The sequence below is a fragment of the Thrips palmi genome, unplaced genomic scaffold (genome assembly GCF_012932325.1).
Source record: "Thrips palmi isolate BJ-2018 unplaced genomic scaffold, TpBJ-2018v1 HiC_scaffold_18, whole genome shotgun sequence".
NCBI classification, from domain to species: Eukaryota; Metazoa; Arthropoda; class Insecta; order Thysanoptera; family Thripidae; genus Thrips; species Thrips palmi.
In genome coordinates, this window is record NW_023144627.1 from 20,025,939 (window position 1) to 20,160,449 (window position 134,511).

The 134,511-nt window shown below is 52.4% G+C and overlaps 15 protein-coding genes across 24 annotated transcripts; 7 read left to right on the top strand and 8 right to left on the bottom strand.

Annotated features, from left to right (window-relative positions):
* Positions 1–17,544: 17,544 nt before the first annotated feature.
* LOC117644771 (uncharacterized GMC-type oxidoreductase Mb1310-like) lies at positions 17,545–33,431 on the bottom strand. Its single transcript, XM_034384387.1, has 9 exons — positions 33,312–33,431; positions 27,723–27,796; positions 27,272–27,446; positions 26,850–27,035; positions 26,441–26,605; positions 26,268–26,375; positions 24,148–24,544; positions 18,409–18,527; positions 17,545–17,988 (listed from the first exon to the last, which is right to left on the bottom strand). The coding sequence occupies exons 1-9, from the start codon at positions 33,429–33,431 to the stop codon at positions 17,545–17,547; spliced, it is 1,788 nt and encodes a 595-aa protein (XP_034240278.1).
* Positions 33,432–33,956: 525 nt separating this feature from the next.
* On the top strand, positions 33,957–34,946 carry LOC117644534 (apolipoprotein D-like). Its single transcript, XM_034384082.1, has 5 exons — positions 33,957–34,119; positions 34,197–34,327; positions 34,408–34,496; positions 34,574–34,672; positions 34,754–34,946. Exons 1-5 carry the CDS (start codon positions 33,994–33,996, stop codon positions 34,876–34,878), a joined length of 570 nt encoding a protein of 189 aa, XP_034239973.1. The 5' UTR covers positions 33,957–33,993; the 3' UTR covers positions 34,879–34,946.
* A 682-nt stretch (positions 34,947–35,628) lies between these two features.
* Positions 35,629–40,155, top strand: LOC117644772 (gustatory receptor 5a for trehalose-like). Its single transcript, XM_034384388.1, has 10 exons — positions 35,629–35,643; positions 37,184–37,303; positions 37,393–37,561; positions 37,636–37,824; positions 37,899–38,008; positions 38,264–38,437; positions 38,910–39,064; positions 39,268–39,433; positions 39,584–39,673; positions 40,016–40,155. Exons 1-10 carry the CDS (start codon positions 35,629–35,631, stop codon positions 40,145–40,147), a joined length of 1,320 nt encoding a protein of 439 aa, XP_034240279.1. The 3' UTR covers positions 40,148–40,155.
* On the bottom strand, positions 40,145–44,834 carry LOC117645370 (sialin-like). 2 transcript variants are annotated; one of them, XM_034385516.1, is made up of 10 exons: positions 44,572–44,834; positions 44,261–44,475; positions 43,796–44,038; positions 43,406–43,493; positions 43,106–43,211; positions 42,938–43,034; positions 42,464–42,631; positions 42,246–42,378; positions 41,510–41,760; positions 40,145–41,313 (listed from the first exon to the last, which is right to left on the bottom strand). In XM_034385516.1, exons 1-10 carry the CDS (start codon positions 44,573–44,575, stop codon positions 41,128–41,130), a joined length of 1,491 nt encoding a protein of 496 aa, XP_034241407.1. In that variant the 5' UTR covers positions 44,576–44,834; the 3' UTR covers positions 40,145–41,127. The 2 variants fall into 2 exon arrangements, with proteins under 2 accessions (XP_034241407.1, XP_034241408.1); XM_034385517.1 differs by having other exon boundaries at positions 41,510–41,748; positions 44,572–44,833.
* Positions 44,628–51,350, top strand: LOC117645371 (WD repeat-containing protein 55 homolog). Its single transcript, XM_034385518.1, has 9 exons — positions 44,628–44,742; positions 47,641–47,826; positions 47,987–48,313; positions 49,700–49,916; positions 50,001–50,183; positions 50,268–50,341; positions 50,422–50,579; positions 50,665–50,879; positions 50,988–51,350. Exons 3-9 carry the CDS (start codon positions 48,001–48,003, stop codon positions 51,274–51,276), a joined length of 1,449 nt encoding a protein of 482 aa, XP_034241409.1. The 5' UTR covers positions 44,628–44,742; positions 47,641–47,826; positions 47,987–48,000; the 3' UTR covers positions 51,277–51,350.
* LOC117645372 (zinc finger protein 771-like) lies at positions 45,327–47,600 on the bottom strand. Its single transcript, XM_034385519.1, has 2 exons — positions 47,309–47,600; positions 45,327–46,864 (listed from the first exon to the last, which is right to left on the bottom strand). Exon 2 carries the CDS (start codon positions 46,861–46,863, stop codon positions 45,535–45,537), a length of 1,329 nt encoding a protein of 442 aa, XP_034241410.1. The 5' UTR covers position 46,864; positions 47,309–47,600; the 3' UTR covers positions 45,327–45,534.
* A 102-nt stretch (positions 51,351–51,452) lies between the features above and the next one.
* LOC117645369 (myotubularin-related protein 14) lies at positions 51,453–57,846 on the bottom strand. 2 transcript variants are annotated; one of them, XM_034385514.1, is made up of 11 exons: positions 57,620–57,846; positions 57,154–57,210; positions 56,798–57,051; positions 56,455–56,715; positions 56,144–56,366; positions 55,739–56,067; positions 55,478–55,618; positions 55,221–55,358; positions 55,003–55,116; positions 54,819–54,908; positions 51,453–54,733 (listed from the first exon to the last, which is right to left on the bottom strand). In XM_034385514.1, the coding sequence occupies exons 1-11, from the start codon at positions 57,704–57,706 to the stop codon at positions 54,574–54,576; spliced, it is 1,854 nt and encodes a 617-aa protein (XP_034241405.1). In that variant the 5' UTR covers positions 57,707–57,846; the 3' UTR covers positions 51,453–54,573. The 2 variants fall into 2 exon arrangements, with proteins under 2 accessions (XP_034241405.1, XP_034241404.1); XM_034385513.1 differs by having other exon boundaries at positions 55,221–55,394.
* Positions 57,847–57,976: 130 nt separating this feature from the next.
* On the top strand, positions 57,977–63,617 carry LOC117645368 (leucine--tRNA ligase, cytoplasmic). Its single transcript, XM_034385512.1, has 18 exons — positions 57,977–58,135; positions 58,503–58,721; positions 58,805–59,017; positions 59,101–59,262; positions 59,341–59,585; positions 59,674–59,905; positions 59,993–60,211; positions 60,289–60,429; positions 60,524–60,648; positions 60,729–60,916; positions 61,025–61,163; positions 61,242–61,515; positions 61,605–61,852; positions 61,931–62,168; positions 62,242–62,511; positions 62,589–62,801; positions 62,889–63,123; positions 63,199–63,617. The coding sequence occupies exons 1-18, from the start codon at positions 58,133–58,135 to the stop codon at positions 63,402–63,404; spliced, it is 3,570 nt and encodes a 1,189-aa protein (XP_034241403.1). The 5' UTR covers positions 57,977–58,132; the 3' UTR covers positions 63,405–63,617.
* Positions 63,618–64,440: 823 nt separating this feature from the next.
* LOC117644943 (GPI mannosyltransferase 3) lies at positions 64,441–67,577 on the top strand. Of its 4 annotated transcripts, none has more exons than XM_034384736.1 (10): positions 64,441–64,640; positions 65,089–65,212; positions 65,296–65,413; positions 65,489–65,717; positions 65,793–65,934; positions 66,024–66,305; positions 66,386–66,490; positions 66,569–66,784; positions 66,875–67,013; positions 67,094–67,577. In XM_034384736.1, the coding sequence occupies exons 2-10, from the start codon at positions 65,091–65,093 to the stop codon at positions 67,286–67,288; spliced, it is 1,548 nt and encodes a 515-aa protein (XP_034240627.1). In that variant the 5' UTR covers positions 64,441–64,640; positions 65,089–65,090; the 3' UTR covers positions 67,289–67,577. The 4 variants fall into 4 exon arrangements, with proteins under 4 accessions (XP_034240627.1, XP_034240629.1, XP_034240630.1 ...); XM_034384738.1 differs by lacking the exon at positions 64,441–64,640 and adding an exon at positions 64,682–64,757; XM_034384739.1 differs by lacking the exon at positions 64,441–64,640 and adding an exon at positions 64,789–64,806.
* LOC117644942 (liver carboxylesterase 1) lies at positions 67,549–76,279 on the bottom strand. Its single transcript, XM_034384735.1, has 8 exons — positions 76,057–76,279; positions 75,453–75,627; positions 70,302–70,597; positions 69,761–70,102; positions 69,341–69,546; positions 69,017–69,110; positions 68,540–68,935; positions 67,549–68,217 (listed from the first exon to the last, which is right to left on the bottom strand). Exons 1-8 carry the CDS (start codon positions 76,276–76,278, stop codon positions 68,077–68,079), a joined length of 1,872 nt encoding a protein of 623 aa, XP_034240626.1. The 5' UTR covers position 76,279; the 3' UTR covers positions 67,549–68,076.
* A 3,851-nt stretch (positions 76,280–80,130) lies between these two features.
* On the bottom strand, positions 80,131–88,586 carry LOC117644793 (FYVE, RhoGEF and PH domain-containing protein 4-like). Of its 5 annotated transcripts, XM_034384418.1 has the most exons (16): positions 88,330–88,531; positions 88,224–88,228; positions 87,649–87,911; positions 87,227–87,498; positions 87,034–87,152; positions 86,766–86,944; positions 86,505–86,673; positions 86,277–86,413; positions 86,037–86,175; positions 85,750–85,955; positions 85,472–85,656; positions 85,079–85,358; positions 84,796–84,969; positions 84,544–84,717; positions 84,360–84,469; positions 80,131–84,288 (listed from the first exon to the last, which is right to left on the bottom strand). In XM_034384418.1, exons 3-16 carry the CDS (start codon positions 87,862–87,864, stop codon positions 84,216–84,218), a joined length of 2,433 nt encoding a protein of 810 aa, XP_034240309.1. In that variant the 5' UTR covers positions 87,865–87,911; positions 88,224–88,228; positions 88,330–88,531; the 3' UTR covers positions 80,131–84,215. The 5 variants fall into 5 exon arrangements, with proteins under 5 accessions (XP_034240309.1, XP_034240310.1, XP_034240306.1 ...); XM_034384419.1 differs by lacking the exons at positions 88,224–88,228; positions 88,330–88,531 and adding an exon at positions 88,538–88,586 and having other exon boundaries at positions 86,766–86,941; XM_034384415.1 differs by lacking the exons at positions 88,224–88,228; positions 88,330–88,531 and adding an exon at positions 88,538–88,586.
* Positions 88,587–88,658: 72 nt separating this feature from the next.
* LOC117645079 (NADH dehydrogenase [ubiquinone] 1 alpha subcomplex subunit 7-like) lies at positions 88,659–89,568 on the top strand. Its single transcript, XM_034384988.1, has 3 exons — positions 88,659–88,860; positions 89,080–89,264; positions 89,418–89,568. Exons 1-3 carry the CDS (start codon positions 88,789–88,791, stop codon positions 89,479–89,481), a joined length of 321 nt encoding a protein of 106 aa, XP_034240879.1. The 5' UTR covers positions 88,659–88,788; the 3' UTR covers positions 89,482–89,568.
* Positions 89,569–89,627: 59 nt separating this feature from the next.
* Positions 89,628–97,032, bottom strand: LOC117644773 (tyrosine-protein phosphatase non-receptor type 13-like). The gene is made up of 6 exons (XM_034384389.1): positions 96,946–97,032; positions 96,531–96,685; positions 96,082–96,393; positions 95,289–95,691; positions 92,951–93,362; positions 89,628–91,053 (listed from the first exon to the last, which is right to left on the bottom strand). The coding sequence occupies exons 2-6, from the start codon at positions 96,632–96,634 to the stop codon at positions 90,845–90,847; spliced, it is 1,440 nt and encodes a 479-aa protein (XP_034240280.1). The 5' UTR covers positions 96,635–96,685; positions 96,946–97,032; the 3' UTR covers positions 89,628–90,844.
* Positions 97,033–113,073: 16,041 nt separating this feature from the next.
* LOC117645000 lies at positions 113,074–113,872 on the top strand. The gene is made up of 3 exons (XM_034384866.1): positions 113,074–113,164; positions 113,241–113,577; positions 113,660–113,872. The coding sequence occupies exons 2-3, from the start codon at positions 113,241–113,243 to the stop codon at positions 113,752–113,754; spliced, it is 432 nt and encodes a 143-aa protein (XP_034240757.1). The 5' UTR covers positions 113,074–113,164; the 3' UTR covers positions 113,755–113,872.
* Positions 113,873–114,933: 1,061 nt separating this feature from the next.
* On the bottom strand, positions 114,934–121,175 carry LOC117644774. The gene is made up of 12 exons (XM_034384391.1): positions 121,042–121,175; positions 120,816–120,969; positions 120,471–120,716; positions 120,253–120,399; positions 120,026–120,171; positions 119,770–119,955; positions 119,473–119,705; positions 118,085–119,397; positions 117,953–118,011; positions 116,414–117,879; positions 115,226–116,340; positions 114,934–115,131 (listed from the first exon to the last, which is right to left on the bottom strand). The coding sequence occupies exons 1-12, from the start codon at positions 121,173–121,175 to the stop codon at positions 114,934–114,936; spliced, it is 5,397 nt and encodes a 1,798-aa protein (XP_034240282.1).
* Positions 121,176–134,511: the final 13,336 nt, after the last annotated feature.

Below are 134,511 nucleotides of genomic sequence, written 5' to 3' on the forward strand. Positions count from 1 at the left end.
CGCGTCCAGAGTTTTGGCCGCCTCCACCGGTGTTCCGGCCCGCCGTGTGTCTCTCCGGCAGCGCGTGAGACGAGCGCACACGGGCTGCGCTCTGGTTGCGCCCCGGACCGGAAATTTGTTTTTGTTTATTTTTGTGTTTTTTTTCTGCTGCGCTTTTAGAGCCGTGCAGAAGGGCGATGCGTGAATTCGCGCCACTGCCAGTCGGTTTCCGACTCGCTGCATGCCGCTGGGGCGCAATTTCACGCATTTTGTGTGGCAAACAAACAAAAATGAGCGAGATGAAAATGAGTTTGAAGTTGACTGGGCTTCTCGACCAGCGGGGAACCTGGTTTGCAGTGTCGTTCCTCGAAAACGGTTCCCCCGCGTCTTGCCGTGTTCCAAACCTTGAGCAGGTTATAACGGGGCCAGGTGGCACGGCACGGCGGGCCAAATCTCTCCCCGGAGCCCACCCCGCCCCGCCCCGCCCCACACCCACACCCCGCTATGACGCATGGCCGAGGTCACACGAAATGGACCAAACAACCGGGTCACGGCCTGCCCGACCGGCTCACAGTGGGCCAGAAGACCGGTGGAGGCGGCCAAAACTCTAGACGCGTTTTGAGCTCCAGAGTCGCTAAATGAGACTCGAACCGAACGTGTGACCCCACCAATGGATTCCTCGTTCGGAGAGCAATCCATTGGTGGGGTCACACGTTCGGTTCGAGTCTCATTTAGCGACTCTGGAGCGCAAAACGCGTCGAGAGTTCTGGCCGCCTCCACGGTCTTCACCGTGTTGCGCGCGTTGCCGCCAACGGCGAGGCGGCCGTGCCCCCGGCACCTCCACCTCCACCTCGGAGTTGGGAGTCACTCAGGCGCTACGCCGCGCTCCCCGTCGGGGCCAGCCAAGTCGTGCACTTTACCACTTTACCGCTGCACTCTGTGTATCAGACACCGCCCTGGGGCTGCCCGATGGAGTGCAGGCCCGTCGCTCTGTCTCTCTCGCACACCTGCGCAACGCGGCGCAACGCCCCATGGGTGCGAGAGAGACAGAGCGAGTGTCTCCTCTCGTGACCCCGACGCTACTCTGCACCAGACGCACAACACAAAAAAAAATCCGGCCGATGCATTCGTTCAAGGATTTGTGTTTTCTTGTTGTTGTTGTTGTTGCGTTGGTAACGTCGCTGCGGCGGCGGCCCTTTCCTTAAAGCTTCAACGACACCGCGAGTTTGCTTCCAGTGGCGTGGCCATTGGCCGGGCCTCCCCCCACCCCCAGCTAGGACACCAGAAGGGAAGAGATTCGCGGAAAGCAGAGCAGACTCCCTTTTTTCCAGTCGCCACTGTGTTTTCTGGGGTTTTGTATTTTTCTTTCGGCACACCTCAGATTTTCGCGGTAATAACGCGATGAAAAAAGTGACGATGTAGTGGGATTCGAACCGCGGTTTTCAGCGCCAGAAATCGACCGCTCTACCCACGCGGCCACACAAAAGGCGGGCCTGAAATAGCGGCGACACGGGGCCCGCTGCCGCGCTCGAGGCCAAGGAAGCCAAGGCGAAGCCAGGCGAAGCGCGAACTCGGCAGGGTCCAATTTGGGAGCATTATTATTTGTCAGGTCCTGGAGCAATTAGGGCACGGTAAGGAATGGCACCGTCCACGACGCACAGTGGGCCAGAAGACCGGTGGGGGCGGCCGAAACCCCGGACGCGTTTTGAGCTCCAGAGTCGCTAATCAGGACTCAAACCGAACGTGTGACCCCACCAATCGATTCCTTGTTCGGAGAGCAATCCATTGGTGGAGTCACACGTTCGGTTCGAGTCCCATTTAGCGACTCTGGAGTTCTAAACGCCGTCTAGAGTTTTGGCCGCCTCCACCGGTCTTATGGCCCACTGTGCGACGGGGCTCTCTGGCGGGGTCTCTCTGGCAGGGCTCGCAGGGGCCAGTGGGCACTAATGGAGAGAAACGATACAAAGATCGAACGGAAAACGGTTTTAAATTGAAAGGGAAGCGACGGAGGTGGACGGGGGCGCGGCGGGTGGGGCGCGAGCCTCGCGACGCAATGGAAGCAAGGGGGCCCCTGCGGTGTAGGCAACATCGCGAAGGCGCGCGGCGGAGCGCATCGGATTGCCTACCCCGCCATTCACAGGCGCTGTGGGCCAGAAGACCGGTGGGGGCGGCCGAAACTCTAGACGCGTTTCGAGCTCCAGAATCGCTAAATGGGACTCGAACCGAACGCGCGACCCCACCAATGGATTGCTCTCCGAACGAGGAATCCACTGGTGTGGTGTCACACGCTCGGAGGCTGGCAACCCTTTCGACACCGACGTGTGGCAGCACTGGCAGCGGGCCGACGCACGCTCCACTGGTAAATGCAACGCGCCTGGAACGCAGACACATTTCCAGATAACCAAATAAACAACATCGGACACGCAGGTAATCGGATCGCTGGACGTGGCGGGAGAGGCTGTGAACGGCGGCCGTTTTTTCGACGCATGCCGCGGCCTGCAGACGGCAGCTGAAAATGGCCCTTTGCAAAAACCAACAACAAAAAACGGTGTACTACACAGCGAGCCAGTGTACTGCCGCATCAATATTCAGCACAGTGTGCTCGGCATGGAATTATATCGCCACCTCCACCTTGTGGTGCGACCCTCCCCCAACATCAAGCAGCCCCGCCCCTCTAACCAGGTTTCAAAGCGGACCGCTGGACCAAGGAACAGTGTACACACAGGACCGCCACTGCGGCTTGCTGACTCGTCGTAAGGGTGCTGTTTGCTTCGAGTTTCATCACGCGGACATTTACTCAAATAGAAGTCCGACTTTTTCGAGGTGGCTGTTCATTTCTCCTACCTAAATGTTCGCCTATCTGTCTATTTTACCTACCTAATAAAAATATTGAATAAAAATATTGCTATTTTTCGCCTATCTATGGTTCACCTACGTAATAAAAATATTGAGTAAAAATACAGCGTGGCTGTACCAGCCTCGAACAGCGTGGCTGTACCTCCAGGAACGGTATTGGCACGACGCAGTTCCTCGAGCCCTGCTAAGCCCCAGGAGATGGAACAGTCTCCCAGATCAGTGTTGACTCGGGCTGCAACCCCTCCCCTCCCCCCTCTCTCCCCCTCCGCCCCCTCCACTCCCCCTCCAAATAGCGCCGAGGGAATCGACGAGGCATTTTGTGTGGGCAATTGCCTTATTGGTCGACAGGGAAATAACGAAGTGAATGAAACGGAACCGGATACGCCTCCCGCGCCTCGCGGGGGCCTCTCCAGCGGGCACCTTTACGGAAGCGCAAGCACGGCTGAAATTACCCGCCTGTTGGCGCAGTGGATGGAGTGACTACTTTCCGAATCGGAGGTTGCCGGTTCGAGTCCCACTGTCAATCACTTTTTTTGTCAGCCTTTTTTACTTAGTTTTTCATTTTTAAAAAAGTCTGGAATGGCTCGTTGCCTCCGTGGTCGGAAACGGACGAAAAAATGGGGATTCGAACCCGAGTCGGAACGGTGTCTCTACGCCGAGCGACGCACTTCTCCAGGGTGACGTTTCTGGCGAGGCCCGCCGTAATCTCCAGAGCGACGGTTCGTCCCGCTGGAGAGAGGTAACTCCTGGAGCGGGCCAAGCGGGCCTGGAGGGGAGACGACGACATCCGAGGCCAAATTTGATTCTGGATCTATTACGCCGAGCCGAGTCACGCCAAGACGGCAGCGACAAGTGCGCCAGCCGGCAGTGCTCAGGCGAAAAACGATGCACAGACCGGTGGAGGCGGCCAAAATCCCGGACGCGTTTTGAGCTCCAGAGTCGCTAAACGGGACGCGAACCGAACGTGTGACCCCACCAATGGATTCCTCGTTCGCAGAGCAATCCATTGGTGGGGTCACACGTTGAGTTTGAGTCCCATTTAGCGACTCTGGAGCTCAAAGCGCGTCTAGAGTTTTGGCCGCCTCCACCGGTCTTCTGGCTACTGTGCGATGCACGCAGAGCATGCGACTCAACGCCCGGATACTGCACAGAGGGCAGGCTGGACGTTGGCAAAACCTCTCCCCCACTGGTGCATCGTGGGATTTTTGGCCGGCTTTGTGGTCCGGCCGGTGCGTAGTCCGGCGGGCCTCAGAGGAAAACTCCCAGGGCCCTGCAGGGCCATGGACGCTCTGTTCCACATGCATGACGGACTCCGCCCCGGGGGCCCCGGGTCACGGCATAACCCGGCATGCCCAGGCATGACGGCCATGCCCAACAAATCTATAATACTGTACAAACAGCGCGGTAGTCGACTGATCGGGCGGGGCGGGGCGGGGCGGGGCGGGGCGGGGCGGGGCGGGGCGGGGCGGGGCGGCTGGTCAATGACATGGATGTGGACTACGCACGTGGACCGTGAAATCCAGACGGAATTCAATTTCACGTGGCCCCTCCGATGAATATGCATTCGGGGCAGACTACAGCAGGCTCGACACGTTTTTGTTCGGGCGGGGCGGGGCGGGGCGGAGCACGTAGTGGCCACCGGGGCCAAGCGCAAACAACACAGACGAGGCCCTGTAGGCCCTGTGCGCACCCTGTGGACCCCTGACCGGTGATCGCTTGCCCGCTTGGCGCGACAATATTTCGGACAGACAGACAGACAGGCAGACAGACAGACACACAGTTAGACAGACAGACAGACAGACAGACAGACAGACAGACAGTCTATAGAGAGAGTTACGTCATCCATCAAACGGAACCAGCGAGTGAAGGCAGAGGCGGACGCACCACGCCGACGTGTCCGTCGCTCGCATTGAAATCACGCCCCCCCCCACACACACACACATCCGGCCACAAACATGGCAGATTGGTAGCTCAGCGGTGGGTAAATAACTCGCTCCTCACAGCGGCTAGCTGCCGCTGGCTGCCGCAGGCTGACGCTGGCCCGGGTTCGAGTACCGGCGGGGGCGGCGGGGCAAAGCGGCTAATTGGCCGGGGAAAATTAATGAAAGGTGGGAAACGCAGGTCCGGTTTTTAAAACACGGCAAAGCAAAACGACCGACCGCGTGAAAAAAAATGAGAGAGGTTGGATGGGGTCGAACCCGCGTCCTTTGTCCTGGAGGCCCGATGCTCTATCGACACGGCCACGCGGCGACAAGGTCAGACGTTCAAACTCGTCTTTTGGCGGCTCGCCTCGGCACGTGGAGAGGAACGCGCCGACAGCTGCCGTCTCTCTCGCACTCACGGGGCTGCGGGGGCTGCGGGGGCTGCCCGCTGAGGTGCGAGAGAGACGGAGCGAGCCCGCCGCCTCGCTTCCGCGTCGCCAGGCTCTCCAGACGGCGCACAGTGTGCCAGAAGACCGGCGGAGGCGGCCAAAACTCTAGACGCGTTTTGAGCTCCAGAGTCGCTAAATGGGGCTCGAACCGAACGTGTGACCCCACCAATGGATTGCTCTCCGAACGAGGAATCCATTGGTGGGGTCACACGTTCGGTTCGAGTCCCATTTAGCGACTCTGGAGCTCAAAACGCGTCCGGGATTTTGGCCGCCCCCACCGGTCTTCTGGCCCACTGTGCGGCGGACGGCTTGGCGGACGGTCCCGAACCGATCCGACCGTGTGCATCTCGTAATTGGCTCCCCGAGTCGGTGCTCCGTCTCTCTCGCACCCCCGCGGGGCACTGCGGGGCGTCCGGCGAGTGCGAGAGAGACGGAGCCAGACGGAGCGACGCCGTTTGAAGGCGGCCGGGGCGGCCACGGGGCGCCGCGCGCTCAAAGGGCGCCTCCGCGTCACGGACGCTGATTGCGTCACTTTAAAAATCCACGTGTTTCTCGCAGTGTAGTCGCTGGGGCGTGCTGGAGGCGGCGGCGAAATTAAGCTGCTCGAAAACATTCCCGACGTGGCGGCGCCACGCCGGCGCCTCGAGCCAGACACGCGCCGGGAACTCGGTGTCAAACCGCGCCCCTTTTCCTCTTCGAGACTCTCGAAAGGTCGGCTCGCGCGCAGGCAGCGCAGGCAGCGCCTCTGGCGGCCGTGTCGACCAAGTCGGCGAGAACTCGGCGGCTCCACAACAACTTGGGGCTTATTACCAACAAGAGGGCAACGCGCGGCGACGCGGCGACGCGGCAGCGTCTCGGCGACGACGAAAACAACAACCAGACCGCCGCGCCGCACAGTGGGCTAGAAGACCGGCGGAGGCGGTGAGAACACCAGACGCGTTTGGAGCTCCAGAGCCGCTGAATGGGACTCGAACCGAACGTGTGACCCCCACCAATGGATTGTTCTCCGCGCGAGGAATCCATTGGTCGGGTCACACGTTCGGTATTCGAGCTCCTCTCAGCGACCCTGTTGCTCAAAACGCGTCTCTCGAGGTTCGGCCGCCTCCTCTGGCCTTCTGGCCCACTGTGCACCGCGTCGAAAAGAATAATGCCCTCTTTTTTGGCGTCCGACGGCCCCCAGGAAAGCCGCGGAGAACGGACGGAGCCATGCAGTCAGCATTCCATATGATGGTCCGCATTACTGTGTAATAGAGGGCCCGAAAAGGGTGCTTCTAAGTCCCGCCTCCCCCTGCAGGGTATCCCCCCCCCCCTCCAACTCCAGACTGTCTGGACTGCCCCTGGAGGTTGTTGCGCTATCGTCCGGCTGGCGGGGCCCGGCCCGGGCTGTTGAACCCTGTGGCGGTGGGACACAGTGGGCCAGAAGACCGGTGGAGGCGGTCAAAACCCCGGACGCGTTTTGAGGTCCAGAGTCGCTGAATGGGACTCGAACCGAACGTGTGACCCCACCAATGGATTCCTCGTTCGGAGAGCAATCCATTGGTGGAGCGCCTGTCTGGCCTCGGGTAGGCAACCCAACGGGCGCCGCCGCCGAGGGGTGGCCTACCCCCGCCATTACCATTGCCATTTCGGGCTCCGGCGTCCTCCGCCTTCCTGGGCGTTGTGTTTGGCGGCCGAGCGCGTCCACTCCGTGTCCTCTCCGTGTCCACCGTCATCACCGTCCCCGCCCCATGACGTCCGCATTCCTGGCCTTGTCGCCGACGACGCAGACACATGGCACCGCCTCATGTCACCTCGTGTCGCGCCGCCCGGCTCCCACACTGCGGACTGATTCCGAGGCAGACTCTCTCGCACTCATGGGGCGCCATGGGGTGAGAGAGGCAGGGCGACGGAAGCGGCTCTCAGTCCGCAGTGGGCCAGAAGACCGGTGCAGGCGGACTAAACTCCAGACGCGTGCAGAGCTCCAGAGTCGCTAAATGGGACTCGAGCCGAGCGTGTGACCCCACCAATGGACTGCTCGTTCGGAGAGCAATCCATTGGTAGGGTCACACGTCCGATTCGAGTCACATTCAGCGGCTCTGTAGCTGAAAACGCGTCTAGAGTTTCGGCCGCCTCCGCCGGTCTTCTGGCCCACTGTGCGGCCACCGGGACACAGCCTCCACCACAAAGGGATCGGCTATTAGCGTCCGGGAACACAAAGCCCGGCGGAGCGCGGCGGAGCCTGCAGCGACATTCCTCGGCCCGGCAAATCAAATTCCACCTCCTCGGAGTCCGGCTCGGACACAACCCCGGTCCGCACCGTCGGCACCGTCGGCACCTCGCACCCGGCGCCTGGTCGAAAAACAAGAGGAAAAGAGGGGAAAGAAGAGAAGTAGAAGCGAAAGGACGAGAAAAAGATGAGAAAGGGAAGTGAAAGGACGAGAAAAAGATGAGAAAGAGAAGAGAAAAGAAGGGGAAGGGAAGAGAAAAAGAGAGGTTCGAAAAGAAACAGAGGGAAAGAAGAGACAAAGAAGATGAAAGCGAAGAGAAAAGAAGAGAAAAAATAGACAGAGGAAGAGAAAAAGAAGAGGAAAAGAAGAGGAAAAGAAGAGGAATAAAGAGAGTGAATAAAGCACACGCGTGACGTATGCTGCAGCCGGGGGGAAAGCTCCACGTGGGCCTGCGCCAACTCAGGGGGTAGTCTTCCTCCAAAACAAATTAAAAATGGATCGGGACGGGGGAGGAGGAGAGAGAGAGAGGGAGAGAGAGAGAGAGAGAGAGAGAGAGAGAGAGAGAGAGAGAGAGAGAGAGAGAGAGAGAGAGGCCTGGCCGGCCGGATGCAGACCGGCTAATGAGGGAACTTGGGTCGAGATTGCCCTGGACGACTCTCTCTCTCTCTCTCTCTCTCTCTCTCTCTCTCTCTCTCTCTCTCCCACCCTCTCTACCCCTAGTCAGCCCCCAGGACACTGCAGTCTCAAGGACGCCCTGGAGCCAGCAGGCTGATTTCGAACGGAGCATCTCTCTCTCTCACTCGTTCCGCAGTGGTGCGAGAGAGACAGAGCGCTGACGGCAAGGGAATCAGGCCTGCCGTCGGGGGGCCGTCGTCGTTGTGGGGGTGTCTTTGCGCCTCAAAGTCGACTCGGGGTCAGAGCCGAGCGGCCGGGAGCCCCGCCAGGACACCCAGGGCCGGGCCAGGGCCGGGCCAGGGCAGGGCCAGGCAGCATGAAGGATGCATGGCGGGGAATTAGGCTGGGGGCGTGTCCTCGAAACGAGAACGCCGAGACAGACGGGCATTTAGTTCAATCGGGTCAACGCAGGTACAAGCACCCACTGGCGAAATAAACTTCCACCAGCACGTAACCTAACCCCCAAACATCTAGAACTCCACCTCAAACCCACCACCACTGTAAGACTTTGCGGTCCACCTGTGCGCCATCTGGTGGCTGCGGGCTTCCCCCTCCCAGTCCGCCCCTGGCCCGGGCTTCCCTCCCAGCCCGACGGCTGAGAAGGCTGAGAAGGCCGAGACCCCCATGGCCGCGTACGTCGCAGCGCCGCAGCGCCAGCAGCACAAAGGCGGCCGCGAAAAGGCGTCGCGCCCCTTTCAACGGGGACTTAACCTCCCCGCCGCGCCGCCGCGACACAGTGGACTTGCCAGAGGACCGGTGGAGGCGGCCAAAAGTCTAGACGCGTTTTGAGCTCCAGAGTCGCTAAACGGGACTCGAACCGAACGTGTGACCCCACCAATGGATTCCTCGTTCGGAGAGCAATCCATTGGTGGGGTCACACGTTCGGTTCGAGGCCCATTCAGCGACTCTGGAGCTCAAAACGCGTCTAGAATGCTTGCCAGGCCCACTGTTGGCTTGATAGGTAGCGAGTGGGACAGCGGATCCGTTGCCGCGGGTTCAACTCCCGGCTGGGGCGACGCTTTTTCTCCGCTCGCCGTTTTGCGGCGTCCCTGCGTCCCTTTTTCGTTTTAATGAGATTCAATCCGTGCGCTGCTCAGACGCTTTTGTAAACATCCATCACATGCGATGAGCACATCAAAGACTCCGGCCAAAAAAAACGAGGACGAGAGGACGTCGACGGGGCGCTTTGCTGTGGCAAAGCTGCGCGGCGGGTACGGTACGCCCCGAACCTCCCCGAACTCGAACAAACATTTGCTCTGATCGGAGATAACTTTCCGGTCCTTCTCCGGTCGAGGCTCGCGCGCCCTCGCGTCTGCCATACCACACAGTGGGCCAGAAGACCTGAGGAGGTGGTCAAAACGCCGGACGCGTTTTGAGCTCCAGAGTCGCTAAATGGGACTCGAACTAAATGTGTGACCCCACCAACGGATTGCTCGCCGAACGAGGAATCCATTGGTGGGGTCACACGATCGGTTCGAGTCCCCTTTAGCGACTCTGGAAATCAAAACGCGTCTGGAATTTTGACCGCGTCCACCGGTCTTCTGCCCCACTGTGAACGGCGTAGCTGAAACGTCAGCCCCGACTGAGGGTCTGCGTCGCCGCGCCGCGTCGCGCTCGGCGGTACCAGAGGGCGGTACCACACGGAGCTCTCGGCCACGGCGCGCCACGGCGTGGGACTGTTTTTACTGACCGTTGGATTTACCGCTCAACTTTGTCCCCCCCGGCTTTACAGTGTCATAAAGGTGGAGAAACGCCTCGCCGCCACGCCCCGCGCGGGATGGAAAGCAGTGCGACAAAGTATTTCACTCCCAGTGCACTATCTCCACGATGACGTCATATGACGTCGCAACTGCAGCCATCAGAACGCACTTATGACACTTAAAAACTTTTTCAACCTTTTTTTGTCTTTCGATTTAAAAATTTAAGGACTTTTTTTATGTTTTGGCTCTGAATTGTGAATTAAAATTCAAGTTCTCCTTGTTCTGTTTCTTCTTTGCTGTAGCTTTTTTTTTAAAAGAATGAAAGTATAAGCGGGTTGCCCGGGTTCGCAAGGCAAGCAACGCACCCCGAACTTTTATTTTTTTCAATTTGGAGCCTGGAGAACCCTGCTTAAACCCAGTTTGCTTGCCAACGAGGCGGGGAGGCTTCTTGCGCGAGTCCGCGCGTGAAGCGTGGCGGGGCGGGGGCGGGTGGGGGTGGGGCGGGGCGGGGCGGCGCGCGATGGGGAGCATCCACCTGCTTAAAGTTGGCCGCCTGTTGGGTGGAGTTTGCCACGGCTAAGCGCACGGGAGCGAGCCGATGACAGCAACAAGAGGGGAGGGGAGGGAGGGGGGCACATTGCAAAAGGGGCGGGGAGGGGAGGGGAGGGGAGGGGAGGGGAGGGGGCTGTACAAGAGAGATTAATTAAGTCCTGGCCCAACCCTTTGATGTTTGGACCAATGCTCGCCGGTGCTGTTCACAAGCGACCTACAAGTGGAGCTCCAGCGCACCAACACGCTCGCGCGCGCGCGCGCGCACACACACACACACACACACACACACACACACACACACACACACACACCACACACACACACACACACACACACACACACACAAACACACACACTGACGCAAGCATGCAGGAAAGACGCCTGTGTGGGCGAATGAATATCCCTTCGATGCACCAGTGTTGAAAGGGTTGCCAACCTCAGCCTGTGCCTACTGCTGGTTTTTCGCACCTGAGAAATTTATGCCTAGTAGGCAGGCTGAGGAGCCCGCCCGCCAGCGAGGCAGCGAGGAAGGCAGGCAGGCAGCCACGCAGCGAGCCCCCCTGGAATATGTTGACGCAATTAGGTTGAAAGGGCCGTCTCGGTCCGCAAAACGGGAGCCACGGAGTCACGGCCTGAAAAATGAATGGCTGGTCGTCTCGGGTCGTCTCGGGACGGAGCGACTTAAGTTGCCGTTCAGGTGCCCCCCCAATGCCCCCCCCCCCCATGGGGCCCCCCCATCGAAGCAGGGGCCGCGTGTATCAAAGAACTACATTAAAAGTTTGCCAAACAAGAGGCACCCCCGTTACGGCGAATATATTTCAGTCAGGGACGCGGCCACACTGTAAAAGGCCGCGCGGGCGGGAAAAAAAAGGCGGGAAAAAAAGGCGGGAAAGAAGGAAAGAGCGAGGAAAAATGGTGGGGGAGTAAAAAAGGGGATGGGTAATGCCGCGCGAGCCCTTATTACGAGCACAGAGCGGGCATCAGTATTCAAAGCTCGCTTCAAGGGATCTTTAACCTGCTTTTTAATTTATGCTTTTCCTCGCGAGCCCGCACGCACCCAAACACAAAAAAAAATGTTGGAAGTCACCGTAACGAAGACGAGCAGGATTTTGTTATTGACACCGTCAAAGGGCTTTGTTACTGGCACTGTCAAAGGACGCGGCTGAGAGGATGTTGTTGTTTGATGACGTCTTCAAAAGCGCAACTGGTAGAAAAATGGAATGGCGCTAAACAGGACTCGAACCGAGCGTGTCACCCCGCCAATGGATTCCCCGTTCGGAGAGCAATCTATTGGTGGGGTCACACGTTCGGTTCGAGGCCTGTTTAGCGACGCTGGAGCTCAAAACGCGTCCGGGATGTCTGTGTGTCTGGCCGGCCATTACCCGGCCGTTGTTCAACGCCGCGAAAAAGGCGAAAGGGCTGGAATTCCAGTGTGCTGCGGGGGGCTGGAGCGGCTGGGGCGCTGGAGTTACTGCCGGCCTGATTATGAAGGGGGAACTAAGTGCTCGCGAAAGATGGGTTGATTCTAGTGCTTACGCAGCACGTGAATGTGTTTGCGAGGGGCGGGGCGGGGCGCGCTGAGCCGCGCTGAGCCCCTCGGGCGCACCGCCCCGCCCCGCCCCGCCCGGCCGACACAAACTCAGAGATATGAATATGAGACGCGCACCTTCGCCATGCGCGTCCACGTTTTCACGTAACGTCATTTCGTGTCGCTCTGTCCTTGTCGCTCCACGCGGACGGCCGACGAGTGCGAGGGAGACGGAAGGCGTCACGCGATTCGCCCCCTAAAGCTCCCGGCTTGAGGCGCGTCGCCACCCCCACTCCCAAACGTCAGTCAAACGGGGCGTGATTACGCGTCGCCCGCACGCGTGCTTGCAGCATCGTTTCAGGAAGACGCTGTAGCCGAGCGCACTAGCGCACCGGTTTCCGGAGCCGCAGGTTCGTGGTTCGACTCCGGCCTCACCTAAATTTTTTTTTTGCGTGCTCCGTGTAACATTTAGGAGGTTCTAACGGCAGAATAAGTCCTTCCCGAGTGCATCAACGCCTCGACCGCAGGCGCTGAAAGGCCATCGGGTCGCGGGAGTGGAGGCGTTGGGGCGAGGCGGAGGGCCCAGGGCCCTTACTTATGTAGTTCACGTGGGAAGGGCTGGAAATGGCCGGGGACACGGTCTCATCCACAAAGGCCCTCAGGAAGCTCGTCCAGGCTGGAGAGGGTCTTGCAGGCCTTGCAGTGTGGTGGAGGTAGCTTCTCGCCGCAGCACGACACACTCGCACAAGTTTGTTCGCTAAATCGCATGCGCAGATTGTGAGAGACGGCGCACGAAAATTCTACAAGGAAAGTGTGTGCGACAAACTTGGCGCCGTCGCACAGTGGGCCAGAAAACCGGTGGAGGCAGCTAAAACTCTGGACGCGCGTTTTGAGCTCCAGAGTCGCTAAATGGGGCTCACCGAACGTGTGACCCCACCAATGGATTGCTCTCCGAACGAGGAGTCCATCGGTGGGGTCACACGTTCGGTCCGAGTCCCATTTAGCGACTCTGGAGCTCAAAACGCGTCCGCGGTTATGTCCGCCTCCACCGGTCTTCTGGCCCACTGTGCGCGACCTGTTCGCCGTGTTGGCCATCCTGCTGCTTTAGCAGTGTCGCCGCGTCGTCGCCGCGCTGGTCTGCGGCCAGCTTGGGGGCAGACGGGGGCACGCGGCTTTGGGGGGCAGGGGTTCCAGTGTAAGGTGCAGTGGCTGTTGTCAGGGGCGATGCTGTCCCAGGGGACGCCGCGGTGGGCCGAGCCCCCGACCCGCCTGCCTGGCAGCCCTCGCAGCACCACCACGCCGTCCTTGCCGTCCCGGGGAAGGGGGAGGGGGAGGGGAGGGGGCACGCGGAACACGACCGTGAGAGGCGTCCTGTGTAGACTCCCGGGGGAAAACTGTTCCTGGCCTACTCGGGGGGTGATTAACGCGCCGTACTCCCTTCACCATCACCACCACCATCAAGGCGAATTTCCAAAGCGCGCGCCGTGGTGGCGGCGGAGTGCGTCAGCGAGGATGGGGCGCCCCCCCCCCCCCCCCCCCCCACAGTGGGCAAGAAGAGCGGTGGAGGCGGCCAAAACTCTAGACGCGTTTTGAGCTCCAGAGTCGCTAATTGGGACTCGAACCGAACGTGTGACCTCACCAATGGATTGCTCTCCGAACGAGGAATCCATTGGTGGGGTCACACGTTCGGTTCGAGCCCCATTCAGCGACTCTGGAGCTCAAAACGCGTCTAGAGTTTTGGCCGCCGGCGCCGGTCTTCTGGCCCACTTTGGATGGGGTGGCCCACTTGTTACGTGATTCCCAAAGCTGACCTAACGTAAGGCGGGCGTAAGGGCTATACCAACGCGTCCGATTCTGAACACGTCCGGGCGCAGAGCGGCGGCCTGCGGTCCAAGGCCAACACCGACCGAATTCCGGAGCTACCCGGAACTCGGAACCGGCGACCCGGCGGCCTGGATTTGCACCACTTCCGGCCTGGGCATCCTGGGCGCGGCACGGCCCCATCAAACTTGGTAACGCAAAGGGTCGGTACGCCACTCCGGGGAGCATCACAATATTCATGGCGGGGCCGGCGAGGTCCACGACGTTCAGCACGCCCTCGTGCAGGCCGTGCAGGCCGGCAAGACTGACTCTCAGTCGACGCCCGCCCAGAAGCCTGAAGCTGCTCCTGCCAGCTGGTCCTGCAGCCTGCAGGACGCGTTTGGAGCTCCAGAGTCGCTAAATGGGACTCGAACCGAGCGTGTGACCCCACCAATGGATTGCTCTCCGAACGAGGAATCCATTGGTGGGGTCACACGTTGGGTTCGAGTCCCGTTTGGCGACTCTGGAGCTCAAAACGCGTCTGAATTTTTGGCCGCCTCCGCCGGTCTCCTGGCGGAGACCCACTGTGTATCGGGAAGTTGCCGCGGAGGTTGGCAACCCTTTCGACGCTTAGCCACACGATGCCGCAGGTAGCCTGTGTCTCTGTGCCTGTCGCTGTGTCTCTCTCGCACTCGTGGGTCACCCCGTGAAGGTGCGAGAGAGACAGAGTGACGACTCGGCAGATTGACGGCGTCATGGGCTGGCGTCTGACGGATGCGGGGCGGCGGGGCGGCGGGGGCGGCGGAGCGCGCGGCCGGGGTGACGGCCTGCTCGGCCTGCTTGGCCTCCTCGGCCCGCCGCCCCGCGGCCCCAAGATAAGGGATGGCCCCATCAATTCCACGCGCAGCCTCGGGGGCGGCCCGGGGGCGACCCGGGGGCGGCCGGGGGCGGGCCGATGTGCCGACGGTCCGGAGAGTGAAAGAACTCACCTCCCTGGACGGCTTCCAATATTCAGGGGACGCCTTCCTTTGTGCGCCGCCCCCTTGCGCGGCGGGTTGCCTACCGGACACGTACTCACACACACTCCACAGCGGGCCAGAAGACCGGCGGAGGCGGTCCAAATCCCGGATGCGTTTTGAGCGCCAGAGTCGCTAAATGGGACTCGAACCGAACGTGTGACCCCACCAATGGATTGCTCTCCGGACGAGAAATCCATTGGTTGGGTCACACGCTCGGTTCGAGTCCTGTTTAGCGACTCTGGCGCTCAAAACGCGTCCGGACAGGCCCAAGAGGGGTGGAACGGAGCACTACGCTTGAAGAAAGGCGTAAAAGTGCGCTCCAGTTTACCAGTGAAGCCTTCCGTCGGAGGCACTTTGTCCTCGCGGTGACGCGGAGGGTAAATAATTAAACCTAATCTGCGCTGGTCTTTGTGACCCCGTTGCAGCCCCGCCCCGGCCCACCCCACCCCGCCCCGTTTCTTCCAGCTGCAGGCTTCCCAGCCGTTATTCTTTCGGCCCTGACTGACTGTCGGTGACTGTCACACAGTGGGCCGGAAGACCGGTGGAGGCGGACAAAATTCTAGACGCGTTTTGAGATCCAGAGTCTCTAAATAGGGCTCGAACCCAACGTGTGACCCCACCAATGGATTGCTCTCCGAACTAGGAATCCATTGGTGGGGTCACACGTTCGGTTCGAGTCCCATTTAGCGACTCTGGAGCTCAAAACGGGTCTAGAGTTTTGTCCGCATCCACCGGTCTTCTGGCCCACTGTGTTTCGGTGACTGTCGGCGACTGGGGGGACCGTCTGCGCACTACACTGTGGCGAGGGGGGCCGCCCCCGCCGCCTCGTCACCACGGCATTCTGCGGCATTCTGCGTGCGCCTTTGGCAGCCTTCGGAAGGCAGGGGTGCCAACGTCGTTAAGATTACGCCGAGGAAACGTATTTTTGTTTTTATTTGTTTGTTTTGCTGCGTTGGCACCTCTGGCACGCGCAAGCTTGTTTTTTTTTTTTTTTTTTGCAGGCAGTTTTACGGCCGCCTCGAGCTCATGAAAAAGTGCCCGTTTGCCCACCCCAGCGTTCAGACACGCATGTCCTATTTTTGTTGCATTTCGAGAAATTTGTGCGAGGTGGATCAGTTTATGTTTCAAATTCATGGACGTTGAAAGTCGAGTAGAAATATGCGTGGGCCTTCTGAGAGGCAGGCCGACTGATAGACACCCCGTTTGTGTCGAGTCAGGTTTGGGCATCCGCACCAATAATCGCTGGGCCGACCGGCTGGCCGACACGCGACGCTGACTCAACGGAACGTCGGGGCAAATTGTGCAAAGCGTCCCGTGCTCTCTGCTCTTCGAGATATTGCGATGTTGTGATTTAATCGCTACTCGTTCATCAAGCGCCCGGGGCCGAAGGGAGGGGGGGGGAGGGCCTGGCGTTCCCGTCGACCAGTGTACCTCCACGCTGAGGACGCGAGGGGGGTGGGGCGGGGCGGGGCGGGGCGGGGCGGGGCGGGGCGGGGCGGGGCGGGGCGGGGCGGGGCGGGGCGGGCGGGGCGGGGCGGGGCGCCCCCGCACGCCTTTTTTGCTGCCTCCAAATGAATACGACCAGGCCGAGTTAAGTAGATCATATTTCAAGGGAAGGTGCGGCGCGCTGCGCGGCAGCTGTTAGCAGGAGGGTGGCTCTGTAATCGCCCGCTTCATTAGCCGCTCCGTCTCTCTCGCACGCGCTGCGCCCCGCGCGACGCGCCGTGGGTGCGAGAGAGACGGACGGAGGCATGTCCCGCCGACAGCGACCCCGGCCTCGCCCCGGTGTTCGTCTTGGCACCGATGCGCCTAACAGCTTCGCCTTTCTTCCTCACCTGCAGAGATAGAGAGAGAGAGAGAGAGAGAGTGAGAGAGAGAGAGAGAGAGAGAGAGAGAGAGAGAGAGAGAGAGAGAGAGAGAGTGAGAGAGTGAGAGAGAGAGAGAGAGAGAGAGAGAGAGAGAGAGAGAGATGGAGGGGGAAGAGAGGGGTGAGTAGACAGAGTCGGAGAGACAGAGTGTACCCTTGGCTCCAGCCAGGTCTAGACTCGTGAAAATGGTGTTGTTGTTGTTGTTGTTGTTGTTCCACTTTCTTGCAAAGGAAGAAGGAAGTAATGAGGAGTGTAGGAGAAAGCAATCGCCTCTGGAAGCGCAATGGTCGGGTTTAATTGGCCGCGTACTCGTTCCAACTCGGCGACAAGCCGAGAGAGTGCGAAAGCGATGTCGTCTCTTTCCGGCCGGCCAAACTGTTGTCGGGGTCCGCGCGACACGGCCGCGCCGCGCCGCGCACAGTGGGCAGTGGGCCAGAAGACCGGTGGGGGCGGACAAAATCCCGGACGCGTTTTGAGCTCCAGAGTCGCTAAATGGGACTCGAACCGAACGTGTGACCCCACCAATGGATTCCTCGTTCGGAGAGCAATCCATTGGTGGGGTCACACGTTCGGTTCGAGGCCCATTCAGCGACTCTGGAGCTCAAAACGCGTCTGGAGTTTTGGCCGCCTCCACCGGTCTTCTGGCCCACTGTGCGCGGCGCAGCGCTGCGCCGCGCCACGGACAAGTTTGGTCAACTCGAACCGTTTGGGGGCGGCAGGGCGGCGCGGCACTCGGCCTGGCCACTGCCGGACTTCCCGTGGGGCATTGAAATAAAACGGCAACGGGCGCCAGGCCGCGCCGCCGCGCCGCTGCGCCGCGCCTGCTGGAGTGGCTTTCAGGCAATTTCAGTAATTGTCTCGTAGTGTCGCGGCGTGGCTGCGGCGCGTGCGGTGTAATGCCCGCATTCGCGGCAGTGTTGCCACACGAGCAGGCGAAAATTCCCGCGACGCACCGAAGGGGTTGCCAACCTCAGCCTATCGCGGCGAGGCTACTCCCGGGGCTCCCGGTAGTCCACCGCGCCGACGGCGGGGCGCCCAGAGGACGCGTCCTTGACGGTGGTGTTGTTGGGGCTGCTGGTGGACCCTCCAGGACGTCCCTGCTGGCCGCGCGGCGCCGAGGGTGTTTGAACAGGCGCCACGGGTACCGAGGATGAAGTCGTGCTGGGGGCGGGGGCGGGGGTGGTGCCGAGGAAGGGGTCGGGGGCGGGCGGCGGCGGGAAGCCCGGGGGCGGCGGCGTGCGGTACGCCCCCCAGTCCTGCTTGATGAGGTCCGCCGCCATCTCGGCCACCATGGTGACGACGGCCTCGAGCAGGGAGGCGGGCGCGGCGGGCACGACGGACGCGTCGGCGACCCTCAGCCCGGACGTGCCGCGCACCCGCAAGCGGGCGTCCACCACACTGTCCGCGTCCACGCCCATCTTGCACGTGCCGACCTGCAACAGGGGGCAGTCCGGGCCAGTCACCACCCAGCGCACACAAAGGACTGGGTCCGGATTCGGGGCAGGCGCGGTCCAAGGGTACCGCACAGTGGCCCAGAAGACCGGTGGAGGCGGCCAAAACCCCGGACGCGTTTTGAGCTGCAGAGTCGCTGAATGGGACTCGAACCGAACGTGTGACCCCACGTCCGGTTCGAGCCCTGTTTAGCGACTTTGGAGCTCAAAACGCGTTGAGAGTTTTGCCCGCTGCGGACTCACCATGTTGTGGCCCAGCACGGTGTACGTCTTGAGCTGGCACTCCCAGTAGGCCGTGGTGGCGAAGGCGTGCTCCTCGCAGCCCGGCGTGGGTGTGCTCACGAGGCGCGCGCCGTGCCGCCGCAGCGGCGGGCTGTCGCCGAGGTGCAGCGCCACGCGCACGCCCTCCAGCGCCACGGCCACGTCGCGCGCGTGCGTCAGGAAGCCGGGCTGCAGCAGGGGCGCGGCCATGGGGTCCTTGGAGCGGAGCAGCACTCTGCCGCGCGACGCGGGCCGCAGCACTGCAAGTCGAAAAACACATCAAACACGTACCAGCAGGCGTGGAGAAATTTGTTGACTTCAGCGTCCAGCAGTGTCAACCCATCACTGTAAGTCCAGGTAAGTAGTCATTGGTTCGGACATTTTTCATGCCCTACCTAATGTGCCGCGTCTGGAAAAAAAATATCTAGGAAGATAGCCAGCCAGGATTTGAACCCAGGCCTGGGCGAAGGATCCGGCCCCGGCTCACCTGGCTGATGACGGCAGATTTCCCCCAGCTCGGGGCTCCGGATTGACTTGGCCTCTCCCTCCCAGTGGACCGGCCTGGACCGGCCCGACGACCCCATAATGGAGCCATGCGCTTAGCGCCCTGTTCCGCCCAGCATCGCCCTGGAGGCTGGAGCAGGCTGGAGCCGCCTGGCCGCCAGTACACTGCAGTGCTGCCACGCCACTGGGCGAAAATTCCCACGGTGCATCGCCAGGGTTGCCAACCTCAGCCTGCCTCTCCGGCAAAGTACACGCGAGACGCTGCCAGGCAGGCTGAGGTTGGCAACGACACTTGTGAGATTTTGTGTATACGTGTGTGGCAACACTGCCGCAGTGTACTGGTGAGGTCTCCACTTCCGGTGTGTTCCTTCCCGACGAGAACTCATTCCGAGCTTCGGCCGTTTCACGCCCCACTTCCGGGGAGGCAATAGGGCGATGACGATCGCTCGGCCTGCTCGTCGTCTAGACCGTGTCCGGAACCGTGGAACTACCTGGAACTACCTGGCGGGGCGGCAGCCAGCCAAGGGGTGTACCTGCCCGCCTGCCGGCCTGCCTGCCCGCCTGCATCCCGAATGGTGTCGTTGAGCGGAATGTTCGCCGAACGTCCATAAATTTGGGGAGATTGCCTCGGTAATGGGGCCGGCTCGAGTGAGCCGTCACCATGCGGAGGCATCGGCGGGAAACGCGGGAAAAACAAAGAAAGAGTGGCAGCCCAACCTGATTTGATTAACCTGGTCAAAGCGCCCGACATCATTTTTCGGCCAGTTTCTCTGCGGCAGCCCAAGCTCTAATCAAGAGCAATTTTTCAAGAAGTCGCAACGTAACCTAGCCTTAACTCTGCTTTTTGCCCAACTTAGACAAACCGAGATACCGACTTCGCGACCAATTTAGCGACTCTGGAGCTCAAAACGCGTCCAGAGTTTCGGCCGCCCCCACCGGTCTTCTGGCCCACCGTGAATCGCGTTGTAACGTTGGCAGCACGGGCGCCTTTTATTGCGCCTTGCTACATCTCCAAAACACACGGCGCGACGCGCGGCGCGGCTCGACACGGCCCGGCCAGGCAGTGGCGCAGGAAACTTTGAGGGCTCTTAATGGTTTACGACAGAATGCGGGGGCGGCGAATGGCGGCGTGCGGAGGAAAGGGGGAGGGGGGGGGGCTCTAGTTACAAGTCTACTAAAGCGTGACGGGCATACATTGGCGCGAGAGCGAGTGAGACACACCGCCACACAACGCGGCGTCACAATAGGGTACTTTCGTAGAATCCTGAACCGGAAGCAAGCAGACCAGCAGACGCCGAATTGGCCGGAAACTAACCTCTCTTCGGATCCAAAACTATAGCCGAGCTGTACAAATATTGCTCGCGAAACACATATGCACTGCAAACAAGTATCAAACGACTGTTTATGTTCAAGTGTGGCCGATACCTTTGACGAACGTCTCTTTCCCATGTCAAGTTTGGATCTACTTCCGCCAAGATGGCGTCTGTGTGCTTCCGGTTCAGGGATCTACGAAAGTACCCTATGGGAACGGTTCGCGCCGAATTTAAACTTTGCCAGATTGATTGGATTTGGCGCGAAATTGGGCGGATTTACACCGAGTTGTGGAGCAGGCGTCTTGCAATGTTACTTGGTGTGTTTCCAAGAGCAGTATTTTTAGTTGCAACCGCGGTAAGTCGCAATCTTTTTTGAAGAAAAAATGACAAGTTGCCTGCTGCGTCCTTCCCAGCGGCGCTGCACTGTGGGTGGTCCATTCTGCGTCCTCCCGGCGCACAGTGGGCCAGAAGACCGGTGGGGGCGGCCAAAACCCTAGACGCGTTTTGAGCTCCAGAGTCCCTAAATGGGCCTAGAACCGAACGTGTGACCCCACCAATGGATTGCTCTCCGAACGAGGAATCCATTGGTGGGGTCACACGTTCGGTTCGAGTCCCATTCAGCGACTCTGGAGCTCAAAACGCGTCTAGAGTTTTGGCCGCCTCCGCCGGCCTTCTGGCCCACTGTGCGGCGGCGGAAGTCGCGTCCACGGTTCAAACCAAACAAGTTGCAAACAAGTTAAACCGCGGACGGACGCGATGAATTCCGGCCAGTGTTTCCGACTAACTCGATTTGAATGCCGGGGGCTCCGCGGAGATGTCCAGTGTAGCGGGCGTAGCGGGGTGGGGGCAGAAGTCCGGACAGGGTTGCGGAGAAACATGACAAGCTGGCGTTTCAGCGCGCAGCGGTCTGGCCTTCTTCCAGGCATCAGCAAAGCCACGGGATTACGGTATCAGGAGCCTTCCCCCTCCCCTTCCCCCTCCCCGCCCCCTGGAAAGACCAACCGCCAACGCAGAGTTAATTTGTCCATTTACTGGCGGTAAGTAACTCCACAGGTAACGCCTGGCTTCACTCCGCAAGGGAAGCGCGCCGAGCCGAGCCGAGCCCAGTGGAGCCGAAGCTAACTCACGCTCCTACGCACTCGGACGTAAATTCGAGGCCTCCGCTCTGAGGACTGACCTTCGCCGTCGGCAAGCCCGCGGCAGGCAAGTTGGAACGGAACTCACGCCGACAAATTTCAAAACAGGGAACTAGGACGCAAATCCCGCAGCTTTGTCGTGCGAGAGAGAGAGGAATAATATGACGACGGGTAAAAGCGGAGCGAGAGAAGCCGTCTCAGGGTTACGCAGGCGGGGGGGGGGGGGGGGGGGGCAGGTGGGAGGGGAGGGCCTTGACCGCGGCGGCGGGGAGATCAGCCCCAAAGCCACGGCCCGTCAGCGGGAACGCAAATTATTTCCAGACGCTCGTCTCGGGGAATTTCAGCAACCTTGCCCTTTTTGCGCTGCCGCGCTGCCCTCGCCTCGCGCCAGTCGCGCCTCGCGTTGCCAAGGCGACGGTCTGCATCGACGGACGCCTTGACACCCTTTCCGCCGCCAGCCCCGCCCCCGAGACCCCCGCCCCCGAGACCCCCGCCTCCGAGACCCCGCCCCCGAGACCCCCGCCTCCGAGGCCCCCGCCCCCGAGACCCCCCGCCTCCGAGACCCCCGCCCCCGAGACCCCCGCCTCCGAGACCCCCGCCTCCGAGACCCCCGCCCCCGAGACCCCCGCCTCCGAGACCCCCGCCTCCGAGACCCCCGCCCCCGAGACCCCCGCCCCCGAGACCCCCGCCTCCGAGGCCCAGTCTCGGCGCCCGCCTGCCATGCGGCGCGTAGGCAACCCGCTCGCCGGCGCGGCCTGCGCGTCGCCTACCCCAGGGGGGCTCCGTCCGCGCCCCCGCTCTGCGTCGGCGTCCCGGGGACCGTCATCCACGACGATGGCTGACGCAAGCACTCTCGGCGACACAGCCGGCCGGAAGGTCGGAACCGCCGGGACTCGGTTCTGCTCTGCACGGCGCCCAGTGGGCCAGAAGACTGGTGGAGGCGGCCGTAACTCTAGACGCGTTTTGAGCTTCAGAGTCGCTGAACAGGATCTAAACACCCGCGGCTGACTCTCTATGTCAATCAAGACTGGATGCAGGACAATCCAAAGACATTTTAACACAAAATGAATTCAGAGTAACAGAAGTAAAATCAACTCTATAAAGAAAATTTCAGCGAAAGAGGGCACCCCGGCGAACCGGCCCTCTTCCCCGCTGGCTTGGTGAGCCAGTGGTTCCCCCATCTCATCACAGGAGCAACCTCAGAGTTAAACCGCAGTGGCCCCGTCATTGGTCACGTCATCTGTGATGTGGAGGAGTCCTCTCATAGTAGGCCAGGCTGCCACCTTTCCCAGTAGTCGGGTTTCGTTCCCGGCCCCCTTCCCACTCAGGGGCCATGCTACTGGTACTCAGGAGTCTGCGTCACCCTGCCCAGCAGCGGAACCACTGGGCTATGAGAGGCACACTGCACGCCGCCCGATTTTGTATACTTGAACCGCCTTCTTGCGATGCAAGCTTGGTCAAAATATTCTTTGAGGTGCTGGGTATCGAACCCCGGACCCCACAGTCGGGACCTGACGCCTCTGCGCTCTCGGCCACCACGGCCCATGGGTGACGATGTGCGAAGGGGAGGATTTGAAGCCGCTGGTCCGAACCGTGTAGTCAGACAAAAAGAGCGGCAAGCTAGTATTCGATCGCTCGATCCGAGTATAGGATTCAGGGATCTCAACACCTTCGGCCACCGTGGCTCGCCGGGTAAGCCGAGTGGCGCAGCGGGCCCAAACCGCACCGGGAAAGCCACTCCTAAAATGTAAAGAATTGTTGGGAGTCGAACCCTAGCCCTTGAGAATGCGGGTCAACGCATCTGCGCGCTCTGCCGCCGCTGTTTCTATCCAGTATGTCGTAAGTCCCACTACTGGATTCACACTGTGGCATCCCGAGGAAATCATGATCACGCGCAGGGGCTAGGGTTCGACTCCCAACAATTCTTTACATTTTGGGAGTGGCTTTCCCGGTGCGGTTTGGACCCGTTGCGCCACTCGGCTCACCCGGCGAGCCACGGTGGCCGAAGGTGTTGAGATCTCTGAATCCCATACTCGGATCGAGCGATCGAATACTAGCTTGCCGCTCTTTTTGTCTGACTACACGGTTCGGACCAGCGGCTTCAAATCCTCCCCTTCGCACATTGTCACCCATGGGCCGTGGTGGCCGAGAGCGCAGAGGCGTCAGGTCCCGACTGTGGGGTCCGGGGTTCGATACCCAGCACCTCAAAGAATATTTTGACCAAGCTTGCATCGCAAGAAGGCGGTTCAAGTATACAAAATCGGGCGGCGTGCAGTGTGCCTCTCATAGCCCAGTGGTTCCGCTGCTGGGCAGGGTGACGCAGACTCCTGAGTACCAGTAGCATGGCCCCTGAGTGGGAAGGGGGCCGGGAACGAAACCCGACTACTGGGAAAGGTGGCAGCCTGGCCTACTATGAGAGGACTCCTCCACATCACAGATGACGTGACCAATGACGGGGCCACTGCGGTTTAACTCTGAGGTTGCTCCTGTGATGAGATGGGGGAACCACTGGCTCACCAAGCCAGCGGGGAAGAGGGCCGGTTCGCCGGGGTGCCCTCTTTCGCTGAAATTTCCTTTATAGTGTTCATTTTACTTCTGTTACTCTGAATACATTTTGTGTTAAAATGTCTTTGGATTGTCCTGCATCCAGTCTTGATTGACATAGAGAGTGAGCCGCGGGTGTTTAGATCAATTGAGCGCCGCCGAGTTGCTCTCTAGCTGCAGCCTGACCGCGTGGCGGTGTAAGTGGGTCGGACAAAACGGAGGTCGGACAAAGTTTTCAGCCGATTCACGGGCAAGTGAAATTTGGACAGGTCGGACACCCGAACACGTTCGGTTCTAGTCCCATTGAGCGACTCTGGAGCTCAAAACGCGTCTAGAGTTTTGGCCGCCTGCGCCGTCTTCTGGCCCACTGAGGCGGTACTCACCCATGGGCGTGATGGTGAAGGTCTGGTTGCCCTCCAGCGGCGCGAACACGGTGTCGTAGAGCACGGCGCCGAGGCCGTGCACCGCGGCGAGGCCGGGCACCGAGGCCGGCGACGTGGGCGTGAACAGCAGGGCGACGTCGGGGCCGTCCTCGGCGTCACCCTCGGGGTTGTGCCCCGAGCTGAAGAAGCCCGCCGCCTCGCCGCCCAGCAGTGCCGTGAGCGGGCCGGCGCCGTGCCGCAGCCACCGCCACGTGTTGGCCGCCGTGCGCACCTTGGCGTCCACCAGGGACAGCGTCTCGTCCGCGTCCTCCAGCGTCCACACCAGCCCGCCGACGCCCACGTGGTCCTGCAGGTTCAGCCCCACGGACAGGTTCCTCAGCACGGGGATGCCCAGGCTCTGCGTCGAACCAAATACATCTTATAAACAGCAGCAACAACAAAGCACTTGCCTCCCTGTTGGGAACTCGGCAGAGCAGACTGCCCCCTGCAGAGCCCTCCACTTCTCCCGCACAGTGGGCCAGAAGACTCGAGGAGGCGGACAAAACTCCAGACGCGTTTTGAGCTCCAGAGTCGCTAAGCAGGATTCAAACCGAACGTGTGACCCCACCAATGGACTCCTCGTTCGGAGAGCAATCCATTGGTGGGGTCACCCGTTCGGTTCGAGTCCCATTGAGCGACTCTGGAGCTCAAAACGCGTCCGGGGTTTTGGCCGCCCCCACCGGTCTTCTGGCCCACTGTGCAGCGCCCTGCACTCCTCCCCTTGGCCCCTCGCACGGCAGGACTGCTTCTTCAAATCAATCCTCACTGCAGCAACTGCAGGCGACTTGTCTGCGCCGTGCTCGCTCCGCAGCAGTGGCGGTCCGAAGTTTGAGCCTCGGAACTTTGTTCTGGCTGCCGAGGCGTCTGCGCCTTGGTCTGCGCCTTGGGCTGCGCCTGCCTCTGCCTCGTTAAGGAGCGGAACCTTGAGGAGAGGCGTGCAGCTCCGCCGCGCGCCATCGGCAAAAACAGCGGACGCAAGTTTTGATAAAAGTTCTTTTTCACGAGTTTTAAAATTCGCAAAGTGTCGACGGCGTGATTTGCCGACACTAGCGTCGAAAAACAAAACTCGCTCGGATTCCACCGCCACCGCCACCTTTCATCTCGCAAATCAATTTTGCGTCGGATGCCCTGGAGAAAACTTGGGCGGGTAGGGCTGTGCGATACCTCGATATATCGAGGTCGATACGATATCATCCTGATATCGAGGGGTCCGATATTTGTTTTTGAAGCACATCGATATATCGAGGGCTCGATATATCGCGATATCACGATATCACTCGCCTCACGATATGCGTTATCGACTCGATATCTTGCGATATTTCGCTCGATATGCCTAGATATCGCGATATTTATCGATCTCGATTCCCTCGATATCACTATATTCTTCGATATTACTCGATATGTGTCGTGGTGCGACATATCGACCCTTAGTTCGATATAAGGTCAATATCGTATCGCGATACCGAGAAGTGGATATCGCACAGCCCTATGGGCGGGGAGAAAAAAAAGAGTGGTGTGCATGTTATCCCGGCTGGCCGCGGCAGGCGCGAGAAAGGAAAGTTTTCTTGAAAGCCCTCTATCCGCGCGCAGTCTATCCGCGCCTCTATCGCGATCAATACCCAATTACGCGCGATAGAATGGGCCGCGCTCCTTGCGGCGCGGAAAATTGGGAAAATAATAATACTAATGAAAATCTTTCAACACAAGGGGCCGGGCCGCATTGTGCCGCGGGGCTGCGAGGGGCTGCATAGTGGGCCAGAAGACCGGTGGAGGCGGACAAAACTACAGACGCGTTTTGAGCTCCAGAGTCGCTAAATGGGACTCGAACCGAGCGTGTGACCCCACAAATGGATTCCTCGTTCGGAGAGCAACCCATTGGTGGGGTCACACGTTCGGTTCGAGTCCCATTTAGCGACTCGAGCTCAAAACGCGTCCGGGGTTTTGGCCGCCTCCGCAGGTCTTCTGGCCCACCGTGGGCTGGCGTGCAAGCAAACGGCGCCCATTGTTCGCCCGGCCGAGATGAGAGGACGGCACGGCGGGGCGGCCGACCAGGCGAAGGAGAGGAACAGGAACAAGCATACCTGCAGGTGCTGCTCGGGGCCGATGCCGGACAGCATCAGGATCTGGGGGGAGTTGACGGCGCCAGCGGCCAGGATCACCTCCTTGCGCACGCGGTACTGCAGAAGGGCCTGCCGACAACGCTGTGAGTCAGTTTGGGGGAGGGCCGAGGGATAGAAGGAGAGAGAGAGCTCACCTTGTCCGCGGTTCGAACCTCCACGCCGGCGGCGCGCGCGTTGCCCCGCCACAAGACCCTCGTCACAACGCTCCCCGTCTCGACGCGCAGGTTGGGGCGGCCGCGGACCGCCTCGGGCAGGTAGGCCTCGGCCGCGCTGAAGCGGCTGCCGTCGCGCATTGTGGTCTGCAGGACGACAAGAGCGTCGTGAGGCTGCCTCTAGACGCGCTTTGAGCTCCAGAGTCGCTTAACAGGACTCGAACCGAACGTGTGACCCCACCACTGGATTGCTCTCCGAACGAGGAATCCATTAGTGGGGTCACACGTTCGGTTCGTCGAGCCCCATTTAGCGACTCTGGAGCTCAAAACGCGTCTGGAGTTTTGGCCGCCTCCACCGGTCTTCTGGCCCACTGGCGACAGAGCCACCCACCTGCAGCCTGGAGAAGCCGCTGACGGTGCCGTTCTCGCCGTGGTGCACGCGGTAGCCCAGCCAGGCGGCGGCCTCCAGGAAGGCCCTGGACAGCCCGCTGGAGTACGGCGGGTCCGAGACGGGCACCGGGCCGCCCGTGGCTTGCGTGAAGCCCGGCCAGCGGTCGGCGGAGAGCTGGTCCTCGGCCTGGGAACGGTCAGGGTGACGCACAGTGGGCCAGAAGACCGGTGGAGGCGGCCAAAACTCTAGACGCGTTTTGAGCTCCAGAGTCGCTAAATGGGACTTGAACCGAACGTGTGACCCCACCAGTGGATTGCTCTCCGAACAGGGAGGTCACACGTTCGGTTCAAGTCCCATTTAGCGACTCGGGAGCTCAACGCGCGTCTAGAGTTTTGGCCGCCTCGAGCGGCCTTCTGGCCCACCTTCTTGAAGTAGCGCAGCGTCTGGCCCCAGCCCTCGTTCCCGGCGGCGACCCACCGCCGGAAGTCGGCGAACGGCGGCCTGGTGCGCAGCATGTACCCCACGCCGGTGGAGCCGCCCAGCACCCGGCCGCGGGGCGCGGGGCAGCGCCCGCGGCGCAGCCCGCGACAAGAGCCCCTGCGAGCAGGACAAGGGCAAGGGCATGTCGGGGAGACCTGGCCTAATAGACGAGCTAGGCAGGCTGTAGTGTCAGCCCATGGCCCAGAGGCACACATTTTTCTCTCCCGCTGCCGAAGGAGCCTTGCTGATTCCAACTAGTCAGTCTCAGTCTGTCTCTGTCGCACCCACAGGGCGTCCGACGCGGGTGCGACAGAGACAGAGCGACGGAGCGACTCCAGGCGCGGCAGTAAATAACGCGGCCGTCTGTTACACTGTGAATAATGGAGGACGCACTTGTGGGGCTCGCTGGAGTAGGCCCACACCTGGCCGCGCCGCTGCGTCAGCACGTCGGCCACGTGGAAAGGCACCTGCAAAAAACAACAAAAACAATTACAAACTAATTTCCCGTCGTGTTCTCTCTCGGCTCGGCATGCAAGTTTGCGCGCGGCAACGCCTCGGCCACGCCGCTGGAGGTCCAGGGGTCCAAGGACGCCGCGAATTAAAAGTTGGCCGTTTTGTTTGTAACGGTGTGGCGGCGCCCTTGACCGCGTGGCCTCGGCGTGGCCTGGCCGCGTACCTTGCTGCTGCGCTCCTCCTCCCCGCCAGCCTCCACCAGCAACACGGTCCAGGAGGGCTCCTCGGAGAGGCGGCTCGCCAAGGCCGCCCCTGCCGCGCCGCCACCCACCACCACGAAGTCCCACGCCCTGGGCCTGCGCCGCGCCCAGTCCAGCAGCCCGCGCCCCGTCCCCGCCGAGGCCCCCGCCGAGGCCCCCGCCGAGGCCCCCGCCAACTTCGGCGACGTGGCGGGCCCAACACCTGCCTCAACTGTCCGCCCATTGGCTTCTACAACGCCCCCGTCGTTGTCTTGGCGCTCCCCGTCGCTGACGTCATCCTCGTAGCGCGGCGTCGCCTCGTCTTCCTGGTCGTCGCCATCAACTACGGCCTCGAGGTCTTCCTCCTCGTCAACATCCTCTGCTTTTTGGCTCGGCGTCTCCGCCGCCAACCCCTTCACGACGGCGTCCTGGCCATCGTCGAGGCCGTCGTCGTCCTCGTCGACGTCGTGGTCGGCGTGGTGCACTTGCATGGCCGCCGCGACCCCGGCGCCACCGCTATCCTCGTGGTCCAGGCAGTCCTCGCAGTCACCCTCGTCGACGTCGTGGTCGGCGTGGGGCACTTGCGTGGCCGCCGCCAAGCCGCCGCCACTGCCGCCCTCGTCGTCGAGGCCCTCGTCGTCGTCTTCCTCGTCTTCTGCCTCCTCGCCGTCCTCGTCGGACACGGTGGTGTACTCCGTGACCTCCCCCAACGCCCGCTGCCGTCCCTCCCTCCGGGACTGTGTCCGGGAGGTCACGTCGACGGCCTCCCACGCCGCCGGTGGTTCAAACGGCTGCCTCTCTCGGCGCTGCGCGGTCGGGGCACTCAAGGCCGTCGTCGTCGGCGAGGTCGTCGTCTGGTGTTCGTCCCCCGGGCGCGGGGCTTGGCGCGGGGCGGCCGGGTCGCCGGGTACCACATACCGGCCCCGGGGGCCCCGGGGGCCCTGGGGCGAGTGGCGGGCTCGCTGCAGACTCTCCAGATAGCTTTTAAAACTGAGATAGGACAGGCCGTCGGCCGGCGCGGGCGTAGCGGCCCCGGCCCCGGCCGCCCTGGCGCCGACCAGAGGGCCGTATGAAAAATTGAGCACGGCGCCGCACTGCAGGGCGAGCAGGGCGAGCAGGCGAAGCAGACGCCCCCTCATGGTGCACACGCACAGTCACGCACACAGGGGCACCATTCACGCACACAGACACACACACGCGGCGGCACAGTTTGTCACACTTAACCGGCTCACGGACACTTTAACCGCTTGCCCCGTGCGGTCCGCGCGTCCCTCGGCGAAAAGTTTCGCCGGCAGACAGATTCGAACCCGCGATTCAGCGCGGCGCGGGGACTGGACGGCGACCGCGGCCGTACTACGCGGCCGCCGGGCTGGACTGCGCCACCGGCACGCGAACAGGTGTCTGCGTGTGCGAGAGTGCGCGTGTGTGAGTGAGAGAGAATGCATCTTCCCGATACGTCCGGGCAAGCCCGCAGACACTCGGTAGCGCAGATTACCGGGAAATGGTTTGGAGGCACCGCGAAGAAAAGAACGGGGAAACCGATACAGTCGATTTATTTCCCAGCAGTGTGTGTGTTTCTGTCTGTCCGCCTCACAGTGGGCCAGAAGACCGGTGGAGGCGGACAAAACTCTAGACGCGCTTTGAGCTCCAGAGTCGCTAAATGGGACTCGAACCGAACGTGTGACCCCACCAATGGATTGCTCTCCGAATAAGGAACCCATTGGTGGGGTCGCAGGTTCGATTCGAGTCCTATTTAGCGACTCTGGAGCTCAAAACGCGTCTAGAGTTTTGGCCACCTCCACCAGTCTTCTGGCCCACTGTGCGCCTGCTTGTCTGTGCAATCCAACACCGGATGCAGTGAGGGGTGGCTGGACGACGGGGGGTGGGGGTGCAAACAGGCGGCAGCCCTGGAGCTCCCAGACGCTTGCAGCAGACTCCATCGTGTCCAGCGCTTCACCCACAGCCTTATCCCTGGTCGGAGTCGCGCAGATGCATCACGAGGAAGGGAGAGAGAGAGAGAGAGAGAGAGAGAGAGAGAGAGAGAGAGAGAGAGAGAGAGAGAGAGAGAGAGAGAGAGAGAGAGAGCGGGGGAGGTAAGACAAAAGAACCACCCACTGATAATAATGTGGAAACTTTGCGGATTCGCCCGTCGCTCCCTCCGGACTCCGGACTCCAGGCGACTCCAGGCCGCCGGACCCCTCTCCCCCTTGTTGTTATGGCAACGCGGACGTACCACGAGTTGCTCAAGCAATCAAACACCCCCCCTTCCCCCTTCCCCCGCCGCGCCCGACCCGGCGCGCTGGAGAGTCCAGCAGAGCTGCAGGCCGCCAAGACGCAGCCCGGCGCAGCCCGGCCAGAAAGCAAAGGGTTCACAAAGCCGTTAAAACTTTTTCTCGGTTCCGCGACTGGCGTAGCCGGGCGTTGCTGGTGGAGGCGGAGGGGGAGGGGGGGAGGTATTCGCGGCGAAATTTACGCGGCGCGCGAGCGGGGGGAGGGGGTGGCAGTGTTTAGACGCCACCGCCCCGCCCCCCAACCCGCCGCACAGTTTTCAACCTTCGCAGAGCAATTTGTCGGCGCAAGACGGTCCGAGCGCCGTCCAGGCCCTCGTCGCGATGAGCGGACGGCCGACCCTGCCCTGGGCTCCTCGCGCTGCCGGGCCTCCGCAAGGACCTGGGGATCAAAGCCAAGAAGCGTCCGGCTTAGACAACGCCCGGGCCGTCCCCCCGGACCGCCGCCGCGCCGCCCCGCCAAGCCCTCGGTCGTCGCGGCAGCCTTCACGGCCACCAAGACGACGACGGCGGGGCGGCTCGCCAGGGAGACGCCGCCCTCTTTCGCAGTCCGTCCCTGTCAGTCTGTCTGTCTGTCTGTCTGTCTGTCTGTCTGTCTGTCTGTCTGTCTGTCTGTCTGTCTGTCTGTCTGTCTGTCTGTCTGTCTGTCCGTCCGTCTGTCCCTGTTCCTGATGCACGTGCGCTCGTCGCTTTTGACATGGTAATGGTGGCCCCTTCGCATGTCCAGGAGAGGGCCCTGCCGACGGAGGCGAACGCACGCACACATGCACACCGCTACACACACGCACGCACACATGCACACCTACACACACGCACGCACACATACACACACGCGCACACACAGAGCTCCCCATTTTCCTGTTGCTGGCGCGGTGGGGCCCAGGCATTAAGCCAACGTACCTCAGTGACCGCCGTGATAAACCTGGGGGCAGAAACACCATCACTCACCTTACGCCAGCAGGGAGAGGGAGAGAGAAGCGGGAGAGGAAGGGGGCAGAGAGAAGGGGCGGGGGAGATAAGCGGCGAGAGGGGGGGGGGAGCCAACAGCGCCGAGTGCATGTCACGCCGCCCGTGCATGATGACGGCATGCACGTTGGAGAGCAAACTGGTTCAGCAAACAGGGTTGTAGGTTCGAGCGGCGCCTGAGGGACCCAATGAGGCGGAGAGGAGAAAACTAGAGCGGCAGTGGCTTTTCGAACTCGCGATCTCCAGAGTCGCTAACCGGGCCTCGAACCGCACGTGTGACCCCACCAATGGATTGCTCTCCGAACGAGGAATCCATTGATGGGGTCACACGTTCGGTTCGAGTCTTGTTCAGCGACTCTGGAGCTCAAAACGCGTCAAGCGCTTGGTCCACCTCCACCGGTCTTCTGGCCCACTGTGCGACGGAGCGCTGCTGCCGCGGCGGACGCCGTGACGGCAGGCAAGCCCGCCGGACTCGGCAGTGTGCAGGATGCCTGTCTGCCGGGCTGACCCAGCGCAACGAAGCGCGCAGCAGCGTGCCTGTCTCTGTCTCTCTCCGTGCCTAAACAGCTCATCAGAGTGATTAGAGGCACCATTGAGGTGGCACTCTATTTGCAATCGATCTCCTCCCCCCTTCCCCTTCTCCTCCTCCACAACGCACACACCAGCCCGATGGTTTCCACCGCATGGCTGCGCTGCTGAGACAGCCCGGCCCTCGCCCGAGACGGGTACACTGTTAGTCATGTACACGCGCACAAACGAGGTGCAGTGGGCCAGAAGACCGGTGGAGGCGACCAAAACGCGTGTAGAGTTTTTGCCTGCCTCCACCAGTCTTCTGGCCCACTGTGCGACTTGGCCGCATGGCATACCCAAAGGGTGCCCCTAAAGAGTACCCCCAAAGGCAGCCCACGCTGACCAAGAGAGTGGGGAGACCATCGTCTTCACTCTCCGCCATGGTCCCCCTGAGGGTTGGCCGGGGGGGCTGCCACCACACTGTACAGCAGCATGCGTCATGGCGCATGACTGCATGACTGCATTCCGCAGTCTGACAGTCCAACGGGGCTCCGCGGAACTCCACACTCCGCCGTGCTTGAGAGAGAGAGAGAGAGAGAGAGAGAGAGAGAGAGAGAGAGAGAGAGAGAGAGAGAGAGAGAGAGAGAGAGAGAGGGAGAGAAAGAGGGCCCGCCGCGGAACGCGCAACAGCCGTCCCTCTGCTGGAAGAGCGCAACAGCTGTTATTCTTTCTGGAGAAGAGTCTCGGCGCTCTCCATGGCGTGGCTCTGCGTGGCTCGGCGTGGCTCGCGTCTCCGGGCGCCGCGTCGCGCCCCCTGGGCGGCGGGGCGGCGAACCAGGCGACGGGGGTTGACTTGGCGGTCCGGCCGCCAGGGGGCGCCACGGAGCGAGCGCTGCACGCTGCGCGACGCTGCGCCGCGGGCAAGTTCAGGGTCAAGCAAGGTCAATACTCCCGCAACCGTCTGGCTGCTGACTCCGTGCGGTCTCTCTCGCACTCGCGGCGCGGCCCGGTGCGGTGCGAGAGAGACGGAGGCGGAGCGGGCTGAGCGGGCGCGGCGAGGGTGGCGGGGCTCGGAAACAGCATCCCCTCTGGCTGCCTCTGGCGGGGGACCCGAGGCTGCCGCTCTGCCGCTCCGCCGCCCTCCGCCCCGGCTGCCACGCAATACAAAACATTTCCACGCCGGCGTCTCGGAATCTCGGAGCGCAACTCGAAGCAACAACTCCGTGGCCAAAGTTTAGCACGCTTTTCACAGAACAGTCACCTTTCAAGTCGCTTTTTGAAAAAAAAAAATTCAACGAGAGAAAGAGGAAATGAGGAAGACGCGCAGCAGTAGAGCCAGGAAAGAAGACAGTAAAAAGACGACAACAATCATTGAACTTTCATCGACGTCTTAAAATCTCAGAGTAATCAGCGGTTCGAAAAAAAATGGCAAGTGGAATTTGGGCGCGAGAAAGTGGAGCAGAGTGGCGTATTGGTTGATGGATGCTCGTCGTGCCGCCACAATCAACGTGAGGTACTCCAAGTACTCGAGGAGCATGATGAGAGGGCGTCACGTTGCAGCAGGCGTGCTCGGCGTGCTGATTGCCGGCCAAGCAGACAAGCCTCTCAGAGTCCAAGTTCCGCGACTCATGTTCAAATACCCGCATCATACCAAGTTTTTTTTTTTTTCGAAATGAAAAATATTCTTGTTTTCCTTTCTTGTTTTTCCCGCCCATGAGGCCAATTGGATGTTTCAAATTAATTGGCACAGAGACAAGTTCCTTTTCAGCCAAAAGTATTTAGTTTTGGTCACTGTTATTGGTTATTTATTTTAATTATTGGTTGTTTGTTTCGATTATTGGTTATTTATTTTGATTATTGGTCATTGTTTTTTTCATTGTTGTTTATTTATTTTGGTTCATGGCTGTTGCTTTTGGTGATTCGTTATTGCTTTAGGTTACTGGTTACTTTGGCTACTGCGTTCGGTCATGGGCGAGTGTGTTTGGTTATTGGCACGTGTCTTTACATAATGGCAAGTGTGTTTGGGTATTTGTCTAGAGCACCTGCAAGACGGGTGGCGCGCCAAACATTGAAAAGTTCTAGAAGGCGTTCTCGGAAAGGGCCCTTACATAACGGTGACGTAGCGGACGCCGAGGTACTCGAAATGTGGGCATATATACCCAGGTGAGGGACGCCTCAACATTGTCTCCTGCTCAAGCCGGCCGCAACATGAACTCCGCCGTCGCCGTCCTCTGCCTCTGCCTCCTGGCCGCCTCCGCCCAGGCCGGAGTCCAGATCAGCCCCGGGAAGTGCCCCGACGATGTCAAAGTGGTCCAGAACTTCGACGCCCAGGCGGTAGGTTTCAGCAAGAGTGCGCAGCGCGCCTGCAAGTGTCCTCGAATGTCTAACGGCGTCTTTGCTTTCCCTTGCAGTACATGGGCCACTGGTACGAGATCGAGGCCTTCTTCCAGATCTGGGAGCTGGCGGGCAAGTGCTCCACCGCTGACTACGCTCTGAACGAGGACGGCTCGAAGGTCATCGTCAAGAACAACATGAAGTCCCTGTGAGTAAAGCACCGCGGTCAAGCCCGGGTTCGCGCCCCGTTGCCGGTGACTTCATTTTCACTTTTTTTTTCGTTTCCAGCATCGGCTCCGACGTGTCCCAGGAGGGCTACGCTGTGGTCACCAGCACCACCGGCGAGGCTAAGCTCGAAGTGACCTTCGACGTGCCCAGTAAGTGAATAGGTGGACGACAAGCACCCTTGTACTAACTAAGCCGCATTTGCTAATAAACGATTGCTTATCCTCAGTCTTCGGCGAGCGTTCCGCCAACTACCTGGTCCTGGACACCGACTACGAGAACTACTCCCTGGTCTACTCCTGCGCCAACGTGCTCGGCTTCAAGTATGGTGAGTACAGAGTTCCGGCGACATAAACCTCCTCCTCCTCCGCACCCCGGCCGGCTCTCTGATTGGTTGTTCCGTTGGCAGAGTCCGCCTGGATCCTGGGCCGCGAGAAGACCCTGGACGCCGCCTCCAGCGAGAAGGTGGAGGCTGCCATCAAGGCCGCCAAGCTCAAGAGGAAGGCCTTCCGCCCCACCAAGCAGGACTGCTAGGGGGTGACTGCCACCGTCATCGACCATCACCACTAAGCACCACATGGAAATAAACCTCGCTTTGTTTACAAAAACAATCTCTCTTATTGCTTCGGCACGAAATCCACTCCTGAGTTCCCCCACTGCTTTCGAAGCTACTCCGCGCGACAGAGACTTCCCGCGCCAACGAGGAAAACCTGTCCGCGCGGAGTATCGGCGAATTGGAGCGCCAGCGCGGCGCATGCAGTGCGGTGCAAGCAGGTGTTGACACTCCGGCACCCACACTGCGGCATTTGACAGCAAGGACGCGAAACGCAGCTGCGCACACTCAACTAAACAATCAGATTCAATCATGTTGTTATGGCCTTATTAGATCTTCACTAAGCATTGATGAACTCAATTGTTAGTTGTGTTGACCTGACTTAGCTGTCTGTTTGTTGTTCCGCTTTGTGAAATTTTAACTGGAGTGATGGAAACGTAAGGAGGTGAAGTAGCTCCTGAAAATGATCAGGCCCTCATTCGACTAAATTTCAGTTGCATCCCATTCCCGATTTGGGGGTGTTTACCCGAAAAGGAACGAAGAAAACAATAAACAAAGGCGGTGCAATAAAAAAGAAGTGCCGGCGAACGACACACGGACGAACGCTCGGGGGTCTGACGGTGTGCCAACACGCGAATACGGGGGCTGTCTACGAAAAGCCATTTCCGCGCTGGGAAAAACAAAGTTTCCGCGGCGTACTCGTCCGAGACTGGGCGTTCAAAGCGCAAAGCATGCAGAGACAAGAGGTAAGTTACGTTGCAATCACGAAGCAACAACGGTTGGTGAACCCCACCTAACCTAACCTAACCTGGTCCCAGGTGATCAATCTGTCTTTCGTTTCGCTCGCAATGTGCGCAACATTGGGGCATCGAGGACACAGCGGCCGTGCCTGTGCCATTCCGTGGAGTGTATCGCGGACCCGTCATCGGACCACCACTCCGTCCACTCCGTGTTCCATGTTATGCAATCGCGATTCGGCCTAAGTGCTCGGCGTGCCGTCGCCACGGCGCCACGGCGGGACGCTCGCTCGGCCGCCGGGGACGCTCACCGGAGCGGCCGACCCCCAACAGGACAGCGATTGGCCTTGTTTACCGGACCATCATTATGACGGGGCGGGATGGACACGACCTTCGGCAGGGATTTCACACACACACACACCTAGCGGCACACGGACACACACGCACAGTTTTCCTCTCACACGGGGCCACACGGACACACGCAGCATGGGGTGTTAGCATGTTGACCACACCACTATCAGGCACCATTGATCTTTGGATCCCCTCCCCCTTTCTCCCACTGTCTCCCCCTCCCCCTCGTGGGCGTGGGAAGTGGCCCCGGTTCGGCGGCGTGTCTCTCCGTGACATGTAAAAGTGTTTACACGTGGTGGCGCGGCGCCCCTGGGGCCCTGGCGCCCCTGGGGCGGGGCGGGGCGGGGCGGCCCTCTGGGTGGCGGCCGCTCTGCGCTGCGCGCGCTCTGCGTTGGTTTCGGCACACCAGTCGCTGGACTGCCGTGCCGCCGCGCCCCGCCCGGTGCAGCCCCGGGGTGGTGTCCGGGGCCTCGGCGTCGAGCACCCCCGCGCGTGTCGCTTCAGATGGCGTCGTCCTGGCCGCCGCCCGGCCGCGGTGGCCGCCCTGGAGGGGGGCGGGGCTCGTAGCGCCGCGGCCTCGCCGTCATGAGCTTCCCGCGGCGGGTGCAGGAGCTGCAGGCCGGCCAAGGTGGGCGTCGTCGGAGTGACATCGGCATCCTGGACGACCTACGACTCTCCCGTCGCCGTGACGTAGCGAACCTCCTGGATGTTTATGCATCCCGGTTCGAAGTATTCATTACTCTCCCCTCCCCTTCGCGCGGCCCTCCCGCGGGGCCCGCCCATGGCCATGACAGCCCCCTCCGCCCACTGCCCCGAACCTCCGCGAACTTCCTAGGTTCGTCGAGTCGGACGCGTCTGGCGCGCCGACCGTCCAAGCACTGATGGAAACTTTATCTGTCGAGGAAGACGCTCGTCTCGAGAGGCCCGAAGGGAATCGTCGCAGTTAGTGGGGGCCGGGCCCGGGCCGCCTGGGCCCCAGATAAGCCGACGACGGCGTCCGTCCGCCCGGCGGGCAGGCAGCCCATCGTGCAGCCCATGGCGGCAACGTGAACCACCCCTTGTTCTTGCAGATGGGAGCCGCACCCGAAGCGTGCGCAACCTGGCGGTCCTGGAGGACGACGGCGTCCTGGAGGACCTGCACGCCGTGGAGCGGCGGCGCGCCTGGACCCTGCCGACCAGCCCGCCGCCCCTCGGCAAGCGCTTCGCCGACGGCGTCCTGGTGCTCGCCGTCAAGCCCAAGGCCGGCGAGGGCGAGGACGGCGACGTCGGCGACGATGTGTTCATGCGGGGGTTCAAGCCGGCGCTGCGCGTGGCGCAGGTAAGGGGGGGTTCGATGGGCGAGTCCCAATTAGCGACTCTGGAGCTCAAAACGCGTCCGGGATTTTGACCGCCACCGCCGTACCGCAGTTCTTCGGGCTGCTCCCCGTCAGCAAGCCCGCCGACCCGCGGCGCGCGTCCTTCCGCTGGGTGTCCCCCAGGACGGCGCTGGCCGTCGTCATCATCGTCGGCGCCGTGCTCGAGGCCTGCGCCGCGGCGATGCGCATGGTGGACACCGGCATCAAGGTCAACACCTCCGGTAAAGCCCTAAAATGTTTACTTTCCCAAAAATCGAGGGGACGAGTGAATAAACTGAAACTCTCCTCCCCGCAGTGCACGCCATGTTCTTCAGCCTGACGGCCGTGGCGCAAATGCTGTTTCTGCGCATGAGCTGCGTGTGGCCGCAGCTGATGCTGGACCTCGCCTCCGTGGACGACAAGTGCCTGCGCGCGTACGGCGAGCCGCCGCGGTTGCGAGCCCGGATGCTGTCCCTCACGGCGGGCTCCTTCCTCATGGCCGTCGGTGAGGCTGCGTCCAGTTAGCAGTGCAGGACGCGTTGGTGCGGAGCGCTGAGTCCGTTTTCCCCGTTTTTCCAGTGGAGCACGGCCTGTCCAACGCGGGCACGCTCTTCTACGTGTGGCCGTGCTACTACCGCGGCGGCCTGCGCCTCGTGTGGCAGGGCTACTTCCTCACCAAGTACCTCAAGGTGACGTTGTGGGGGCGTGGGAGGCGGCCAAAACTCCAGACGCGTTTTCAGCTCAGAGTCGCCAAACAGGACTCGAACCGAACGTGTGACCCCACCAATGGATTCCTCGTCCGAAGACCAATCCATTGTTGGGGTCACACGTTCGGTTCGAGTCCTGTTTAGCGACTCTGGAGCTCAAAACGCGTCCGGGATTTCGGCCGCCTCCACCGGTCTTCTGGCAAATCCACTGTGCACCGTAACGCCGGCCGCTCGCAGACGTTCCAGCTGTTCACGTTCGCCACGTGGAAGGCCGTGCTGCTGCTGTGGCTGCAGATCATCAACGTGTTCGTGTGGAACTTCATGGACCTGTTCATCGCCCTGTTCGCCATGGGGCTGTCGGCGCGTTTCCGACTCGTCAACTCGGACCTGGAGGCCGTGCTGGTCTCCAAGGTGAGGTGGCGGCACTGTCAAAGTTTCCTCGGTAGGCTTAGGTTGGCAACCCTTCCGACACTGGTGCATCGTGGGAAGGTTGGTAACACTGGGTTCGCGCCCTACGGTAGGCAACCCATCGGGCCCCGAAGCGCGCCGCGCAAAAGCACGATGGGTTGCGTAGCCACGGGCGGCGAACGAGTGTGTTGCGGCGAGGGGGTGTGACCGGGGAGAAAGGCGGCGTCCTCGACGTGCGGTCCGTGATCGGCGACCCTCACCCCGAAATACTGAAATAGAATTCCACGCAGTTGTTACGGCGGCGCACTTGAAGGATTGGCGCCTTCCCAAGTCCGGTTCTAAAATTTTAGGCCGGATTACCCCATCTGATACGCGTTGCCGTCGGTGGGCCGTCCGGAACTTCAAACTATCTGAGTCGAACTCGTCTACACACACACACATTTTCTACTCTCGGACTCATTCAAAATACCGCCAGGGCCAAAACAACGAGTTCTGGAGGAAGAAGCGGAAACACTACAACGCCCTGGCCGAGCTGGTGCGACGCGTCGACGTGATCCTGGGCCCGCTCATCCTGGTGTCGTATGCCACCGACCTCTACTTCATCTGCCTGCAGCTGCTGTCGGTAGTCAAGTACGTCACAAAAAAAAGGAATTTTGTAAAAAAATCTGAAATATTTTCTAATTTTTCAAAAATTTCTAAAAATTTCTAAAAATTTCTAAAAATTTCTAAAAAAAAAATTTCTAAAAGTTTCTAAATAATTTCTAAAAAGAACTTTCTTTAAAGTAAAAAAAAATAAAACAGAATTTTCTAAAAATAAATGTTTGGTTTGGCAGTCCTTCGGGCGTGTCCCTGTACCACAAGCTGTTCTTCGTCTTCTCCATGGCGTACCTGCTGCTGCGCATGACCTTCATGACGTACGTGGCGGCCAACATCAACGAGGAGAGCAGGCGGCCCAGGGAGGTGCTCTTCAGCATCCCCACCGCCGCCTACTCCGTCGAGGTCAGTGCCGACTCCAGGTTTAAACGATATCTGATGTGCCGAGATGTTGCCTAGTGGACAGGCTGTGAGGTTGGCAACCCTTTCCACACTGGGTGCATGGTGGGAATTTTAGCCTACTGATGTGGCAGAACTGCTCGTGTTTCTGCCCAGGTGGAGCGCCTGCTCGTCCAGGTGCTGACGGACAACATCGCTCTCACGGGTTGCAATTTTTTCTCCATTTCCCGGTCGTTCCTGCTCAAGGTACGTCGACCCCCGCGCGAAAAAAAATTGTTTCGGTAGTCTCGCAACAACAAAGTCTTTTTTTCTTTGCGCCCTGACCCTGCACACGGCAAGGACGGTTCCTGGTTTTCCCAGGGACTCTCTTCAAATCACCTATTTTTATTTTTGTCTACAATAAATTGCAATTGCAATTCCAATTTACTGTAAGCCGCCGCCGCGGGGGAAAAAAATCAGGAGCCATTTTTTTACCGTGCGCCCTGCGCCCCCTGACCTTTCGGCCCTCTTTCCCGTTTTGTTTTTGTTTTGTTTCTTCGTTGTTGTTGTTGTTGTTGTTGTTGTGACTTTGGGGCACTGCCGTGACAGATCGCGGGCACCATCGTGACCTACGTGGTCGTGCTGGTGCAGTTCAGCGGCAAGGACGCCAACCCCGACGCGGCGCAGAGCAACGGCACCGTCTCGTGCACTTGTGAGGACATTAAAGTGTACACGTGCTAAGTCAAAGTCTTTTTTTATTTTCGTCGATTTTTTTTAATATACACGACATTGATTAACTTAAGGTCTAACATTTGAAAAAAAACATTCATTGCACGAGCAGACTCAGATCTCTTTGTATTTTAAATTTCACTGCTCGTGGACCACAGGGGAGTGAAGTAAAGGCATCATCTGCTGAAAGGAAAAGGCACACTAATCATTGACAAACAGGATGCTGTGCTTGCAATAAATGGTGAACATCGAGGTTGGTCAAATGTACAATTATCATCTTATCACTAGAGTGTCTACGCTCTTAAAACTGCTTACAGGCCAGCACATGTGAACTGTACAAAATGACGACAAACTAAGGCACGTTGCGGTAACAACATTGGCCGAAAGTCCGTGAGGAATGTTTCGGCTTGGGGGGCATCCAAGAATAAGCGCCATCGAACTGCGGGGCGGCCCACGGATTCGAGGGAGTAATCCACGTCATGCAGAGGGGCGCCACCAAGGCATGTGTCCGGCGTTGCACAGTGGGCCAGAAACGCTTCTAATCCATTGGTGGGGTCACACGTTCGCTTTGAGTCCCATTTAGCGACTCTGGAGCTCAAAACGCGTCCGGAATTTTGACCTCCTACACCGGCCTTCTGGCCCACTGTGCATTGGCGTCGATGGACTGCCCCTCCGCACAAACTTTGGGTCTGGGCGCCGCGCGCATGGCGGCACGGCGACGACGAAGGCAGACCGGCGGAGACAACCGATCGGCGGTGGTGTTCGATGTTCGATCGGCGCGGGGTAGCGCCAGTCCCTGGCTGTTCGAGGCGCGGGGTAGCGGCGCTGCGTCACCGGGTCCCAAAGAACACGAGAACGGTCTCTGTGGCGTCGTTTGACGCCAAAATGACTGACTTCAGTTGAAATTTAGACACGAAAAAACATCATTCCGGCGTCATTTCCACTTCCTCTGCGAGAGTCCCGCGTTCTTTGTGGTGCCGGACCCTGGACGGTCACGGGGAGCGCAGCCTGGCCGGCCTCACTGGCGGCGTCTTCTCATCGGCGACCTCCTCGACGGCGTCCTCGGCGGCGTCCCAGGGCTGGATCTCGGCGCGCGCGACCGCCACGTAGATGAAGTTGGTGACGACCAGCACGACGAACACGACCCAGAACGTGAGCCGCCACTCCGCCATCGTCTCCTGGGCACAAGCAAAAGACGCGTTTTGAGCTCCAGAGTCGCTAAACGGGACTCGAACCGGACGTGTGACCCCACCAATGGATTCCTCGTTCGGAGAGCAATCCATTGGTGGGGTCACACGTTCGGTTCGAGAGCTGCTTAGCGACTCTGAGCTCAAAACGCGTCTAGAGTTTTGGCCGCCGGCGCGCGGTGCTCACGTGGGGGGTGAGCAGGCCGATGATCATGGGCGACACGATGCCGGACACGGCGCCGCCGCCGTTGACGAGCGCCATGACGGTGCCGGCGTGGTTCCTGGTGAGGTCCAGGGCGTTGACGCGCATGCCGCTGAAGGCCGCCGCCATGCCGCCCAGCCCGGCCGTCAGCAAGCCCACCGCCAGGCGCCAGTTGCAGCCCGCGCAGGACGCCCCGATCATGCCCGCCGCGCACACCAGCGACGCTGCCAACACGTTTGTCAAAATGAGCACGACGCGGAATGGCGCCGCTAAGTGCGCACCGTCTCGCCCGCCTTGCCCGCCTCGCCGTCAACACGGGCCTACACCACAAACACAGCGCACAGGGCGGAACAGCACGTATGGCCAGGCTACACTGCAAGTGCGGCCGAGCCTCGGACACGCCGAGGTTCGCACAGTGGGCCAGAGGACCGGTTGAGGCACGCGTTTTGAGCTCCAGAGTCGCTAAATGGGACTCGAACCAGACGTGTGACCCCACCAATGAATTGCTCTCCGAACGAGGAATCCATTGGTGGGGTCACGCGTTCGGTTCGAGTCCTGGTTAGCGACTCTGGAGTTCAAAACGCGTGTACAGTTTTGGCCGCCTCCACCGGTCTTCTGGCCCACTGTGACACGCCGAGGTTCGTGCACTGACTAGCACGACCTACAACACCGACCGCAAAAAAATCAAAAAAAAATCTGAGATTAGAACCCGCGACCTTACCGATGGACGTGAAGACCCGTCGGACCTGCAGCAGGGTGAGGATGTTCCTGACGAGCAGCCAGTCCGCGATGGCGCTCATGCCCAGCGACATGACCCACATGGTGAGGTAGGGCAGGGACGACAACACTCCGTTCTGGAACGGTTTCAACCAACAAGTCAGTTTTTCGAGGCCCGATTCGATTCGAGATTCAAAAGTGGCGCCCTCTGGCCGCACTCACCGTGGCGATGTCGAAGCGCAGCACGCTGCGCATGTACTTGGGCAGGTCGGTGAGCATGGTGAAGAAGCCCCAGTCGTGGCCGACCTGGATCACCACCAGCCCCCACACTGGCAGCGACGTCAGGATACCCCGCCACGGCGTGCGCACCTGGAACGCCTGCTTGGAGGCCTGCGGGGGGAGGAAAACCGGCTGAGCGCCTGCGAGGTATGCCGGTCTGTAACACCACCGTGCGCGGCGGGACGGCCTACCCCAATCGCTTGCAGGCGCTCGGCCCACGCAGGCGCGGTCGAAATCCCGGACGCGTTTTGAGCTCCAGAGTCGCTGAATGGGACTCGAACCGAACGTGTGACCCCACCAATGGATTGCTCTCCGAACGAGGAATCCATTGGTGGGGTCACACGCTCGGTTCGAGCGACTGCGGAGCTCAAAACGCGTCTAGAGTTTTGGCGGCTACCCGCTGCTTGGCGCACTCACCGGCATGATGTGCTCATTGAGGTACTCGCGCTCCTTGGCGGAGATGAAGGGGTGCTGGTTGGGCGTGGAGAAGCACAGCGCCACCCACAGCACGTACCTGCAACGAGATGGCCGTCAACGTGGACCAGTCAGTGCAGCGCCGCACCGCCGCCAACGCTCAACACGCACCAAATCACGCCCAGCAGCCCGAAGAAGTAGAAGGTGATGGGCCAGTCGAAGTTGTGCAGCAGCAGGCCGCTGATGGCGTTGCCCAGCACGGTGCCCAGCTGTCCGCCTGTCGAGCAGAAGCAGGCCGTCAGCCACAAGGTTACGTTTACCTTTCCGTCTACCTCACAGGCGACAGCCAGCCAAAGCAGAGAGGGGCGTCTGTGACATCCAAGACAAAGCATTTCTGTGGTCACAACGCTGTGGCCGCAGACGGGGACGTCGTGGCCACACTGCACACTTCGTAGTCACGTGGTCACGTACCTGCGTACACGAAGGCGCCCACCCTGCTGCGCTGTTTCGGCGGCACCCACTGCGACAGTAGCGCGCTGATGGCGGGAAACGTGACGCCCTGCCAGAACGGCAAGCGATTGTGAGCAACTGGACCTCTGTCTTTGCAGAGTTTGATGCACGATGGGACAGAAGACCGGTGGAGGCGACCAAGACTCTAGACACGTTTTGAGCTCCAGAGTCGCTAAATGGGACTCGAACCGAACGTGTGACCCCACCAATGGATTCCTCGTTCGGAGAGCAATCCATTGGTGGGGTCAACCGCTCGGTTCGAGCCCTGTTTAGCGACTCTGGAGCTCAAAACGCGTCTAGAGTTTTGGCCGCCTCCAACGGTCTTCTGGCAAATCCACTGTGTGAACGCACCTCGCCCAGCCCCATGAAGACCCTGAGCGTGATGAGCCAGCCGGCGCCGAGGCGGGCGGCGGGCGGCGACAGCAGCGTGGTGAGGCTGGTGATGAGCAGGCCCAGGCCCAGCGCGTGCTTGCCGCCGAAGCGGTCCGCGAACACGCCGCCCGGGAGGTGCGACACCACGTAGCCGTAGTAGAAGGAGCTAAGGATGAAGCCCTGCAGCACCGAGTCCCACGCGAACTCGGCGGCCGCGTCGGGCTGCCGATCCGTTTCCGGTCAGGGTTGCCGCCCACGGTGCGCCAGTGTCGGAAGGGTTGCCAACCTCAGCCTGCAGGCAGGTCGCCTGCAGCAGCGCAGCCCAGATAGGGCCCAGCAGGCGGGCTGAGGTTGGCAACTCTTCCGACACTGGTGCACCGTGGAAATTTCCGCCTCGCAGTGTGGCGACACTGCTTCCGGTTCGGGGTTTCACAGTGCTCCCACCTGCGGCGTCAGCGAGGGTCCGCCGTCGCCCTGCTGCGGGTTCTCCGGGCAGCGCTCAGGGTCCACCGCCTCGGTGGCGTTGTCGCCGCTCGGCTCCGCGTGGGCCATCTGCACGATGGCCACGGACAGGCACACGCGCATGGTGTACATGTTGAGCACGGCGAGGAACAGCATGAGGTACAGCACGTACCGCTGCTGCACCCACGCCGCGAGACCTGCACCGGTAGCGCGGTTAGTAGCGCCGCCGCGCGCCGAGCACATGTTCGACGGTTCGCGCCGCGGTGGCGGTCGCGGTATTTCTCATAGCTCACCCATGGCGAGCGGCCGAGCGGCTAGCGGGACCGCGTGGAGGTGGAGAGGAAGGGTTTGCAAGTCACCGCGTGGCCGCGCCCCCTATGCGACGTCCTTCTTCGCGCTCGGGTCCTGGACGAGTGTGGCGCGGCGGAGCGGCGGAGAGACCAGCCAGGGAAAGCAGGCACTCGGTAATCTTGCGCCAAACGGTCGCCGGCTGCGCCAACGAGTACGACTTGGAGTGAGCGCGGTACGCGGTTAGCGAGTGAGGCGGACTCTGGTTCGCCGCGAGTCTGCAGAGGGCGCTAATATTAGAGCGGCGGTGATTGGTCGGGGCCGTCAGGTGGCGCGTGCCGCCCCGGCCAATGGGAGCGCGCGGCCGGCCCGCCGAGCTTCGAACAGAGAGAGGGTCAGCTCGGCCGCGTGAGCGGCGAAGAGTTTGGAACCTTAGCCGGCCCACTAGACAATCAGGGAAGCTGTCTGTTTGGCAACCCTTGCGACACTGGCGCGTCATGCGGAACTTGGCCCCAGCAAACGGATTCCTCGGTTAATTAATTCGGCTCGAGATTTCGATGATAATGAGGCTGATGATTCACTTTGAAGAGATTCCCATGTCATGCCGTTACAAAAGGCGCCGCGCACAGGGCGACGGAGTCTCGGCTTATCGAAATCCCGCAAAGCCCCTCGGCTTAGCGCGACTGCCGACTCTCTCCCTCCCTCTGTCCCTCGCTTCTCTAATAGCCGCGTCCAAAGGTCTCCAACGAAAACGCTCTCAAAAGAACAAAGCACGCGTTTATTTGGAATGAGATTTCTTAATAATAATAACAAAATAAGAATGCATTGTAATGACACGTTTTAAAAGAGAAAACATCCAACTACATAATCATGCACTGGAGCGGTGGTTAAAAACATTTAAAATCATTGAAAGTGGAGCTTAAAACTAAACATTGTTCGAACACATTTTAGCACAGGGCAACACCATGTCAAATAACTTTCTTCAGATTACATATTTGAAAATGTTTTTTCATATCTCTTTTACTTCTAAATTTTCTGTCACAAGTGAGACAGGGGAAGGGTTTTATCCCCAAGTGTACCAGCAAGTGCTCTTTCAAATGGTTTACAGCTTTGAAAGACCACGGACAGAATGAGCAGCGGTAAGGTCTGTCTGCACTCTTCTTCTTGGAAGGCGGGCATTTGAACCTAGGAGGAATTAACACGCCGCGATGGACAGCTAGTCGCGGAGTGGGCTTGCCTGGCGAGCCGTACTGGCTTTTGGGCTTGCCTGGCGAGCCGCACTGGCTCTTGTGCTCGCCCGACGAGTCGCACTGGCCCTGGCTCTTGTGCCTGGTCAACCATGCCTGGTTCTTGAACTTCTTTAAACACTCGTGGCACTTGAAGTAATCACTGCTGGAGTCTGTTATTTCCGGGGCCGCAGCGGCCTTTTCGGCCGAGAGGGTTGCCCCCGAGGTTGCCCCCGAGGTTGCCCCCGCCGGCCCGATGGAGTGAGACTTCCTCCGGTGGATTTTGAGGCCCGTGCGGCCCTTGAAGGACCTGTCGCAGAGGTCGCAGGGGTGAAGGTCGTGCGCCTTCCGGTGGCAATACAGCGACATCTTGCTGCTGTAAGTCTTGCCGCACCGCTTGCAGGCGTACCGCAAGGGCTTGGCAGTGTCGGCCCCGTCCGCCCCCGCTTGAGGAGCGCCAGGAGCGTCCACGGCGCCCTCGTCGACGGCGTCCTCGCTGTCGGCGTCCTCGCTGTAGGCGTCCTCGTTGTCGCCGTCCGCGCCGTTCCCGCCGCCGCCCTGCCCGCCGCCTCGGTCCTCGCCGTCCTCCCCGCCGTCGCCGCCGCCGCCTCCGCCGTCACTCTCCCGTGCGTGCTTCCACAGGTGGAGCACGAGGGCGTCGGCGTTGGGAAACTCCTCGCCGCAGAGGTCGCAGGTCGCCGCTTCGTCGTCGCTGTCGTGCCCGCCATCCTTGCCGCCATCCTTGACGGCGTCCTTGCCGCCATCCTTGACGGTGTCCTCGCTCTCGCCCTCCTCCTCGCGCAGGCGCGCGTGCGTCCACAGGTGCAGCACGAGGGCCTCCGGGTTGGGGAACTGCTCCCCGCAGACGTCGCACTCCAGCACCTCGGCCTCCTCGCCGTCCTCGGGCACGTAGGCGGGCAGGTGGGTCTCGAGGTGCTTGCCCAGGGCCGCCGCGCCGGGGTACGCGCGCTGGCAGACGCTGCAGGTGGCGAAGCTCACCGTCCTGGAGGACGAGGACGACCCGCACTCCGACTCGGCCGAATCCGCCTGCTGGGCTTCCCCACCCACCATCCTGCGGGAAAAAAACAAGGGAGAAAAAGGTCAAATTCTCAAATGTTTTCAAATTTTTATGTCAGACTGTCTCAGGAGGTCTATGTCGCCGCGTGGGGTGTTAAGAAACTAATTCAAGACTTCAAGGCTTTCAGGGCGGCGCCGGATGATCCCCCCCCCCGGCGGTTTTTTCACTCCCGCCTTTTCGACAGGTACCTTCGGGCGGCGCAGGGGGGCACGGGGCACAGGCACTCACCAGCCAAGCACCAACCCAACAGTTCAAGCCAGGGGAAGAACAATGAAGTCAATGCACTGAAAATTGCCGCCTCGGTAACGAACGACTACGGTTCCCTCAAAATAAACGCACGTCTGCCCCGCAGCCCGAATACAGGTTCGGTTGAGGTTATGGGTCCAGAACTAGAATCAAAACTGTCTTTTGATTTATTTTCATGTTGGGTGGACATACCTTGGGGTGAATGGAAGCTCAGGAATGTTGAAAATATATCACTTCCTTAATGACAACACATTTTTCCTTTAGATTTATAAGAAACCAAACACCCAAACACACTTGAAAATTTCAAAATATCAACACGGTGGAGTGAGAGAGAGGGGGCAAAAAGGTTTAGCCAACATGACACAGGAAAAATAGGATCAAGATTCCTCTCACTGTGACACCACCAAAAGATGATTTTCTGGTTAGATACCCTTTCATAAGTTCCATTTTTTGACTTTGGCTAGGTTTCGGTAACTTTGAGATTAGCTTTAGCCATTTCCAAGACAAAGTGTTTTCGGCAACAGGTGGCAGGGAGCAGTTTCTCCGACCCACCGCTAGAGAGCAGCACCCATGACTACCAGCAGAAAAGCTGTTGGTAAAGAAGCATGGACGTCGCAAGTGAGACGCTTGAACTTCAAGTAGTGGCGTAAGAAACTGCAAGCACGACACCGATTCGATTACATCTCGATTCCCTTATAAATATACTTCACGTAAGTGCTGGCAGCGTTCGTTAAAATTGTCTGTTACAGCTTGTCACTGTTAATGTCTCGTTCCTAACCTGTAGTGTTCAGCAGCTCTTGTCAAATAGTAGTGGAAACAAACTGCAACTGCTTTTCTGTTAATTATGATCGATTTGGCGTGTCGTTTCAGATTCCTCGTGCATCATGCCATCTCACAATGAACCAGAATTACCTTCCAAAGCTGGAAATGGTGGATCGGCTGAATCAAGCTCCAGTAGTTCGGCTCAAAATGAGCCGGAAGCCAACCAGCCCGAGCATAGTGACAGTGATGTACAAAATGATGGCGAAAATGAAGACATGAGTGATGCAGAAAATGAAGGCTCTGATGGTGGAGAAGATGGAGACGAGGAGGTTCCTTCTTCTGATGATGATAGCTCTGACATACCCATGACAGATTCTGATTCGGACATGTCTGATGCCGAAGTCTCGGAAGAAGACAATAATGAATCTTTTGAAGGTAAGTGTCCCTAAGATGTTTGTGGGTCTCAGCTTAGGCTTTGCTAAGAATGTGTCACGATATAATCAAGAATTGTCATGAGCAAATAGTAGTGTACAGGCGATGTGCACCAATAAGTTCAAGTCTCAGGGAAATTTTCTGATCTATCAGATGCTTTAGATGAATGGACTGGAGACGTTATGTTGTGTCTGTTGTTTGTATCACTTACAATCACCAGGCACAGTTCAGTTTTTTGTTTCATTTTATTTGAATCCTTTCTGGAGTTGTCCAAGTGTTTGCACCTTTTAATTTTTTTTTTCAAACTTTTTGTTGTTCTACAGACTATGTCTTGCAATTTATGTCCATCCCAGGAGAAGAGATGCAACAATTTTTATCACTGTTTTCCAGAGTTATTGAACTTTTAAATAATTTTGTGTCGAGGCCATTTCCTTCCGCCCGTGAACAAATGGTGTCTGTCCTAGGAGACCTAGACAGCCTCCTGTCTCATCTATTAGCCGTCCAATCAGGAAAGCGGGAGGAGTAGTTTAAATTTAAATGGCCTCCATTCCCTTTGGCTGTGCTAATATCCAATCTAAACTTTTTTTTTTTTTTTTTCTATTATTAGTTGTTCTTACCAAGCCAGTATTAAATAATATTTTGAAAAGTTTGAGTGTCTTAAGGATAAATACTGTCTTTTCAAGACGGTTAAGACATAGATGAAGATAATGAAACTTCCTGTTTGCATATTTTTCTTCACATTGTCATTTGTTTAGTGTCAGGTTCTTGCCACTTCCGACTTGTAGAAGTGTTAAATGCTGAAGACCATAAGCTGCATCTGAAATTTACAGACAAAATGTTTTCTTATTATTTTAAAAATCTGGATCTGTGACTTCTTTCCTGCAATATTATTTTAGACTCCCTTTTGTCATTTAAGGCCTTTTATTTCCTACTCCATAAGATAACATGGCAAATAAATATGGTTTTCAATGTATTATTTTAGCATAAAAGAGCATTGTTCCGTTGTCCTTAACGCTATGTTTGCAAGTTTACATATTATGTTAGTTATTTCAAGTCAGTGGACCCTAATTAATTGTTAAAGTTTTGCTTTGTCTACTGCATTTTTGTGCCAAATATTATTTTTTTGTATGTTTCCTTGTACAGTAATGCCTGTTCTCTATTAAATTGATTATTTACACCCATCTTGAAATTATCATTTTTGATAAGCTTTGTCCTAATATCAAGTTTGACATTAGCCATACACGCGGAGGTAGGATTTGTTAAAAGTTGAGGTTTCTAGATATCTCCGATTGTAGCCTATTCCGCAAGATAAACTTCAATTGTTATTTGCAGAGTTGTTGCTCTTTTTAAGTTTATGGACCCCTTTGATGAATATCTGATTCTTTGCAGTGAAACCTGTGCCCCTTCCTGAAGAGTTTTCGGAGCTAGCAGCTGGCCGTGAAGTTGATTGTGATGATGATGAGGTGGTTCAAGCTATTCTTCGGGCCCGTGAAAAAAATAGAAACCATCCACCTGCAATTGAATGTGAAGATGGAGTTGCAGCTTTGTCATTCCACCCTCAGGAAGATATGATTGCTGTTGGGACATTTACTGGTGATGTAGTTATGTAAGTTAAACTGATCCAGGCTATGCCTGCAGATGTTGTAGTTAGTTACTAGAGTTCTTTGACTTTCTTTTGCATCTATCATAGATACAAATACTCTGATGAAGAGTGTGAGCTTTTGCACACCCATGAGTCGCACGTGAAAGCTATTCGTGAAATTGAATTCAGTAAAGATGGTAAAAATATCTTCAGCGCATCAAAAGACAAATCCATTCTTATGACAGATGTTGAAACAGGGAAGTTGACGAATTTATGGGACCAAGCTCATTCGTAAGTTGTTTAAGATAATTGAACTTGTTTCATTCAGTAGTAGTTTGTAAAAATTATTTCTGACAATACTTTACAACTTTGCAGATCTCCTGTTCATTCATTGTATGTTCTTGACCAAAATCGGTTTTGTTCAGGGTGTGAAGAGGGTCATGTTAAATGTAAGTCAAGTATGAAAATTCTTTTGATCAACATCAGAAGAACTGCCATTACATCTGCTTTCTCTTTAATCTCATTTCAGTGTGGGATTCCAGGCAACGTGAACCTGTTTTCTCTTTCCAAGTAATGCAGGACATGGTGACTGACATTATTTCAACACCACAATGTAGGCACTTGGCAGTTGCTTGTGGGGGTACAATTACCTCTATTAACATAAATGCTAAAAAAATACAAGTTCAGGTATTGACATTATTTTAAATGCTCTCTAAATTTTCACTGTGTATTGGATTTACTGATCTTTCTCTTTTGTTTCTGTGTTTCCCAGTCTGAGGAGTATGAACATGATTTCACATGCCTCGGTCTATTCCGAATGGATTCTAAATTACTAGCTGGTTCATCAAAAGGTTCTACATACATGTTTAATTGGGGAGAGTTTGGTTACCACTGTGATGAAATGCCTGGTTTTAAGCAGCCTGTGAGCTGTCTTTTACCTGTCACAGAGACAGTTGCGATAACTGGATGGGAAGATGGAAAGATAAGGCAAGCTGCATGCACCTTTTATTTCTTTGCACCTTTTCTCATTTTCTTGAATTTCAATGTGGACTTTACATCTTCATTGCAATGATTGTGTGTGTGTTGCTGTTGCAGGGCTACTCACTTGTTTCCTAATCAGTCTCTTGGAATAGTTGGCCAGCATGACTTTGCCATTGAGTGTCTAGATATTTCTAACAATGGCACAATCATCGCTTCCTCCGCTGCAGCTGGAGGTTTTGTAAAGTTCTGGAACATTAAGTATATTGAAGAGACCCAAGTTATCCGAGACAACTTCAACAAGAAGAAGAAAAAGAAGAAGCCAAAACTGAATGAACATAATCTACCTTCCTCTCAATGCCGTAATAAAGGTGAATTCTTTGCTGACCTTGCAGGCCCTAGCTGATCTCTCTTTTTAGTTGTCAACTCATTTGTTACCCTTAAACCAGATGTCTCATTAAATTTTGCTGATAAAATTAATTCCTGGTGTTGTACATTCAGTACTCCTTCAATTTCAAACATTCATCGTGCGTGAAGGTGGAAGGGGGTAAGAAGAAAACAACAAATTAAATCAACAAGGGATTGTGAAATTAAAATAAATATATTCATAACCTTCATCAATAGATATAGAATGTCATATCATACAAAACCATATGCAAGCTTAATATGTACAAATTTGCAAATGGTCACAGCCATGACTGCACATTAAGGTCTAGCCTAGGTCTGACAAAATAAACACTTGACTGGATTAGGTGAGTGGAAAATATAAAGGACAAGAGTCATTAGAGCTCAAAAAAAGGTTAGTGAAGGTATCCCTTTAAAATTCCCGACTAGTTCACATACAGGTATAAGAAAGAAACGGCAGAGGAAAAATCTCAACAGTAACTAAGAAAGAAAAAAATCATAGAAGAGATGGCCTATTTTGAGTTCATATCAAATAGTAGCACAACAAATATATCAGAAACCCAAAACAAGCTAAGAAAATGTCCATAAAACCTATACCAAAACAGAATGCTGCAATGTACTACAGTACTCCAAACCATGAATAGGTTTTTTTTAAGGAAAGAAAATATTACAACTAATCAACTTCCAGGAAGACATCAGACCACAGTTCAAGGCACAATCACAGACACCTTACTAAGTCGACCAGCACCATGTTGAGGCATTTATTTGCCATTGTTGTAATTTTTCAATGCATTTTAGGGGTGTTATTGGAAAGTAAAGTAACTTTAAATACATCATAGGACATGACAAATCATAACTGTTAGAGGCAAGTTGACCAGATATTCAGAGGAGCCCCTGCTATGACATTGGTGTTTCTGTACAATGGAAGTTGAAGTAAAGAAGCTATAGTTACAAATCAAATAAAAACTATACAAACTATTTTCCAATGAGTGTTATATTACAGAACTTAAAAAGCCCAAAAATCACACATTTCTGTTCATAAAGCGTACAACAATCAGTGATTGCCAGGAAATTTATAACATTCAAAAGGGAGCATTTGTCATTTCTCTTTAGGTGAGATCAACAACAAAAAAGCACAAGTGACACCTTCTATCATCACAACTTATTAACTTTTATGCCTGTTGAGAATCACACTAAAAATGTTGCTGGCTGATCAACAGAAGCAACACTAGTAAAACCAAGTGATTGACCTTGCCCCTCACCTTATCTTAAAGTGATACGACTTTTGGATTGAAATAGAAATTGGGCCTTTTATCAGTATTAAGAACAAGGACCAGTCAATGCCTTAAAAACTATTGAAATTAGTCCAGCAAAAATAGAAAAGTTGACATAGGATGCTGTACTCAAATATTACCAACAATAATGACAACAATAACCATGAATTGTTGATTGTAAACAAGTAGTCAAAATACAATACAAAGAAATAGTTTGTGTTAAGTAACATGCCCATGATAAAATATTTTGTAAGTATTTTGTAAGGAATACTGAGATCTTCACACAGTACTCATGTTTAAGCTACGAGATTCATGGCATGAAACAACAAATCTGAAGAAGTAAAATTACTTTACAATGAACACAGTAAACACCTACAAAATAGAAGTCAGAGCTTAATAACTGTACAACAACAACAAAATATTAAGGATCCCTTGCAACAAACAACAGAAAAGGGCTAAAAAACTGCAATGCACAGTGGCACAGGTGGTCAGTTTGGCAAAACAAGGAGACTAGCAGAGTGATCAATCTCTTTGAGCAAATGAACCTTTTGATAGGCCTGCAAATCCATCCTGATTAAGATATTGGAATCCAAACGCCCAACTGGACCCAGGTCAATTTTTCAATTTCAAATTTCAAGAAGATTTGATACACTGATCTAGATGATTGCAAATTTCTACTCTTTGAATAGGATCTAGTTGAGTCAATGTACAGAGTGTATGAACAGAGTACGGACCAACAGATGCAAAAGTAAGCATATCAGATGTAGAGGTAAATATTAACATTTCCTCTACTGAACACTGACTGGCAAATATATTTTATATAAACTGAAGGCTTCTCCCATACATATATGATTAAACATTAAGTGAGTGCCTAACAAGTGCACACCCTTCTTAATTTTTATAAAAAATTAAAAAAACTTCAATTTGGAATGATAGCATAGCATTCCTCCAACAATGAGATATTCACTGTAACCAAACCAGATTCTCAAGAAGAAGAACATGTCCGGCAGTACTGTCCTTCTTCCTTGGAATCTAGTTGTCTTTGAGTGATATAGCCTAGATAAATGAACACAATAATGATGTAAACTGACACATACAAAAATCTAGTACAGTGTACCCGTATCAATACCGTTTGGCATCTGAGTCACAAGTTCGTGTTTCTAGCAACAATTAGAGACCAAAGTATCCTGTAACTACTGTACATGGTTAATGTTCAGAATGACAAAACAATTTTGAAACCCTGGAAGACTTACATTTCAGAATATTTCATTTAAGGAAAGGAGAAAATGTTTTGTAAACAAGTCACAAATACAGCATATGGAGAAACTGGAGTTAAGAACACATAATGAGTGCTTTGTTCAAGATCTATGGCATAAGACAACTAACAATCCATTTCAATTACAGCCAGAACTCAATAGAAACCAATGGCAATGCTTCCTCACAAGACCTTTACAGCAGTTAAACTGAAGTGAAAAAAGCTGACAAACAAACTTAACCAGGCAACATGATTTGTATAGCTACAGTATGTCACTTTGGCACACAAGCAAAGCTCCATGCGATGGAAGACTGTCTTCTTACAAACGTGCCATAGATGGAGAAAACCCTTTAAAAAAAAAAAACCAGTCTCAAGACATAAAACCAAGAGCTGTTTTTTTTTTTTTTTTTTTTTTTTTTTGTTCATACAACTTAGTTTGAACATGACACAAATTTCTATGACTATTGAATGTGGGTTCTGAAAGAGACCATGCAAGCTCATCAGCAATATATTCTTATTTGTAGAACAAAGCATCAGGTTCAAATATAACCTTTCAAGCGGGGAGAGAGTTGTAAATAGAACTTATGAGGCTTTGTATCAATTGGAACCTTAACTGAACACAAAGCTAGCATTACTAATATAGGAACAGTACATAGTACCTATGGTTTGAGGTTTACATGCTCTACCTGTACCAAAAATAACATTTTATAGTCATTAGATGGCCCCTCACACAAAACAGTGAAGTTTACATTTGATAATCATTAAGGTACTAAACTGGGGATCTCTGCACTGTTCTAATGCCAACTTTTTCTGCAAAATTACCTAAAATACTGCTCAATCCTGAATCAGAATTTTTTAGATTAAAGCCTACAGTAGAAAAGTAAGCATTATAGAAGAGGGTGCGCACCTTTTCTAACCTGTCTTGCCTCCTGCAAAAATAAAAAATTGAAGTGTTAATATTTATAGTTTCAACTTCATGAAAGCAAAGTTTCAGAGATAAAGTTCCAAACTAACATTTCTGCAGCAGTAGGTTGTTTACTATGAATGAAACAATCATCCTCAGTCAATGTACAACTTGACTCAGCAGAGACTTGACTGTCAACCCTAAAAACAAGCAAAAAATTGAAACTGTGTAAAAAGAGAGAGAGAGAGAGGGGGGGGGGGGGAGATAAAATAAGATAAAACTAGGATGACTCACATATCTGCATTACAGCTACCATGTGAATGCACAGATCTTGGTGTGATGGAACCACTGTTAGAGGCTGTGGAAGCAGATCCTCTCAGACTACCTGTGCCTGATATAAGTTGCCAACTGGATAAGATGAGACACAAGTTCAACAGAGGTTAATTTTTCTACAGGTACATTCATAATGATGCAAAAAATCTACACAGAATAAAAGAAACAAGCGTGCCCACCTGCCAACACTGAGGGATGAGCCACTTGACTCTTGTCGCTGTCGTAATCTGCTCGGCACTGGGACTGCCACAGGACTGGTCCGGCTACTCGAAGGATGCGGTGACCTTGGTGTTGCGGTAGGTCCTAGTGCAGGGTTGCTGTCAACCAGAGACGACCATTGTTGATTTGGGTACCTAAACATTTGAAAAATGATAAAAATTTGAAAATTACAAGAGGACATTATCAAACAGTCGACTTTAATAAGAGTTCCACCAACCCTTCATCACAACCAGCAAGGTGAAACACTGCAGGAGGATTGTTATCTGCACTACACCAACTATTTAAACTGACATTGGAGCCACTGAGGGACAAACAATCTAGATGGGGCTCGCTATCAGTGCTTTGTCTGAGTCGAGATCTGGAAGAAGGAGATGCGAAGAGTTTACCAACATGAAGACACGTCAACAAAATTAGACAAACTTTTATAACTTCGACAAAAATTTGTCAATATGATATGAACAAAACAGAGTAAACTGACCTTGAACCTATACTAAACTCCTCACTTGTTATGTGCTTCAGGAAATAAAAGCAGAAAAAGAATATTTCTTCTCCTTTGTCCAGACGATCCTCAAGATTATGTCCAAACAATAACCAGTCATAAGCTACTGTAAGATATAATATTTGAGCAGGTCCCAACGAGCGATGTGCTAGACCATCGGCCCACAATGACAACCGCAGCAATGATACAAACAATGGAGTTCTGTCCCAGCCAGAAATGCAGTGGACTAGCAAACCAGAGCTCTGCTCTGATAAATAATGCAGTAAGAGGTGCATATAATTCTGGGTTAATTTGATAAGATCCCATTGCTGTCAGGAAAAGATAAGATGAATAGTTTACGTGCTGGAGGTAAAATGCATGAGAAAATATTGTCTATCACGTTACCTTGTAACGATCCCATTTGATAGGAAGCTGTGAAGGAAAAGGGTCCTCAGGAACAACAATGCTAGCATCCACATGAGCCTGCCCCCAATCAAACACAAGATCCTGAGCCTGATAATTGTTATCACGGTACTGGCGGAAAAATTCACATCCTGGATATGGTAGTGAAACAATTGTGAATTCCGAATACCGATTTTCTTTATCAACTTTCTCTGATGACGTAACACTGCAAAAAAAAAGATGGAGAAGTACAAATGAATTTTTGTTCCAAGAACTAACTGGATAGCAATACGAGCTAAAATTAGGATTCATACTTGACTCCAAATTTGACCTTCTTCTTTTCCAACATTAGGTCTACAATAGTGCCAACATTGAACAGTTTGAGAAGTCTGATGTCTTGACTTCTGACTCGGTCAAACAGCTGCCAATCTCCTGATGTAGGGGGTCTCTCGTCTACTTCTTCATCCTGTTTAGATTCTTTCTCTTCAGGTTCCTTCGGAGTGTCACTCCCAGAGAAAAGATAGTCTAGCCCAGAGCGTCCGTAAATTTCTGGACCGCCAGATAGAGTGGCAGACCTAAGAAAATAAATTGGTATTAATTTTTTCAAACAAACAAAAATACAGAGATGGGCATTTATCAGAGGAAAAACTTAAATACCTGCAAATATGTTTTCCCTGATATAAGATTACAGGAAGTGGAAATCTTGCACGGCATCTGGCAAGTCTAGCTTTGCTAATTAAATCACGAAGCCTGGTTGATTCAGTAACTGATTCACTGGCACTTTCATAAATGGTGTCACTTTGTCGGAGCCTCACATCTTGTCGGTTAAGAGTATGAATTCGTTCTTTTTCTAGAACTATCAGGCTACTAGGATAATGTGCACTTAATTCTCCTCCACTATTGCTCACAACCTTAAACCAAAAGAAAGGGAAAAGAAAGAAATATGATCAAATTGAATGGGAAAAAAGGACACCTTAAAGATAGAATACTATCAAAGAAATTGGTAGACAAACCGAAATATCATAATCTATAGATATCAAATCTATACATCGTTGCATAATATCTTGGCCCTGGAACAGAAATATTATTAATTATGAGAGATAAAGATAAACTTGTACAAGAAAAAAACTAAGAAAAAATAAGTGGTCAAAAATTATGCACGGCTCTGAGATTAAGTACATAATATGGTGAAGATGTCCAATTCTTCAAAAGACCTTGTATGCAGAAAATGCAGAAAAAAAATTGGCACCGGGACCACGAGATCGCTTTGACACACATCGCCTACCCGTGCGGACAAACAATACAACGATGCCGCAGTTTGCAAGTGATATGCCAGATCCACCTCGGGAAGCGGTAATTGAATAGGTTTTGACAGTTAGAGCAAAACATTTGCGAGTGTTTACATGTTATTTAGGTTATGACACCGACACGAAACGCCCTTAGCCACCCCGTCCCCTGCTCTGGCATGAGCCTACCTACCTGTTTGTCAGTCTCCTTCGCCTTGTAAGTATTCTTTGCAAAATACTCAAGGAGCTGGTTGATGTCCTGCAGCTTTATGTCATCCATTTCAACAAATTAATAGCAATCTCCGCGTAAATTGAGTATCCCAGGCGTTGAAAACAAGTTTACACATGGCAATTTTTTCGGTACACTGATTCGTTCCGCGATATTCACATTGACATTCAGGTTCCCCATACGTTATTTGCAGTGTAAGTGGAACTGCGCGCGCTCAGGCAACTTTCATTATGCTTTCATTACAGTATCATCCATAGCTCATCGTTAGCGTTCAAAATTACACATCAGCATCAGCTCTTTAATAGCAAATGTCAATGAAACGGCAGCGCGTGCGGCTGGTTTAGACATTCCTGTCCTGCGAATAGCCGTTGTCAGTGTGTCGTCTGATCCATTCATAAGTACAGAGCTTTTGGTGCAGTACGCCGAACAGTACACGTGTAACTTGTTACATTTGACGTACCCGACGCCCCTGCGGCAATGGTTTGTTATTTTCTCACATTATATTTAGTGAACTGGTACCCCTTTATCTCAGTGTCTGGCTTAATTGTGCATGTTTAGGGGGGCACATCTGGCTGATGTAACCTCATACGTCACGCGTGCATATGTTAAATTTGTATTTTTCCTCTCTTTGCTTTGTTTTTGCACTGGTATATGGTGTTATGAGTCGTTAGATCTTAAATTTTCTAGTCGTTTTGGAGCTTACTCGGATAAAAGTTTGCTGTAAACAAACCGGCTCACCGGCCTGCCGGTGCGTTGGTACCTGCGTACCTGCTGACGGGAACCAGTGAATGAGTACTGCTACAAAGTGCTGTTATGTGTCAACATTCTGCTCTGTGCTTCGTTGCAGGCGGGGAATCTCGATCGTAAAGGCACCTTCAAGGTCGAGTACCTTCAGAAGATTGAGAAGGATGTCCAGGAAAAATGGGAGCGAGAAAAAGTTCACGAAGAGGATGCTCCCACTACCCCCAGGAAGAGCTCCGATGAGAAGTTCTTTGTCACTTTTCCTTTCCCCTACATGAATGGGCGCCTTCATCTTGGGCACACATTTTCTTTATCCAAATGCGAGGTATTGCATTGGTGCTCCATGCAATTCGAAAGGAATCCTTCCTGCCACTATTGTTTTTGTGAAACTTTTGTTGCTCTTTCCAGTATGCTGTCAGATTCCAGAGAATGAAAGGAAAGAAAGTGCTTTTTCCATTTGGCTTTCATTGCACTGGTATGCCCATCAAAGCATGTGCGGATAAATTGAAACGAGAAATTGAAAGCTTTGGCTGTCCGCCTCAATTCCCAGCCGATGAGACGACTTCTGTCACTGAGGAAGTCGAGGAGCTAGTTATAAAGGACAAGAGTAAAGGAAAGAAGGTAAATGCCTTTGGCTCTATTTTAATGTGCACTGAATCTTCATAATGTCCATTTAACTAAGCATTATTTATTTTGTACTCTAGAGCAAAGCCGTTGCCAAAACTGGGTCTGCAAAATACCAATGGCAAATTATGCAAAGTCTAGGACTCAGTGACGAGGAGATTTCTAAGTTTGCTGATGCCTCTCACTGGATAGAATTTTTCCCACCTCTTGCAATTGCTGACTTACGCACTATTGGTGTTCATGTAAGTAAAGGCCAATGTTTTGATATGTTCAAATTTTCTCTTAGATCTGGCTTCAATTTTTTTCTTTATAAATTTTAGGTTGACTGGCGCCGCACATTTATAACCACTGATGCGAATCCTTATTTTGATTCATTTGTAAGATGGCAGTTCATTCATTTGAAAGCGAGGGGTAAAATTGCATATGGCAAACGGCACACAATTTTCTCCCCAAGAGACAACCAGCCGTGTATGGACTCTGAGCGTAGCAGTGGTGAGGGTGTTGGCCCAATGGAATATACTATTGTGAAAATGAAAGCTGTTGGAAAGCTTCCAGACAAGCTCAAGTAAGTACTTTGTCTCCCTCTGTCTTTGTTGAATTTTAACAAATTGCAAAGCCTCACCCATTTCTTACTGGAAAATTTCTGTTGATAGGAAGGTGGGAAACAAACCTGTGTACCTTGTGGCTGCCACACTTCGCCCAGAAACAATGTATGGCCAGACAAACTGCTGGGTGCGTCCGGATATGAGGTACATTGCTTTCCAAACCAGCCTCCCTGATGGTGATATTTTTGTTTGCACGGAACGTGCTGCCCGCAACATGTCCTACCAAGGGTTTACAGCTACAGAAGGGAAATTTGATATTGTGGCTGAGCTTGTTGGGCAGGTACAGTATTTTTCATTTAATATGTATTATACACAGGTGGATGATACTTGATTTGGAATTTTTATTAATATTTCTTAAATTGGACAGGATATCATGGGACTGGCTCTCAGTGCCCCGCTTACGTCTAACAAAGTCATCTACACCTTGCCAATGCTGACTATCAAGGAGGACAAGGGTACTGGTGTTGTCACCAGTGTACCGTCTGACTCCCCCGATGACTATGCTGCATTCATGGATCTCAAAAAGAAGCAGCCTTTCCGCGAAAAGTATTCCATCACAGATGAGATGGTCCTGCCCTTTGAGCCGGTATGAGTTTTCCAATGTAGTAAGCATACATACTTCCTTCAAACATTGTCTGAAATATTGTTCAAATGTGTTTTCAGATACCAGTTATTGATATACCCGGTCTTGGAAATATGTGTGCTGTGTACCTGTATGACAAGCTGAAAATTCAAAGTCAGAATGACAAAGAGAAACTACTTGAAGCCAAGGAACAGTCTTACATGAAAGGATTTTATGAGGGGGTATGCTTGATACCTGCAATATTTCTAATTTAATTTCAGTCTAGGGGACTTTTAACTTTCTACCTGTAACTAACTATCCTTCTTTGAATGTCAGGTAATGTGTGTTGGGCCCTTCAAAGGCAAGAAAGTGCAAGATGTGAAGAAACTTGTGCAAAAGCTTCTAATTGATAACAAAGAAGGAGCTGTTTATCATGAACCGGAGAAGACCATCATTTCAAGGTACAATCTCAATATTCTCTAGTCAACCATGTACACCAAATGACAAGCCGGTCATTTTTAATTTGCATTATCGTTATTAGGTCAGGAGATGAGTGTGTTGTGGCCCTCTGCAACCAATGGTACCTCGACTACGGAAATGAGGAATGGAAAAACCAGGCAAGGAAGTGTTTAGATGATATGAACACTTACCACGAAGAGGTGAGGAGAAACTTCCATGCCACTCTGAATTGGTTGCATGAGTATGCCTGCTCAAGAACTTATGGGTTGGGTAAGTTGCCATTTCTTTTGACTCTAAGGGAATAATTTTTAAAAAATTGTAATAGAAAACCATTTTACATTTATTTATTTTTTAAAATCTGCATTTATTTAATCTCAGGCACCAACCTTCCTTGGGATGAGCAGTGGTTGATTGAATCACTATCAGATTCCACCATTTATATGGCCTTCTACACTGTAGCCCATTTCTTGCAAGAGGGAACATTCCGTGGAGAGAATGGAAACAAAATGGGAATCAAGTATGTTTCAATTCTTCTACTGACAGGCCATTGTGAATACCCTAGTAATTTATTCATTCATTCTACATCAATTTTCAGGCCTGAGCAAATGACCCCAGAAGTCTGGGATTATATATTTTTCAAGGATACTGCATACCCCAAGGCATGTGGAATAGCAAAGCAACATTTGGATCTAATGCGTCGTGAGTTTGAGTACTGGTACCCTGTGGATTTGCGTGTTTCTGGGAAAGATCTTATCCAAAACCATCTCAGCTTTTACTTATACAACCATTGTGCCATTTGGCCTAAAGATGAAACTAAATGGCCCAAGGGCATCAGAGCTAATGGTCATCTCTTGCTGAATTCTGCAAAGGTATATTGTTGCTGCCTATGTTTACAGTATGGTATGTTAGTGATGTTTATTGACCTAACTGTTGCCATCTTTCCCATATATTTCTTTAGATGTCCAAGTCAGAAGGCAATTTCTTGACTGTATCCGATGCTGTCAGTAAATTCAGTGCTGATGGCATGAGACTTTGCTTGGCAGATGCTGGAGATTCTGTTGAAGACGCTAATTTTGTGGAAAGCATGGCAGATGCTGGCATTTTAAGACTGTACACTTTCATTGAGTGGGTGAAAGAAGTTCTAGCTTCAAAAGACACTTTCCGAAGTGGGCCTGACAACACTTTCAATGACAATGTTTTTAAAAGGTTGGTGATTTTTATCTTTTCATTAAATTAAGTTTTTTCTAAAGCTTCAATATAAAATATCTTTTACTATTTTTTCAGTGAAATGAACCTCAAGATTCGAGAGTCAGAAGAGAACTATGATAAAATGCTTTTCAAAGAAGCCCTGCGTACTTGCTTCTTCGAGTTGCAGGCAGTTCGTGACAAGTACAGAGAGCTTACTGCTTTTGAAGGTGGAATGCATCTAAAACTTGTGCTACAGTTCATTGAAATTCAAGCCTTACTTCTCTCTCCGATCTGTCCTCATGTTTCTGAATATGTTTACCAACTGCTTGGAAAGGTATCTTTTCTTCTTTTAGTGTTACGTCAATGCTCTTTAAATTCTTCGTTTTTTTATGTTTTGCTTTGCTCAGGATCACTGTATTGTGACAGCCAGATGGCCTGCTGGTGGCCCAGTGGATGAGATTCTTGTGAAGTCATCTGCTTATTTGGTGGAAGCTGCTCATTCTTTCCGCATACTTTTGAAGAACTTCATAGCCAATCAGACGAAGAAGGGCAAGGGCAAGGCTGCTCCTCAAACTGGTGCTGCTCCACAGAAACCCACAACTGGTGTCATCTATGTTGCCAAAACATTCCCACCATGGCAAAGCACTGTTCTTACCACTATGAAAACATTGCATCAAGTAAGGAAGCACTAATTTTCATGTCATTCTTATTAGGACATAAATTGATCAGGTTTCCTTTTTAAAAAAATTTCCAGGCAAACAAGGGCCTCCCAGACAACAAGACAATCTCTGTAGAACTGCAAAGCAAACCAGAGCTCAAGAAATACATGAAACGTGTCATGCCATTTGTTCAAGCCACCCGAGAAAAGGTGGAGACAATTGGCTTGAAAGCTCTAAACCTCACTCTGGACTTTAATGAAAATGAACTACTGCTAAACAGTGTAAATTACCTCTCTGCTACTTTGGATGTAAGTTGCAGACAATTCGGTGGCTTTTACTCTTAAACAATGCAATCATTGTTTACTGCATTTCTAAAATTGTGTTTTGGTTTCCAGTTGGATGAGATTGTTGTCAAACCGTCTGACTGTGATGATGCTCCCGAAAATGTTCGAGAGGAGTGTTGTCCTGGTGTACCTTACATGACGTTTGGTAACAAACCTGGTGTAAACTTGACTTTTGTCAACCCAACCCCTCATAACAGCCTCTTCACCCACACTGTTCCTGTCCATGATAAGGATACGACAGAAAAGGTGGTTTCACGACTCATTAAGATGGACAAGGGTATCAAAAGTATGTATTATTTGTTTAAAGTAAAGCTTTTATTTTTCTTTGGCACTTTGGTAATTTTATCTTTTTGCTCCTTAGGTACGCAAGCAGTTGAGCTGTGGCGATACGTTGATCCAGCTATGGGACCCCGAACGATCCCAAATTTAAATAGTCCCCTGGCGGGCAAGGAGCAAGTTCCCTCTAGTGCTATCTTCAACGTTGATCTAAGTGCAGGCACTGTAGAAGTCTCCATCAATGGTAAATCCATTGCAGTTGGATCTCAGATTGTTTACATAGTTAAATAATGAATTATCAATAACTTATTAAGGGATTGGAATTATTTAATGTTTTGTACAAACTGTCTCCCAGTAAAATTGAGTATTTATTTTTACCTTAAATTATTGCATCCACAAGTGAGCTATTTTTAGCATGAACTGTTCTTGTACCCTTTAAGAAAGAAAAAAAACCATGTATTAAATTTTTCTGAATCAAATTAAAGACCAAATTGACAGCCATGACCGATTGTGTTGAGCCACTCCATTTATTTCTGTTCCACACACATTTCTGCATTCACTTGAACAATTGAAAGAACGTCACAGAGGAGTGGATTGACGGCCGTTCGGACTGTAGCGCCTGTGAGGTAGGCCGCCTTTCAGTCCCGCAACACACCGGTGTGCAGACGGTGGCCCATCTCGCCCCTGCCAAGACGACAGGGGCTGGGTAGGCCACCGTCTCCACACCGGTGTGTTGCGGGACTGAAAGGCGGCCTACCTCACAGGCGCTACAGGCCTCTTGAGTTCGGTGGGCTCCCGATCCCAACAAGCGGGTGCCTGGCAGCACGGGCGCCACAACTCTCGCAGTCTTGTGTGAGGGACGTCCCCACTGCTTTCCCTCCTCCAAGCAAAGCTAGGCAAGCCCCCCAGCAGACTTGCTCCGAGAATCGCCTCTGTCTCTCTCGCACCCGTACGGGTTGCCCATGAGTGCGAGAGGGACAGCGGCAAAAGCAGTGCACCAGCCGACTGGGCCGCTGCACCCTCCGGGTCCTGCTCCTGCGGGGCCATAAATGAGCTGTTCAAGGTGCTATTTTCGGAATCGTTCGGCCTGGCCCGGGAATGCCATGCTGGGAAGGCAGTACCAACTTTCCCGGCTCGTACAGGACAAAGGGAAAACGCCAACACCGCGGCGGGTTGCGGCTTCTAGCGAATCCAGGCGTCGCAGACTTTGCTTGGACCATTGTCTGCAGTTGCAGTGTCGACTCCGGCAGCTGCAGCGCAAACAGTCACGCTGCCGCATTCCAAAGAGACCCCCCTCCCCTCGCCCCTCCCCCTTCCCGAATGCAACAAGCAGAAGCAGCCGACGCGACCGCGACGCCGCGAAGCCCCACAAGTCCGCCCCTGGACAGGGATTCAAATGAAGCCCTCAACATTTGCATTTTAGGACACTGGGAGGATGCCGGTGCACTGCTGAAGTGGTTTCCGCTGTTCTGTTCGACTGATCTCTGAAACTCGTCCCCTCGCTGACAAGACTGGGAAAGATCTCAGGTAAAAAGCAGACGCCTCCTCGGAGCTGCCGGTGGGGTAAATGACCCATCAGCTCGCAGAGGTCTTGCGTTGGTCAGGGGGCAGGGAATTCAACGGGGCAGTCTCGGTTTGGACCGGGTAAATTCATCACTGTGCGCCTGTGGTCCTTATGGAGCTGAGCCCTCGGGTTTGTCGTTCTGCATCCTCAAGTTCAAGTCACATAACCTTAACGCGCTTAGCGTTACTTGCTTGCGACCTGCAGCGCTGCCTGTGCTCTAAGGCTGTCAGTTCATCTAAATCCTAGGATTATCTGTCAGCAATCAAGGTCAACTAAAACTTGCCATTCACGGTCTCATATGAGATTGCATGTGAACCAATTTTCCACAGGATAAAGAACGTGCATTTCAGTTCAAACCTACCATTTTATACGCAATATCTTTCTTACGGCAAATTAATTTTCTTCTTACAGACATGGCGAAGGATTTTGGCCTGTTTGCAGCATTGCGCATTCTGTCGGTATTCCTTGTCCAAACAGCTTATGTACCTGATGAATACTGGCAAAGTTTAGAAGTAGCGCATTATTTGTCATTTGGGTATGTCTCGATTTTGTCACCGTTAATTGGCTTTGTCCTCCGCACAGTGTTCTGTTTTAATTTGAGTTTCTTACTCTTAACAGTTATGGTTACTTAACCTGGGAATGGCAAGAAGGCATTCGTAGTTACCTGTATCCTCTTGTGTTCACTGGGCTCTATAAGTTCCTGTCTCTCTTGGGCTTGGATAACGTCAGCTTTCTGGTAAGTAAAACTATTCTTATAGTACTCAGTTATTTTTTGTGCATGCTTTTAATTTGTTTATTTTGTAACTTCCAGGTGTTGGGTCCTCGGATCTTGCAAGCTTTGCTGACCGCATATGCCGATGTTGCTATTCTCTCTTGGATACGTAATCCTACGTATGGTCGCTCACCATGGGCCAAAATTACCATTGTGACGTCATGGTATCTGTTTTATGTTGGCTCTCGCACTCTGTACAACACTGTGGAAGCCGATCTCATCGCCATTGCTCTTTCTCAGTACCCTTGGCCACCATCAAAAAGCTCAGGTTATTCTTTTGTATAAAATTTAGGACTCTTTAGTGACCATGTCATGTAAAAATAACCAAGTTTTGTAATCATAGGAAGCTGCAAATATTTGATTTGGGGAGCCTTAGCCTGCACAATCAGGCCAACAGCTGCTGTTAACTTGTTGCCACTATTCATCTACCAAATAGCTACAAGCTATGAGAAACTAAGGATCATTCTCAAGAGTATAATAATTGGGTGAGATCAATATGAACTCCTTTAACAAGTTGTTGCTTGTGGTCAGTGTTGGAGTTTAATGTTTCTCATGAAAAATATTGTGGTTGCAGGTGTTTTGCTTCTGCCTTGGTATTTTCTGCTGACTCTTACATCTCCCAGAGCTCAACGTTCAGCCCAATCAACTTCCTGAAAGCAAATATTCTTCGGAATGTTGCTAGCTTTTATGGTAAACACCCAGGATTCTGGTATTTTACCTCAGGACTTCCCATGCTACTCGGTGCCCAGCTTTTGCCATTTTTGTATGAGGTGTACAAAATTTTACGTGGGCCACATCGCCAGACACATGACATCCTCATGATGTGTGTCTTTTGGCCAACAATTATTTTATACAGGTAACATGCTGGATGGAATGTACTTTGACTTTGTGATTTCTGTAGCAGTGCTCTTCATTGATTTACACTTTTTTTTTCAGCTTACAGCCCCACAAGGAAACTCGCTTCATTCTTCCACTCCTGCCCATTGCTCTTTTCTGGTCTGCTGGTGGTCTCAGTCGCTTTGAGAAGAGTGCTCTAAGAGAGTAAGTTAATTAATATCTGAGCGATTTAATGAGAGTATGCTTTGCATTGTTTGTAATTGTTTTTTTTTTTATTGTCAGGAAGTGGGGTAGAGTTCAGATAGTTGTGGACAAGCTTTCCCGATTCCTACCATGGTTGCTGCTACTCTCTGCAGTTGTCCCCTCTTTGTACTTTGGCTTGATTCACCAAAGAGGTACTGTGGACGTTATGCCCTGGCTGGCAAACCGAGCTAAATCTTGTCCTCAGCAGACAAGGATACTTTTTCTCATGCCTTGCCACTCAACCCCATTATACAGGTAAAAAAGAAAACCCTCCAAGTTTTATGTCTATTTATCTTAGAAATCTCTGTGCACATTCTTATCATTTTAAACGTTGAAATTTTTCAGTCACTTGCACATCAATGTTCCTACTCGCTTCTTAACGTGTGTACCTGATCTGCAAAGTGTACCTGACCCAGGGTATTTGGATGAAGCAGATTTGTTTTATGCTGACCATGTTTCTTGGCTTGCCAAAAATTTCCCTGAAGTAAGTCATCTGGTGTTAACATCGTCTTACCTGTAAGGTGGTGCTACAGATTCATTATTCGTCTTTTCTCTTTGTTCCAGTCTAAACCCGAGTTACTGTTTTCCCACATTGTTCATTTTGACTCGTTACAATCAAAACTGGACCCATTCCTGCGATGGGGTGGGTACTCTGAGGTGGCTTCATTTTTCCACACCCATTTCCCGACTGAACGAGTAGGTGGGCGTGTTGTTGTGCACGAACGTGCATCCATCATGTCAAAATGTGTGGAAGCATAAGTGTAAGTTCATTGTTTAAGACTCAAAGTCTTCTTTTAGGATTACAAATTTAAAAATAAAATCATCACTATAAGTTTACTTAAGGGACCAAATCATGATTTTTATGACAATCATGTGGAAAGTTCAAATAGAACCTAAGATTTGTTTGTATTATTGTGTTTTCTTTTGCTACTAATGACAAGATACACTTAAAGTGTTTTCTAATTGTTGATGCAATGTTTAATCAAAGTTGTATTTTATTTATATTGAATGAACTAATGAAGGGTAAATAAATATCCATTCTGTTTTATTTGTGTTATTAGAATTTCTTTGTTAGATAGGAGGCAGATCGAGATTTTTTAAATTTATCCTAAAATGGTGTTGAAGAACCACCTTTGTATGTTACAATTATCTCTTGGAATTTTTCTCTACTTGTTTTAGAAAATATACACATGGGAAAAAACAAATTCACAAACTGCCCTTTGTAATGGGCATTCATTAAGATACGAGTTCAAACCAACAATGACACTCAAGAGCACTCACAACGTGTAAACACAAGAGTTATCCTACAATAAAGATCAATCATATCTTTACAGTGACCGTATGGCAGTACATACATAAATGGTCGCACATATTCACAGCTGGAACAGAAAAGTCTGTCCAAATATTACACTTTTTTTGTAGTAAGTTTTTTTTTTTAAGTTTTTTGTTTTGAGAACGCAGCGTCTTGCTTTTTTTTTTGTGAGACAGCGGCGTCTCGGCTGCGCTGTGCGCGCTGCGCTGTGCGCGCTGCGCCGGGTTCAAAGCGTTCACAGCCAGCCGAAGGCAGTCCACGTCCACGGCATGGCCTGCAGCACCAGGGGCACCACCACGACGTAGTGCAGGGAGTGCGGGGTGTGCGTCGACGCCCCCGCCGTCTGGTTGCAGCAGCTCGTCAGCGACTCGACCACCTGCTCGGCCAGAGGGAGAGACACGGGGTCAGGCCAAAGGTTCCCTCGACGCACCAGTGGGCCAGAAGACCAGTGGGGGGCGGCCAAAACTCTAGGCGCGTTTTGAGCTCCAGAGACGCTAAATGGGACTCGAACCGAACGTGTGACCCCACTAATGGATTGCTCTCCGAACGAGGAATCCATTGGTGGGGTCACACGTTAGGTTCGAGTCCTGTTCAGCGACTCTAGAGCTTAAAACGCGCCTGGAGTTTTGGCCACCTCCACCGAGCTTTTAACTCTATGGAAACACAAGTGGCGAAGTACAAACTGAAAAAGCGCGCACCTTGGGGTAGTAGTTGTTCCAGAACGCGAAGCTCCTGTAGTCGAAGTTGGACGTGTCCGTCATGGAGAAGTTCCTGTCCAGCACCATGACGCCGGGGTTGGCCTCCGTGAAGGGTTCCCACTTGACGGCGCCGCCCTGGATCTGCTGCGTCGGGTTGCGCGTCTTGGCGAAGCTCGCCCACAGCGCCATCACGATGTCGGCGATCTTCTTGTCCTGGGAGTTCCACACGACCTGCGTCGGCAGCGACGTCCAGTAGGGCATGCCCCACACGAAGGGCAGCTCGTACTGGTGCGGCACGTTGACCCAGTCCGGCACCGCGTCGCCGACGCCCAGCGTCTTGAGGCGGTAGTCGAAGCGGTACATCCAGGTGTGCGCCACTTTGGACGACGCCGAGGCCTGTCACACCGGGGCAAGGTGAACGTCAAACTCACTCCTCGCTCTGTCTCTCTCGCACTCGGCTGCGCCGTCGGCACTCACCTGCAGGAAGGCCGGCGAGCCGTACTTCTTGTCCGTGGTGAACTCCATGAACTTCTGGCGCAGCATCACGCCGTCCTCGCTGGGCGGCACGGGGCTGCAGGGGAATGACCGTGTCACAGAATCAGGATCCACCCTGTTTTGAGCTCCAGAGTCGCTAAATGGGACTAGAATGCTAGAACCGAACGTGTGACCCCACCAATGGATTCCTCGTTCGGAGCGCAATCCATTGGTGGGGTCACACGTTCCGTTCGAGTCCCATTTAGCGACTCTGGCGCTCAAAACGCGTCTAGAGTTGCGGCCGCCTCCACCGGTCCTACAGCTTACGTGTAGTAGAAGCTGACGGCGTCCACGAGGGTCTCGCCGTTGATGGGGCACGTCTCGTTGTTCTCCGTCTCGGGCACCGGCACGTCCGGGATGGTGGCGTCCACCAGCAGCGTCTCGAACTTGGACGGCGACAGCCCCGCCTCCAGCTCCTTGCGCATCAGCAGCGCGTCCTCGTTGTCCGTGTAGCCGATCAGCAGCGGCACTCCCTGCGACACGGCGAGCCTCGTCACACAGTGGACTTGCCAGAAGACCGGCGAAGGCGGCCAAAACTCTAGACGCGTTTTGGCCGCCTCCGCCGGCTGCCGAGCGCCTGTGAATCTAAGGGTAGGCAACCCGGGCGACAGCCGAGTCCGGCGGGCTGGCCTACCCGCAGCTTCACAGGCGCTCACTGGTGCGTGGTGGGAGTGTCTGGACACTCACCCTCTTGGACATCTCCAGCAGGTTCTTGGGCGAGTCGGAGAGGAAGGGCGGCGTGGTGTTGGCGTACTTGCCGTCCTCCACGGGGCCGTAGGTGCCGTACTTGATGGCCCACTCGACGAGCACGCCGACGGGCTGCACGTTGCGCATGCACGTCATGACGTCCGCCGTGGAGGGCAGGCAGTCGAAGCGCGCCGCCAGCTTGCGGATGGCCTCCACCTGGCTGCGGTCCGTGAGCACGCCGCCCGAGCTGGCGCCCGGCGGCGTGGTGGCGCTGCCGCTCATGGCGATGGCCGCCTGAAAGTTGGTGGACTGCGAGGACACCACGTGCAGCCCCACGCTCACCTGCAAGGCCAACACGGCATTCACTAAGTCGGACTCGAATCGAACGAGTGGCCCCACCAATGGACTCCTCGTTCGAAGAACAGTCCTTTGGTGGGGTCACACGTTCGGTTCGAGTCCTGTTTAGCGACTCTGGAGCTCAAAACGCGTCCGGGATTTTGGCCGCCTCCACCGGTCTTCTGGCCCTGCGGGCCCTGCGTACCGCGCCGGCGCCGTGGCCGAAGAGGGTGATGTTCTTGGGGTTGCCGCCGAACGCCGCGATCTTGTCCTTGACCCAGTCTATGGCGGCCACCTGGTCCCACAGCCCCCAGTTGCCGGGCAGGTTGCCGTCCAGGGTCGTGAAGAAGCCGAGCACGTTGAGGCGGTACGCCGTCGTGACGATCAGGACCTTCTGGCGGATGGCCAGCACCGAGCCGTCCCACAGGCTGGCCGCGCCCGTCATGAAGTCCCCCGAGTGCAGCCACAGCATCACGGACCAGCCGTCCGCCGGGGGGTTGCCTGCAGACAGAGAGAGGCAGGGGTTAGGTTAGGTTAGGGTAGTGTTAGGTTAGGTTAGGGTAGTGTTAGGTTAGGGTAGTGTCAGGTTAGTGTTAAGTTAGGTACGCAAAAATTGGTGTAAACCCGATTGATCCACTATTAAAGTGTCTGCGAAGTACGAAGCTGGCGTCCTTTTTTCCGTTTTTCGCCTTGAAAACCCAGCCACACTCACCCATAACGAGCTATTAACCACCGAGGTGGGAATCCTGGCCCACGACGCGGAAAAACCTTTGCCTACAGTCTTGCCATAGTTACGGCTGTGTTTTTCCGTGGGGCTTAATGGCGCAACCGTTGCAGTCGGACTAACCCCCTCCCCCTCCCTTTTTTTACCACTCCCCCTTTCCCCATAGCTCTATGGCCTCCTTACAGTCTGCGAGGGAAGGGACCCTAAGGCAAAGTAAGGCATGGTCACATCCAGGCACGCAACCTCCCCCCTCCCCCTCCCACCCGCTCGCTCTACCTTTCATACCATCTACAACGTAAATCTTCGCTCGACCGATTCCGATTCGCTCACTGTCGGAGGGTTGAGTCCTCCTTCCGATGGAGGCACACCGCCTCGGGAATAACATCAACAACGCGACTATCACTATCAACAGTTGCGTCTGCAGTTGTAAACGGCATCGAGTGAAATTCTCGTTGACGAAAGCACCGCCACACTGGAAGTCGCCCCTGGGCCGTCGAGAGCGAGGCGGTATGGCGGGTTGTAAATGGCCCGACTCGGCGGTGTTGGCCAACATGATTGCAGACTGATTCCGAGAGTCGTCGCTCTGTCTCTCTCGCACCCGGACGGCGCGCCCCGTGAGAGCGAGAGAGACAGAGCGATGACTCTCGGCATCAGCCTGCAGCTCGACACGGCCCGGCCCGCGGCCCGGCCGCCGACTGGAGGGCAGGCTAATGGTATATGAATGGCCCGCCACCCCTCTGACTTGGAACAGTCGCTCTGTCTCTCTCGCACTCGCGGGGCGTGCCGCGTGGGTGCGAGAGAGAACGACCGACGTGGCGCCCGCCACCCTTGAAAGGCGGCCGCGCCGCAACAGCTCTCTTTGGCCTTTAGAGCACGCCGCCACCGCGCCAGGGCACAGTGGGCCAGAAGACCGGTGGAGGCGGTCGGAATCCCGGACGCGTGTTGAGCTCCAGAGTCGCTAAATAGTACTCAAACCGAACGTGTGACCCCACCAATGGATTGCTCTCCGAACGAGGAATCCATTGGTGGGGTCACACGCTTGGTTCGATGCCTGCTTAGCGACTCTGGAGCTCAAAATGCGCCCAGAATTTTGTCCGCCGCCACCGGTTTTCTGGCACACTGTGCCAGACTTATTCCGAGAGTCGTTTTCGTCGCTCCGTCTCTCTCGCACCTGTGCGAGGCGCCCAGTGAGTGCGAGAGGGACAGACCACACTGCTGTAAAACGTGTTCTGAGCACACGTGGGTCCGTTTAAAAATGGACGAAAGCTGAAACTGTTTGCACCTTATGCCGTAAAGTTTTTACACAGCAGTGTGGTGGGCGATACCTCGCCATACGTCGCAGACGACTAAATCTTCAAAACGAAACGAAACGAAACAGACCCCGCGCGGGTGGAGATTACGTCTGCTAGAATGTAATGCCTTTGTACGGCTGGCGCGTCCTTGCCGTACCCCCCCCCCTCCCCCTTTTTCCGCGTCTTGCCGTGCGTAGGCGGGCCCGCCCGGCCTGCCTGGCCTACCCTTGCAAGGCCCCGGCCTGGCCCCGGCCTCGCGTGACCTGACCGAGGAGCAGGGGCGGATTGAGCAGATAAGGAAAAGGGGTGGGGGAGGGAGGGGGAGGGTCGGGGGCATGGTCATGCGTTCGAGATGACCGCCCTTGCCGACTTCCGGTGCCCGCCGCCTCATTCCTCTCTGTCTCTCTCGCACTCAAGGGGCGCACCGCAGGGGCACGGGAGAGACAGAGCGACCCTTGGAATCAGTCTGCTGGTGGCTGGCGCACGAGAGGACCTTGGGAGCCCTGTCTGGGTCTGGGGCGAGGATCGTCTGTCTCCGTCGCACTCCTGGGGCGCCCCGCACGAGTGCGAGAGAGACAGAGCACACATGCAAACACACAAGTTAGCGGTGTGAGTTACGGGCGAGTATAGCAAACGTATCGAATTCCCTCCCTGCCTTGCCTTGCCTTTCCTTTCGTTTGCCCCCGAAATGCCGAAGAGGAAGACGGCCGAAATAGACTCGGCTTCTGAGCTTCTGACAGCTCCGGAGCGCCGGGTCTCGGCCGTCTCGGCAGGGGTAAGGTCAAACAACAACAACGGCAACAAAAACAAGGGCAACACGAGCGAAAACAACAAGAAAGAGGGTTATCTCGCGTACCGCTGAATAAAGAACCCCCTCATTAACCCCTTCCTGCGCTCTGCAGACTGAATCCGAGGCATCGCTGTCTCTGTCGCACACATGGGGCGGTCCGTGCGGGTGCGAGAGAGACAGAGCGCCGAAACGATCCTCTCGCGGGCGTCTCTCTTTTCTCTCGCGCGGCGCCGCGCGGCGTCTGGAAAATAAACTGCTTCCTTTTCCCACATCGATTTTCGACTTTCGGGTGCAGGGCCGTGATGAGTGGGACCGGCGCACGACCGAGCCGAGCGATGGACTGGTCAGTCGGGTAGAGGCCGACACTGTGCTGCTACCGAAACGAGTGGAATTGTCATCGAGGTATCAGAAGTGGAGCGAATCCTCGTTCGTCCTGAGTATCTCATCAGGGGAGGAGCTCTCATGAACCTCCCCCGTTCAAAAATTGGCAAATATCGAATGCTTCGTACGGAGAACGCAGGTCGACGACGACAAGACAGACGTGGTGAAGCGGCGCCGTAACCGGCAAGCGCGAGCGCCGGGCGGGCAGCGACCCGCAGCGCCATCTAGCCGCAGTCCGCCCAAGCCGGCCCAAGCCTGCCGCCAAAATGCCCCGCCCGCGGGGCACTCTCTCTCACTCCTCTTCGCAACGCCTTAACGAGTGCGAGAGAGACGGCAGCGGTCTGGCGGGCGAAAGTTTTGCCGCATGGCGTGCGCAGAAACACGAGCACAAGGCGGCGTCGCAACAAGTCGCGAAAACAGAAAGAAAACGAACGAAAGCGGAAAATGGTTTCTGGGAATCGGGCGAGCCGCCTCCGCCTCGCGCAGTGTGCTGTCAAATTGGGACCAGTTTCGAACGTCTGCCGCTACACTATTTTTTGTTGGACAGTCCTGGGGACACACTCTGACGTGGGTGGTGAGGCGCATTACTGCCTTTCCGGCTGTCGCGGGTTAGTCTGACCCTCAGACTGCAATTTCCCCTGCACTGTGAGCTGGGCGTAGCCGGGTGTAGCCGGGTGTAGCCCCCTGACGTCAAGGCCAGCCCCATCGGCACCCCTTTGCATTTCACTGCACAGCACCGCAGCCGGCCGGTCAGGCCCGCCAGGCCGCACTGGCATTGAAATTATCCTGTCTTGCTGCCTGCAGGCATGCCCGCTCGGTCTGGGGCTTGCGGCCCACAGTGGGCCAGAAGACCGGTGGAGCCGGTCAAAACTCTAGACGCGTTTTGAGCTCCAGAGTCGCTAAATGGAGCTTGTAGCGAACGTGTGACCCCACCAATGGATTGCTTTCTGAACGAGGAACCCATTGGAGGGATCACACGTTCGGTTCGAGTCCCATTTAGCTACTCTGGAGCTCAAAACGCGTCTAGAGTTTTGGCCGCCTTCACCGGTCTTCCGCGAGTGTTGAAAGGGATGCTTGCCCGCCACATCTATGCATCGCTGTCGAGAGGTTGCCCAGTAGGCAGGCTGAGGTAGGCCCCTGATTGTTCAGGCGAGAGAATGGGTTCTAGGTTCCAAGGGCCAGCAAGGTTTACGAGCTCGCTTCCTGAAACCCACCAAAGCGCGCCAAAGTAATCTCCTCTCTGCTGCGCTTCCACGCTTCGTGCAGCCTGGCGCCATAAACTCACGCTGCACGCGCGAGCTCCAAAACTGCGAGCAGTTTGTCTGCTTTCCACTTTCTTTGTGTTTCGCCTGCAGAGTCCCCAGCACTTTGCTTTACGCCACTAGTTTAGAGAAATGTTCCAAGTCTGGCGCCTTTTAAATCCCCGAGTCTCATCGCCACTCCGTCGTCCCGCCGGGTCACGGCTCCCGCGGCCCTTTGCAATTCTAATCGGGCCACCGTAATAAAATAAAACGCAAAGGCGGCTCTCCGGAGGGAGAGGGAGAGAGGGGGGTAGTCCGCGGACCGCATGGTTCAAGGCTGAGGCTGCTAGGGCTGCTTAGCGCAGCGTCGCCGCGCGGAGCCTCAAAAGGCGGGAAAGAAAAAAATCGATTTAATTTATGCAAGCGAGAAGTAGCGGCCAGCGACACGCAGGGAAGGTGGGGGGGGGGGGGCAGGTGGTTAGGTCAAAACTTGGTCGGAAAGGGGCTGGAATGTTTTCGCCAGGAACGGCGTCGGGCCACGCAACGTGCCAGGGACAGGGGGAAGGGGTGTACTACCCCCACAGGTACCACGTCACCCCCAAAATAAAGTGTGTCTCCGTCGGGCCGGCGAAGGTCAGCGGCGCACTGATCTAGGGTCACTCGGTTCGGGTGATGTAGGGACAGGGCGAGTAAAAACGCGGCACACTCAATGGGCTCCTGGCCCTTATTTTTTTTTTTTCGAGAAACTGAAATTAAATTTTACTTCAGGGTCCTTACAATAACCTTTTGGGTGAGACTTACAGATCGGCTGGAGTAACCGCCTCCCACCTCGGTCAGAGACCTTAACGCGCCTCGCGCCTTGCAAAACTTGACCGTGCGGGACTCCAACTTTTTTGACCCTTTTTTTAAGAAGTGTTAAACCACTCACCGTCCGGCGTGAAGATGTTGAGCGTGAGGCAGTCCTCACTGGTCTGCAGGTCGTTGTCCAGCAGGAAGTTGGTGAGGATGCGGTCCTGCTCTTGCAGTGTGGCCACTATCTGCGGGCAGGCGGGGCCGAACGCCGAGGCGTTGCGGGGCGTGGACCAGGACGGCAGCGGGTTCGTCTGCAACGTCACAGTGTGGCCACAACGCGATGGACAAACGTCGGAAAGGTTGCCAGCCTGCCTACCTGGCAACATCTCGAGCGCAACGCCCGGACGTTGCCTAGTAGGCAGGCTGAGGTTGGCAACCCTTTCGACACTGAGTGCGGCGCGGGATCTTCCGCGTGTTTATGTGGCAGCGCACATAATGGGCCAGAAGACCGGTGGAGGCGGACAAAACTCCAGACGCGTTTTGAGCTCCAGAGTCGATAAATAGGCCTCGAACCGAACGTGTGACCTCACCAATGGATTGCTCTCCGAACGAGGAATCCATTGGCGGGGTCACACGCTTGGTTCGAGTCCTGCTTAGCGACTCTGGAGCTCAAAACGCGTCTCTAGTTTTGTCCGCCTCCACCGGCCCTCTGGCAAATCCACTGTGCGGCGTGGACTTACCACGGGCGCGGCGAAGCGCAGGATGCCGACGGGCGGCTGCGCGAAGGGGATGTTGAGGTAGAGCGTGGACTTCTGCGTGCGGGTGACGGACACCTCCCGCCCGACCACTACGCCCTGCCCGGGGATCTCCACCGTGGGCGGCTCACGAGGGTTGCGCGCCGCCCAGCCGGGGGCGACCGCCAGCCACACCGCCGCCACCACAGCGAGCAACAGCCGGTGCATCCTGGCGACAGGCCGCGCGACCGAGGTCGCCGTCAACAACAACAACAACAACTACTCCAGTGTCCTTTCGGGCGGCGAGCTCGCGGGGGCAAGTTCACAGCCCTCGTCGCGGCGACCTGGTTTAGCTTGACCTACAAGGACCCAAACCCCCCACCCCCACCCGTCCCATTCATCACACTGACCCAACGAGCTTGTTAGTGGCCGTGCAAAAAAAAAAATAATATACGTAACACGTTCAGAGATAAGGCAGGCATTTGTACACGTCGATGACCGTCATTCCACCGCCTTCCACGTGTCCACAAGGCGCCTCGCTTTGAGCTGTCAAAGTCACGGCGGACGACGACCCAACGAGCGAGCGGCACCGAATTACGTCGGTCCCCTCCGGCTATTAAGCCCACCGTGAAAAACGCGTCGTGAAAAGCGCGCTCCGGGCCTTCTGTTTAGAGTGTCGACAAGGCACAGCAACGTGTCCTAGGGACGCGACCGCAAGGTGCTTATTTATGAATGTCCTTTTTCTAAAGGCTCACCGCCTTAGAACGCGTGTGGCAGAGGGCTCAACAACAAACCCGTGACCTAGTGCCAGACAAAAGAAACTTAAAGGACAACATTTTTCGCCTTCAACTTTGGAGCGTAGGGTTTCACCTTGGTGTCTGAAGGACTTCCCTGCCGCCCAGTGAGAACAGAGGAGTCAAAATGTTCTCTCAACATGACCATACTATGTGGTATTCACACCAAAACGACGTCATTTTTCGCGATTTTGACGCTGAAATGGTAGCATACGATGCTATTTTGACGTCTGAACGATACCATTCGATGCTACTTTGGCGCCAAAATGGTATCATTTGTTTCTAAATTTGAGCTGACTTGGACTTGACCGACTGTGCGTTGTGCCTTGGCTGTAAGTACCTGCGAGCCGTCACGCCGTCACGCTGCCTCGCGGTGCGGGTACTTGGAGTACTCGTTGTCGCTGCCGACGCTGCCGCGCTGCGCGTGCGAGGCGCGCATATCTCCCCGGCCGGACGCTGCAGCGCGCTGGCCGGACGAGCACTGGACGGGGTGCGGCCACTCCACTCGCCTCCGCTCGCCACCACTCGACCACCGCCACTCCGGAGTCCGGACTGACTAGCCGGACTACTAGCCGGACTCCGGGCACTCCGGGGCAGCCTGGGGGCAGCGCAGCGACGCCGGCCACTGCGTGCGCCTAGAGCCCTGCACTGCCGGGGCCGGGGGGGCATCGGGGTGGCGGCGGCAGCGGTGACGGCGAAGGCCACCTTGAGGGCGGCCGCCGCCGGCCGCGATGTAGACCGATCCCGAGAGTCGTTCTCGTCGCTGGGTCCCTCTCGCACCCGCACGGAACGCGCCGTGAGTGCGAGTGAGAGGGACAGCGGCGGCGGGCAGGCGGAGGGGCGGCGGCGCCGGCCACACCGAGGCCCCCGACAACCCCTCCCCCTCGGCGGTCTCGCGGAGCCCGCAGTGTGCACGTTTACCTCACCTCTCCAGTCCGGCCCGGCCCGGCCACTTGAGTCCAGACGTTGGCGCGGCACGCCTTGCGAGCCACCCCAGCCAGCACCCCCAGCACACACAAAGCCCCGCAAAGCCCCCTCCCCCTCCATTCCTCCACCACCGCGCGCGCCCCTCCACCACCACCGACTACCCCTCACTATTTTTAACGTTGCAGTCGTATAAACTGAATAGCACTGCATTCCTAATGATTTTAATTTGGTGTGGAACTTGGTAGAACGAGGTCGATGTAAAAATAAAACGTCTGGAAAATGGGAAATAGAAAAATGGACGGAGCGACAGACGGACAGGAAGCGCAGGCAGCCAGCGCACAGTGGGCCAGAAGACCGGTGGAGGCGGCCAAAACTCTAGACGCGTTTTGAGCTCCAGAGTCGCTAAATGGGACTCGAACCGACCGTGTGACCCCACCAATGGATTCCTCGTTCGGAGAGCAATCCATTGGTGGGGTCACGCGTTCGGTTCGAGTCCCATTTAGCGACTCTGGAGCTCGACGCGTCTAGAGTTTTGGCCGCCTCCACCGGTCTTCTGGCCCACTGTGCAGCGAGGCGGGCAAACATCGGCGTGGGCGTCCGTCCGTCCAAGTCGCTCTGTCTCTCTCGCACTGCTGGGCGCCTCGACTCCAGCCGGCTAGCGCTCTCTCACTCCCTCCGCCTCGCGTCCCTGGGCCGCTCCCATGAGTGCGAGGGCGACAGAGCGACAAGGTTCGGAATCGGCTCGCCGTTATAGAGGGGTTACAGGTGGAAAATCAAGTCTCGGCGCCCTTCGTCGAGGTCCGTCGAGCCTGGCATTGATTGGCCGGGGAGCCCCCCTCCCTCTCTCTCTCGACTTTCGACTTCACTTTCAGCGAGAGCGATTCCTTTGGCTGCCCCTCCCCCGCAACTAACGCTCGCAGCGAGAGCGATTACAGACCTTCGATTTGTCACAACGAAAACAAAACGAATCAGCTAGTCCACTGCCGCACCCAACACGTGATTTTTTTAAATTTTTAACACAATAAAATAAATTATGGTCACGATCAAAGGCGCCGAACACGAATATGCTACAGGGGTTGATTACACCGCGAGGGGTGCGGGGGAGGGGGGGGGAGTTCGCTTACACTCGACGTCGCGTTCAGACACCCCACGACGTCACCTCGCCCAAGTTATGACACGAGTCAGGCGAGCGCGGAGACATTGCAGTGTTACACGTCCAAAAGGAGGACCGCGACTTGGCGGCGTTTCGTCGCTCAGTCTCTCTCGCACCTCTGCGGGACGGCCAACGAGTGCGAGAGAGACAGAGCGACGCGGGCTTGCCTACACTGCAGGTCCGCGTCGATGACAAAAGGCCGGGTGAACCCATCGTCACCACTAAGGGGTTGTGAGAGACAACCGGTCTTACCTTCAGGCCCTGCTGGTCGTCGGCCAGGTGCCTCCCCATGCCGGCATGGACGGCTACTCGCCCTGGCGTCCGGGTCGTCCTGGTGCTGCCGAGGCCAAGGCTCTGGACGGACGTCGCCGACGACGCCCCGTCCCCGTCAGCGAGCACACCCCGCCGCCATGGGGCTGTGGACGTCACGGCGGCCTCGATGGCGTCCTGCACACCCGCGCGCACTGTCTCGCGCTCCACGGCCTGGGGCGGCCTCGACGGCGTCCTCGGAGTCCCGGTGACGTCGCGGCGCGGGCGGGAGCACGGACAGTGGCGGGGACTGGCTGGCGCGCTGACGCCTCCACTTCCTGGGCGGCAAGCCGCTTTGCAGTGCAGTGCCTAGGCCGCCTTGGCAGTGCAGCGCCGAGCGGCGATAGCGAGAGACTATAGACCCATTCCGGTTCCGGGCGGGAGGCGCGCCAGCGCCAGCCCTGCGATTCCGGGGGGTCGTCTTGTCGCTCTGTCTCTCTCGCACCCCCAGGAGGCGCCCCGGCGTGCGACAGAGACGGAGCGAAAGCGATCCTCCGGCAGCGCTCGGCGGGGGGCCGTTCCTCCGGGCCTCCGGGAGCGAGAGCATACGACACGAGGCAAACCAACAAACCCCCTCGCCACGCGGCGCGCCGGGCACGCCCCCGCGGCCCCCTGAGGGGTAGGCTGGGCTGCATCGTAAGCCCTCCCCCCCCTCGCGCACCCCGTGCCTCGTGCCCCATCGGCGGCAGGCGCGGGGCGCGCGCGGAGCGACGCAGTTCGCCTCACCTCCACTTTCCGTCTGTCTGTCTGTCTGTCTGTCCGTCTGTTTTCCATCGCCAGTCGCCAGCTTTCCATCCAGCGGTACGATGATACACGATGACGCGGCTTTCAGTCATCTCGAGAGGGAATGTGCGATTCCGACAAGACACAGGATGGAATGAAGAAGAAAGACGCCAATTTCAGTTAGTTCTAACTTTTATTTTGTTTTATTTCGTTTTTGCAATAACGCACATTGTTTAAGCAATGCCCTCAAATTATTTTTAACAATTGCAAACTAATAAGATTGGCAATGCTTAAACTCAACAATCTTCTTCGAACATTCCCACGAACAAACCAACCTTCAACTAATTGACTGCTTAAATCCAATAGAATTACTTTAGTTATACAAGTATTATGGAATCTTATGAAAATTTGGGTAACATCAGAGTCTAAAATTTGGATGCCAAAATCATGTCAATAATAACCACAAAACCGGTCATTGGAGCCAACCTTTAGATTTTAATCAAACACTCAAAAGAATCAGGGTAGTTTAGTATGATCTACAGAAATTTCAAAGGAAGAGTAGGTGAACTATACTGAGTTTCCCACAGATCAATTTAAACCACCCTGTACATAAGTTTATCAAAATAGGCATAAAAAAGGGTAATTTGAAAAAAGGTAATTTCAGTCTGTGATACAGGTAAAATCAGAGTATTTTGGATTCGAATACATACAGTGGATAGGTTTGACTAAGTAGATACAGTCTTTACAAATAATACCTAGAAATGCCTAATTTTGAAGACTGCACTTTCAGGGCATGAAATAGACAATGGCATGGGTTAAATTTGACCACAATTTCATGATAGTTTCACAAAATTGATTAATACAATGTATACTAAAAATGGAGCACAGAAGCGTTAGAGATAAAACACTTTGTTCAAACCAAAAAAATATTGTGGCATAGCACTTAACATTATCACTGGTGATCATGCTCCAGGAAAATTCCAAATAATATCAAATTAAACCTTTCAATATCAACATATAAAATTTTCATTTATCAGTATGATCAACATACCAAATGCGCAACATATCAGTGTGTGAGACAATTGATACATCATTAATTTAATCAGGGATGAAAAGGACACAAAAGGTAAGCAGTGCATAATGTGCACAGGTAGGTTAAGCAAACTTAAAAGAAGCTTATGCACGCATCCTCTACATGAATAGGGGAAATGGTCATTCTTACTAGTTTGTTTAGGAGCTGTTGCATGTTTTTGTCATCCCTGATAAATGATTACTGGACATTATTCATATGTAGAAGTAAACTGGAGTTTCACTTTCACATTTAGAAGGTCAGTAAACCAGAATTATGCAAAGACCCCCTAAGGAAGCATTAACTCATTTTTCCACCAGCTCATAATAACAGTCAGTCAGTCCAGAGGACTACACCATATAAACTATGTAAGTTTCAACCAGGGCAAACATAGATGATAACACAGGCCACATTAAAACTGAAGCTTTGAAAAGTGCCTATCATAACTCTCACACTATGCCTATTGCAGCCAGTGCTTCTGGTAGTAGATTTTCTAATTTATCTCTAGACTCCTTGATGTATGAGGGTGAATATTGACGAACCTTAACTGGTATACACCACAATAATTATTGCAAAGATTTCTAATGCCAGCTTTGCGGTTAAGGCAGCAAGCATTACACATGCTAAAAGAGTTAGCCTAAACCTAAATAAATGAATACTATATTACCACAAAATGTGTGATGTCTTTGGCAGTTATTTGCAATGGTAACCACACAACCTTAAATGTAAATAAAACTGTAGACACATCCTGCATTTAAGTCAGGAATTAAAAAAAGAAACAATAATAGAACAATAACATTAAGTATTAAGATGTACATTTCGGTCTGGGGGGAAAAAATTAACACAGCTTCTTACAGGGGAATTTCACAACTTGATTGGGGAAAAAGTTTCCAAACAACAAACCAGATTAGGATGATTTTGATAAAAGTAACAGTCACAATATGATTACAATGATAAAAAAAATTTGCGAGGTTGGCCACTTTTTTACCCCAAAATAAAAATTATTATCTTGGAAAACATGATATCCCATTTGCAGTATGGCATCATCACATGTCTAATGGCGGAAATAAAGGCTGGCCCACCAGAGAACGCCTAAGACACTGTTACTAAAAATGTCCTCAGCGAGCTCGTCTGCAGTAGGCTAACCTACACAAGCCCTCTGGAGGACCACCCAGAATATAGTGAAAGACAGAATGACAACATAAGGGGAATTTCCACATATCACACAAATTTCAAGCACCTCCACAGTGGACAGTGTTCCTCAGAAAGAGAGAAACTTATCTTGAAAAAGATAAATTAAAAATTTGTCAAAAAAACCAAAACAAAACAGCAGGAGATAATTTGACAGATATAACAACATCAAATGAGTAAAACAAATATAAAACATCTCGCTGTGAATAAAGCTTTCTAAAACACTGACAACTCTAGCCGAATATTACACAGTAATGTGTAAGCCCACATACCAGTAACTAGTTTCTGAAAACATGCAGCATTAACACTAATTGCACTCAACAAGTCATTTACTAACTTCCCTTCACAAAGGTAATACTAATATCGAAAGGTTAAAGAAACTAGTAATTTAAGATTGTTATAAAACTGTACAAAAGAAGTACTACTTTGCTAAAAAGGGAAAATTCACAAAGGAGTAACAAAGATACTGGTAAAGATTGGAGTAAAAAGTTTAGTAAACAAAAGTGTTTTTGAAACCATATCAATTAATTTTGAAGTTAGTAAAAAAAACGGCAGTTCAACTCAGTCTTACATGTTCCCATAGCATTTCTAAAAGAAATGCTATATTGTTCACTGGAAATTGACAAAGTTGCTGTAAATGCAGCAAATAAATTTTAAACATCAGTAACTGTGCTATTCTGTGGTTAGGATGTAGCAACAGAGAGTAATGGCATTCACAAGTTTGGCCACTGTGGAGACTTGTTGAGTGGTGAAAAATGATATGAATTAATCACAAAACATGCACGTAATAACTACATGGACTAAATGAATTCAAATGAAACTAATGGCCATCGTCCGGACACTAGGCATAATACTAAGCTGAATCACCAGCAGTCCCAAGTTACCATCACTCGGGAGTTTGTTTTCTCTCAAAACATTTTATCATACATGAGTGTTGAACAAAATCTATCCTACAATATCACATACTAAACACATATTGCTGTGCTTTATAGACACACTCAACAGAAAAGAGTACATTTTTTCAAGAATGGGCACCAAGCACCAACTAGAAAGAATTGTTTTTCTTTCCAGTTTAAGAATAAGTGACAGCGTCATAACATGATTAATTTAATTGTACTTTTATAATCAATCAGACTATTACTTCAAAAATTTTATAGAAAGCAATAGCAAAAAAAAAAATTGTTTGTTTGGCAATTGTGCTTGAAGCCTTATAAATTTATCTAAATTTTGAAACAATTTGTTAACAATTTGACTTTGCAAAAACAGCAAAGAGTGCAAGTAAGTCTTCCTATAAGAAAAGACCATAAGCAATTAGGGGTACTTATTTCTAAGCATACACCAGATTGGTTAAGCATGCAAATGATATTGAACCACAGCCTTAAAAAAAAGCAGGCAATCTAAAACTGATTTATTAAAACTAAACTAAAACCTGAGTAGCATCTCTATGATGGTCCAGAGATATTTATACAACATAAAACGTGATCCATGAACAGACTACACAGGAAAAGTGAATGGTGTGTTTCTAAGATCTAACATGAACTCAAATGAAGAATGGTACCAGACATACGAGACAACAGCATACTCTTTCTGCTTGTAAAGAACTCATCAGAATTAAAGGCCTAACATAGAACAAACTAAATGCATGACAGCATGGTGATATGTTAGAACAAACACACTTGAATTAAGTTCAAACTAAAGCATTTACAAATGAGATCTCCCTTCATTACTGAACATGATTTGGAGCAAGCAAAGACTACATTAATGAGAGGCAATGCCAGCCAAGACTCAATCATTCTTTGGGACTCACATAACAGTTGGATACATTATGAACAATAATACCAATCACATCATTACTTGTCCACTCCATATTTATGATATTCTCAAAGCACTCAATGAAATAATTTCTATATTAAAGGAGGAAAAGTTCATGGCCTTTCGAAAGGCTTTGAAAGATAAATAAAACAGCAATACTGACTAGTCCACAATTACGTTTGTATCTTTAACTTTTAGTGTTTGAGCCATCCGGAGATGGTAGTTCAGCGTGAGACGCTAATTCCAACACTCGCACCCACCTGAAGCAAAAGGGAAAGTTAGAATGTTTAAAAGCATTGACAATTAAAACATGTAAGGGTGTCAAACTTGCCTCTCTGTATCTTCTCTCGAATTTGTTAGGAAGTAATATGTTTTCTTTTTATGGAACATTTTAAATGTCTTTTCTTTGCCAGGTTCTGGTTCACCTTTGTTGTCTAACACCTGCGCATGAATTAAGATTTAAATTAAATTCAGTCAATCAGAACGAGCTGAAGGTTGAAAGGAGTCTTATTTACCAATGAAACAGTGAAACCAGGTACAGGCGTGGCTGTCATAGCTTGCCTGTCTGTGTGAGATCTGAATGAGTACAGCACAAAGTCTGAGTGCAGGGCAAACCACCGAGGCACCCAGGACTTGGAAGTCTTGAGTTGCATGTATCCACTCAGCACACATGGGGCCTTGGCTGCAACCTGGAAGCAAACGTTAGAGTTTAAATTAATTGCCTTTGGAGGTTCTCAATGCAATTGTTCAAAGATAACGACACTTGCCTCCAAAACACCCTTCCCCCGAGAAAATCCTGCTGCAGAACTTGAGGAAATTTCAGGACTATTAGGAGCGGATCTCTGTGTTAATACCTTGTGACAAGTTTGACAAACTCTACACATTTTGTTATCTTCAAATTGCAGTGGTAATTTATGACCAGAACACTTTCCACAAACAACCTGCAAACAGGTTCCAGATGGTTATTACGTGAAGAAATAAACATTTTATGAAAATGTAATGTAGCATGGTTATTTTGAATGATCAAGTAGTATTAAAGATTGTACTAACCAGTCCACAGGCATGGCAATGGTGCTTTCGTCGCATTACACCAAAACTACTGGCGCAGTCTTTGCAGCGACTGACTGTGTCCATTTGCACCAAAGTTGGAGCTCTTTTGCCCAAGTCAGAGTCTAAGGACCCATACTTTGAGCTCTCCGCACCTTGACCTGCCACACAACCATTGCCATTGCTCGACTCCGGGCTTATCCTAAGTGAGGACTTTCTTTTGTAAAGCTCTTGCACTGCAGTGCAGAGGGCATCAAGCCACGCCAGTTTTTCATCTGATGTCCTGAAAAACGAAGGTAGAAGGGTTAAGGAAAGAAATACTCACAGCAAAAGAGCTGTCATTACAAAATTATGGCACAAAATTTCAAAACAAGATAAACAACAGAATCCACTTACTGGGTGTAAAGTTCAACCTTTTTACTGTAGGCTTGGACATAAAAGGTATTTTCAGTTTCCATGTTGTCTCCCTCTAAAACCTGAAGACTTTCAACATCAAATTTCACTCGAAGGCGATAAGTGGGACCAGAGATGACTCGATTGGAAATGAGACGAGGTGAGCAAAGTAGTAAGACATCACTGAACTGCAACATGAGAAAGCAAAATTAGAAACCTGTTACATAATACTAATCAAGATAATTTACAACAATAACCTAAGACCAAATAACTTAACTTACCAAAAAAAGGTATCGTTCTTGGTGATCCCCACTACGAGCAGATATTTTATGCACTTTTCCTTCTCGCAGGAGCTCACGTGTTGGGCTTACTAGGTCAACCGCGCCTGATATATTCTCTTGAATCTCCAAAAGTTGTTGGAACTGAGATATTTTCTTCATGGCTTCATTTGCATGGTTTGCTGCAGATGAAACAAGATGAAGAGCCCCTGCAAGAAATGATAACAGAAAATGATATGACGTGATGTCTTTACAGGAAATTTCAAGTCAGCATTTAATCTTATACCCACTTTCTGTGTCGGTCCTGTCATTTGAATCATCAGAGAGTTTTTTCAGGTAGTCTTTCAGTAAAAGCTCATACCGAGGTATTCTTTGAATGGGACTTAGCATGTGATGAGTGAGGGTGAGATTTCCACATTCTGGCATTTGCTGCAACAAAAAGTAAAAAATTTAGCATAACTAAAATCAAATTTACAGTGGGAAATGAAGAAGTGATTTATAGGGATGAAAATGCATCTCAAGAAACTTACATGGATTTCATGCATGATAGCAGCAAAGCGAGAGTTCTTCATTTGCATCATATTTATTAGACTCATAGCACTATCAAAATTTTTCACATATTCAGTGTAAAGCTTCAGGAACGGTGCAAAAATTTTCATAATGTCACCTAGAAAGAAAGAGGTTTCATTATGTTCGAAGTTTTAAAGTGTAAGGTACAGTATTTTGTAATAAGTATAACAATAGCCTTCCTTCCTTACCTATGCGTGGATCAAGATCCCAAGATTTCATTCGCTCCTCAAGCTGTGGTAGAAGAAATTCATTGTGTAATTTGTAGATGGACTTGATGTTAGAAAACATATGTGGTACAGTTTCCTGGGGGAACATGGGATGAGCTCTGTTTTCATGATCAACACGGAAATGAAAAACCTAGAGGACACAAAAATCAGAACATTCAAAACACATACATTTGATGTTAATAGGAGATTTCAAACAAAAAAAACTATATCTATAGTGTGTACCTGGTCAATAAGGTTAAGCACACTAACGTAACTACGCTCTGTCATGAGGAGCTCATTGGCTAATCGGAAAAGTCTGTCCTTCCGCTGTTCTGGTGTTTGGTCAGGAGTTTTCTGTGCATCTACCTCGCTGCCACTGGCACTGATTTCACTTGGTGCAATACTTTCACCACATGGCTCTGCTAAAAATGGAGTTGAGGTAAAAAAAAATTTTAACATATGGAAATGAACAGAGTTTTGAACAATGAAATAGTGTATCTAAGAACCAAACCTTCAATGGCTTTTCTTGCCACAGGACTTTGAATGGCAGACACTGCAGATTCTTCATCTTCGCTTTCTGATTCTGATTCATAAGCTTCATAACAGTTGTTAATTTGGTCAGAACTGAATCTGTTGAGACATAAATAGAAATATAATAGCAATTCAAAGTACTTGGAGAAGTTGGTACAACGGACAACACATACCTGTAGGAATTAATATGGGTACGGTAGAAAGTACTACGAGAAAGTTCTATTTTCTCAGATTCGCCCCATGATGGTGAAATGTTTGGGGAATGGGTTGGAGATCCCATGAGAATGTGACTGAAGCGAGGCCGAGGGAACCGTCCAAAACTTGGGAACCGGGGAAAAGAATTGCCACTCAAAGGCAACCCTGGTGTCACCTCAGGAAATGCCTCAGAGATTGGGTCTTCATGAATGCTGAGACTACTGACAGGATGTTGTGTGGTGTTGAAGTCCTTTAACACAAAATAATATTTTTAGAATTTAAAAGCTTTAACAGAGGTTTGAAATAAAAAGCAAACAAAGCTAGTGGTGCAGATCACAACACAACAGCTAAGTAAGACAACAACAAGATGTGATATTACAGCCAAGGTATGTACACTCACCCTAGATATGTCTAAAAAGTGAGAAAAGCGCTGTGAGAATCTGTGCTCATGATCACGCACAAACTTATCAAACATATCTGAGCCAGAGGAATGCTTAGCAAACCTCTCTCTTGCTTCGGCAAAAAATCGCCGTGCTTCCTCATTTGAGTCAATGGAGCCAAATCCAAGCCAGTCAGATGGGTCATGTTTCAATGAGTGTATTCTCTCTTGCTCCATACTAGGCGATATTGTGCAGGTTGGCAGAACACATCATTTCTTAGAACCTGTTAGAACATCACAGGACTTTAAAGAAGAGCCCATGGAAAGAGAAGCTATAAGCGATTATGTGAAATGAGTTTTGTCTTGCAAATTTAGTTCAGATCAAACACAGGAAATAAGATCATAAGAAATTAAAAATTCATGTAACTAAAAAGCATAGAAACGGGCCAAAACTTTCAGGGTACTGTCAGAATGACAAATCCAATGAAAAATAGAGTCCATATGACAGCTCATTCAAATCAAAATATTTGTTATTGCAAAGACAAAAAAAACATCTTTGTATTCTGCTCGCCAGATATGTCAGTTGGAATGCTCACCGTGCCTTAAAAACACCAAAACGAAACAATCCAAACATGACAAAAGCAAATTTAGGTAATGTACACAAATCAATTATAACAACAAAAGGCTAGCACAAATACAAACAGGAAGTAACTAGTGATGTTTTAGTCCTTCGGGATGAAGGTTAAGTTTCCACTCTAAGTGCATTACATTAAAGCACTCTTTCCGTGTGAATGGAAACGATTTCAAAGCTAGCACATTGTCATACAAGTTTTAAACAATGAATCACACGCGTAATTGGTGAGTGAAAGCCTCGTCAGTCAAAACAAGAAGCTGCACAATCAAAACTTACACAGCCATCTTATCCGCCATGACACATACTGTCACCCCCACCCCTCTCTTGCTCTTCCCTCCCCCGCCTCCCCCTCCCCGAATCCCGAAAACCGAAAACAGCCGAAGCCGAACTCGCGCTCCGAGCGCTGTCAAACGGCGAGACCTCAAAGCTCACTGAAAGGTCAACATAACCTAACCTTGACAGAACAGAACACTGAAAGAAAGCAGAAACCTTTCCTCTTGTAAGCGTGGAATTTGATTGTTTTGATCATGGCATCCAAAGGTGCGACCCGTGACATTATTCCTGCCCTTCAGAAATTTAGAACTTTCCTTCTGGGAGGAGTAAGTACTTTCATCTTATTATTATGCGTAGGTTGTTTCTAAAGAAGGTTATCATACCTCTGTTTTTCTCTAGTTTTCCATATTGCATGTAATATCCCCCCTTTCAAATTTTATTTTTTCGAATCTTGAATTCAATTGACTCTATATTACCAGTGCCACCTTAGGCTGAGACCATCCTCTTTCAAACTTAGTGACTGAACGACAATGCCTGTGTTTCAGCGAACTGGCCCCAACTACCTACGGTTTGAGGGTAGGATCGCTAAACGGTCCCAGCCCCAGCCCAATCTACCTGATGGACCCCATGCCAAACTGTCAGCTAACTACTATTACGATCGAGATGCAAGGCGAATCCTGAACCCTCCTCTTCTGATTGCCAGCGATCAGAAGCTTATCTCACCCCCTGCGTAAGTTACCCTCAATGAACTGTTTTCGATTAAAATCCAGTAATGTGATAGTATTTGATTTTCTGAGAAAAAAGCTAATGTTGCCTGAGTATTTTGCACTGGACTGTCTGCCCATATTTGTCTGTGTGATCTTCATTGGGTTTGTGTTTTCAGGTCGGAGCAGCCTCGCAAGTACCGCACACCAGGCAAAACATATGCTTGGGATGCTCCTTTTTAATCAATGACAGCTGTACATAAGTGTAGAAAATGTGATCTACTGTAAATTTACCCGCAATGTATAATTAAAATTATTGATAAGCTTTCATGTTATGTTATTTGAATCTTGAAATTTGCAAGGCAGGGAAGAGGTACTAAGAAAAAAAGTCATTTTGATTGCTTTATTGTTGTATCACACATTCAATAGTAACACCTAAACATTCAATAAATGGGCAAATTTAGATCATTCAAATATGCCCACTGGTTGTATATCCAGGTGTGGCTTAGGTCTTAACATTAGCAACATGTTACAAAATTTATTATCATACAAATCATACAGGTCTAAAAAAATAACAAATCAAGGAATGCTGTACATAGGGAAAGATAGAAAAGGAGAAAAGATATCTTTGGTGTTTAAATACAAGAATTACTAATGTTTACAAGAAGGTTTTGATTTAATATGATTTAATAAAGTATGTATGCAACTAACTTTGTCAGTCACAAAAAAAGGGGGAAAGGTAGAAAAATCTTGTTGACACAATTCATCATCACAGACATCGAATTATGCCCAATGGTCAACATTGATAAAATCAAATGGTTCAATTTTATTCTAGACTAGTCTCATGAGTGTTAAGATTATAATATTCAAAATTTGACACACAATCCAGAAATAGCAGCTCTTCTGGTCTGTATTAAGTGTCAACTGCAGCCATTGAACATACCCTCCTGAAAATTTAGCAAAAATTTTATCAAGTAAAACTTTTGCAATTTTCAATTAAGCTTTGTCCCAGCAAAACTTGGGTCTCCTTTGGAAACTGAATATTCCATTGGGAGGATGAATGAAGAGTAAAAGCACCATTCACCGGAAGCAATGTAGAATCGTTCTTTTCAGTTCCGACAAAAAATAAATAAAAACGGCAGAAAATTATTGGCAGACAACAGCTGCCACCCCAACAGGTTCTCTTTTGCAGCACTGGGAGTCTGTCCACGCACTCCCTTTAGTCAGTGACGGTAATTTGGCACCAGGAGTTGACTCATGGAACATGAAACAGTCCGAGAGTTGGTAGTCACAGGACATCAAAAAAGGCGGTCTACGTTTGTTGGTCCCGAGGGGGAAACAACTAGCCAAAAAAATGTACACTAAAAATTTAAATATAAAAAAATTTAAAAATTTCAAAATTTTGTGGAAATTTTGAGAATTTTTACAAACATTTTCCAAACAAAATTAAGACAAAAAATTACAAAAATTTCCGAGTGATTTAGTCTGAAAACCAATATAAATTTTCAAAAAATTCAAAAAATGTAAAAAATTGGAATAAATTTGGTTGGTCTAAGTTACGACTGTCCACACAGGTGTCCACATTCCTCTTTTGTGATTGCTCCACTCATGAGCAGACGGCCGGCGCGGGCGCGCTGACCGCTGCGTTGCCGATGGGGCCCAGGGCGTTGCTGCAGGGCTCGCGGCGCCGCCGGTTCAGCCTGCGCCCGATGTGCAGCAGCACCGGCCCAGACCGAATCTCCTTGAAGACGCCGATGGCCTCCAGGTGGCTGAAGCCATGCAGAGCCTTGCCGTTCACGGCCAGGATCTCGTCGCCTGGAACAAGGAGACATCAACAAGTGAGTACGCAGATTGGATACTCAACAAAAATAGTTGTTGTTTTTGTTTTTTCAAAGGGAAGAAAAGCGGAATTTTTTCTAAACGGCGCCCCTCCTCAAATTCACTCAAATATTACTCTTTTCAAAAACAAAAACCGAATCCCCTTAAACAATCCCCTTCCGTTTCCGTCGCTCTTTATCCACGGGCCGCCGGACCGGCCGAGCCGAGAGTCCGAGAGGTGACGGTGTCGAATCGCCGGAGGCTTGCCTGCCAGGAGGCTTGGCCGGAGGCACGGCCCGGGCGCAGCGCGGCAGCCGCGCCGGAAGTGGCCATAACTTGCCGTGCCTCGCACGTGCTGGAGCGTGCTGGAGCGTGCTGGAGACAGAAGACCCCCCCAGCGGAGGGGAGCCCATCCTGGAATGCCGGGCTCGAAGCCTCCAAAGGGTTTACCCCGGCGCACAGTGGGCCAGAAGACCGGTGGAGGCGGTCAAAACTCTAGACGCGTTTAGAGCGCCTGAGTCGCTAAATAGGACTCGAACAGAACGTGTGACCCCACCAATGGATTCCTCGTTCGGAGAGCAATCCATTGGTGGAGTCACACGTTCGGTTCGAGTCCCATTTAGCGACTCTGGAGCTCAAAACGCGTCTAGAGTTAGGCGCCTGATGGGCAGGCAGTCCCGTAGAGCGGGGCCGCGCCGCGGGACTGCCTACGCTGCCTCCGTGAGGGGCCATGGCCCCTGGCGGGTAGGCAATCCCGTAGAACTGCCGTGTCGGCGGGCGGCCTATCCAGGAAACCTACGGCGTTTTCTTTCGCTACCTGTCCTACGCGAGATGAATAACTCTCGTCCAGCCTTTCTTCTCGGCCCGCAGTATCTCAGCGAGTCGCGTGGCGACGCGGCGACATAGAGGCGCGACGAGCCCTCGAACAAAAGCGCATAGAACGTGATGGCGGCTTTTTAAGGACGCCAACCTGTCCCTATATACTTGTCGGGCTGTGCCGGCCTCGGCGGCCACGCCCTTGCCCGGCCTCGGCCAGCCGCGGCCCGCGGCACCATGCGCTGTGCCAGGCTGCGCGGCTGCGCCGCACAGTGGGCCGCGGCCAAAACTCCAAACGCGTTTTCAGCTCCAGAGTCGCTAAACAGGCCTCGAATCGAACGTGTGACCCCACCAATGGATTGCTCTCCGAACGAGGAATACATTGTTGGGGTCACACGTTCGATTCGAGTCCTGTTTAGTGACTCTGGAGCTCAAAACGTGCCTCGAGTTTTGGCCGCCTCCACCGGTCTTCTGGCCCACTGTGCGGCGCCCCTTCCCCGCGGAGGCCAGTCACCTCTGTCGTCTGCTGTCGGCTCGGCTCGGCTGCGCTCGGCTTGACGCGGCTGGGCTGGGCTGGGCTCGGCGACAATCACACATGACATGCACGCACGTCGCGTCGCCTGCACTGCCTGCACGTCGCTCCCATGGCATCACGTCGCCGTGCCCCGCCATGTCGCCGCAGTCCGAGCGGCGCTCTGTCTGTCTCTCTCGCACCCCTATGGGGACCCGGGAGAGACAGAGAGGGCGACCACAGCCTGTGGCGGACGAAGAGCGACAGCAACACCGCAGCGGGGACAAACAATCACCACCTGACTGTCCACGCCGCAGCCGCACCACTCTCGAGTTACGTAAGGTACGTTATCGGTGGAAAAAGAAATGAAATAACCAACTAATTTCGCCCCTGTCGCACAGTGGGCCAGAGGACCGGCGGAGGGGGCCGAAACTCTAGACGCGTTTTGAGCTCTAGAGTCACAAAACAGGACTCGAACAGAGCGTGTGACCCCATCAATAGACTCCTCGTTCGGAGAGCAATCCATTGGTGGGGTCACACGTTCGGATCTAGGCCTGCAGTACGCACCTTCCTTGAGGCGGCCCGAGTCGGCGGCCTGGCCGTTGGGGAACACGGTCTTGACGAAGATGCCCATGTTGCCGCGCGGCGAGTCCCTGCCGCCCACGATGCTGAAGCCCAGCCCCTTGTGGCCGGGGCCCTTCTGGAACGTGCAGGACTGGATGGTGAAGGCGTTGGCGGCCGAGTGGCGCGGCAGCGTGCAGAACTTGGACTCCTCCACGTCGTCCACCTCGTCCTCGTCCTCCTCGCGGGGGGTCTTGTCCTCCCGGGGGCACGGCGTCGACTGCAGCACCATGCCGGAGGACTTGCGCCGCTCGCCCATGCTCTTGTTGTTGTCGGCCGCGTCCTTGCTCTTGCTGTTGTTGTTGTTGGCGTCGTCGGGCAGCGCCCCGGCCGGCGTCAGGCGGTCCCGGAGCCGCGCCTGCCAAAGACAAGAACAGATTAGCGGTAATCATCAGCCGCACAGTGGGCCAAAAGACCGGTGGAGGCGGTCAAAACTCTAGACGCGTTTTGATCTCCAGAGTCACTAAATGGGACTCGAACCGAACGTGTGACCCCATCAATGGACTCTTCGTTCGAAGAGCAATCCATTGGTGGGGTCACACGTTCGGTTCGAGTCCCATTTAGCGACTCTGGGGCTCAAAACGCGTCTGGAGTTTGGCCGCCTCCACCGGTCTTCTGGCCCACTGTGGGGCGGGGCGGCGGCCGACCGTGGGGCCCACGCGTAGCGAGGGCTGCGTCCGAGACCGCAGACGCGACACTATAAACGCACGCAGCCACAATGAAGCGCCGACGAGCGTGGACGAGGTCAGGGCCTCAGGGCCTCGCGACGCAGTGTCGCGCAGTGCGTACGGGCACGGTGCGCGGAACCGCCATCTCCGCCACGCCGCGCCCCGCGAGTGCGAGAGAGACAGGGCGATGATTCTGGGAACAATGGAAGACCATGGAAGACCGCGCGACGCGGCGCGACGCGACGCCATCCCCGGCCTGGGGGTTGCCGATGTCGCCTTGCCGCCCGCCCACCACACTGGAAGCCTCGCTGTGGTCGGGGGCCTGCAGGAACCCTGCTACTTTGGCCAAAGGCGGCCTCAGGGGCGGGAAAAGTTGCGGGTACCGGATGTTCGATTGCAGCTATCGAGCTATCGAATCGAAGAGTCGATCCTTACAACGTGCGGCGCATGAGCGCGCTCCAGACGGTCTGGGTGTTCCGCGGCGAGCGGCAAGCACGCTGCAAGTCACGACCACGGCGACGAGGCACAGGTGTCCGGGACTCCCGGAGGACGAATGATAATACAAAGTGTTGGTCAATTAACACCTTCTGTCGGGCCGGGGGCGGGGCGGGGCAGGCGGGGCGGGGCGGTCTGCCACCGAACAATGCGCGGATGAGTCACGTTTCGGAGCGACAGACAGACAGACGGATAGGCAGACAGACCTGCGCGGCGTCCGTCGTGTATGTCTGTCGGCATGAACGCGCGGGAATAAAAAACACAAGCGGAAAGCCCTTTCCTCTCAATTTGGCAAAAATTTCGGCGGGCGAAACAAAGAGGCAGTCTGTCGCACGGCGGGGGACGGGGCAGTTTGAGCGGCACGCAAAATGTTTCCTGCGAGGGCCCCCCCGATTTCGGAGCCTCATTTCCGTCGACACGACACATCAGCGGATGGGGAGTGAACGGACAGGACCGTCTCTCTCGCGCTGCGCCGCACAGTGGGCCAGAAGACCGGTGGAGGCGGACAAAACTCTAGACGCAGTTTGAGCTCCAAAGTCGCTAAATGGGACTCGAACCGAACGTGTGACCCCACCAACGGATCGGTCTTCCATTGGTGGGGTCACACGTTCGGCTCGAGTCCCATTTAGCGACTCTGGAGCTCAAAACGCGTCTAGAGTTTTGGCCGCCTCCACGGGTCTTCTGGCCCACTGTGCGACGGGCCGCCCCACGAGAGCGAGAGAGGCGCAGCAACTCACGCGCTCTGGCGGTGGTTCTAATCGCCGCCTTACTCACTCCCCCTTGCGCGTGCTGTTTGCCGTGATGGACGCGACGTCAGCGAGCTGCAGAGCGTCGCGCTGTCTCTCTCGCACCCCGACGGGCCGCCCCACGAGTGCGAGAGAGACAGCGCGACGAAAGCACCATTCGGAGTCGGCGCGCGTAGTGCAACAAGCACAGCATGTCGCGGCGGCGCGTTACGACAGAGAAAGAGAGAGAGATGGCGACAGCGCGGAGAGCCTTGTTAGGGCTGTCAGCATTATTCTGCCGACCAAGTCTAGCCTCCCGATTCCCTGGCCGCACGGAAAACAAACCGGGCTGTGCTGGAGGGAAGGGGAAGGGCAGATAAGGCGACTTTAGCTCACCTGGGCCTTGGTGGGCGCGAGCAGGTCGCAGCTGCCGTGGTGCGCGGGCCGTGTGGCGGAGCGGGACCGGCCGGACAGGCTGCCGCCGAACAGGCTCCGCTGCAGCTGCTTGACGAGCCGCCGGCCGCGCTCGCGGCTCAGGCTGCTGCGGTCCTTGTCCTCGTCCTTCTTCTTGTCCTCCTTGTCCTTCTTGCGCGCGCTGCCGTCGTCCTTGGCGTCCTTGGGGCTGGCGCGCAGGTGCACGGCGGAGGAGAACACCTTGGACAGCCGCACCGACTTCTTCTTCACCTCGGGCGTCTGGGACTTGGCGCGCAGCGTGGGCGCCGGCTCGGGGGTGGCGGCCACGGCGACCACAGCGGCGTCCGGGGTGCGGACGGGCGACGGCGACGCGTGCCGGAGGCCCCTGTCGGGCGCGGGGGACGGCGACGCACTGGTGGCGGCGCGCCTGGTGCGCGGCAGCGGCACGGGGGCGGACATGACCTGCAGGGACGCGGGCCCGGCCGTCGACACGGGCGTCGACGGCGACCTGGACGCCGACACGCCGCCGCCGATGACGAAGCCCGTGGTGGTGGTGGCGGCCGAGCCCGGCGGCGTGGGCAGGTCGTCGTCGGGGAGCACGCCGGCCTGGTGCTGGCGCCGCAGCCGCGGCAGGATGTCGTGCAGGTCGGCGGCGTCCTCGGGGAACGGGTCGGACATGGCCCACCGCCGCCGCGACCGCACCCTGGGCAGCGGCATGCCGGCCGCCGCGCCGTCGCCGCCATCCTGGCCCTGGCTCGGCGGCGCCTCCACCGGCGAGACGCGGTTGCTGGGCTGCGCGGTGCCGGGGGACCGCGTCAGCGGCCGGCCGCGGAGCCGGTCGCCCTGGTACACTGGCTCGTAGGCGGTCGGCGTGGGGCAGCCCTCGATGGAGTGGTAGCCCAGGTCCCAGCACGGCGCGGGCGGCGGCGGCCGGTGGTGGAGGTGGTGGTGCTGGTGGTGGTGGTGAGGCAGCCCCTTGGACGAGGCCCCCGACGACGACGACCCGTTGCTGCCCGTGCTCCGCCGGTCGATGTCCTCGGTCGGCGTGCCCGTGCCCCGGCCGGAGGAGCAGTTACTCGAAGGTTTTCTGAAACGAATATTTCAAAATTAGTGGGGTCACACGTTCGGTTAGAGTCCCATTTAGCGACTCTGGAGCTCAAAACGCGTCTAGAGTTGTGGCCGCCTCCACGGTCTCCAGGCCCACAGTGTGCCGTGGACACGCACCTGTGCCTGTGGATGCTGACGTCGGCGTCCCGGAAGGCGAAGGGCGGCAGCGACACGGGGCCGACGCCCGGGGAGTCCTCGTCCTCCTCGGCGGCGCGCTCCATGGGGGAGGGCACGTAGAACGTGGGCTTGGCGCCCTGCGAGCCTTGCGAGCCCTGCAGCAGCACAACCAGAGGATCAAGTTCAATCCAAGACTGGTGGAGGCGGCCAAAACTCTAGACGCGTTTTGAGCTCCAGAGTCGCAAAATGGGGCTCGAACCGAACGTGTGACCCCACCAATGGATTCCTCGTTCGGAGAGCAATCCATTGGTGGGGTCACACGTTCGGTTCGAGTCCCATTTAGCGACTCTGGAGCTCAAAAGGCGTCTGGAGTTTCGGCCGCCCCAAATCCACTGTGCCGCGGGCGGGAACTCACCGGCTGCGTCGCCTGCGGCTGCAGCGTGACTTCGTGCACCGAGAGGGCCCGGCGCCGCCTCCAGCCCGCCCCCACGCCGATGCCCGCCTCCAGCCCCGCCTCCAGCCCGGCCTGCAGGCGGCCCAGGCCGTGGCGCAGGCGCTGCTGCATGCCGTGCGAGGGCGACGGCGACGGGCAGGGCGACGGGCACGGCGACGGCGCGGTCCTGGAGGACGCCGACGACGACGGCGTGGTGAACGACGAGCAGCGGCGCCTCAGCCTGCGCCAGCGCTGCGACAGCCCCAGTCCCGCGTCTGCAACAACAACAACAAGAGGGGCGCGATCAGCAACAAGTTCAAGTTAGGGGTTCCAACAACAACAACAACAAGGGCGCGCTCAGCAACGAGTTCAAGTTAGGGATTGTAGGCGGGCTGAGGTTGGCCACCCTTTCAACACAGGTGCCCTGCGGCCTGCGGGAGGTTTCGCCTAGTTTTTTCGTGGCGGTGCTGCTCTGGCTCTGACGCACGCCTGCTTCCGATGGGCACCCTGTCCCTGTCACCGGAGTCATTCTCGGCTCACTTTGAATTGTTTATTTTCGTCCGCGGTGGAAACTTGGTCTGGTTCCGTTGGTCAGACGCCACGGCGGCGGGGACACCGCGACACCAGAGCGGTCCCCGGCGCTCCGGCGCTCTGTCTCTCTCGCACCCCCTTGCGGCCGCCCCGTGAGTGCGAGTGAGACAGAGCGACGGCGGCAGCAGTGCGGTCGGAATCGGACTACTGCAGGGCGTTGCGTCACTGCATCTGCCTGCCCGGCCCGGCCGCCCTGCCCCAATCTTGATGTGGGCTAAAAGGCTCAGCAGATAATCGGGTGGCAGCCCCGCCGCGCCCACCACCTCGCCGTGCATGCGCGGAACGGGACGGACGGAACACAGCGGCCCGCGCTTTACAAGCCCACCGCGACACGCAGTGGCGGCCTTCGCCATTCAAATTAACAATGCAGAAAAAAAAATATTTTAAAAAGTCGAAGAAAAGCACCGAAGGCTTTGCCCGCGCGGTCCCCTGCGCCGTCGCTTGCGCTGAATCCCTTCACGCCCCGCAACTGTCTCTGTCTTGCAAAAAAAAAACGCCTCGAGTGAAAAAGCGCGTGTTCCAATTTGATCCGTCATGCAGAACACACACTCACACACACACACGCATGACGCAACGAGGCTGGACGAAAAACACAACGGATTACGTTTCGCCTTGACTGTCGTTAGCCGCGGCATCAGTCGGTCGCTCTGTCTCTCTCGCACTCACGGCGCGGGTCGCGGGGGTGCGAGAGAGAAAGAGCGACAGCGAGGCAAGGTCGTTAATAGCGCCACCGGCCCGGTCCGGGGCAAACGAACCGATCCGTCAGTGGCGAAAGAGAAAAGGAGAGAGAGAGAGCAGATCGCTCGCCAAATACGCAAACTCGATCGGAATGCAGTTCATTGCTGAGTGATTATGACGAGTCCGCGACAGTGTGCGAGACACGCCACTTGAACCAGTGCCCATCATCGGGGAAGTCGAGCCATCGACACTCGAGTCATCGATTCTCCGAAAGGGGCGCTCGAGTTTGGAACTCGGAGGAGGAGAAGGAGGAGGGGGAGTGTCTGTGCATTCCATGGCACCGGCCCATGGCACCGGCCCATGGCACCGGCCCATGGTGCATGCCAGGACTATGCCACGCCATGGACAGGACGAGTTTCAGATGAGCGGCGTCGCCCCGCCCCGCCCCGCCGCACCACCGCGTGCAGTTCGTTGACATTTTGAGACCGGACGGACGGACGGACGGATGGACGGGCTCGGAGACAATACCTTTACCTTGCCCTCGGCCCGTACACGGGGCACGCACGCGCACTCACTCACTCACTCACACACACACACACACACTCACACACACACACACACACATCACACACACACACACACTCACACACTCACACACACACACACACACACACACACACGCACACACACACACACACACAGAGCCAGTGAGGTCCTCGACGCATAGATATGCATACGCAGGCCAGCGCTCGGCGCGCAGCGGGTGTGGCGCCCGCATGCGGCATGGGGACCCAATGGGGACCCAATGGGGACCCCCAATGGGGCCCAAGCACAACGGGGAGGGTCACCACGGAAAAGGAGCCGAACAGCAACCAAAAGCCCGCGAGCAACGTGGAGGAGACTGACTGCGTTCATAGTCGTTGCAACTTAATTCATCAACAGTCGGCTTCAAAGATGCGGCTTTAAAAAAATCCTTAATTTAAAAATAAAATTAATCTTTTTTTTTTGTAAAATTATTAGACCAAAAAGGCTGAATCCCCGTGTCTCCTTGTACTTCCCGGTCGTAAAGATCGCACGGAGGCGGCTACACGGGTAAACGGCGTGCGGGCGGCACACTGCAAGGCCCGGCAAGGTCCCCGTCGCTCCGTCTCTCTCGCACCCCTGTGGAGGGTACACCCGGCACTGCGTGCGAGACAGACAGAGAGAACGCAGCGTGCAGTAGCCGCGGCCGGAGACATTAAGGCGTAATGACGGGCTGATTAGACGGGGAGCGACATCCAAATTGCCCGATAAACAGTGTCTCGCTGTCTCTCTCGCACCCCCACGGCCGCCCCCACTCCCCCACGAGTGCGAGAGAGACAGACCGTCGAGGAGGATGGCAGAGGCCGCGGCGTTCGCCACGTACGGGCAGCCCCCTCCAGAGCAATAACTTGTAGCGCGTATTTGCGGCATTAGGCAATAATAGTGATTGAGTGGTCGCGGGCGAACGGCCACTGCGAAAGTGGCAGCGGGGAGGGGAGAGAGAGTGGCACAGTGGATTTGCCAGAAGACCGGTGGAGGCGGCCAAAACCCCGGACGCGTTTTGAGCTCCAGGGTCGCCAAATGGGGCTCGAACCGAACGTGCGACCCCACCAATGGATTCCTCGCTCGGAGAGCAATCCATTGGTGAGGTCACACGTTCCGTTCGAGTCCCATTTAGCGACTCTGGAGCCCAAAACGCGTCCACCGGTCTTCTGGCCCACTGTGAGTGGGAGAGAGAGTGGGAGGGAGCGCCTGGAGGGTAGGCAAAACGAGACAGCCGTGCGTCCGGGCTGCCTACCCGCCAGGGGCTCCGCACGGCACAGCTCGTTGCCCACCTCAGCCTGCCTGCCAGGCAACTTCTCGAGAGCGAAGCGCAGCTATTGCCTGGCAGGCACGCTGAGGCTAGCGGCGCTGGTAGCGCTGCATCGCGAGAATGTTTGCCTACTTGTGAGTGGCAACACTGCGCCGTCAGCACTCTGTGCACTCTGTGCTGCTGCCCCGCCAGCCGGCCGGCCGGCCGCGCCGTTCGGGAGGGTGGTTCGGTCGCGCCGTCTCCGTCGCACTGACGGGGCGCTGCCGAGGCCGCGTGAGGGTGCGAGAGAGACGGGAGCGCTCTCCTCTGAATCACTCGACGGCTATGCGTCACCACGCAGTGCCGTATGGTCGCGCCCCGTCGCGCCCTTCTCCCGTATTGGCACGTCTCCACGGCAGCCGCCGCGCCGCGTAGCCGCGCCTCTGTCGCTACCAATGCGGCCCCGCCCCGCCCCGCCCCGCCCCGCCCCGCTCCGCCCCGCCCGACCCCGCCCTACCCCGCCCCGCCCAGCGCGGCGTTCAGTAGGTCACTTGCACCTTACAGGACTCGACACGTCCAAACACACTGCGAGGCGACGCGCACGCCGAGACCGGACCGTTCGTCCACGTGGCGAACCCACTACACTAGAACTAAAGCAAAATTCAAAAAAAAAAAAATTAAAAAAAAAATAAAAAAAATCTAGCAGTTACACAACTTACAGGAAGTGAAAAATCAAAGTCCAATTTGGACATAAATCGGGAAAAGAAACACACTAGTGACTCTTGAACCCGGACTAGCACACCCAGGACAAGGCACCTTTTCATACGAAAAACCTGCAGAAGTTCAATACTTTTTGAACAACGCAGGGGGCTGGTAGAGTCGACCGAGACTGAGGTGTCTCATTACCACACCAATGGTGCAAACCATAGGTATGACAACTAGCCGGAGCCACGGGCCCTTAAAACGGGTCATTCTTCTCACTGGGGTCGTATCGCGGGGGATCGCATGTCTACTGCTACTATGTACTAGCGAACTGCGACTGAGAACGCGCCTCGCCGCTTCCCCGAGGAGGTTGGAGGGTTCTTCTTTCGCCCAGTGTAGGCTCACTCACTCGCACGTCGTCAGTGGCGATGGCCACTCTTATATTGCAACTGCAAAAACAATTGACGCGGCGTGGCCATACTGGCCGGGCTTGGCGTCGTGGGCGTGTAGACAGTAGTCTCTCTCTCTCTCTCTCTCTCCTCTCTCTCTCTCTCTCTCTCTCTCTCTCTCTCTCTCTCTCTCTGTTCTTCTTCTCATTCTTCTTGGCGCTGTCGTGCTACTCTCTCACGCACACGGAGAGACACACACACACACACACACACGCTGCCGCCTTTATATGAATTATTAATGCTGGTGAGGTGTGAAAATACGGTACGCCACACAGTGCTGCAGTCGAGTCGAGTCGAGGTCGTCACGGCGAACAACGGCCGGCCGGCATGTCGCCGTCGAGGAGCTCGTCGTCACAGACTCGGACACGGCGCGTCATGTTTGTTGTGACCCCGGCACCCCGGCGGCGCGGCAGGTGGTGGTTCGAATCCCGACGACGGCGAGGACAATGGTCAAATGCGCCTATGGATTCCGTAGGATCTTTTTACGCTGCTGTGTCTCGTGTGTGTGTGTGTGTGTGTGTGTGTGTGTGGAGAGAGAGAGAGAGAGAGAGAGAGAGAGAGAGAGAGAGAGAGAGAGAGAGAGAGAGAGAGAGAGAGAGAGAGAGAGAGAGAGAGAGAGATAGAGAGAGAGCGCTCTAAGAGAGTCAAGGTGCAATACGCAGGCGCCAGTACGGTACCTAAAAAGAAACCGACCCGCACATACACACAGACACACACACACACACCGTTGGTCTTCCCACGGGACGCCCCGTGCCGCGGCTCCACAAACACAAGGATGCGCCGGACGAGATAGAGAAATGTGCAGCGGCGGTGCAACGAGAGCAAAGAGATGCAGGGTGGCGACGTGCACTGCGGAAAGCGCCGCGAACGAGCACCACTCCACTTTAAAAACGAAAAAAAAGAAAAAGAAGAAGAAAAGAGAGCAGAGGATGCGGGCAATGCCAGGGCAATGCAGGCGAGGGGTACCGCTGCACATGTGACGAATGCGTCTCACTCGGATCGCGAACAATGGTGCGATTTGTCTTGATTTTCCCTCCTTCCCCCTGAATCCGCCCCGCGACACCCACGCCCACGTACACACAGCAAAAAAAAGGTTATACATTTTTCCTCCACTTATCTTAATTAAAAAAAAAACAAAAAAAAACACACACACACAATTTTTTAAAAAGAAATATGTTTTGTTTCAGACAAAAATATTTTTTTCTCAATTTTTTTTCCAAATTTTAACAGTCATTTTTTGAGGCCGCTTCATACACAAGACTGTCATTATTTTCCAGTGACAAAACCGTCATCCACTTTTTTTTTCATATAGTGACAGCCATCTTTTCTTTTTTACGGTGCGAGAGGGACCCTGCACCCACGTGCTATCAGCCAAGGCCCTGCTGCTCGCCGGTACACACCGATCGGTACACGTAATGCCTGCATCGGCGTTTGAGGGGCTAGAGGACGACCACCATTGTCTCCGTGTGGGGCCTGGTGGGGCCACCACACTGTATACTGTGCGTGAATGCGACGCACGGAGCGCATGCACTAGCAGTGGCGTGGCAGTCAAGCACCTTGTCCAAGGGACCATCATCCGTGTCCGTTCAAATATTACGTAACGCCGCAGAGGGCGGAAATCCTTATGTTCACGTCGCGTGAGGGCCACACAGGTTGATGTTGCATGTAGTCAGTCGTGTACAAAGGAATGTAAACATATCCGGATGTGAAAAAAAAAAAATTCAAGGTGGTATTTGAACCAGCGGCCAGGGCCACTGGTATTCAAATGGCATGGTCTGCCAGCCGTCTCGAACTGAAGCCCATCCCAGCGTCGCAAAGGTGTTGCGAACGGGCAGCGTCCTTGCTATGCCTCGCTCGTGTGTAGTGCATTGGTGCCGTGCCACACCTTGGGGTTATTTGGATTGATGGGCTCGTCTCTCTCTCTCGCACTCACGAGGTGTCCCGTATGGGTGCGAGAGAGACAGAGCGACGAAACGATCATTCGAAACCAGTCGGCAGGGCCCGGCCCCGCCCGCTCGTTCACTTCCTCACCTTATCAACGGATATTACTCACCGCCCACGCCGGGGCGCTCTCTCTCCCTCTCCCTCTCTCTCTCTCTCTCCCTCTCTCTCTCTCCCTCTCTCTCTCTCCCTCCCTCTCTCTCTCTCTCTCTCTCCTCTCCTTCCCTCTGTCCGCTCTCTCTCTCACTCTCGCCTCCCTCTCTCTCCCTCTCTCCCTCTCTCCCTCTCTCTCTCTCTCTCCCTCTCTCTCTCTCTCTCTCCCTCTCTCTCTCTCTCTCTCTGACAAGTAGCCGCCAACGACGGCGGCACGGGCTCAAACAAGCGAGACACGGTCAGACAGACACGCTGTCGGGGCGCTTGTCCGCGACCGAGGGTGCCCGACGTGTGACAAAGCAGCCTGCCTGCGCAGTGAGTCCGTCTCTCTCGCACCCACGGGCCGCGTGGCGGATGCGAGAGGGACCGCCGCTCCGCTGGACCGGTAGCGGCTCGGCCAGCCACTTAGGCGAGGCGTCCGACTTCACAAGCGGGAGTCAAATTTTGAAGCCCGGCCATTTGTGAGACTCCCGCCGACGCGGCGCACGCGTCGACAAGTTACACCGACGAAAAACAAATTACATTGAGTCACACCGCGCCCGTCTTGGGCGGAAAACAAGGTTTTCTAGTAGCCTAGCTGAGCTTCGCAACGCTTGCAACACCGGTGCATCGTGGTCGATTTTCGCCTACTTGTGGGGCGGCTGCGTCCGCGCCGTGTCGACACCGATAGACCGATCCGTCTATCAGGCCACGCCCTTCCGTCGATAAGTCTCACGCCCGACACGCGACAGGAAATTAAGCCCATACGGCCACTTCCAGCGTGCCGCCGCTCCGTCTCTCTCGCACCCACGGCGCGTCCAGGCCCCGCGAGAGACAGACGGCACTGCCTGGAATGAATTGCCCGCAGCGGCGCAGGCGCACGCGTTCAAGGAGCCGGCCTGACTGACGGCGCACAGTGGAGGCGGCCAAAACTCTAGACGCGTTTTGAGCTGCAGAGTCGCTAAATGGGACTCGAACCGAACGTGTGACCCCACCAAGGGATTGCTCTCCGAAGGAGGAATCCATTGGTGGGGTCACACGTTCGGTTCGAGTCCCATTCAGCGGCTCTGCAGCTCAAAACGCGTCCGAGAGTTTGACCGCCTCCGCCGGTCTTCTGGCCCACTGTGCAAGTGCGACCTTATGCCTGCTTTCCACCGAGGTGTAAGTAAGTGTGCCACGCGGCCGCGACCGAGGGACCCGGGGCCCTTCATGGAACCCGCATGGGAAAACGTACGGCACTGCACTGCCAGCACTTCCAGAACGCTCTGTCTCTCTCGCACTTGGTGGTCTCCGCTAGGGTGCGAGAGAGACAGAGCGACAAAGCGGAGGACCCCTTGCAAAAGCAGGGTAGGCACGCCACGCGCAGGCAAGCGTCCGGGTCGGCCTACCCTCCGTTACCATTACCATTACGGGCTAGACCACACATGATCGTAAGGCGGCACCTGATGCGTGCGAGAGAGACAGCACGCAATGAGCCCCAGGCCGGCTGACGTGTGCCGACACTGGCATCGACTTGCGGTGTACCTCCATCCCTCGCCGGCGTCAAATTTCAGGGCGTCCGTCGCGCAGCTGCGCCGTCTTCCCAGAAGCAGTGGTCGCTCTGTCTCTCTCGCACTCGCGGCGCGTCCCGGCCGGCCCTGGCGTCCCCCGCGGGTGCGAGAGAGACGGCCTGCGTGCCCACGCCGCGGCGGCGACGAGACAACGACACTGCAACAGGCGTCCGCGGAGCGGAGTCGCGTCTAATGCGTCGCTACGCGTTGCGTAAAGTCCTTCCCGACGAGTTATTCAGCCAAAGCGACCCTTTGCCTAAGGCCCGGGACACCAGGTACGGTACATCACCGCGACCGCATGGCGCGTCACGGCTCTGTCTCTCTCGCACCCCAAGACACGCCCCATGAGTGCGAGAGGGACAGACTGTGGCCGTCTGGTTTTTTGGTAAACGGCGAGAGTGGCGCGCCTCAGGTACAGGATGACAATAAACATCGGAAACCGAATTGCGTACCTCATTACCATCTGAGCAAGTAGTACCTCCCAGAGGACCGATGGAGGCGGCCGAAACTATAGACGCGGTTTTGAGCTCTGGAGTCGCTAAATGGGACTCGAACCGAACGTGTGACCCCAACAATGGATTGCTCGTCCGGAGAGAATCCATTGGTGGGGTCACCGGTCTTCTGGCAAACCCACTGTGCCCGCTACTCACCGCAGGCAGGCGTTGCAGTGCGGGTTCCTCGCAGTGTGCTAGAGCAAGCTCGCCGCCATCGTGCAGGCCCTGCAGGCCGGCGTCCAGGCCGTCAGTAATCCAGACCGCACTCGGTTCGACAACCCGTGCACGGCCGTGGCGAGGCGGGATGCCCTTGCGTACACACACACACACACACACACGTGCACACTCACACACTCACTCACACACGCGCACACCACAGTGTGGCGTCCCCGGCACGCACTGAGGCGTGTCCGAGCGTCCCGGCGTACGACGGCGAGGGTCTCCAAGCGCGGCGCGGCGGTCGTGCGTCTCTCTCGCGTCGCGGCCGCCGTCACACTGACTGACAGTGCACCGTGCACCACGCCTGGCGACGGCGGGGCCCAACGCCGCCCCCACCACCGGTCGCGCTGTCTCTCTCGCACCCGCACGGCCCGGCCGCGCGGACAGAGACAGAGCGACACGTGTTGGGAGTCGGCCGGCGCGGCGCGGCGGGGCCTAACGCACGCCGCACAGTGGGCCAGAAGACCGGTGGAGGCGGCCGAAACTCTAGACGCGTTTCGAGCTCCAGAGTCGCTAAATGGGACTCGAACCGAACGTGTGACCCCACCAATGGATTGCTCTCCGAACGAGGAGTCCCTTGGTGGGGTCATACACGCAGTTCGAGGCCTGTTTGGCGACTCTGGAGCTCAAAGCTCGCTTTAGAGTTTTGGCCGCCTCCACCGGTCTTCTGGCCCACTGTGCGCCGCCCCCACCACACTGCCGCGGCATGCCGGCCGGCGGTGTCGTCGCTCTGTCTCTCTCGCACCCGCACGGGCCGCCCCCCACGCCGCGTGAGTGCGACAGAGACAGACGGCGTGTTTGGCGATGCACTTTTCAGCGGAATCAGCGCTGCCCGTCGCGTCGCGGTCTCGCAGTGCAGTGGCGGCCAGAAACGTGGCGGACTCGAAAACCGGAAAGAAATGAACTCTCCGCTGGGCACGCCGATCGAAGGGGAGCTGTGGTGATTGATCCATAAGCCTCGGATGAGTATCCACGGGACTGACCGCAAAAAATTTCCTAAGGTTTTCAAACTGAATTCACTGGTAAAACCAAAGCGTAACTCTATGTTTGAGTCAAGCATAAAGTTACGCTTGAAGACGTTACGCTTGAAATCAAGCATAGACTAGAAATTCCCCCATGCATTTACATAGGGGGAATCTTGGCGGATGAGCCCGTTACGCTTGATTTCAAGCGTAACCTGATTACGCTTGAAAACATTGGGTAATACTACGCTTTAGTTTTACCAGTGCGGCTATGCCGCTCCGGTCGCGCAGCCTCGCCCTGCGGCCCCGATGAATCCCTCCCTTCCCCGTACAGCGCAGCCATCTCTCTCGCACTCGCGGGGCGCTCCGTCTAGGGTGCGAGGGAGACAGACAACCATCCGGCTCACCAGTGTATCGCGTCCCGCGAACGACACTGTCTGGCACCCCTCAGTGGGCCCGCGAGGGATTCCCACAAAGCAGTGTCGTCGCTCTGTCTCTCTCGCACCCTCACGGCCTCACGGGGCGCCCCGTGAGTGCGAGAGAGACGGCGCAAGGCCGCACGCGTAGCGGTGAGATGTCGCTGTCGGCCCAGTTCCGCTCGCGACGCGCGCCTCCCCGGAATCGCGCCACTGTCACCTCTCTCTCTCTCTCTCCTCTTCTCTCTCCTTTTTCTCTCTCTCTCTCTCTCTTCTCTCTCTCTCTCTCTTTGAGGGGGGGACCAGTAGTGCTCCGCATCAGTGCTCCGAAAACTCACTTTTTTGAGTGGACGAAACCAGATTTCACCCCAAATTTGTGGTAAAAATGAAAGTGTTAGTGTCAGTGAGTGCTTCGAACTAATAATCCCCCAAACCCCCCATCGGGATGGGGGGGAATCACCTTTAAAAAATGATAGGCCCACCAGGCCAAATCAAATGGATTCCCGCCAAAACTTTTTTCACCAAACTACGATCAACACCCCCATGGATTACGCAGCTGCTTCAAAAATGGACTTACCTCATCAATTACTTCAGGAAATATTGGTCAAATATTGTTCCCAAGTGAAAACATGCTCCCAACCACAAGCCGAGCGACCATAACCTCAACTGGAGGCACGCCAGGCGGCGCTTTTCAAACATTGGACCAACGGATGTCACGTGACCCCCACCCCGGCTCGGGCCCACGTGACGTAAACAACACAACGTCAACAAGCAGAAGACAGGATCAAGGTGCCTCCAACAACCCCAGCTACAGTCCCTACAGCCCCTCAAGAAAAGATGCAATTGTCCTTGAAGACACACAAGGCGTCACCCAGGACCAAGTACTCCGAGTTGTCGCCGACCGCATTGGTGGTCGGAACATCCACTACTGTACAAGACTCAGCAACGGAAGAATCTGCCTCTACCTGACTAACCAAGAATGTGTAAACAAAATGACAGAGGAGGGGGGTATCGCTGTTGGGAGTAAATTCATTCCCTGCAGACGATATGTCTCTGAAGCAAAGAAGATTGTGATATCAAACTGCCCCCCTGAGCTAAGTGACGAAGAATTGAAAGCGCATCTCCAACCATACGGCAAAATTGTATCAACACCCACCAGACTTCGAGTAACCACTGATCATGATGATTTGAAACACATCAAATCTTGGAGACGATCAATCTTCATGATGCTTCCAAGTGAAGCACCACCACTGCCGCCTCGCCTCACCCTCACTACTCATGACGGTGTCAAACACATGTTGTACATCGAAAAGGATGAAGTAACCTGCACCTACTGTCATGCACCAGGTCACCGAGTAGAAAGATGCAAAAAGAAGCAAACCATGGATCAAGATTTCCCATCTCTTCAAAAGATGTATCAAGCTCCAGTATCGCACCGTCTTTTTGTCCACTCAACAACTGACATGTCTGAAAGAGAGAAGTCATCAAGAAACCAAGAGGAAAGAAACACAAATGATTTCATGCCGAGGTTCAATCAAGAAAACGCCCCCACACAACAACCACCTCAAAACCTAGTCTCAAGAAATGATGAAGATCCAACTACAGAATCAAATTCAACAACAGAAGATCCCCTCCAAGAAGAAAACAAAGAAGAAACATTACCCCAAGATGAGTCAATGTCTTCTTTCACCTTTGATTATGGTGGAAGTCCCACAATCATTGACTTCAATACAGAAGAAAATAATAATTTTTTGAAAAACAACAAGAGAGTCCATTCACCACAAAAATTTGACACTGACCAAAATAAGTTTGTAAAGACAAACACTTCTCTTGATTCGGATTTTTCAGATTCTGATGTCTCAGAGAAGTCTTCAATGTTAGAACCATTACAGCCTGTGATATCCAAGAAAGCCAAGAAGAAACAAGAAAAACAAGCCATGGCTTTAAACAAGGCCACTGAAAAATTAGTATTTGATGACTCAAAATTGAGTTTCTACCAGTTTCAAGAATTCCTTCAAAATGCCAGAGGAAAAGCCAACTCCAAAGTAGTTGCAGCTAAAATGAGTGTGAATACAAGTGAACTAATTCAAAAATTAGATGAAGCTTATATTCATTGTAATGATCAAAACTTATCAAGAAGACTGAAAAGAGCGTCAGAAGCGCTCAAAGAACCAGATGAGTGATGTATAATAGTCTTTTAAAAAGTCTTACCATTTTTTTGGTCATGACTTCCTTTTTGACTCTCAATGTGAAAGGACTTGTTAGCCAGCAAAAACAAATGAGTCTCCTTCAATTTGTGAACAATACCAATGCTTCCATAATTTTTCTACAAGAAACTAATCTCAAGCAAGACTCTGCCATTATTCACCCTGAAAAGTTTCATTTTTTCATCAATCCACCTGTACAGCCTTCATCAGGGTGTGCAATTGCAATAAAGAGTGAACTCTATGAAGAAATAGAAATCGTTTCTCATCAAATACTCACCCAAGGTTATTTACAAGCAGTCCAAATCAAGATAAATAAAAATGAAGTTTTCCACCTTGTCAATGTCTACATGCCGCATGATCATCAGCTTTCAGAAGAAGTTGCAAATAAAATAAATAATTACATTGAGAACATTAAAGATGAAGAGAAAATTATATTATCTGGAGACTGGAACGCAACTCTGGAAAAAGAAGATAGAAGAAACTGTAATGAATTGAGAACTCATCTTGCCAATAAACTCAAACTGATAGTCACACAACACAATTTATCTGATGTTTGGAGGGTTTTTCATCCAAACTCAACGCAGTTCACTTTCAGAGGATTGCAACAAAATCACCCAATGGCAAGGTTAGACAGAATCTACATCAAGAAGAGAGATCTAAACTTAACCACCAGCATCCAGATTATTCCAGCTTTTTCTGATCATTCAGCTGTCATCATGAAAATCATTGGCTCAAAACCTAAGTACAAGCCACCATACTGGAAGTTAGATACCACCTTACTAAAATCAGAAGAATATCAAGAAATCATCACAAATATTCTCAATTACTTTGAAGAAAAGAGTCAACAGCCTACCTGTGATATAAATATTTTATGGGATCAACTCAAAGAGGAAGTAAAAATTGCATCACAGAGATTCACTAAACATCTGAATCAAAAAGCTACAGAGCAACTGTCCTTACTTCAAGCGCAGTTTCATCATATTAGTTCTAAGAATCAACTTTCAAGCAAAGATGAACAAATCCTCATCCAAATTGAAAAAGAAATATCTCAATTTTATAAATCCTCATCAACCAACAAACTTCAACTCTTTGAAACTCAAATCTGCAAAGAAGCCAACACCCAGTCAAAATTCTTTCTTCGCCTTGCTAAAAAGGCGACTTCGTCATTAGAAATGGATCAGCTTGAAGTTGACGGAGAAGTAACAACTGATAATACAAGAATTTTTCCATTTGTTCAACAAACCTTTGCATCATCCTTCTCTGATGAAGATATGAACCAAGTGGATCCATCAAACAGAATATATCAAGATCTCCCAAAACTGTCACAGTGTGACAGAGAATTTTGCGAGAAAGACATCACTGAAAAAGAAATAGAAGAATCAATAAAACAAGCCCAACTGAATCGTGCCCCTGGTTTTGATGGCCTCCCTATAGAGTTTTACAAACTCTTTTGGAGTAAACTAAAAGTTGTGTTCATGAAGCTAGTCAAAAACTTTGAAGAAACAGGAGAACTCCCCAGAAGTATGAAAAAAATTATCATCAGGCCGATTCCAAAGAAAGGCGATAGACTGAAGCTAAAAAATTGGAGACCCATTTCTCTTATGAATACTGACTACAAAATAATATCAAGAGTCTACAGCAGAAGAATTTCTTGTGTCGTGTCAACCTTATTATCATCAGACCAAAGTTACTGTGTCCCTGGCAAGACCATCTATGATAACCTTCATCTTATTCGGAATGTCATAACACACTCAAACCAAACCAACTCTCCGTTGGCTATTCTCAGTCTTGACCAAACTGAAGCTTTCAACAAAGTATCTCATCAATACTTATTTCACCTACTTCAAACTCACAACTTCGGACCAAAATTAGTCAAAGCCATCACCAGTCTCCTCACCAACAAGCAAGGCTACATCAAGATTGGAGCAGCACTTCTAGCTCCCTTTCTCTTCAAAATAGGTGTCAGACAAGGTGACCCTATTGCTGGGCCTCTATACATCATAATAATTGAACCCTTCCTTCGATTAGCTGTTAAACTTATGAGTGTGAGAGGTTACTTGATTCCCCAGTCAATCAAAACAACCAAATGCACAGCCTTTGCTGACGACGTAAACTTCTTCATCACACAGGATCGAGACTTCGAGACAATCAAAGAAGCATATCGATACTACAGCCAGCAATCAGGAGCACAACTAAATGAAGCCAAATCCTCTGGTCTCTTTTGTGGACAGTGGAAAAATAGAATGGATAAACCCATAGAATGTGAATGGAACTCTGAAGGCTCCAAATTTTTGGGAGTATATCTAGGAAATGAAAAAAAATATGACTAGCTGAAGTCTAAGACTTCTGAAGGCTTCGCGTTCTAAGCTGCAAGGTTCCACCTTGGTGTGAAGAAGTGAAGAAGGGTAGATGTATGCATATGAATGGTCGTGGAAGGCTGTGTATTTTGAAAATGTGTAGTGTTTGACGTCTGAGGAGGGAGGTTACCGATGCCATCACATTACTCGTGAAGTGTCTTATTTTCTTAGGAGGGAGGTGTTATGTGAAACTGTGTACTGGAATTAAAACGATTTAGTTGATAATATTGAATTGGATTTTATTTATGACAATGCCATAGTACTATAGGAGTATATAAGAGTTCGGTTGAAGTTGAAGGGAGAAAATTAGCAACATTATGGAATGTGGGAATTAATTTTATATAATATATGGCATATAGTATGTAGTAATAATTACAGCATGTTATGAAACATCAATATTCATATCATGAATCACACTCGAATATTCATTCTATATCTGTTATGATCGACACATATTGTGGCAGGGTAGGGATGATTATTTTTGTATGCTTTAGAGATGGTAGGTGTTTATGATGGTAATGACAAAGATTTTGATTGATTAGGAAAGGTAGTATTAAAGTTTGGGAAGAATGTGAGATAGGAGAGATGCTAAATGAGGTAATTATTGGGTGGTTTTAGGATACTGAAGAGAACTGAAGCTGTCAATGATGGTGTGTTGTATGTGTGTTTGATTAATCTTTCAGTGTACTTTGCAACTCTTGAAGGTATTGGAGTCTTGCATTGGAAGCTGATGTCTGTTAAATCTATGATGTAGTTCTTGTCTGCTGATGGCCCGAAGGAAATTGACACTCTACAGATAGGCATGTCAAATTGTGTAAGCACGTGGATGCTGAAGAGGTCCAACAATTTAAGCGTATTGGGAATTCTGGGCATGTTTACCATGAAGGGAACCTGCGAATGGGGAAAATGAGTAATGAGTGTTGTAGGAGTTTATGAGGGAAGTTGAAGAAAATGTGTTGAATGTTAAAACTTACATCAATCATCTGGTAATGTTGATCATTGACGCTGAGGGATATGATACTTCCAGTACTTGATGCGTCTGGATATTTCTCATGGAATTGTGCGAGGTATTCCTTGATGAAGTGTTCTTTTTTTGTTGGGATTTGTTTTTGGCCACATCGTACATAGATATCTACATCATTGAAGTGATTGGTGTGACCTGCGCACCATGCTGCAAAGCCACCTGAAGAAGGAAAGTGATATGTGATGCTTTGTATTGTGTGATTGTGTTGTATTTATGTGTATGAATTTGACGTACCTCCAATAAACCATGTATGTTTGTTGCAGATTCCGCAGAGTATATCGCAGAACTGTATGAGGTCCATCACCGTTTGTTTGATGGCATCACTGATATTTCTTGTCTCTTGCATTTGTCCTGCATTAATTGGCTGGTTTGATTGTAGCATAATCTGGCAAAATTCATTTGCCTTGTGTGTCTCCTCATCATATAATTTCTGAGCAGAATTCATCAGGCTGGGGAGAATGGGAGAATGGATTTGATTTTTGTTGACTGGTTGCTGGGATGGTGGAATTCCCTGTCTGGGTCTGTTCTCTGCCTAAAGTTTGTGGGCTGGGTTGGCTGATGGGTGGGGGATAGCTGTTGTCATGGAGAACTTGAAGTGTTGAAAAGGCTTGTGTCTGTCTGGTGTGTCTGGTACGAAATCTTATTCTTCTAGGTCAAGTAGTGAAGGTATGTAGAAATATGTGGTTAAATGTGTGGATATAAGGGGTAAAGTGGTTTGTGTTATATTGAATGTTGGTTTCAGATGTCTGATGAACTGGATGATCTGTTGAATGAGGTGCAGGAGTCTGATGTAAAGATTCCTGTTGGTGAACTTGAAGTTGGTGTTCTGTATCCTATTCGGTCCCTTGAACGGTCCAATAGCAAGGTGCAAGGGAAGGAGATACCTGGAATTATATGTCGGGTGACATCTCCTGAATCGTTGAATTTGTTTACATATCTGCCAAAGTGTTTTGTAAGCATGAAGGATGCTTTGTATGATCGTATCAATACTGATGGAGCCACTGATTCAAAGTGGAGTCTTGTGTTTTATGGCAGTGTTGGAAATGGAAACATTTGTCGTCTTGTACGTCCTGGTCAAGGTTAGTATGTATTCTAATTTTTTTTTATTTTGATGTGTGTGTAATCGTATTTTGACATATGTGTTTGTATGTAATGTGGTAGGTGTTGATGAGGAGCTGTTGAAGAAGATGTCGTCTATGAAACGTCGTGCTGAAAATGCTGTGTTGATGAATAATAAGAAGATGAAGTCTGATTGAGTGTAAAGAATTGTGGATCGTTGGTGCTGCATGGAATGTGGGTTGATTTAGTTTGGTGAAAGATGTGAGGTGTTTGTCTATGTTCGTAATGTGATGTGAAGGAAAATTTGCAGTGATACATGTGTCTTGTGTTTGTTAATATCGTAAATATTTGGAATGATTGGAAAATTGAGAAGTGTTCTGTACATATGAAAATAAAATGTGCTATGCTGAGTCAATATTTATTTTTGTGAAAAAATCTGGAAAATATATTTTTTATATCTTTTTTTGTCTTATTTTAATGTGTCAATGCCCGTCTATCTATCTATGTGTATGGTACTGCATTTAGTACTGCTGAAAATTTGACTGCCAATAAGAGGTCATTTTGAGAGAAGGCGGTTTAGGTTCATTGTTGCTGTAGAACTGCCCATTATTATCAAGCAGTATTGAATCTGAGATGGTATGTAGTAGCAGAATTATTGAGAGCCTAAATTAGTGGTGTGTGATGGATATTTACATGTGTATTCTCTGATTTCAGTCTAATGATATGTCTCCTGTACCGCTCATGGAAGCGAGGTACTTATTAAGAGGGAACATGTATCGGATCACCTTAATTGAACGAGTTGAGAGCAGAGTTAGAGTGCATTTCATGCTAATGAATGGAAACATCTATTATCTTGTGCTGCCAATTCATTTTAATGCATTGCCAGATGAGGCTATTGCTCATCTCAATGCGATTATTAATGGCCCAGTGCACCATTTATTTTTATGCTTCTATGGAATTTACAATGGTGTAGAAGATTTCGAAATCTACGATTCATCACTTGGTAATTATTTAAGCAATGTCAGATAGTGTTGAAGGTATTGAATGGAAGAGTAATAAGAGATTTTAATTTCAGCATTTGAAGAACATCGTTTTCTGTCATGCCACAAGCTTGAGTAAAATTTTTATGTATGTGTGATAAATGATGGTGGCCGACATGTAAGATGCGCGTGCTGAAAAATTATTGGTGTTATTCTGTGGCATGTGTTTAAAGTAGAAGAATAATAAGATTCAAAATTTACTAATGTTATTCTGTAGCATGTGTTTTCATGTTATTAAAATTTGATGAATGGTCTATGTATATTTCTTTGGTATGTGTATTGGGTCAACTATATTATGTAAGGTGGGATGTAATGTAATACATCATACACAATTAGTTAGCTGTTCACTTTATTGCAAAATGTTTCTATGAAAGCAAACCGAACTTGTGCGGCAATTCTTTTTGGGTCACGTAAATTGGATAATCTTTTCATGAGGAATGGGTAGATTAATAAGTTATTTAATCTTCGTACTCTTGAAAATGCCACGTATGAAAGTCCTCCAGAGAATTCTCTGTCTTCAATGTCAATGACAACCTGGAGAAATACAGACATGTTATGTGTGAAAAAAAAAATGCTGGTTAAAAAATGTCAATGAAAATGAGAAAGAAAAATAAAAAGAGTTATTTACCTTGTCAAGCGTCATGCCTTGCGATTTATGAATGGTGCATGCATAAGCAACGACAAGAGGAAACTGCTGTCGTGTGCATTTTGTGTTTTGGTCATCTGTCCATGATGCTGACATGGTTCTGATTGGCACAACGTTTTCTCCAGGGATTAAAGATGGTCCTGTATATGATGGAAATGTGCACATGATGACTGCTGGCATTCCATTTGATGCATTTGTATTCTCATCAAAAAGGATGTCATGGACATATCCAATAGTGCCGTTTACGAGTCCTTTTTCTACCCAAAGATTATGCCTTAACATGACTTTGCAGCCTTTTGCTAGGTATATTTCTTTTTCCAGACCATCTGCGTCTGAACTTTTTCCTAGTGCTGCATGTTTATTGTTATGCTTTGCAGGTATTTTTAAAACTGGCACATATGCTCCATGATTGTCTCTAATGGTGCTCAATTTTTTCTTATTGTAAGCTTTAACTGTAGCTTTCTTTGCAAACAATCTCATAGCATCTTCAAATGAATCTTTTTCTTCTGGAGATACGCTTGATGAAAATCTTTGTGATAAAAGAGTATAACTATCATCATCAAAGTGTCCAGTACTCAATTTATCAAGCATTTGAAGGAATGTGTCATTCTCTTGTCTGAAGCATTTTTTTAGAATAAAAGTCTTCTGAAATGCCTTTTTAAAGATTGCCATTCCGTGTTTTGCCATGTTTGTATCAGCTTGAGTGGCATAAATTGCAGTATCTCTTACTGGTGGTAATTGTTTGATGTCTCCTAGAAGCATTATGCAAATGCCGCCAAATGGTATATCAAAATGTCCTGTTGCTTCTTTGCATCTTAAGTCTATCATTGCTAACTTTGCACATCCTATCATTGAAAATTCATCTAAAATAATATATTTAATATTCTTAAATTTATCAGCAAATGCTTTTCCAAGTGCTCCAGTGAGAGGTTTAAAATTCTCTAAAAACTTTGGAAGATGAAATATAGAATTAATTGTTCTTCCATTGATGAGGACTGCGGCTGCGCCAGTTGGTGCACCAAGAAGATATGAGTCATTTCCAAATTCATTTTCAAGTAATGATATGACATGTCTGATAAGAAGACTCTTTCCAGTACCTGTTCAAGAAAGTTTCCATTAGTATAATACGGATATATGATAATATAATGTGAATGAAACCTAATATGTTACCTGCTTTTCCTTGGACTATGGTACTCTTGATGAAGTCATCTTTTCCTGAATGCATATGCTTGATTTGTTCTGAAACAAAGTCTATAACTTCTGCTTGTTCTTTACTTAATGTGACTGGAGGTGGTTGTGTAGTCGGTGTATCTGAAACAGCCGATTTATCTGCAATCTTCATTCTCTCAATGAAAGTCTCAAATTGCTTTATGGTTCCATATTTTTTATATTCATCATCGACTGAGTGCCAGTTGTGGTGTATATCCTCTTCTCTTCTCCCTAGCTCTACTTCAGGAATAGTAGAGTGTGGACCCAAATGTGATAAAATCATGCCTTCTTCATCTTCAATATCATCGACATCACTTCCATATTCTTCATCTGCTTCTTCAGATTCATCAGGCACAAAATGAATTTCACCAATTTCACATTCTGCAGAATGAGACAATTTATCTACACCTTTTTCTTTATAAATTTCTTCCCATGTCTCATAATCTGCTAGCAAATCTTTTTCACTCCTCCATGGAATGTGTAACAGAACCTGCTGTCGAAAGAATTTTTCTTTATCATTTATAGTGTATCGTGGAAATACTCTGACGATGTTTTCTTTATCAGGCTTTGACCATTTTGGAAGATTATAAAATCGTGCTGATTCATATAAAGTTGCATGAGCATATGTATCTGGTCTTGATTGATATTTTTCAATGATATTTGTTCCTTTATTTCTGATATCATCATCATCAGTGTCTATGACTGGAATCCATTCTTCATTTTTAAAGTTGACTATTACAAATTTTCTTCCTCCTGCGTTGTATAGCTTTAATCCAAGAAGTGTGTGCATGACTTCCTGTGCTGAAATGTCTCGCTCTGCGCAAGAACGAAGGAAAACTTTTTGCATTACCTTTTTTGCCTTATCATCTTCTTCCAATGTCTTAATCACGTCAGAAAATGTTGTTTCAAGAAACTTTGAAGGCACTTCACATTTTGATATATACTTTGTTAAATATGCTATTAATGCCTGTTTCGAAATGACTGGAGCTATATCGATGTTAGCTCTCCATAGTTGTATTATGAACTGGTTATATTTATTCAATTTACTGTCATTACAGGCTGGAGAGAATTCCCATTCATCTGTTCCTTCTTTTTTCTGTATAGATGCATCTGTTTGCAATGGTTTTGGAAAGTTGAATCTGCACTTTCCCTTTCTCCAGCATGGTGCATCTGGGCCACATTTTGTATGTCGCTGCACTTTATGTAACAACTGTGCTAAATCTTCTTGAAAATTGGTTATTGCATTGTACGTGATTCTGCAGGGATGGACATCTGAATCATTAGTATTAGGACATGGGTCTATAGCACTGACTAATTTTGAAAAGTAGTCCAATATGTTATCTAATGTCTGCTCTGAAGCATTGTCTAAATCTGACACATCAGGTGCGTCTTCGAACCAGAATAAACCATGAATATGTGGTGAACCTCTGTAAAAACATACAGTTAATTGTATTACATATAATGGAGTGTGTGTTTAGTGATATTTTTATGTTATCTTACCGATGCTGATATTCCACTCGATACCAATAATCTTTCACTTTATATTTTTTCTTCATCACCTGTTAAATGAATCATAAAGTATAAATATGTTTTACATGATAAAAATTTATGTGTGACACTGTTAATACGTACATGTTTGATAAAAGACTGCACTTTGTGATCGAAAAATTCGTCAACAACCTTTGGATTATCTTGAATCAATTTTCTTCTGTCAGATTCCGTGAGGGTACTTATGTCATCATTCCCCGTTAATAACTTGAATAAATCACTCCAGTGTCCATCTGCACAACTTAATGTTAGGAAGATAGTTGGCAACCCCAATTGCTCAACCATATCTCTCAATTCATTAGCTCTTGCATGCCAGAATGCTTTTGTTCCTCTTAAATTTGATGCATGAAACATAATTTTCTTCATTATTGTTGGATTTTGTGCAATCAATTGTTTTAATCTCTCAGCTGTCATATTTTGGTATTCAGTATGTTTTTCAACAAATACGTTGCCATCTTTTAAAGCAGTCCATCGCATCCAGGAATTATATGCAAAGAATCTGAATGTTGTATGCTTTGCAAATCGTTCATCATGGTAATATATTAAATGCTTAAAATAATTTGATGTTTTAATTTCATTTTTTCTCGTCTGCCTGAGATCTGCGTTTCCATATGGAAATAATGATGGAAAAGCACATGCGATATATCCTGGTGTATTGAATTCATCTATAGGTTCATTACCTAATTTAGGCCAATCTAAATATTCTTTAATTTGCTCATCTTGCTGAGGAAATTGAGTGTTACTGATTCCTGTATGATATATTCTGTCACCAGTTTCAGTATCAGTATCAATAACATCATTTGATTCACTTTCATCATCCTCATTATCTTCCACATTGAGTTCAGACAAAATGTTTCCATCTACTGGAAGATTATTTAAATATTCTTCATTTATATCTACGTCTTTGTAGTATGGATTGTGAATCTTTAACCACTCTAAAGCTTTTCGAATCCTCATTGATCGCACTCTAAAATCATGATATCCATCATCTTTAGTTTTTCTTCTAACGTTTACAACTGCTGCCAAATCTTCTATTTTATGGGGCAACTTTCTGGCAAAGTCATTTACATGTTGTGGAAAATTTATGACATTTCCTCTGTATCCGTACTGCAAACCTTTTAACTTGAAATATGATATAATGGGATGAATTCGTGCTATTAATTGTTCCTCAATAAATGTAAGGTCTTTTAGTTCATCTGGAACTTCACCAGGATCCATATTATTTGATTCAGTATAATCAGAACATTTTTTGCCATGACAGCATTTCTTTGGAGCTTTTGATCCCACTAAACGTTTCTCTTTACAGTGGTCACATGTATACCAAATTAATTTATCTTCTAAAAATGATTCTGCACATATATCATCAGATATTATTAACATTGGTTGCTGGATATTATCTGTAAAAATAAAAATTTAATGGTATTATTTTTCCGTCCTCTCAAGCAATTCTAGTATCTAAATACTCTATTTACCTTTCCATGTCTGTGTCATTGATTTAAAATCTTCCATTATTTGCTGTGGTAGTGGTTCAGTACTTATTTTAGATGGCACAGCATTTCCCTTTAACCTTTTCCTTTTTGCAGTGAAATCTTTAAAGTGGTGATCCTCAAAATGGTCACTACAGACAAAGTACCGTTTATAACCACTCAGTGGATCTACCTCAGCGATGCGTAGATTGTTGATTATAGATACCCATTCAATATACCTGGATGAGCAATAATAGCATTACTTAACATGAGGATTTTGTAGTTGATTACTAAGCATCTTACCTTTTTAAATTATCTTCATTTATCACTTCTTGTCTTTCTACTTGTTTCACTGGCTTAGGGAAATGAAACATACTTTTGTTTACATTTGTGTTATTGCACTTTGGAACACAGCATGTCTGCCATGCTCTTTTTTCCTTAATAACCTCATATATCATTGGAATAATATCCATATCATCATCATACATCCTGATAAAATACATTTCTCATTAGTCACTATCAAAAATGGAACAACAGTGATTTTTCTTTAACATTTCACCTTTCATTATCAGTTTCTTCTAAATCATTCTCTGGATCACCATGCATTGCAATTTGAATAGCATCATTAAGTGGTATGCTTTTGTCTTCACATCCATATGAAACCTTATACACTTCTATGTCACTATTATCTTCATCAGTCTCCTCCTGTAAAATCCAGTCATTAAAAAAATTTCATTTCCATCTGATGAGTTCAGATTTGACATATTTGACATATATTATACTCACAAAACTGGGTATCACTACCACACTTGTTGCATTTTCTTTTTCACTTTCAATGTACTTCCATGTGTTTTCTCCTCCATTCATGTCAACACAACATATACCAGAAATATGTAGGACATGTTCGTCTTCTCTGACACTTTCCATAAACACCTGCCAATTAGAAATGTTACATGGCTTGTTTGCAATTCAATTTCACTCCTATCTATTCACTTGATTTTTACCTGATTAGTTTCACTATGCTCTCTTTTGCAATTTTCAGAACAAGTATCTTTTTCAGATGTAACAGTACCATTTTTCTTTGTAGAGTATACCTCATCAATTTCACTGTTTTCTGTCTCTTCAACATTTAATATGATTCCTTCTTCTAATACAATATTATGATTGTTATCATCTATTTCCTCATTCACTCCTTCATTTTTTGTTTCTTCTTCACCTTCATCTTTGGAACCCCCATCTCTATTGACTTTCTATAACATAATACAGTAAATAAGAACATATAAAAAGTACAATATTCTTGATTGCCTGATATTTCTTCACTTTTTTCTTTTTCATTGTTTTAGAGATACCTTTTTTGTAGGCACAGCACCTTTCTTTAAACGAATACGTTTCACTACATTACTATACTCTGAATCATTAAAATGATCACTGCACATCCGATACTGTTTCACGGTATCATGAGTTAACTCTGCATTACCACTGAATATGATCCATTTACTACACCTGAAAAGATCTTTCGTGTCACAAATGCTTTCATACTAAATTACCAATAATTTTTTTCTTTTTATTCCTTACTGTTCAATGTGTGATGGGAACTTATGCAATCGAACTGGCCCTTCTTCTCCATCTAATCCTTTGAAATTATCACACCCATTCACGCAGCATTTCATATGACGACCAATCTTCCCCTGTTTGCGAGTACCCATCATCTTTTTCTTTATTATAATTAATAACAATATCCACCATTAGTAGGCTACCATTATATCAGGGAAGAACAGACTTGAATCAGTGTATCACACCGACCCATGCAATGAAAAAAATATCCCAACTTTTACATATTTTACGATTTATTTATTCCTTCATTTTATCATACGTTTCATTTCTCCCACTTCCACCTTCACTTCAGACAACTCATTACATCCCTCTCCTTTTTCGTTCCCATGTTTAAAACATGCAAACTCTCCCGCAAACGTTGTGCTGTTGGCACTATTCAGGGTAACACTGCAGATTCTTACTCATGCAAAATTTCTTCATTCATTTAAGAACGTAAAAATTCACATAATACATGTATTCTACAACACACTTTTATTTCACGCTACACATGGTAACCACCATCTAGAAAAATCCAATACATCCACTTTCATCCGTACATATCACCTCCCCACACATCTCCCCCGGCCATGAACAGTTGGCAACACCACCACCAACAAAACAAATGAATATCAATCTCACATCCACGACGATGCTAAGAGCGGTCAGGGCCCTTTAGACTCATGGCCGAGTGGGATTGTTTCAATGCCAGTTCTAAGGGGATGCGAATAGTCACTCAGCCAAAGAACAAAACTGGCAACAACTCAGCACTAAAATTAAAGGAACCTTAAACAGGTGGTCTCAATTTGTTAAACTAACTTCACTTATTGGAAGGAAAATAATTTGCAATCAACTTGTTGGCTCTCTACTTATACATACTGCCAATGTACTACAACCACCCAAAATATTTATTCAAGAAGTTCAAAGAGAGCTAAATAATTTTGTATGGCAAGGAAAGCATTGGGTACACTCAAACTACCTTTATGCACCTCAAGAAAAAGGAGGAATTGATCTCATTAATATTCAAGCAAAAATCCTTTGCCTACGTCTAAGCCTTGCCCACAGAATCCAGCAAAATTTCTACAACAAGAAAGCCACTTTTCTCTTTCATCACTACAACCTATCAAGATATGGCAACATCGATCCTCAACTTTTCTTCTGCCAGAAGAAACAAGAAGTGGAAATGGCCAACCTAGACATCTTCTACCAAAGTGTGCTTGTTGCGTGGCACAATATAAATCCATCTCCAATTACAACAACCATCCCAATCAAGATCCTCAGAAAAATGCCTCTCCGAGGGAGCAAGCTAATTGAAGAAGACAAATTGAGAATCGTCCCTGACTGGAACATCTGTGGATTCACAACCTTAGAAAAAATATTGGAAGAAAATGGAAATTGGAAAACTCTACAACTGCAACACCTGCCTATCAGCCAACAAAGAAGATTGTCCTTCAACTACAACCAAATTAAAATCTACTTCAGCAAGAAAATGGAAAACCTTGATCCATCAGAAATCTTGAACCAAACAAGATTTCAATTTGATTCTCCATATCAGAAGAAACCAACATTTTCCAGCAACAAAGAAGACACTTTATCTGGCAAGTCTGAACTCAGTTCTCACAAAACCAGAAATTACTGAAAATCAAGAATTACCCCAGAGAAGATAATTGGACAGCTTTATATGCTCCACCAATTGACAGAAGAGATTCAGATGTTTCATGGAGATTACTTCATGACGCCCTTGTCACACCCAAGAAATTGCAACAATGGAATGTAATCTCGGAAAAAAACTGCCCCTGGTGCCACAACAAAGAAGGTGATGTAATTCATATGATTTTTCAATGTAGGGCAGCTGCTCCATTGTGGACTTTTGCATCCAGCAAAATCACTACAATTCTAGGAAGCCAGCATCCAATCTCGCTGCATCAAGCAATAGTCGGTTTTCCACCAACAACATCGGAAGGAAGATTATCCAATTTTCTGCTGTCCTTAGTGAAAAGCACTATTTACAGGACATACATGAATTACATTAAAGAAGAGTCACCACCATTGCCAGCTTACCTACAAATCTTCAAGAAGAGAATAGATTACAGAATCAAGCTAGAAGAAGTCCACGCTGAGCTATGCAAAACTACAGAAAGTTATAAAACCACCTTCCTCATAAATCAAGCTCTCTCCCCACCCCCTTCATCAAATTAAATCCCAATCCAAATGTTTTCCAGCCATTTTCACCCTCAGCTCTTCTTCATATCCCAAAACTCCAAACTTCAACAAAACTCCACCACCTTTCAAAAATTAATCACAATCCCTCAAACCTCCAAGAACAAAAAGAAAAAGAAGAAAAGAAGAGACTTGTGATGACGTCTGACTGACCCCGCAGCGGTGTGCCACGCTTCGAGACAGCCGGCTGCCAGAGGACGACGCCTGCCACCAGCCGGGTAGGCAACCACCACCACGCCGGAGCGCTCCAACCCTGATGTGGCCTACCCCACAGGCGCTTCTCCGCAAAATCTTCTGAAGACTATATCCTTTTTACAAGCTTTTTGACTTTTATTTTTTCAAAATACATTTATTTTCTAAATTATTAAAATGTTTATTTAAAAAAAAAAAAAAAAAAAAAACAAATTGTAAAAACAGCACCACACACCAAAGAACACCTCAAGTTACAATGAAAACGGCATGCTTTTTGTGACATATATTTTACACCCCCTTTGGCCCGCATTGTACATTTCAAAACCCCCCAATAAATCATTTTAAAAACTCAAAAAAAAACTCTCTCTCTCTCTCTCTCTCTCTCTCTCTCTAAAAACAGCATGCTCATTGTACCAAATTGACTCTAGTCCTACATCATCCCAATGATTGTTAATTCAATTCCCCCCAATAAAACATTTTTATAAACTAAACTCTCTCTCTCTCTCTCTCTCTCCTCTCTCTCTCTCTCTCTCTCTCTCGGAGAAGGATGAGAAATCGGGTGGGCACACGCGCTTCGCTCCCTACAATTACAACCTACCACACACATGATCCCGATAATGCGATTTGACGAAAAAGATAAAAACACGGCAGAGTTACGCTAGGCGGGCCATTTAAAACGGGAGGTGCGTGGGGGAGAGAGAGAGAGAGAGAGAGAGAGAGAGAGAGAGAGAGAGAGAGAGAGAGAGAGAGAGAGAGAGAGAGAGAGAGAGAGAGAGAGAGACGCAGAGGTCTGAGTGAGTGCGAACGGCGTGGCCGCGTTTTAGGACTAATTAGTCCAGGTGGATGCAGAGCCCGGCAGAGCCCCAGTCCCGTTGCAGTGCAGCGACTTTGTCATGTAAATACACGCTGGCCGGCCGGACATGCACCTCGACAAACAAAAAACAAAAAAAAAAGCGACGAAACTGAAAACGAAATAACAATAAAACACCCTCGCGCGTTAACGCGCCGCGGTGTTCCCACACTGCACTAATTTCGGGACGGTTGTTTTTCGTTTTGAATTTTAATCAGTTCAACACCCCGATTTTTACTCGGCGCTTCTCCCACACTAGAGGGCGGCACGGCACTGAGGAGCCGCTGGACCTAGCTCGGTACACTGTTAAAAAGTTGAAAGCGAGACCTTCAGTTTGCCTGACTGTACACAAGTCGAGTGGAGGAAGCCGGTGTGGACAATCGGGCGGCACGTGTTTAATCAGGAACCCTTTGGGAGTTTTGATCGCGCTGATGAGAATCGATGAATCGTTTGGGCATCGGGGCAGCATTAACGCTAATTAACGGACTGTGGAGCGTCCATTGAAGGCCCTCCGGGAGTCAGGCAGGCAGGCAGGCAGGCCAGACGGACAGCCTGCGACGCCGCCCGCCCGCCGCGCGCGCCCGTTGGGTGGCCTACCCTCACGGCGCGCTCCGCTACACTGCCGCCGTCGCCATGGCAACCAACGGGCGCCATGCCGCCATGCCGGCCTACCAGGGCGTAGCGGCGCGGGCCGCCATGAAGCCGACCCGCAGGCAGACGCCTTCGGCGCTCTCTCTCCCTCTCTCGCTCGCCCCCGGCCCCCGGCCCGCCCCGCGAGTGCGAGAGAGACAGCGCCAGTGCGCTGGACGACGTGGTCTGGCGCCTCCTGTCACGCTCCAGGACGCGAAGGCCCGAAGGCCGCCGGGCGCGTGGCACGCGTGCCTGCAGGCCCAGTCGCGCTGTCTCTCTCGCACCTGCGCGGGACGCCCCATGAGTGCGAGAGAGACAGCGCGACGACTCTCGGAATCAGTCTGCTGGGCCGGCCACTACACGGTAAGGGCCAGATAGGCTTGACGTAATCACGACCGGAAACGGCCTACTTCCGTTCCGGAACCTGAAGGGAGTGTCGCAGTGTCGCATCACCTCACTCAGGAGGAGCCCGGTCCGGCCAGGCCGGGACAGGCCAGGCCGCACAGTGGGCCAGAAGACCGGTGGACGCGGCCAAAACTCTAGACGCGTTTTGAGCTCCAGAGTCGCTAAATGGGACTCGGACCGAACGTGTGACCCCACCAATGGATTCCTCGTTCGAAGAGCAATCCATTGGTGGGGGTCACACGTTCGGTTCGAGTCCCATTCAGCGACTCTGGAGCTCAACACGCGTCTAGAATTTTGGCCACCACTTCCAGTCTTCTGGCCCACTGTGGGCCGTCCTCACCCACCGGTCCCAGACGTCCCAATGGCCCCGTCGCGGTCCCCGTGGACACCATCACCGCGGACGCCGCGTCAGCTCACCTGCAACACCCAAAAAGCGAAAGGGTTAATTTCTCTCTCCGGCAGACACTTCGAGAGGCGGCGGACCACCGTGAAGTGGGAATCGATGGCATAACCGCCGACACCGATGCAGGAAAGTCGGCGGGCCGTGGTCGGACATCGAATTTTCAATGTAGTCACGCAAACGGGACTCGAACGGAACGTGCGACCCCACCAATGGATTCCTCGTTCGGAGAGCAATCCATTGGTGGGGTCACACGTTCGGTTCGAGGCCCGATTAGCGACTCTAGAGCTCAAAACGCGTCTCGAGGTTCGACCGCCTGCACCGAGCTTCTGGCCCACTGTGCGGCAAAACAAACGCCGACCGTGACCTTCCTTAACGATTGACGCAGGGGGGGGGGGGGGGGAATTGACAACGAAGAATGGCCCGTGCGTAATCCTTGCTGATGAGTCCAAGCCCATCATAGACGGCCGGCCGCCCACGCCAACGCACCTGCCTTGTGTTTCACGAGTGGCGGACAGACAGACAGACAGACAGGCAGACAGACGGACTGGCTGGCAGACAAACAGACAGGCGGCAGCTGAATCTCGCTGGCAGACAAAAGGAGGGAATAAGGCCCCCGGTAGTAATTCTATTCATCTCCAGGCGGCCGTCGCTTCGCGAGTCTGGCGACGCGACGCGACGCGCTGGGTTCCGCGGGGGTGTCCGCGACGTCCGCGTCCGAGAGACGCCCGGGCGCCAACGCCCGCACAGTGGGCCAGAAGACCGGTGGAGGCGGCCGAAACTCTAAACGCGTTTTGAGCCCCAGAGTCGCTAAACAGGACTCGAACCGAGCGTGTGACCCCACCAATGGATTCCTCGTTCGGAGATCAATCCATTGGTGGGGTCACACGCTCGGTTCGAGCACCATTTAGCGACTCTGGAGCTCAAAACGCGTCCGGTATGGCAACACCGTGAAGTGGTGAACTCGCGCCCCCCCAGCGGAAGCAGCTGGGGGCGACGTCGACACTCACTGCAGTGCGGCCGTAAGAGGGGAGAAAACGTGGGGGGCCGTCCCTAAAGCCAGGCCGACCCATGCAAATCAAAGGGTGGAAATGTGTGCAGATGCATTCGGGTGAAAGTGAAGCCCAACTATGCAGAATAAACGAGTGTGGTAACGACGGAGCCTCGATCTTCATCTCGACGTCTCGACACTTTGATGCAAGCCCCCTCCTCGAGCGACGAATGAATTAATGATGGGAGCGGTTTAGCGACGCCCCCCGAGGTGGAGCTCGAGAGCGCCGCAAGCCCTGTTGCCTTGTGTCGTCGGCGTTTCCCACGCCACGTCGCGACTCGGTCAGACGGTCACGGCATTCGGAAGTCGAGTGCCAACAGTGCCAGCCTGGGGCCAGCTTTGCCAGCCTTGACCATACCCGGGCACCGCCAAGCCTCCAAGGACTCGAACGTCCCACATCTTTTTCATTCTCCCGCACATTTCTCCGCCGTGTCACAGTGGGCCAGACGACCGATGGAGGCGACCAAAATCCCGGACGCCTTTCGAGCTCCAGAGTCGTTAAATGGGACTCGAACCGAACGTGTGACCCCACCAATGGGCTCCTCGTTCGGAGAGGAATCCATTGGTGGTGTCACACGTTCGATTCGAGTCCCGTTTAGCGACTCGGGAGCTCAAAACGCGTCTGGCGTTGCGGCCGCCTCCACTGTGCGTTTCCTAGAGTGCGGAGCGATTTTCACCGCACCTTGCCGCCAAATGGCGGCCGAAAGGCGGGCGAGACATTCCAAGGACGGCGGTACACTGCATGTGCATGAATGGCAATTACCTCTTTCCGCTGTGCCGCCGCTGGCCGTGCCTCTCCACTGACTGCCTCTCCACTGACTCTCCCCACAGCAGTTCCGCGCTGGACCAGCCGATATGTCGGGCATCTAGACCAACTGGGCGGCCGCTACGTTTGTTTTGAGCTACGTGTGCGCGCGTGTGTATGTGTGTGTGTGTGTGTGCGCGCATTGGGGCCGAAACCCAAAAGGCCTAAGCGTGATGCGCCCCTTTACTTTCCCCGCTCCTTCGCCTCCACGTGCCGCTGCTTTCGTGCCTCTCTCCGTCTCTCTCGCACCCCCACGCCACGCTGCGCCACGCCCCGTGAGTGCGAGAGAGACGGACCGCCCGCGCCGTCATCGAAATCACTCCGCATGTCAGCGGCAAGGCATCGCGGCCGAATCAGAAACCCTATCAGTTAACGACACGAAACGAAAATAAAAGCGACTTTCGTCCGGATTCCTTCGCCGCTGGAATGCGAGGAGTCCTCGTCACCCACAGACACACATGTAACGAAGGGAAAGGAGGAGGGGAGGAAGAAAAAAATTAGAGGACACCGAGCCCTGTGTCGCAGCATCGCTGTCATACACTGTAAACCACACAACGTGCCAAAAAAGACAAATTTTACAACGAAAAAAAAAACAACGAAAAGGCAAGTGACCACTTTGGTCTACTTTCTAGTAATTCAATTTTGACTGAAAGAAATTTTTCGGCCTCTTTTTTATTTTTGCAGAAGTGAAGAGTCTTCTGCCACGCAGCATTTCCTAGAAGACGAAGACTCTTTTTTTACTCCACGAGTTCCTCCTTGATTTCGCCCTCGCTGACTTAATTCCGAAAGAGGGCAGGCGAGGGTGACAGTCAGGATGCACCTGCACGAGTAGTACGCCGAGTACAGAGCGAATGCATTATGGGGCTTTCTATTTTCACTCCACAGGTAGTGCCCAGGACGTACTCTGTCAAGCGGTCGAAATCCCGGACGCGTTTTGAGCTCCGTATGAGTCGCTGAACGGGACTCGAACCGAACGTGTGACCCCACCAATGGATTGCTCTCCGAACGAAGAATCCATTGGTGGGGTCACACGTTCGGTTCGAGTCCCGTTCAGCGAGTCTTGGAGCTCAAAACGCGTCTAGAGTTTCGGCCGCCGCCACCGGTCTTCTGGCCCACTGTGCAACGCACAGGTGCAACAACACGGCTTGCCAGCCGCAACACTTCGCTTGTTAGCGGGGAGGGGCGCATTCTCATTTTCCACATCGGATGCGCCGCGGCGGTCCGTCGCTCTGTCTCTCTCGCACCCGAACGGGGCGCCCCACGAGTGCGAGAGAGACAGAGCGACGGTTCTCGGAATGAGTCTGCTGGCGCTCGGCCTGCTTGATATGCCTGCACCTGCTGCAACGCCGCGGCGCAACCGTCGTTCTGTGGCGGCGGGGAAAAGGCTTGGCGGTCATCGAGTGCTACAGTGTGGCGGCCTGGCGGCCCACAGTGGGCCAGAAGGCCGGTGGAGGCGGACAACACTCTGGACGCGTTTTGAGCTCCAGAGTCGCTAAGCAGGACTCGAAGCGAACATGTGATCCCACCAATGGATTCCTCGTTCGGAGAGCAATCCATTGGTGGGGTCACACGCTCGGTTCGAGTCCCATGCGACTCTGGAGCTCAAAACGCGTCTAGAGTTTCGGCCACCTCCACCGGTCGTCTGGCCCACTGTGCGGCCACGGCCATCACAGTGGCGCAGCGATGACGTTGTCGAGGCTGTCACTGCCGTCACTGCATACCCACGCTTTCGAGTAACAAGACTTTCACGTCCCGAACGGGTAGGTCGTGTGTATCGAAACACGCTCCGTCTCTCTCGCACCCCAACGGGACGCCCCTCGAGTGCGAGAGAGACAGAGCTAGCCGGCGCCACGCGGGCTGCGGCACGACGCGACCCACGCGACCGCAGCGCCGCCCAGAGCGATTCCCAGGTGGTCAAGGGAGGGGGGGGGAGGCTCGCAGATTAGAATCTTCGACACGGAATTTGATTTATTTCTTGGATAGTTTTTTGTTTTCGATCAAAGTTCCGTTTACAGAGCGTGGTGAATAAACGAACGGGCCCGAAGACGGCGGGATTTGAACCTTCGACCTTGGTCTCCGGACGCCGCACCCTTGCGCGCACGCATACCAGGCCTCACGACTGCCAGGCACGCCGTGCAGTGCACTCATCGCTGGCTCTTCTGTCTCTCTCTCACACCGCAAGGGGAAGTCCCACGAGTGCGAGAGAGACAGAGCGACGAGACGGCGCCGGCGCCTCGGCGGCGCTTCCTTCCAGGACATGTCCTGAGGACGATACCCAAACACAGACGTACACGCCGTGCAGCGCGCCGGGCGTGGCGCCTTGTCGCCCTCTCTCTCTCTCTCTCTCTCTCTCTCTCTCTCTCTCTCTCTCTCTCTCTCTCTTCTCTCTCGCACCTACACGCCACGCCCCGTGAGTGCGAGAGAGACAGAGCGACGACTTGCAGCCGGAAGGAGAAGAAGAAGCTCCGCGTCAACGTGACGGAGGGACGGACAGACAGACAGACGGTCCTGGGAGAATGCTTGGCCCCGCGGCGACACCGGTGGGGCGTCACCTCCGGACGCCTTGTACGGAGGGCCGACACGCCGAACAAGCGCTGTCTCTCTCGCACTCACGGCGCTGCATGGGACTCGAACCGAACGTGTGACCCCACCAATGGATTGATCTCCGAACGAGGAATCCATTGGTGGGGTCACACGTTCGGTTCGAGGCCCATTCAGCGACTTTGGAGCTCAAAACGCGTCTAGAGTTTCGGCCACCTCCACCGGTCTCCTGGCCCACTGTGCGCCGCCTCCGAAGGCTCCAGAGGCTCCAGACGAGGAAGTTATTTGGGCCGGAAGTTGCTGCTCATCGGAACTAGGAACGTCGGCAAAGCACCAGCGCCCTGTTTCCAGCCGCCTCTCAAATAAAAGCGGCTCACGTGTCTGCACGCCGCGCATCCGGTAGGGGTGCACACTGCAAAAAATATTTTCCCCTGGAATTTCAGAAATTTTTAACAGTGAAGGGCGCGACTCGTCCTTCCAAACGTGGCAACAATGCAAGAAGACAGCCCAGGGTGTCGCGTCGCTAAGCGTCGCTCTGTCCATTCATCAAACGTGACTGCTTTTTATTCACATTCACTCGCTCATTCCAACAGTGTACGCCCGTTGCAGCGGGCTGATTCGTCTCTCTCTCTCTCTCTCTCTCTCTCTCTCTCTCTCTCTCTCTCTCTCTCTCTCTCTCTGCAGGTGTGGCCGGCCCGCTTATGGGCCTCATTACGCACGTCTGTCATGGCCGCGTCGCGCGCCGCCCTAGCCTAGCGTCCCGAGTCCCCACATTGATTCCCATTGACACACTGCCTCGGTGCACTGCACCGCCGCGCTGCAACGCCCAGTCACAACCAATCATTTTCAAAAAACATTTTTAAAAAACTTCAAGAACTTTAATTTTTTTAAAATTTAAAAAACTCTTCAAAGTCTTTAAAAAATTTAATTTTTTTAAAAATTCGAAAAAATCTTCAAATTTTTAAAAAAGTTTTAAATTTTCAAAAATTTATAAAGTTTTACAAAATTTACAAAATTTTAAAAATATGAAAAATTTACACGATTTTTGCTCAAATTTATGGTTGATTGCGAATAACTGGGAACCACCCCACTGAGATTTCCGTCACAAGGAGCCCCCCTCCCTTCCCCACCCTGCTTCAAGGGCGGGGGGGGGGGGACTCACCCTCATGGCCGTGCAGAGCCGAGCCCCGCGTCTTATCTCGATCTCCGTCGGCCTCGATAGAAAGAAGAGGAAGCCGGTGCCATAATTACGTCGCGTTGCCTCTCTCTCTCTCCCTCTTTCCCCCTCGACTACGAGACCACCGCGACAATCTCCCCGCCATCGGCAGGACCTCAACGCGCGCACCGCCCTCCTCAAGTCACTCAATCAATGGCCATCACAAAAAATTTAAAAACAAAAAACGCTAACGCTAACGCTAACGTGGAAGCAGATGACATTCTAATGAGAATGTTTATTTTAATGTATGCTTGTTTATCACTTCATTCACCAAAATTGACAACTCTCGACTCCTTTCTCCCGATACAGCTGCCGGGCCCTTTCACGTTTACGCTCTCGTTGTGCTTCCTGGGGGCCATAGCTTAAGCCGCTTCGCCTGCTTCTTCCCACATATCTTAGCTGTTACACTTCACACGTGCAACGCGCTCCTTCAAGCCAGCCGGTGACACTGTAGCAGTTGTTGTGCGTGCGATGCGGTGCCCCCGCTCCCCTCGCCTCGAGCGGCCTGCGGTATCGCCGGCGGCGGGGCCACGCTGCATCCTGCATCGGTATCAGCCGAGCGAAGCCGACCTAGCTCCGAAGGCGATACGAGCTGAGCAGGCCACGCTTCGGCCCTGCTTGAGAGCCGAGCCGAGCCGGCCGAGCCTTGCCTAGGCCTGCTACGCAGCACGCAACGCCACTGCGCCCTGCGCTGGCGGCGGGGAGGTAGAGGGGGGGGGGGCAGGCCCCATGCCCTTTTCCGGCCCAGGCCGGCTTCACAGACGCATGGTCCCGCCCCGCCTTAAAACTATCTCGAGAGTAAAAGCAAGCTGACACCTTCATTGCAATTGTATAGCTTGCTTTTGCTTTAGCAACGGTGTCATCTGCTAAAAATGAGAATCACAATGAAAGCATATCAGCGCCTTACGTTTTTCTCGTTGCCACTCCTTCTTCTTCTTCACTCTCCCTCCGAGTGTGCAACGCCCCGCTGGACGCGAGTAAGTACATACTCATGCGGGCTGGAGGGGAGGGGGAGGTCCATCCTGGTACGGACGGCGCTGCTTGCTCTAATTGCTGGACTTCCGCCGCGCCAGACTCGCCACTTGGGAAACGCCTCGCCTTCGGAGCCTTCGGGCCACTTCGGTCGGCCGGCCGGCCGGCCAGCCAGGCTGTAACTACCAGATTTACTAACTAACTGACCATTAGCGGGCAGGCCACGGCGAGGAGAGCCCAGGAACACCCCGGCTGGAACACCCAGGGGCCGCAGGAACACCCAAGTGGGCGCGGGGAACGCCCATAGGGGCTGCTGGAACACCCTGGAACACCCAGGCGGCCGGGTGGCCAAAACGCAGGGGTTCATGACCTGGCCGGCTGTGGGCCGCAGACCTCCACGCCGAGCCCAAGAATGTCCCGGGGAGCGTCAGCCCGACAGGCCCCTCGTCAGGCCCGGCCGCGCGCCTCGCGGGTGTGACTCATGCTGCCCCGCGAGCCCCGCGAGCAGGGACTCGGCTTAGAGAGGCCCTCTGGAGAGGCTCCCCGCACGGAGAGGCCCTAGAGAGGCTCGGAGCGCCGCGCGCCCGAGTCCGCCGGGGATCGGCACTCATTTGTCAATTTATTGTGATCCGCCTGGACGGGCCTTAGGCCTGGGCTGCCTTGGGCATTCCAGCAGAGAGTCCCTAGAGAGAAAGAGAGACACACTGTCTGTTTATGCGGCCGGGCACAATGCACGCACCTCACGACGCCCTGCAGTCTCTCTCTCTCTCTCTCTCTCTCTCTCTCTCTCTCTCTCTCTCTCTCTCTCTCTCTCTCTCTCTCTCTCTCTCTCTCTCTCTCTCTCTGTCTCTCTCTCTCTCTCTGTGTGTGTGTGTGTGTGTGTGTGTGTGTGTGTGTGTTTGACAGAATGACGCGCAACTCTCGCTGCTCAATGGACGGGTTTATAATCCCCGAGCCTCCCGTGGCGCGACGCGTCCAAACACCCCCACCGTCGCCGTTGCACACAACAACGGGACACACACACACACACACACCTGGAAAATGCACGTGAAACAGATTAATTAATGTGTCTTCATTATAAAACTACACCGCCGCACATATAACGCGCGCCACGTGTGGAGTATTGCAGTTCACACGCATCCCGCGCCAGCACACACAAACACACACACACAGGCCACTCACGTTGTGATTTTCTTTCGCAATTACATTCATTACAATTTCAACAGACGTCAAAAAAAATATTTGAGCGAAAAGAGTGAACAGGGCACAAAACTAACGCACAATGTTGTGAGTTTGATTTCGGTTGCAGCTGGCCGATGGGCATTTTATGCAGAGTGTCACTTCATATTTTTGACCGGGAGTTCGACGGGGAAGGCCACGGCTAAATGGTCGTTCGCGCCAACGCCCACGCCTCTATCCTCCACTGACTGCCTCTCTATCCTTGCCGTCCGTCTATCCTCTCTTTCGTCGCGCCTATCTGCCGCGCGGAGACTTGAACGGGCGGGGCGACGAGAGCGCGAAGGATCTGCCTCTCTGTCGCACTCACGAGGCGTCCCGCGGAGGTGCGAGAGAGGGAGAGAGAGAGAGAGACCGCCCGACGAGGAAACGCGGCGACAAATTAAAAACCATCGACAAGGCGGTGGCCAATCGTCGCTCACCTGCCCACTGGTTCCGAACCGCGCCTTCGCCGCCGCCGTCTCTCTCTCTCTCTCTCTCTCTCTCTCTCTCTCTCTCTCTCGTGGGCCGTCCCGTGTGGGTGCGAGAGAGACAGCGCGATGCCCGCAGCAGGGGCAGATTAGCCGGAGCTGATGATGACTAAGAATAGCGTGCCGATGCCGGACGCGTGCTAGGACGTCGCTTCGGCTCACCCCGAGCACTCCCCGAACGCATTCCGAAGGCATTCCGAACGCGCCACGAAGGAACCATTTCCTTTTTGGGGTGTGGGAACCTGGATCTGCATTTTTGGGTACCCTCGACAAAAGCATCCAAAATGTAAAGATGGTAATTTAAAAAAAAAATCAATTTTTTTTCTGTTTCTGTTATATATCTTAATTTTTCCTTGTTTTTGTTGTTAGCACGCGGATTTGTTTTTGTGCTTGCCACGCCTTGCTACTACCGTAACTTCCATGACGTTTCCTGGTCGTGTATCAACCTCTGACCCTGACCTTGCTTA

Bases quoted from the DNA above. Each gene is read 5' to 3' on its own strand.
- LOC117645371 (XM_034385518.1), top strand. From the start codon at position 48,001: ATGCCATCTCACAATGAACCAGAATTACCTTCCAAAGCTGGAAATGGT. The intron at 48,314-49,699 runs GTAAGTGTCCCT...GATTCTTTGCAG, and splicing joins CAATAATGAATCTTTTGAAG to TGAAACCTGTGCCCCTTCCT. The intron at 50,184-50,267 runs GTAAGTTGTTTA...ACAACTTTGCAG, and splicing joins TTATGGGACCAAGCTCATTC to ATCTCCTGTTCATTCATTGT.
- LOC117644773 (XM_034384389.1), bottom strand. From the start codon at position 96,634: ATGGAGCGCGCCGCCGAGGAGGACGAGGACTCCCCGGGCGTCGGCCCC. The intron at 96,394-96,530 runs GTGCGTGTCCAC...TATTCGTTTCAG, and splicing joins GTCAGCATCCACAGGCACAG to AAAACCTTCGAGTAACTGCT. The intron at 91,054-92,950 runs GTGCGTACTGCA...TCCTTGTTCCAG, and splicing joins CTCGGGCCGCCTCAAGGAAG to GCGACGAGATCCTGGCCGTG.
- LOC117644534 (XM_034384082.1), top strand. From the start codon at position 33,994: ATGAACTCCGCCGTCGCCGTCCTCTGCCTCTGCCTCCTGGCCGCCTCC. The intron at 34,120-34,196 runs GTAGGTTTCAGC...TTTCCCTTGCAG, and splicing joins AGAACTTCGACGCCCAGGCG to TACATGGGCCACTGGTACGA. The intron at 34,328-34,407 runs GTGAGTAAAGCA...TTTCGTTTCCAG, and splicing joins AAGAACAACATGAAGTCCCT to CATCGGCTCCGACGTGTCCC.
- LOC117644774 (XM_034384391.1), bottom strand. From the start codon at position 121,175: ATGATGGGTACTCGCAAACAGGGGAAGATTGGTCGTCATATGAAATGC. The intron at 120,970-121,041 runs GTAAGGAATAAA...AGATCTTTTCAG, and splicing joins TTCCCATCACACATTGAACA to GTGTAGTAAATGGATCATAT. The intron at 115,132-115,225 runs GTAAATAACTCT...GTATTTCTCCAG, and splicing joins AAGGCATGACGCTTGACAAG to GTTGTCATTGACATTGAAGA.
- LOC117644943 (XM_034384736.1), top strand. From the start codon at position 65,091: ATGGCGAAGGATTTTGGCCTGTTTGCAGCATTGCGCATTCTGTCGGTA. The intron at 66,785-66,874 runs GTAAAAAAGAAA...GAAATTTTTCAG, and splicing joins CACTCAACCCCATTATACAG to TCACTTGCACATCAATGTTC. The intron at 67,014-67,093 runs GTAAGTCATCTG...TCTTTGTTCCAG, and splicing joins TTGCCAAAAATTTCCCTGAA to TCTAAACCCGAGTTACTGTT.
- LOC117645368 (XM_034385512.1), top strand. The intron at 60,212-60,288 runs GTATGAGTTTTC...ATGTGTTTTCAG, and splicing joins TGGTCCTGCCCTTTGAGCCG to ATACCAGTTATTGATATACC. The intron at 61,853-61,930 runs GTTGGTGATTTT...CTATTTTTTCAG, and splicing joins AATGACAATGTTTTTAAAAG to TGAAATGAACCTCAAGATTC.
- LOC117644942 (XM_034384735.1), bottom strand. From the start codon at position 76,278: ATGCACCGGCTGTTGCTCGCTGTGGTGGCGGCGGTGTGGCTGGCGGTC. The intron at 75,628-76,056 runs GTAAGTCCACGC...GTGACGTTGCAG, and splicing joins TGCGCTTCGCCGCGCCCGTG to ACGAACCCGCTGCCGTCCTG. The intron at 70,103-70,301 runs GTACGCAGGGCC...TTGGCCTTGCAG, and splicing joins TCGGCCACGGCGCCGGCGCG to GTGAGCGTGGGGCTGCACGT.
- LOC117644771 (XM_034384387.1), bottom strand. From the start codon at position 33,431: ATGCGGGTATTTGAACATGAGTCGCGGAACTTGGACTCTGAGAGGCTT. The intron at 27,797-33,311 runs GTACTTGGAGTA...TGTTTTTTGCAG, and splicing joins CCTCTCATCATGCTCCTCGA to GTGCCTTTCCACGTGGCCGA. The intron at 27,036-27,271 runs GTGGGCCAGAAG...GACCGTTCCCAG, and splicing joins CGCTGCGCTACTTCAAGAAG to GCCGAGGACCAGCTCTCCGC.
- LOC117645000 (XM_034384866.1), top strand. From the start codon at position 113,241: ATGTCTGATGAACTGGATGATCTGTTGAATGAGGTGCAGGAGTCTGAT. The intron at 113,578-113,659 runs GTTAGTATGTAT...GTAATGTGGTAG, and splicing joins TCTTGTACGTCCTGGTCAAG to GTGTTGATGAGGAGCTGTTG.
- LOC117645372 (XM_034385519.1), bottom strand. From the start codon at position 46,863: ATGGTGGGTGGGGAAGCCCAGCAGGCGGATTCGGCCGAGTCGGAGTGC.
- LOC117645370 (XM_034385516.1), bottom strand. The intron at 43,035-43,105 runs GTGCGTGTTGAG...ATCTCGTTGCAG, and splicing joins GGGCTGCTGGGCGTGATTTG to GTACGTGCTGTGGGTGGCGC. The intron at 42,632-42,937 runs GTGAGTGCGCCA...CTCCCCCCGCAG, and splicing joins TCAATGAGCACATCATGCCG to GCCTCCAAGCAGGCGTTCCA.
- LOC117645369 (XM_034385513.1), bottom strand. From the start codon at position 57,706: ATGGATGACATAAAGCTGCAGGACATCAACCAGCTCCTTGAGTATTTT. The intron at 56,367-56,454 runs GTATGAATCCTA...TTTTTTTTGCAG, and splicing joins AAGGTCAAATTTGGAGTCAA to TGTTACGTCATCAGAGAAAG. The intron at 54,734-54,818 runs GTTAGTTTGGAA...TTATTTTTGCAG, and splicing joins CAACCTACTGCTGCAGAAAT to GAGGCAAGACAGGTTAGAAA.
- LOC117644772 (XM_034384388.1), top strand. The intron at 37,562-37,635 runs GTAAAGCCCTAA...TCCTCCCCGCAG, and splicing joins CATCAAGGTCAACACCTCCG to TGCACGCCATGTTCTTCAGC. The intron at 39,065-39,267 runs GTACGTCACAAA...TTGGTTTGGCAG, and splicing joins CAGCTGCTGTCGGTAGTCAA to TCCTTCGGGCGTGTCCCTGT.
- LOC117644793 (XM_034384415.1), bottom strand. From the start codon at position 87,864: ATGGAGCAAGAGAGAATACACTCATTGAAACATGACCCATCTGACTGG. The intron at 87,499-87,648 runs GTGAGTGTACAT...TTTGTGTTAAAG, and splicing joins ACTTTTTAGACATATCTAGG to GACTTCAACACCACACAACA. The intron at 84,470-84,543 runs GTAAATAAGACT...ATTCATGCGCAG, and splicing joins CTGGTTTCACTGTTTCATTG to GTGTTAGACAACAAAGGTGA.
- LOC117645079 (XM_034384988.1), top strand. From the start codon at position 88,789: ATGGCATCCAAAGGTGCGACCCGTGACATTATTCCTGCCCTTCAGAAA. The intron at 88,861-89,079 runs GTAAGTACTTTC...CCTGTGTTTCAG, and splicing joins GAACTTTCCTTCTGGGAGGA to CGAACTGGCCCCAACTACCT. The intron at 89,265-89,417 runs GTAAGTTACCCT...TTGTGTTTTCAG, and splicing joins AAGCTTATCTCACCCCCTGC to GTCGGAGCAGCCTCGCAAGT.